At 41.4% G+C, this 144,179-nt stretch overlaps 1 protein-coding gene across 2 annotated transcripts; it reads right to left on the bottom strand.

Annotated features, from left to right (window-relative positions):
• Positions 1-40,989: 40,989 nt before the first annotated feature.
• On the bottom strand, positions 40,990-136,820 carry TBC1D30 (TBC1 domain family member 30). 2 transcript variants are annotated; one of them, XM_039472438.2, is made up of 13 exons: positions 136,334-136,820; positions 131,166-131,330; positions 92,739-92,800; positions 92,124-92,189; positions 90,127-90,252; positions 88,300-88,485; positions 84,149-84,317; positions 81,643-81,811; positions 77,971-78,076; positions 56,193-56,305; positions 54,033-54,172; positions 48,818-49,024; positions 40,990-44,622 (listed from the first exon to the last, which is right to left on the bottom strand). In XM_039472438.2, exons 1-13 carry the CDS (start codon positions 136,794-136,796, stop codon positions 43,835-43,837), a joined length of 2,760 nt encoding a protein of 919 aa, XP_039328372.2. In that variant the 5' UTR covers positions 136,797-136,820; the 3' UTR covers positions 40,990-43,834. The 2 variants fall into 2 exon arrangements, with proteins under 2 accessions (XP_039328372.2, XP_003926577.1); XM_003926528.4 differs by lacking the exons at positions 131,166-131,330; positions 136,334-136,820 and adding an exon at positions 95,583-104,865.
• Positions 136,821-144,179: the final 7,359 nt, after the last annotated feature.

Here is a 144,179-nt window from a genome sequence, read left to right as displayed (position 1 = left end):
CCCTTATAAAAGAGGCCCCAGAGAGACCCCCCCCAACCCCTTCCACCATGTAAGGACACAGCAAAAAGTTACCCTTTAGGAACCAGAAAGTGAGTCCTCACTAGGCAATGAATCTGCCAGTGCCTTGACCTTCCACTCCCCAGCCTCCAGAACTGTGAGAAACAGAACTATGACAAGGATTAGAGAGAAGCCAGTCAAGCTTGGAGAAACCATTTTCCAAGCAACCACTTTACCAGCAGCTCAAGAATCATTCAGAATTGTCCTAGCCATTACTCTGTGTGCCCGTGGATATCAGCACAGGTGTGAAGAATCAACTCTGCCAAGCCAGGACCCAAATCCCCCAGCATTCTAGTCCAGTGTTCTCTGAGCACCCTGGGTGATGGTGTGATGCTGGAGTCATCAGTCTCGCTAGCCAAAGGACAAGTACTCTGAATTTGCTCTTTATTGACTCTATGAGAACCACATTGCTTCACACTGAAAACAAGTACTATTTGAACAATAAAAGGACTCCTAATCTATATTCCACCTGCTGCTAGCTCTGTCTTTGAAAGCCATTGCCTTCACTGAATGATTCCAGCTGGTGCTCTCCTCTGTGTTGGCTTTTATGGGCTGTAAGGATGGATACATAAGGTGTAGTTCAGTTTTTTAGGAAATGTAGAAGCTTTGCCTTCTCAACTCAACACATGCTTCTCTTTTCTTCTTCCCTCCATGCTGGAATTAATGGGGATAAATGTTACTAAAGCATCTAATTAAATGTTCTTGGACAATTCTGGTCTGTACACTGATTGACCAGGAAACAGATATGACTTCATCTGAAAGAAGAGAACTAATTTATGTGGGAAAGAGGAGTCATCAGCTATAATATTTATGTTTTCCTGTCTCTTGTGTGAATTCATAGGCAATTTCCCCCAGAATGAAATCCTTACATGTTTTTTCCATCAATTGAAGAATTTGGATCTCTCTTATTGGCAGAGTTTTTTCTTGTTTAAATTTCCCTCCCACCTCACAATGTGCCTGCTACAAGTTTGTGTCATAAATCCCAGTATAAAATTCCCTGTTGCTTAACTTGCCCATAAATGTGGAGCATGTAGTCATGTTATATGATTCCTGACCCGAACATAAATTTCCTGTAGTCTAGTGGTGCCTTAAGGAGGAGCTATTATGTTCACCTGCTTGTTTTCCAGGCAATAAACCCAGAACAGGTGAAATGGGGAGAAAATTTAAATAAGATCAAAAGGTAGGTTCAAAAGAATGGACAAAGCCATCTGGAATGCCTCAGTGCTGCCAATCTCAAATATAAGACCCAGTGGACACAGGGAGGGGAGCACTACCCACTGGGGTCCGTTGGGGGGAAATGGGGGAGGGACGGGGGGTGGGGAGGTGGGAAGAGATAGCATGGGGAGAAATGACAGATACAGGTGAGGGGACGGAAGACCGCAAACCACACTGCCATGTGTGTACCTATGCAACAATCTTGCATGTTCTTCACATGTACCCCAAAACCTAAAATGCAATTTAAAAAAAAAGATTAAAAAAAAAAAGACCCAGTGGAATTTTCAGTCGAATTTCTAGTCTTCCCTTCTTTTCGACCAACCAAACATTGAAAACAAGGGAAAACTAGAAATTCCACTTAAAATTCCACTGGGAATTTTAAGGAGGATGCTCATTTTTTTCAGAGGTTGGGTAAGGTACCAGCAAGTAAAAAAATACTGATTTCTTCTAAGTTCATTGTTAGCAACCTCTTTCTCCTCTTCATCCTCCTGGCCTCCACTCTTGCTACTTTGACAAGTGTTTGGCTTTCTTTAGCGTTTTACCTTGCAGAATGATCTTAGGGTATTTGGAAGTTATTTGTTGAGTTATATGGGGAGATTTTAACTTTGGATTTCAAATTACTCTGCAGATGACAACACTGCATTGCTGAAAATCATTTTCTGATCAAGAAGTAACTGTTCCACTATGCATCCATAAAAATTAAAAATAAAAAAAGTTGAGGGCCGGGCGCGGTGGCTCAAGCCTGTAATCCCAGCACTTTGGGAGGCCGAGGCGGGTGGATCACGAGGTCGAGAGATCGAGACCATCCTGGTCAACATGGTGAAACCCCGTCTCTACTAAAAATACAAAAAAATTAGCTGGGCATGGTGGCATGTGCCTGTAATCCCAGCTACTCAGGAGGCTGAGGCAGGAGAATTGCTTGAACCCAGGAGGCAGAGGTTGCGGTGAGCCGAGATCGCGCCATTGCACTCCAGCCTGGGTAACAAGAGCGGAACTCCGTCTCAAAAAAAAATAAAAAATAAAAAAAGTTGAAATAACTATTCCAGTAAGAGTGTAAATTGATACAGCATTTAATACAATTTGCTAATATATATCAAATTATGATCATTACTTGACCCAGTAATTCTACTTGTATGAAATCATACTTTAAAAGTATTGTATAAGGCTGGGCACAGTGGCTCACGCCTGTAATCTCAGTACTTTGGGAGGCCAAGGGGGGTGGATCATGAGGTCAGGAGATCGAGACCCTCCTGGCCAACATGGTAAAACCCTGTCTCTACTAAAAATACAAAAATTAGCTGGTGGTGCATGCCTGTAATCCCAGCTGCAAATATTAGCCAGATGTGGTGGCACATTCCTGTAATCCCAGCTACTCAGGAGGCTGAGGCAAAAGAATTTCTTGAACCCAGAAGGCAGAGGCTGCAGTGAGCCAAGATCACACCACTGCACTCCAGCCTGGCAACAGAGACCCTGTCTCAGAAAAAAAAACAAAATATTGTACAAAGACAAGCACATATATGAACAATAAGAACAAGGATTTTTTTGCAGCATTGTTTAGTACAGAAGTTCTAAACAACCTAAATGTCCAGAAATAGGGGATTGGTTAAATTAATTCTGCTATATCCATAATGCAAATTATTATGCAGCCATTAAAATGATGACAGAGATTACAGGTTTGGATAAGAATGACTGTCTAGCATATGGTAGCCATTTATGCCCAGTGTTCTATTATTGGAACACTGAGCATGTGGGAGTTATTCATATCCCACTGCTCACGGTCATCATCAAGGTCTGACTGCAAAATTCAAAAATTTGCAACCTCAGGCATAAATGGGTTAATAAGTGAAAAAAGCAAGCTACTAAACAAGTTGTATAGCTATTATCCCTCTAAAAACTATATGCACATAAATGATTTATCAAATGTCTCCGCAAAATTCTTTTTTTTTTTTTTTTGCTTGAATAAGTTTATTGAATACGCCTCGGAATGTAAAAAGCTATACCTACTGAAAAAAGGTGATACGGCCCAGCAAAAGATGTAATGCTCCATGCCGCCTCAAAATCTGACAGCCTAGATATTAGAGCAAGATTTTTTTCTCCCTGTAAATACTGCTCTAACTTTGTAACTAGTCTCAGCTTTTCGGTGCCCAAAATGAGATAGAACTATGTAGACTATGGGTCATTCCGGCTGTCATTGCCTAATTCTTTTTTTTTTTTTTTTAATTGCATTTTAGGTAACAGACCACACATACTGAAGATCAATAAGTACACATCAAGAATTTGTCAGGCTAAAATACAATTATGTTTTGTCCTCCAATTATAGTGAAGTAAAATCCACAAGTATTTCCCATTAAGATTTGAGCCTTCAAAGCCTCTCCCATGTTGGGCTCATTATGCTTCTGCTATTTTTGGGTCAACATGACATGCCTCCCTCTTCCATTTTGAATGTTTTTCATTGAAAAAAAAAACAGGTTTTATTTGTGGCAGTTTTTAGGAACTCTGACATAAATGAGGACACACACATCCAGGACAGCTATTTACACATAGTGTCAGAAAATATGTCATTGTAGTGGCTTCTCTTGAATAGAGACCAAAGCACGAGTTGGAATTGGCTAAAAAGAAAAAAAAAAAAAAGTCTTACAAGTAAATTTCTCTAAAACAGATTTAGTACACATTTCTGTGAAAGAGCTTTAAACACATTTCCATACTAATTAAAAATATAATTGGCAACATATGCCTTTATGCTATGAATATTATGGTAAAGGAAATTCAAAGGCAAGCAATTGCATACAACTCTAAAAAGCTTAATTATTCACTAAAGGAGAAAAACAAGTTTTTAAACAAACAACAAAAGATGTAATATTAACTTCTGACATCTAATTCTCCAACTTTGGTGACTTGCTATTATAAATGATGCTATAAGCTGAAATCAAAGACAAAACTCCTACTCTAGCCACTACTGTAACCCTCAACTCTGACTGCTCCCTCGTACAGTGACCACCCACCAATGACTCTGACTTTATATGTCTGGAGTGGAACCCACACATTAGGATTTTTCTAAAGGTTTCTAGGGGCTCTAACATATAACCATTATTTAGAAATCCTGTATCTTTATCACTAATAGCCCTTAATTAGCAATTACTCCAACACCTGAAATGAATGAAGTATTATATATTTAAAGGGTCTTAAAAGATCATTTAATCCAACCCTTATTTTGCAGAGGAAGACACTCAGGCCTGGCAACTTTATTATTTTCTTATTTTAGTGATAAAAAAGAGAGGGTGAAACCTAGTGTTTCTCAGGGGATTGTCTTGATTCCCTCTCACATTTACTCAATTCTCAACCTCGTTTTCCCCACACCAGGCACAAAATTCTATAGCCACCATCTCCCTGTTCAGTGAGTGGGATTTTAAGTTCTCAATAAAGACTAGGACAAAGCCACCATTTGCTAAATACTTTTGTTGTACCCAGCATCAGCTCACATTACCACAACTTTGTAAGATGGGTACTATCCTATCTTCGTTTTATAGACAAGGAAACATATTCAAATGACTTAAATATTTTGCCTAATGTCAGACAGCTGGAAATGGGAGAACTGAGATAGGAATCTATATCTACTCAACTTCAAGTCATCAGAAAAAAGAATGATAGAGGGGTTCCACCTAGGGTAAACCCACAACCCAAAATTAGAGATGAGATCTCACAAGAGCTTTTTCATATATTTCCTTGTATACTGCCAAGACAGCAGAAAGCAGAAGTATAGGAATTGGATGGGAAAATGAGAAAAGTAAAGTTCTTGATACCAGAGGTAAAGGCTTTGTTGAAGAAATGTCACAAGCAATCTTCATGGGCCTTTACCTGCAAGGCAGAAGTGCAGTCAGGGGTGCTCGGCGTTCACAGGACTTGCCTTTGCCGTCATCCCCAGCGGGCCACCCAAGCAGGGCCTACAACCGATTCCCTTTGAAATGTTCTTCAGGGCTCACGCTATCCATTGCGCATGCTCCTCAATCTACCTGACACTCCCTTTCCTCCTCCTCCACCTGAGTAACTCCTGCTCGCCTTTCAGTCTTTCAACAGCAGCTCAGTCTTCTAGGACGCCCGGATCTCTGAAGACCAGATTGCATAGTCCTTTTTTGTGCAGCCACAACAGCCAATAACACTGCCATCAAACCATGCTAAGTTGAATGTCTATATACTTTCCTGCCTGCTACCAAAACGCCAGTTCCTTACAGTCAGACCTGCGGAACCCACATACCCAGGCCAGCACAGAAGAGGCATTCAAAAAACCAATGTGGGAATAATACACAAATAAACAATAAATGTGTATTCATTCCAGTATTGGTGGATAGAATGAAGCATGGGAATGCATTTGGAACAGAGAAAACATAACACTTTTCATTATACTCATAATTTTTAAAAATTATTTCCTTTATGATTCACAGTTGGCATTACAACCTCTCTAAGCAAGGGAAGTATTTTGTTCTGAAGAGTTATTTTACCCAAACTGGAGCACTCAGTGAGATGCTCCCCTCTCTCTCTACCTCACCCCTCTTCCCTGGTCAGGTCCTAGAGGGGGGCTAGGACCAAAGCTCCAGAAATAAGAATGGAATTATTCTGTATCTACAAGAAATGCATTTTCGAAGTTTCATGGACAATCCAGGAGGAAGGAGTGACGAGATGAGAAAGAAGAAGCCGGTAAAATGCTGAAAGCCTACATAGTTTGCAATGTGATTAACTCCTATTGATACTACAGTTCAAAAAAAAGAAACAACTAAACTCATGAATTACACTTGAATTTTTTTGTTTACTTTTGTGGGCTTTTTCAGCTTTATTGAGGTATAATTAACAAACTTGTATATATTCAAGGCATACAACACAATGTTTTGATATATGTATACATTATGTAATGATTACCATGATCAAACTAATTAACATATCCATCACCTCACATAGTCACATTTCTGTTGTGGGGAGATTACTTAAGGTTAACTCTCCTGGGTAACTTCAAGTATACTATACATTATGACTAACTATACTCACTGTGCTGTACATTAGATCCTGGAACGTATTCATCATAGAACTGCACGTTTGTATCCTTTGACCCACATATTCCTGTTTCTCCCACCCCACCGCACCCTGCCCCTGGTAACCACCATTCTCCTCTCTGTTTTTATGCTGATCTCATGAATTCTGAAGTGAGTTGTTTTAACATGTTGTAGATTCAAAGTGGCAGCCTAGTTTCACACTGTAGTTGATGTGGAGCAGGATGGAAACAACCCATTAGGACAAAAGAGCAAAAAATAATGATTTCATCAGCTTCCCAGGCCTCCTCTAAAGGCCTCCTCTGCAAAGCAGGACACTCAGAAGGTGATGGACGCAATAAATGAAGCTGCTGAAGGAGCCAACAAATGAGATGTGGCTGCAGCTAACTGCACAAGTCAGAATATCAGCTTAGAGCTTATTCGACAGGGCAAATGCAGTCAGACCTGGCAACTGTAGCTGCTTCAGTATAATGGAATATCCAGGGTGCAGCCCAGCACTCAGAACAAGGGCTTCCTCTCCTAAGTCACTTCAAGGCTGTCACATGGAACACACAATCCAAGGCATCCCACACGGGTGACCGTAAACGCCCCTAGTTAGGGGTGAGGAAAGAAAGGGCAGGGCAGCTCAAACACACCCAACCATGTAGGATGGACTCAGGACTGGGGTAAGGACCCAGTCTGGGGTAAGGAAAAACACAATGACAGATAACATTGGGAGGTGAACTATGTCAGGAATAGTTGAAAGAACTGGAAAAGCTTGGCCAGAGAAGACAAGACCTGGGCTTGAGAAGGGTGCATGGCTTAAGGGGAGAATTAGAAACTCTTTTCCTTTTTTTGAAAAGTTGTCCCATAAGGGCAAAATGAAATGTGATCTATGTGGCACTAGAGGGCAGAGCCAAGACTAATGAGTGAAAAGTTCTAAGGAAGCAAGATGGAAATTAGATGAGGAAGTCGCCTCTAGCATCATGATTTTCAGTGGTGACAATCCAGCCCCGTAGGGAGCATTTTGGAAATTCATACAGGCTTTTGTGACTTCTAATATAGTCGTACTAGAGCATTTACATGTTAAAATACAAACATTCATTACAAGTTTCCTTCCTGTTCCTTCTCCTTTGTATTACAGTTAAGGCAAAAATACTTTTAAAAGATTATACGTGCTAGTTACACTATGTATAGATTTCATCTTGGAGTAGAAAAGAAGCTGTTACCAAATACCAAATATACATTATGAAAATGGGGCCAAAAACACATTATGAAACTGAATTTGCCTACAATGGGAACCAATGGCAAAAAAAGTGACAAACCAAAGGATCTTGACCAAAGCTGCCTATAAGCTTTTTTGTGGGGTATCTTCAGTATTCTTCAAAATTTTGAATTAGTTGCTGGCATTTAATCCCTGGGAGATAGGTACACATCTAGCAGGTGGGCTGCACTGCTGCTTGGCAAAAACTCACCCTGGAGAAGGTAAGACAGCTCCCTTTGGAAAGGGAATGCATGTCTCTGGCCACCCTCCTGCACCCAGGCTCACTTTACCCACTTACACCATCGGCCATGGCCTTTAGAGACCTGAGTGTAGCTCCTGCTCTCCAACTCAAGCATTTCAGGAAATCCACATAGTGAGCACTGGGGCTGGTGTTTCTCTCTGGAGGAGACCCTATATGGGAGAACAAGGGAAAACTGACTCATCTGCCTGGAAATGGATCTCAACTTTACAAGGTTGTGGCTGTTTGGGGGAATCTCATAAAGCCTATTCACACTCTCCCCAGGGAAGTACACAGCCACAAAAATGGTTGCTTATAATTTCAATAGATATTGGACCCCTTCTATCTTATTCTTATTATCTTATTGCTCAAAATTCAGATTCCAACTCTGACATGCTGTGGAGCCCAGCTGGCCAACCAAACCATGCTTCCCATCCCAATTCTAATTTGGGGGATTTTTTTCCATGTGTAATCAGATAATTTTTGATAGACTCCCCATAGAGATAATGACATTTAGTCTGCTACACCTGTGGACAGTCAGGCAGCTACTGAATGCTGGTGAAATAACTGGTTCTTTGAGTCATGCAAGTAAGTAACATCTAAAATCTGCTATTCTTGGAAGCTTCCTGCTTCCCAGAGGTCTCCAGCCCGACCACAACCAATAAATAAAATCAATTGTAAGACCAGATGCCTTCCCTCTCCAGTGACTCCTTAGGCCTGTGATTAAACAATGAAGATAAAGATATCAACTACGTTAGACAGCAGGCTTAGAAACATGAAATGTGGCATCATTTATTTTCTGGAGAACCAATGCCTTGAAGCTGGTGCCTGGTCATATTAATGTTTCATTTTTATGTTTCTCTTGCCAGTGATACCGCAGCCCTTTCCTGCTTTGCAGCATTGTCAGACTTCTTCAGAAGTCATGCATATAAAAATATGTTTAAATACACATTCTTATAAAAACCTATTTCTCCTTGGTAAGAGGGGAGGGTTAAAAATACCCATCATCCTCCCAAAAAATTACCAAGAAGCCTTTAATTTGGCACATGTCCTTCCTGTGATTTAAACTCATCAAACTACAGCCGTCCCTGGATAAAATTAGAATCAGACATAACAAAAACAAGATATATAGAAGACTACTGGGAACAATCTTTAGAGATGATTAAAAAAATAATAATAAATATAGAGAGAAACTGTGCTGTAAAATCACACAACTCTAGACATACCCAGATCAATATATTAACACAAATACTGTGGAAAGATATACCATAAAACTTGGATAATATTTTCTTAAAACAAGGCAGTGTTTTCACAAGGCATCTTTCATCAAGCAATCTTACAACTTCGGAAAGCACTGGATAGAGAAAGGGAAATATTCCCCCTATCCAATATATCTCAGTTGTGCCATTTAAAATAACTGCCAAGAAACGGGACATTCTGGGACAGAATTTTGGATAAATTGCTATGTTATTATATCATTGTTAGAAATGGAAACTCAATTATGTTACAGAATGGCCTGCTTGTTTGTGAATTACTAAATGACTTGGAAATAATAGATGAAAACTTTCTTCTCAGATCCACTCTCACTGGGACACGAGTGCTTTCTGTATTTGGCGTGCAGTACATGTCCTCCAGAGCAAATTGTTCTGGCCAGAAATGCTCATGCATTATGGCAAGGAGCAGAATTACAGCTTTTACTTTAAGCTTTGCACTATAGTGAGTTGAATACAGCTATAGAAATTCCCAGAAATGGGTCTCAGGGAGACCCTGTATTGTTGCTGTCGTTGTTGACTTAAATTGCATACCCTCCGTGTTTTCCAAAAGCCAAACTCTCATTCACCTGTAAATAAGCTAGAAAGCGGAGCAATGTATCAGTGAAATAATGCCCCAACTCCCAGCTGATACTAACTAATGTATGTGCTAAAACAATACAATAAAAAGAAACTTGAGCAAATTAAGTGAAAAGAGATATAGGAAGAATCAAGACCAGCCAATAAGGTAAATAAACTATTTCTGTCCACCAGTCAGGTTTAGAAAGAGCTCATATAAGTAAGTTTTACTACCCTTCTGGCATTAAGAAATTGAGAAATTGAAACCTCCTTCTGGTCTTCTTTTTCTTTTCTTTTCTTTTTTTTTTTTTTTTTTTTTTTTTTTTTTTTTTTTTTTTGAGACAGAGTCTCACTCTGTTACCCAGGCTTTAGTGCAGTGGCACAATCTCGGTTCACTGCAACCTCCACCTCTCAGGTTCAAGCAATTCTCCCACCTCAGCCTCCTGAGTAGCGAGATTACAGGTGCCCACCACCATGCCCAGTTAATTTTTGTATTTTTAGTAGAGATAGGGTCCCACTATGTTGGCCAGGCTGATCTTGAACTCCTGACCTCAGGTGATCCACCCACCTTGGCCTCCCAAAGTGCTGAGATTACAGGTGTGAGCCACCATGCCAGCCTGGATTTATTTTTAACAGAGTTATGAATATAACCAAGATCAGATCCCATCTGAGCACACTGCCTCCAAATCCAGATCTTCCGCTTTAGGATCACCATGTGAGTGTCTGCAGCAAAACCTTCCAGCCAAGTAGAAATCACACAGCACCCACCATCTAAACCCTACGTGTTCCTGTGCAGGCCTATCCTTTGGTAGGACAAGTTGGGTAGTGGCTCTGGACCTTAAATTTAAGGGGCAGGGGTTGGGGAAGCCTTAGGGTACTGTGCCATATCCTCTTTTCTGAATACCACTAACTTCCATCTCAAATTTTCTGTCTCAAGTAGAATTTGAAGAATGAGAATAGGGTAGACTTCTTCCAAGTGAGATTTTCTAGAGTGGGTCCCACACAGGTTTTATTACGTCAGTCCCAGACCCCAAGCCCCTGCTTTAAGGTATGGCCCTGCTTTAGGTACATTTCAGTAGTGGCTTTTCCCAGAGTTCCAAGAACTCAGGAGGTTGTGGCAGGCCCTGCAGTACCAGGATTCTTTCCTCCTCCAGAGATGGCATTTGCAGGCCTTCAAGGGAGAAGAAAACTGCAGAAAGGCACTGGATATAGATCGATATTTTGTCTCTCAGCTGAGGCCATTTTAATATGTCCTCAGAGACTGCTTCTGAACATATTTTCTAAATCTAACATCAAACAAATTAATGCCTAAAGCCACACTTTGGGTTTGTTATTACTTGGCTTTATTTTGTTGAGGGAGTCACTCTTGTCTTTCAATAGAATTGACTGGTTCCAAAAGTTAGTGACATAAATCCAGGAATGAGAGTGTCAGAGAAAAATCTAATCTGTGCTTTCTTCCTCCTCCCTTAGCCCTGGGATCATTGAGGTTGTTTTTCTATAATGCAGGAAGCTGCCTTTCATTTTTCTTTTAGAAACTGCAAAAAAAAAAAAAGAAAGAAAGAAAGAAAATTGAGGGCCAGTGTAACTTCTTCGTGAGAAGGACAAGAAAAAGAGTCAGAATCCCAGTGGTGCCAGAAAGACTCAGGGGCACATAAACCTTGAGGTCAGTCCTGCCTAGGAGCTGAAAGAAATCATAATAAGACTTCATCTCTTTTCATCTTCAAAGTCCTTCATAATCTCTAAATCATGTATCCCACCACACTACTGTAATCATGCGATTTGGCAGAAGCAGGAGACCTTTTATCTCTGGAGCTCAAAGCACTCTATAAATGCCAATTAATCCTTACAGCTACCCTGGGAGGTGATGGAATTTCAGCGGACCTACTTTGTACATAGAGAAGTTCCATGATTTGGTCCAACCCGCACAGCAAATTGGCAGCAGAAATAAGTTGAGAACTTGATCTGGAGGTTCTACTCCTGAGACATCTAAGGCTGGAAGCCACGGTTTGTGTTTAAAGCATCTGTATAGTAGCTGGCACATAGTAGATGCTTAGGTAATAATTTTTGAATGAATGAAAAAGTTGGATATTCATATTTCCAACTGCCTGTTAGCTGTACTAACATCCCCAACTCAGGTTCAAACTTCTTACCCCAACTGGCTTTGACTCTTGGGTTTCCATTCATTCATTCTCTAACCAGAACACCCACTATGGCAGAAGCCCTCTCCTAAGCCCAGTAGATAGAGTGAGTAACACAGGCAGCAGCCATCTCTCAAGGAATTTGCATCCTGAGAAAACAAGGTAGACAAGAATAAAGAACACAAATAATGTTCGCTAAGAAGAGTGGAGTGATGTGACGGCACATAAAAGCCAATCACTGGAGACTAAGAGGTCATCCAGTTGCCACAGCAGGTGCAAGGCAAAAGCTATTTGCCAGGGCCCAGGGTACTAAGAATTTTTTACTATTCTGGCACCTTAAGAAAAGAAATTCTCATTTGTTTCTATTCCCCTACAATTGACAGCAAAACCTTAAAGTCAAAAGGCCTAATTGTTTGTTTTCAGAAATAATTAGAAAGAGACAAGCTGGTGATATTGTATTCTAAGGAGTTCAGGGAGGGAATAGGTGACGGTAGCTTCTGAGCTATGGGCCAGGGACAACGCTGATCCCCAAAGTCTGCCTGCACGTGAGCGTTGCCGCAAGGCATCATATAAAAAGCCTCATGCATCCCAACACAGACCGTTTACCTCTTTTGTTTGCCAATCTGTCCACTCATTCACTTTATATTTATTACCTACTATGAGTCAGGCTCCAAGTGCATCTCTGTCCTCAATGGCCCCACCACAGGCCAGGCCAACAATGATCCGTCTCAATACTCTTTTCTTTGACACACAACATTAACTTTTTTAGTTGTAAGATGATTTTTGGCCCAGTAGTAATAAAAAGGGGGTCATATACAGATAAATTATCAGTAGTTTTTTTGTTTGTTTTTTATCCCTGTCCTGGCAAGTTTGTAGTTTTAAAAGTAAACTACTCAGCACCAATTGTAGTTTTTTCTTTACAAAGCAAAAAACTAATAGAGTTTCTTTTTGGAGGGTTTTAGGTTTATGAAGAAACTGGTCAGAAAGCACAGAGCATTCCCACTCCCTCCCTTTCCCTATCTCTGTACTCTGGATCCATCCTGGAAATGTGCTTGTCTGCTTCCGTAAAGGAGCTAATAAGATCACTAAGCACATTATCCTCATGCTTCTCAAATCCCTCTAATTTTACAAAAACAGTTGTTAGAAGAACTCAGGTTACAGACAAAGCTCCTGCCTTTCTGACACAGAATTCAGAGCCAGCTGTGAACACATGAAATTCCATTCATGCTTACTGGACCTAAGGTGGCACTATTATACGGGGAAACTCCCACATCTCTCCTGGGCTCACTTCTCCCCTATCCTGAGTTTAGTGGGGTTGAAGAAGAGGAAGTGGAGGACATAACCCTCCAAGTTGGTCCCCCTGGCAATAGTACCAGCAAGACCTAGGTGTCTGCAGTGCTGGTGGACTTGACTGTGAAAATGTTTCTACTTTTCTCAAGGTATGCAAGACTACCCAAAAGCCCATGAGCCTTGTTCTGAGGAAGCAGCTCTGTAAAGATGGGTTCTTCAGTCACGTGTCCTGTGTCTTCTACTTGCTTCTCCAAGTCACTGTAGTTTCCTCTCTGAGCATAACTAAGTGGGCTTAAATTCCATCAAACCTGTCCTGCATTGTAACTGAAATTTAGCCAAGGGCAACAAAAATGTTTCTCTCAATGGTTCACAATTCTCTTTTCATTCTATCATAGAATTAACAATGCAGAGTAAGCCCAAAGACAGAGACTGAAGGAGAAAAGGAGAATTTAAAGGCTGAGCTGATCCTCAAAATTAAAGACTTGTTCTCTCTAAGTGAGGTTTCTCAGAATAGAATTCCCCTGAGCCTATCTAAGAATATGGCGGTTGGCTCGGAAACTTCTAAGAAAATCAGAAACCACCCAGCACCTCAGGAATACATTCATAGATCAACTGGAAACTCTGGAAGAGTCCTTTCTTAGAGATCATTTGATCTAGACTCCTGAAGATTTTGTCAATGAGGAAATTGTGGCCCAAAACAGTGAAGAGGCCAGACAGGCCTACATCATAGAGTCAGGATAAAGCAGAAACTCAGTGTGCCAACTCTTCTTACTCTTCATTATACACAGATATTGCTCCTTGCACACATGCATGCACATATACTTAAAATCTGCTTTCTACAGAGTTTAAGTTCACTCTAATCAGCTACAGACTGAAAATGAGCAGGGATGTTTTGGTCAACCAAAGATACGTTCATATCCAAAGCCCCAGAAATAAGCTGGGAAAAAGTAATTGACATTGCTGGTCCCTGGAAACTGTGTGCCCCTTTCTCTCTGACACTTTCATGCCTGCAAGCAAAATTATCTGTCACATACACATGCAACTGTCTATATCCCAGAGATCCTGAGGGCAGCCAGCTAAGGCTAAAAGGCCTCCATGGCAGAGCAACTAAAGTCTTCTTCTCTATATACTCTCTGGGCTGAAAGCTGAAGCTGCCTACTCTGTTCTATCCAATGCCAGTTGTAAATCATGATGATAGCTACAACTGATTGGGTGCCAGGTCCTGGACTAGGTGATTTTCTTTTGTCCTCACAATTACCCCTATCTGTCCACTGGGAAAACTGAGACTCAATTAGGTAAACCCATGGGTCTCACTCCAAAACCTGCTGCTGCCTTCCTGGCCATGTTCTGGTCAACCAGGAGTTGGCTCTTCTCTGTTCTAAAAATGGAGAAGCAGCTATGAGGACCCCATGGAATACCAGTTCCAGAAGCCAAGCCAAACATACTGGTGTGCTTTCTGCCCCAGGAGTTGGAGGAGTCAAGTCTAAGCTCTTGGACTCAAGACTCACATTATTGAACATCAGGATGGCCAGACATGACCAGAACATTACAACTGGGTGCCCCAAATCTACAAAACTTTTCCTCCAAGTCCCAAAATTCCATATTTTATGCAATCAATTTCCCGCCTTCCTATCACAGTCTGATGGGCAGCACTGTGTTCTTTTCCCTGGAAAACCTCTCCTTGCCACTCCTCTTACCAGATGAGTGACTGGTTCCTGGTGACCTTGTGTGCCTTTTACAGAAGTTGTCCTCTTCACAGTATCTTTGATTTATGGTGGCAGATTGGGGGTGACGTCACAGCCATAGCCATATAACTTCGGGGTGCCCCTGCTACCAAGTCTCCTACTGGACATTAGAAATTCTCCCCTTCTCTCCATATGTTGTGCTATGCCAGTGAGGGGATGCTGGCGTTCGGATGGGAGTGAGTACATATCTGCAGGTGGATGAGGCAAGGGATTTCACATAAATGATTCTCTAATTCTCACCTAGCCGTGAGGGCATTAAGCTCCAAGATCACAGCTCAGGTGGCTGAGCTGACCTTTGAACCCAAATCAGCCTGGCTCACAGCTCATTACTACCTGATGCTGCCTCCTATTTCTGGAACTTTCTCCATTTTGGAGATACTCCTGGGACATCCCTAGACATGGCCTCCCACCTTCCCCACTCCTGCTTTCCATGGTGGTTGTCATTGCTCTGTTTTCTGAGTAATGACCAACTTAAGAAATACAGAAAAATAGGGGCTTGCAGCTCATTGCAAAGGAAAGTTTAAAGCTGTGGCTTTCTGTGATCACTTGGTGTCAACAGTTATGAACTAGAAGCAAATGTGGGCACTAAAATTAAATGATACTAGTTAAGTGTTTGGTTATAAGGTAGTCACAGATGTGATCCAAAATCAGGTTGGATTTTGTTTTTGAAAGTATCAAAACATTAAATGTATTCTGTAATAAAATATTGAAATCAAAAAGTCAAAATTTAAAACTTTTCACTGCAATGATGAATTCCCTGGGAATCCATGGCCAGCAAATTAAGGAATAGAGGGGAAGATCGCCTTTCCTTTCTAACAGATGGGTGCTGGAGGCCCCCTGGACTTCAAGATAGGAGTTTCCGTTTATGCACGCAGGAAGAGCACGACCTCTCAGAGCTAACATTTATTGAGTGCTTACTTTGTGCCAGACCGGTTAAGCTCATTATATGTCTTAGTTATTTAACCCTCCCAGCAATCCCATGAGCTAGGTACTCTCATCTTTGCTTTTACTGATGAACAAATCAAGACCTAGAGAAGTTAAATAATTCGACGAGGATCGCACAGCTAGTATAGACAAGAAAGCCTTGTCTGTGGTCAAAGCTCAAGCTGCTAACCTGAACACTGTCGTTCTCTCTCTCCCACATGCGCCCCTAACGAAGGACATCAGCACAGTCAGCCAGCCTCAGTTCTCCTCACTTTCTTTTCACCACCTCTGATTGCTCCAGCACTAATTCTGGGCATCACACAAAAAGCCTGCGTGGGCATTCCCCACAGCACCAACTCGGCATCAGGCCTACGACCGTGGCTTGGGAAACACTCGTTGGCTTGTTATGAAGGTGTAAAAGGCTTTAAACAATAGATGTGCATGGTGTGTGTGTACTGCTGTTTGTTTCCATTTTTCTTATTGTTCCATTCCCCTTTTTCTGGATCACCGAATACTGACTGGAGCAAATCCAAGCAAGTTAACTCTCTCTTATTGACAGAAGGACAAGGAAACCCCAAGGAGGCCCCCACAAGCCTTCTCCAGATCCCCTGGAACCTGGTGGATTTTTGAAGAGACAAAGCTCCTACATTTTTGTTATGGGGATGAGATTTAGGGCAAAAATTATGAGAGCTAACTGATGTGATCCTCTCTGGCTTAGGGCAGGTGGGCTGTGTTTCCGACTGCCTGGCTCTTTCCTCTCTTCCTTGGCGATTTCAGACAGGCACTAAAGGAGCCCAGAGATATCTCCAGCATCCACCTGAACCCCAGCTTCGGCACCCACCTCTGTCACAAAGACACCATGCAGACAGACTTGATTGAAAAAGCATATGTTCAAACCTGATCAAACTTGCTAACTTAGAGGCATTAACGTCAGGAAATGAAAAAGAGATGAGCTGTATTAGTTTACCTTCGAGACCCCAGATAGTGTATTAATACGGTCGCCATGAGGTAACAACGTGGACGGGCTCCAAGGCTCGGCATGATCTAACCTGCAAGTCTATTTTCTTGTTTTCCGGTCTAGAATCCTCTCCTTGCGGGGGCTGAGTGCTGTCTGGTGCTAAACGTTTCCAGCCAGGGAACTTCTAACCTCTCTCTAGAGACACTCCTGAATAAATTAATAAGCCAGATTCTTCTCTTTCATTTCACCTCACTGCCACTGCTTATGTTCTTGGTACCAAGCTAAACAAGTCTCCACTTTGGTGGTTTACACGGAAAGGTATTTGCTGTTTGTTACCCTGCTCCCTGAAGTCATTTCTGGGTCCTGGCTCTGTGTTTTTGGTTTCTTTAATCTCTCCTCATAAATCAGTCCCTCTGTTTCCTTCATCTTTTTATTGCCTTTCTCTGAACTCTCTCCAATTTGTCTACATATTTCTAGTGCCGGGTGTCTAAATATAATTTGCTGGATGAAAAGCCATATTTGGAGGGACCTCATCAATTCATCTCTTGCCCTGAATCTTTTCAAGGGGTCTTGGGTATAGTGACTGACCTGTCTACTCCATTAATTAATAATAAATATCTCCTAGAACAACCGGATAGTGTTGTCATGAGATTGCATGGCCCAAGACTCCCTTAAAGAAGAGACTATTTGTTTTTCATGTCCTCTGAGATACAGTAATTAACCAACTTGGAGGGACCCACCTCATACCTTGTACATTTTTTATGAGTGGTGTTAAAGAATGATTTCAGGGTATTTTTCACAGGCAACCACATGCTAATGGAGAAAGGCTGTGTCTAAGTTGGCCATTTAGATGGGATATACTTCCCTAGAGAAACCGTGATGTTTGTGGTTAAGCTTAACATCTAGTTCACAAAATATACTTAATAAAGTTTTTAAATGTTCACAAACTCCACTGTGGCCAACAGTAGAGTGAAAGAGGAATTCTAACATACAGGTAATAACTGTGCAAACTGGCAAAACCTTTTGCAGGGTACTTTGGCAACATGTATCCAAAAGTTTTATAAGTATATGCCCTCTGACCAATGGGTAACCAATGAGGTTACTTCTACGAAGTTATCCTTAAAATATTGAAAAAGAGACAAAGGTGTATGTACAAGATGTTTATCCAAGTATTATTTATAGCAATAGGAAAATATTGACAATACCCTAAAATTTTTTTAGAGTGACTGGGTAAATAGAATGGAAACAGGATACAAAGTTGTATGTATAAGGATATTTCACACAGTATTATTTATAGTAGTAGGAAAAATTGGAAATAACCTAAAAATTTAACATAGGGTGATTGGTTAAACAGGTGGGTCTAGCTCCATATGTATTCACAAAGAATGATGCCTATGATGGCTGGGTATGGTGGCTCATGCCTGAAATCTCAATGCTTTGGGAGGCTGAGGTGGGTGGATCACTTGATATCAGGTGATATCAAGTAAAAAAAAAAAATTAGCTGGGCATGGTGGCGCATGCCTGTAATCCCAGCTACTTAGAAGGCTGAGGCAGGAGAATCACTTGAAACTGGGAGGCAGAGGTTGCGGTGAGCTGAGATTGTACCATTGCACTCCAGCCTAAGCGATAGAGCAAGATGCCTATGGCATATTGAGTTAAAAAAAGAAAGATGCCTATGGCATATTGAGTTAAAAAAAGAAAGATGCCTATGGCATATTGAGTTAAAAGAGCATCTGACAAAGGAGTGATAATGTGATTCCATTTTTATTTAGAAAAATCTCTAAGTTTATAAATATCCCAAAATATTCCCATAATGGTTGTCTCTAAGTGGTAGGCTGAAGGTGACTGCACGTTCTACTTTGTTGTCTAATTCCAATTCAATGAGCCTGGTTAAGTATAAAATTAGCAAAAACAATAAACCTTCTTTTCACTTTTTGAAAATCTAAATTAAAACTGAATCAAGGGCCAGACATGGTGGCGGCTCATGCCTATAATCCCAGCCCTTCAGGAGACTGAGGTGGGCGAATTGCTTGAGCCAGGAGTTCAAGGTTGCAATGAGCTATGACCGCACCACTGCACTGCACTCTAGCCTGGGCGAGACCCTGTCTCAAAAAACAAAAATTTAAAAAAAAAAAAAAAAAAAATAGAAACAAGAAAACCTAATCAGAATGTACAGGGCTTCTACTACATGCAAAAGATAAACAAGAGTCACTTTCCTGCCGAGGGCGGTGGCTCAAGCCTGTAATCCCAGCACTTTGGGAGGCCGAGGTGGGTGGATCACGAGGTCAAGAGATCGAGACCATCCTGGTCAACATGGTGAAACCCCGTCTCTACTAAAAACACAAAAAATTAGCTGGGCATGGTGGCATGTGCTTGTAATCTCAGCTACTCAGGAGGCTGAGGCAGGAGAATTGCCTGAACCCAGGAGGCGGAGGTTGCGGTGAGCCGAGATCGCGCCATTGCACTCCAGCCTGGGTAACAAGAGTGAAACTCTGTCTCAAAAAAAAAAAAAAAAAGAGTCACTTTCCTGCCTCCAGTAAATATACACAGCTATCTGCAGTGCTATGAGAACTCGCAGAAGCTAAAGAAGGAACCATGATCGGGCCTGGGAAGACTACGTGAGGCTTTGGAGAGGAGGTCATATTTCAGTCAGACCTTGAAGGATAAGCAAAGTAGGGAGGGGCATTCTAAGTCTACCATGCTACCTCCTGAGTATCAAATTTACTTCTTACTAAAAAGAAGAAAAACTTTCTTCCTAACATATTGTTGGTCTATCCCTCTAGTATGAATACAGTTACAATAATTATCTCAGTGACACACAAGCATTTACTGGTTGTGTTTGTATGGTTGGCAAAACAGTTAATCAATGTATATAACCAGCATTAAGCTGATTTTGCTAACAACCTATTAAAATGAAGAAAATCAGAAGATCAAAATAAATAGTGAATAGAAAATCAGTTCCAAACAGACTCTCAGTAAGGAAGTGTCCTGCTTAACCAAACATGCGACCAGCACTGAGCTAGGCATGGAAACATTCTTACAAAAGTCCCCAGACCCAGCCCTCTTTCACACTCACACCCTCACATGTGTCCAGACTTCGTCATCGTACGCACGGGGCTGCTGCCTGTTAACTGAGTGTTGATATGTTCTCTTCAGTGACATTGTGAAATATTGACTCATAGCTGATGTTCCCACCCACTTTCTAGATTCTTGGCTCTAAGACAAAACAGTCAATTGAATTCCAGATGTCAGGATGCACTTATCATCAAACGGAGGAACAATTCTCTGATGAGAGATGATGTTTATTTCTCCACAGGTGACCTGGGAAAGCAAGGGCATGCTTGTGTGTGGACATTCACTCATATCGTATGTGCTTGGGTTGTGTGCACAGGCTACCAAAAGCCCTTTGCAAACTAAGTTCTTGGTTTACCCACAGAGCATTTTGCTGAACCTCTCTAAAAAAATAAATAAATAAAATAAGAATAGAGAAACCACTAGAACCCACATTACTGCACTCTCCTGTAGACTCAAGATTTGACATGTTGGTTGAAACACACATACATACACACACACACACACACACACACACACACACATACGGACAGATACAACAAGAGTTGCCCAAAAAAAATCGAGATATGCTACAAGAGAATTATCTTGACTTAAGGGAGGCCCAACGTCTACAGATAGAAAGAGCTCAAGAAGTACTAGGAAATCACAACAATGCCAATGATTAACATCACAGGACTGTGCACTTAAAAATGGTTAAAATGGGCTTCATGCAGCGGCTCACAACTAATCCCAGCAGTTTGGGAGGCCAAAGCAAGAGGACTGCTTGAGCTCAGGAGTTTGAGACGAGCCTGGGCAACATAGTGAGACCTCATCTTTGCAAAAATTAAAAAATTATCCAGGCATGGTGGCACATGCCTGTAGTCCCAGCTACTTGAGGGGCTGAAGCAGGAGGATTGTTTGAGCCCAGGATTTCAAGGCTGCAGTGAGCTATGATCACACCACTGCACTCCAGCCCGGGTTGACAGAACTAGACCCTGTCTCTTAAAAAAAAAAAAAAAAAAATAGCCCTTGGTAAGACGCACTAGTGAGTAAGACTCTCTCCACTTTATCTTCTACGCTATCACCAGAGATGGAGAAAGAGCACTTCTAAGGTATAAGGCAGACTCTTAGTGCCACGTAATACCACAGGATATGTGCAGCAGTTATCCCCATCCCGTTCCTGGTCCTTTTTCATCCTAAAGCCTCATCTCTCCCCTGAACTTTGCCTTGTCCTTCAACTCCACCCATCTCTCATTACTTGCTTTAGATGAGCCCAAGGATGATGCTGATTTGTAGGTATCAGGGACAGGGGTGAGTTCGAGGAATGGAGTGGACTGAAGAAAACAGGGCAGTGACATTCCAGAAGTCTCTAGAGAAGAGATAGAAATCCAAGTGGGGATCTAGTTGAAACTGGGGAACTTGTATTATATATTTATTTGGGGTAACATTGGGTGAGTTGATGGAGATTAGGGAACTTGTGATAAAGTTACCTACCAAGCACATTGTTTTTACTTTGAAGATTTATTTTAAATGGTGTGGGTTTAGGGTTGATGAAATTGTAGAGAATTCTATTCCATCAAGCTGGTTCAGCCCATGTTAGCTTCCTGCTGACTCCTAGGTCTCTCATCACTCAGTTCAGGCACTACTTTCTTTTACTTTTTTTCTTTTTTCTTCTTTTTTTTTTTTGAGATGGAGTCTCACTCTGTCACCCAGGCTGACGTGCAGTGGCACAATCTCAGCTCACTGCAACCTCCAGGCACTACTTTCTCTTAAGGTTTTTCCCTGACTCCAAGTCTCAGTTACATGCCCCTCTTCTGCACTCTCATAACACTTCAGGTACACCTTGACCTAAGAACTGATCACACTCCATTCTTGCTATCCTTGTCCACCCTGACACTAGACTGCAGCTGCTTCAGGACGAGGAATGTCTTTCGTTCTGCATCCTGAGCACCAAGCACTGTGTCTGGTAAGTGACAAGTGCTCAATAGTTATTTTTAAACAAATAATACAGTGAATGAGCAAAGAATTTATACTACAGGTAATTCATCTCAAAAACATGAGTAGATACAGAGGGATAATTAGTCTGCTATTCCACACCTCCAGAAACCCTGATGATTAAGCCAGAAGAAACAGACTTTTTCATAGTAAGTTAGAGCAAACCCACATGTGAATCAGTCAGTGAATGAATTAACGAAGTAACAAGTTAATCTAAAACAAGGCTCAGGTAAAATGTGAGGCAAAATATATTACTTTAATTCCCTAGAGCTGAAGCACATATCAGGCAGCAACATCACAGTCTCGAAATCTAAGGAAGATCAGGCTAGGATTTGCCAGTCCCCGTTGAATAATAGTGGCTCCAAGAACAGACTGTGGAAGCATCTGATGTTCTTCTCTGTGGACCCCTGAATATCCTCCTTTCTCATGTTTTCTCCAGGGCAGCAATAGAGCCACTGTTATTTTTTGTCTATTGCAACTAAATTAAATTCTAATGTATACAGCTTCCTAAAGGAAATTAGTCTTGAAAAATGAGGAGGAGTTGACCAAGCACAGAAATGTAGATAGGGTATTATGGAAGCATAAACAATTTGAGCACAGGTTTGGAGGTGTGACTCTGCATGGTGAATACATGGAACCATGGATTTGGAGAAGTCCAGTATCCACTGCAAGGCAGAGAGGAGCAGGATATAAGCCTGGAAGACACAAGGAAAACTAAGTCTGAGATAATATTGTATGCCACACAGCAGGCCTGCATTTTTATCATGATTAGGATGGGAAGCTATACACAGTTCTTAGGGAATGAAAGACTCAGATTTGCATTTAGAAAGATCACTTAGGAGGCTGGACACGGTGGCTCATGCCTGTAATCCCAGCACTTTGGGAGGCCAAGGCAGGTGGATCAGGAGGTCCGGACTTCAAGACCAACCTGACCGATATGGTGAAGCCCGTCGCTACTAAAAATACAAAAATTAGCCATGCATGGTGGCACATGCCTGTAGTCCCAGCTACTCAGGAGGCTGAGACAGGAGAATTGCTTGAACCCGGGAGGCAGAGGTTACAGTGAACCAAGATCATGCCACTGCACTCCAGCCTGGCTACAGAGTGAGATTCCATCTAGAAAGCGAGAGAGAGAGAGAGAGAGAGAGAGAGAGAGAGAGACTGACTCTGGAAATAGAGAAGGGAGTGAAAGCCAAGCTGGAGTTAGATAAGTGACTGCTGCAATAGTCCAGACAGGGCCCTGAAACTCACCTGCTCCCTTGGAGCCACATAAAATAAGTCTATCCCTAGAAGTCAGAGATAGCAGAGAGTCTTGTACTGAGTTACTGTGAAGAATTCATACGCCAGCTCCAGTCCTTTATTTGAACTGGAAAGGATAGAATATAAAGAATAGTGTGTCTCAAAAGTGTCTGGTCCAGTTCGGCCCCAGCCATCACACTTACCTCTGACTCATGAAGCCATAACCAACAAAAATCATCAATTTCTAGACCTTTGTCTCATTCTAGACCTGTGTCCAGCATCACTTCAACCTGGGTCTACCTTGCCCTTGGTTCTAGGGTCCCTGATGTGGTCTGACAGTCAGCACTCTAAACTCATGCCCAGCTCTCTGATATTTAGCTCTGGCTAGCCAGGGCCCCATTTCTTTGTTTTCCTTTGCAGCAAAACCTCTCCCAAAACTTTTCAGTACTAGCTGTCTGCGTTACGTTTCCTTCCATTCTATCTTAAATCCACCCAACACGTATACCGAAACTGTTTTCCTCAAGATCATAAATGACACACATGTTGACAAATACAATGATTCATTCTCAGTTATCCAATTTTACTTACTTTTTTTTTTTTTTTTTTTTTTGAGACATGATCTCACTATGGTACTTAGGCTGGCCTTGAACTCCAAGGCTCAAGTGATCCTCCTGCCTCGGCCTCCCTAGTAGCTGGGACTGCAGGCACATGACACCATATCCCTAATCAGTAGCATTTGACCCACCTCCTTGTTGATAAACTGTCTTTATTTGCCTTCCAGGATTCACAACGTTCCATTTCCTCCTATTTGCCTGATTACTCCTCTGTCTCCTTTGCTGGTTCCTCCTCTTCCTCTCTGCCTTTTAAATATTGCAGTGTCCCAGGCCCTGTCCTTAGCCTTCTCCATCTACACAAGGGTTTCTCAACTTTGACACTACTGACTTTTTAGCCAGGTAATTCTTTGTCGTTGGCAGCTGTCCTGTGCATTATAGCATATATAGAGCAGCATCCCTGCTCTTCATCCACTAGGTCTCAGTAGCAACCACTCACCACAACCAAAAATGTTTTGACATTGTCAAATATCCCAGGGGAAGCACCTCTGGTTGAGAACCAATGCTCTCGGTCTATAGGAAATTCTCCTTATTACAAATGTTTTAGACCTTAGCGATCTCTTCCAGTCTGAGGTTTTAAATACCATCTATATGCCAATAAGTCCCAGATTTACATATCCAGTCCAGACCTCTCTCCTGAACTCCAAATGGACAAGAATATTCAAATTCCCATTCAAACATTTTCTTTCAACATCTAGTGGACATCCCAAACTCAATATACAATCTTCCCCATCTCAGTTGACGGTCACACCACTCTTCCAGTTACTCAGACTAAAAGTCTTAGAATCGGCCCTGACTTCTCTTTCTTTCACATCCTGCATTCTGCCAAGAAATCCTATTAACCCTACCTTGAAAACACATCCAGAATCTGACCACTTCTCACCACTACTACTGCCCCAATCCGAATCATCATGATCTCACACCTGGGTTACTGCAGCAGCCTCCTAACTGGTCTCTCTTGATGTATCATTGTGCTTCCACTGTTTGCTCTCTGCAAAGCAGCCAGAGTGAGCCTTTTAAAATATGTCAGATAATTCCACTTCTTGCTCAAAACTCTGTCTTCTTATCTTATTCAGAGAAAACTCAAAATCCACACAAGTCCCTTGTCACTTTTCTGACCTAATAAACTGCTATGCTTAGTTATCATTAACTGAGATGAAAAAGCTGAGGGGGGCAGGTTTGGAAGGAAGATCAGGAGCTGATGTTTGGATGTTCTTACGTTTGACACTCAGAGTTCTGGACTGAAGGCACACATCTGGGACTTGTTGGCATAAAGATGGTATTTAAAGACATGAACCTGGAGCAGGTCACCAAGGGAGTAGATACAAATAAAGATGAGCTAGGGCTGAGCCCCAAGGCACTCTAGTATTAAATGGATAGGAAGAAAGCAGAAACCAGTGATAAAAACTTCAGCTGAATTAAATGTAATGGAGTTTAACTGAGCAATGAATGGTTGTGAACCAGGCAACCTTCAGAGACAGAACTGGCTCTGAGATTCCAGTGCAGCTACGTGGGGGAAGAAGATTTATGGACAGAAAAAGGAAAGTGAAATACAGAAAACAGGAGTGAAATACAAGAACAGCTGGACTGGTTACCACTCTGCATTTGCCTTATTTGAACACAGTTCGAACAGTTGGCTACATTTGATTGGCCAAGACTCGGTGATTGGCACAAGTGTAGGATATGGGTCTCTTTACACCTCCACTTGCTACAGTTCACAAGGTACAGAGAAACCTTTAGACCAAACTTAAAATATGTAAGGAGGCAGCTTAAGGCTAAACTTGATTTAACACCAGCAAAGGAGATTGAAAAGCAAGGATCGATGAGGTCTAAGGAAAACCAAGTGTGTGTCATATCCTATAAGCTGAGTAAAAACAGTCTATCAATGAACCAAAATCTGAGTCAAAGTTTCCCTCAAATTCTACATTCCTCTTAGAGACTTTTCCAGGAAACGTATAAACAAACTATTTGCCTTCCAAATGCAGCATGCAACGTAAATATCTCTTTCATCACTGCACTTTATTGCCCATTAATTTATCACATACAGTTCTTAGGGTTCAGATTCTCATCTTCATTTAATGTCTCTTTTCCTACTTATGATGGTCACAACTTAATTAAATAAACTGGAAGCTTGGGTACAATATGAATAGGGCATGTATATGTAGAAATATCAAACTGACACGTGACTAACATCTGAAATATAGTAATTACATTGTCTAATGACATTCATCTTGTCATTTATCAAAACGTGTAGTTCAGGACCAAAACTTGGGGAAGATATATCTAACTCTAAATTTCATCATAACGAACCCCTTTAAACAATAATAGCTAATATTTAATAATAAATCTAGTATTTTGTCAGACAATATATTAATTATTCCATTAATTTCAAGGGTTTTGCCCAACACTTACTGAGTTCTTGGAACAACTTGACTTATTTCTTCCAGTGACATAAATTAGCATTTAGCTGGCCAGTGTGACATTCATGGGTTATTGTAGCAAGGCGTACGCAAAACCAGACTTGGAACCAGTCAATGTCTTTGTAAGAAAAGAGATGGGTGATGTAGTTCTAGCTCATAACAGATAAATGGTTTCTCAGAAACATTTAGTCCCCCATAAAACTGAGGCTGACTCTTCTTTGCTTCTGATCACCCTTTTAAATCAGAAGAAGCTTCTAGAGTTTATTCCAAAAAAGGTCTTCAAGGCCATATTTCCTTCAAACAATAATTGAGCTCCAGGAACTAACAGCAGTAGAAGATGGCACGTGCTTTCATAGTTCCTATTTCTGATTTCCCTGATACACACTATCATTCTGCAAACTCCTTGAGCATAATCATGTACCTATGTGTACCATGTTTTACTAAGAGTGTGGAAATAAGTCACCATTTGAAAAAAGAAATTTATAAAGCACCATTTTTACAACATGATAAATAGAATCCTAAATCCAAGCTAAATTTCACTCATATTCCTTGGTACTGACTCAGAGTCCATAAAAATGAGTCAGATGCATCTAAAGTTCTTGCAGAACAAATAAGCACAAGCAGTCATGTTTTAGCAATTAGGATGAAGTCAGAGCAGGCATACATTTCAAATCTGTGAATGGTAGGCCCCTCAGAGTCCACTAAGACGAGAAATAAGCAAAGGGTAGACTAATTGTCATAACTCCTAGCTAAGTGGCAGGTATGACTGCAAAGTACTCAATAGCCACTAATTGAATTAAGGGATGAACAAAGACCTAGATTTGTGGTGAAAATTTTTGTTTAAATACTACAGGATATATTGAATGAAAGAGTTTCGGCACAGCAAAGGAAACTACCAACAGAATAAACAGACAGCCTACAGAATGGGAGAACATTTTTGCAGATTATGCATCTGACAAAGGTCTAATATCCAGCATCTATAAAGAACTTTTAAAAAATTTACAAGAGAAAAACAACCCCATTAAAAAGTGAACGAAGGGCATAGACACTTTTCAGAAGAAGATATTTATGCTGCCAACAATCAAAACCACAATGAGATACTATTTCACACTAGTCAGAATGGCTATTATTAAAAGGTCAAAAAATAACAGATGCTGGTAAGGTTGTGGAGAAAGAGGAACCCTTATACACTGTTGTTGGTAGTGTAAATTAGTTCATTGTGGAAAACAGTGTGGCAATTCCTCAAAGACCTAAAAACACAAATACCATTTGACAAAATAATCTGTACAACAAACCCCCATGGCACAGGTGTACCTATATAACAAACCTGTACATGTACCCCTGAACTTAAAATAAAAATTAAATAAAATAAACAAAGTGAGACAGGAGGATCACTTGAGCCAAGGAGTTTGACACCAGCTTGGGCAATATAATGAGACCCCATCTTAAAAAATTAAATTAGGCAGGCATGGTGGCTCACACCTGTCATCCCAGCATTTTGGGAGGCCAAGGCAGGTGGATCACCTGAGGTCAGGAGTTCAAGACCAGAATGACCAATATGGTGAAACCCCACATCTACTAAAAATACCAAAAATTACCCAAGCATGGTGGCACTCGCCTGTAATCCCAGCTACTTGGGAGGCTGAGGCAGGAGAATCACTTGAATCCGGGAGGCGGAGGATGTGGTGAGCCGAGATCACACCATTGCACTCCAGCCTGGGTGACAAGAGAGAGACTCTATCTCAAAAAATAATAATTTAATTAAATTTAAATTTAAAAATAAGCAGTACACAGCCAGGCACAGTGGCTCAAACCTGTAATCTTAGCACTTTGTGAGGCTGAGGCAGGCAGATTGCTTAAGCTGAGGAGTCCCAGACCAGCCTGGGCAACATGGAGAAACCCTGGGTCTATAAAAAATTGTTTAAATGAGCTGGGTGTGGTGGCACATGCCTGTGGTCCCAGCTACTTGTGGGGCCGAGACTGGAGGATGGCTTGACCCTGGGAGGCAGAGATTGTGGTAAGCCAGGATGGCACCACTGCACTCCAACCTGGGTGACAAAGTGAGACACTGTCCCCCCAAAAAATAAAAATAAGCAGTACACAATGGAAACAAAAACTTGTTTGACATTGATCCTGAGAAAAAAGACTTGGGAATTTAAATCTATCTCAACCTCAAATGAACCAGCATTGTTATAGTGTATAAAAAATGAATATAATCTTATTAGATGGAAGCTTCCTGATGGAACACAGTAATTGTTACTGTACTTTGCATGAACTGAACCTCATCTGGAATGTTATGTGTCATTCCAGGAAAGACACAGTAAGAATACTGACAATCCCAACTGTCTCCAGAAGATGCTCTGGATTCCTTAGCACCAGGGACTTGGCCCTAACGCTGTTCAATAAATAAGGACTGACTTGCCCCGAATCAATCCTTCATCCTTCCTTCTTATCTCCTGAATTGACAAGGCATCAGGAAATCATGAGAAATGATTAAGGGAAGTTGAAGGGAGGCAGACTGTGGCTTAATATAGAATACACTTTCTAACAGAGCTGCCCCACACGGAAATGAAATGCCCAGCCAAGTAGAAATTCTAGTACAGAGAGTGTTCCTGCAGGTGGATGCTCATCTGCCAAGGATGTTACCAAAGGACTGCTTGCACTAAGTGGGAGACTGAACCACGTGGCCTCCAGGAGTTCTTTTAGCTCTGAGGTCCCTGAAACACTTGTCAGGGTCTACAGAGGGGATCTCCATGGCCAGCTCAGGACACTGTAGGGCTGGCCTTCCTCCCTCCCCAATGTGAACCCCTACTCCATATGCTGGGGAATTCCTCAGAAGGTGACTTTACTGACCTGAGGAATTCCTTAGCATGTAGAATAGGGGCTCACATTGGAGAGGGGTGCTGGGCTCCAGCGGCAGCTTTACCATTTGTGCAGCCAAGGATAGTGCACAGTGGGGCTTGTTATGACAGAGTGACCTGCACTGGACACAGGTAGTGTGTATGCCCTAAACCAGACAGAACATTTATTTTCCCCTACTTACAATAAGTCACTCTACCTGTTTTAAAAGGAAGTTGAGCCAGGCACGGTGGTTCACGTCTGTAATCCCAGCACTTTCGGAGGCCAAGGTAGGTGGATTACCTGACGTCAGGAGTTTGAGATCAGCCTGGCCAACATGGTGAAACCGTCTCTCTACTAAAAACACAAAAATTAGCTGGGCATGGTGAGGCACGCCTGTAATCCCAGCTACTTGGGAGGCTGAGGCAGCAGAATCGCTTGAACCTGGGAGGATGAGGTTGCAGTGAGCCGAGATTGCGCCACTGCACTCCAGCCTGGGCAACAAAACAAGACTGCCTCTCAAATAATAAAAATAAAAGGCAGCCGTTTTCAAAGTCATTCTTGAAATAATGATCCTTGGCTGGGAACTTTGTACCAGGGTGCCCCTTATTCAAATGCCATGTGTATATTTTTACTAATTTTTAAACTTTACTAGATGGGAGCACGGGTGAGGGAGGTAACAATGGGACCCTTTCTGGTCTTCCTCACGCAAGCGCTCTCAGCAGTGAAAGTTAAAAGTCCAGCATAAATTGCTAGAGCCAAAGCAGCTGGAAAATGTTTGCATGAAGCAACAGTGGCATCTAGTGGTCAGATGAAATAATCACACTCCCGCTCAGTCCAAGTGAGGGAGGGAAAAAAAATAAAACCCCAAACCTTTTTACTCTCCCTTTATACTTCTTATCCAACAGTCCCTGACAGGGAATTGGTTGAAAAATCAAAAAAGTTAGTAAAACAGAGAATCATTAAAATGATACATGCAGAGCTCACTAAACACTTTAACCTAGGACATATATCTAACTATGCATTAATCACCCATCATTTGATGCAGGGCCAGGGTCTCGTTCCCGAACGCAGATCCGCCAAGTGGCTGCTAGTCTCTGTTGCATAAATCAAGCCACTGAACATCATACACAGTCTCCAGCGTTTGCCTATTATACGGTGAAAACGTTACAACGTTTGTGAAACAAAAGTCCCTCCACTGACTTTTATTTTTTTCTTCTTATAGTTGTCCCTCTCACCTTTTATTCAATGATGCTTTTTTGGTAACTGAGTTTTATCGAGACTTTCCAAAGCTTTCATCTTAGATTTTATAGGAACTGCAATTCTTTCTCTTTGTACTCATATTTCATCTATTAACTATCTGATCAAACACAAATTCTTCATAAACTGGAACAAATGAAATGGAAGAAAAATGATCATTCAGATACAGCTTACCTAGGCTCATTTTTTTTCCTAAGCCAGTGGGCAGGAGTATTTCTTTTAAGATCCGATTTCCGATTGACATTTCCAACTCTCACTGTATTCATTTCCATTTCCCCCACCTCCTTTACTTAAAGCCCAAACTGCCATCTCCTGTTCAACTGGAGTAGAGATTCCTTCACTCTCCCATCTCAACCTGCTACATTCCCCCACCAGCTTCTCAATATTTCTGTTTCTGCAGCCTTCCTTCTTATCTCAAAGAAGAGGAAGCTCCCAAGCGTGCATCTACCATTTGGTGTTTGCCTTTCGTTCATCCATCTATTCTTCTCTGTGGGTCTTTAAACTTCTTGAGGGAAGGAACGTGATTTTACCGACCTGTGACACTCCAGAGTGCTGTCCTGGCCTGAGAACGTTGCTCTTAGTGTCAATAAAATTATGTCATGGCTCACTGGAGTACCGGGATAACACAGAGGAGAGTGGTTCGTCATGCCTTAGTGAGACCTTGGGGAGCACAGGTCATCTACCAGGAGAAGCCAGTAATGTCACATCCAACTCCAGCTCAGAGTTTTGTGAACTCAGTTGTAAATACGATTTTTCAGTCTCCAAATACCTTGTCAGTTCTCCCTTCGCATGGCAAAACACAGTGCCAAGGAAGCCAAGGAGCAAACCCACGGTGTCTCTTACTCATACTTTCTCTGACAGACTTTTGACCCGAAAGCATAGCCTAACACCTTTAAAGAACCAAGGCTAATTAAGTTTGCCTATCGTTAGGGCGATCAAGTGCCTTTCACTGGGCCATCAAGTGCTATTGGCAAGAAAGATAAGGCAATAGGAGAGTCAATGTAAAGCAATTAGTTAAGATAGAAATGGAAAGGCATTATGCCAATTTTTGCAAATGTAGAACCAATTAAGGCTAATCTGCCTTGGGGCAATAATGCGTGATCCCTGCTTTGGACTGAAAGGAATATTTGGAAGTTTTTCTACCATTCTAGTCAAATTCAATTCTGTGTGAATATTAGTCCTTGTGAGTAATAACAGACCTCTTTAGCATCCACTTACCCTTTAACACACCATCACTTTTCCCTCAGATTAGAAACACGTCGAGTTTTTTTTTTCCTCTTTAGGCTAAAACATGCCATTATTCTGAGGCCCTTTTCAGCTTTATCTAAGAGTAAACAATGCCAAGTGACCCTTGCCTCTTTCATACGCCATGCCCATTAGCTATACCCCTATTAATGGGTCTTGGCTTTCATTTCCTGCAAAACTCTGACTTGCTTATTCATAATCATGGCCCTTTTGTTCCCAAAGCAACTCAAAGGAGGAGAGACACCAGTGTGGATCACTGTATTTTAGGATCTAGTTGCCCATGTGATGTCCACACACAAGAAGCCAGCAGTTGTTCCGATCCAACCCTGACTCAGAGAGGGAAAGACCTTCTGAGTGTCTCTAATATGATATCCTCTCCATCGCCTCCCAGATCACAATTTTCCATTACATCACATTAGTACAGCGGGTTGCCAGGTGGGGGACAGGCTTTTAGAAGGACCACCACCAAGTGGTTAAGAGTAAGGGAGCTACAGCCACACCCCCAGGTTCAATTCCATCCTGTGGCTCTCCAGCTCTTTGACCTTGAGAAAGTAACTTATCCTCTCCAAGCTCCAGGTTCCTCCTCTATTGCAGAAGGAGGAACACTGAAGCCAGGCGTGGTGGCGTGTGCCTCTAGTCCCAGCATTTTAAGAGGCCAAGGCAGGAGGATCACTTGAGCCCAGGAGTTCAAGATTACATCGAGCTATGATTGTGCCACTGCACTTCAGCCTGGGTGACAAAGTGAGACCCTGTCTCTTAAAAATAAAAGAAGGAACACTGGTACTTACTCTGAAGGATGGATATGAGAATTAACGCAGGCAATCCATGTAAGGCTCTTAGCACAGTGCCTGTCAAATAGGAAGTACTCAATAAATATTAATTGTTGTTATTTTGTGTTTATCTTTCTTCAATATCCCATAGACCCATAATTCTCAAAATTTTTGGTCTCTGAACCTCACTAGTCAGACTTCCAACTTTACATAAACTCTTAACAGTTATGAGGACCCTAAAAAACTTATACATGATATCTTTCGTTTAGTGTATTATAAATCAAGTCAAAATATTTCAATTCTTTTAAAAATACAATAAATCCATTTCATAAATAAGATTTAATGAAAAATAACCACATTTTCCAAAACAAAAATATTTGGTGAAAGAGCAGTATTGGTTGACATTTTTGCAAATCTCTTTCATATCTGGTTTGATAGAAGACAGCTGGGTTCTCCTGTCTGCTCCTGCATCCAATCTGTTGTGATATCACACATTATGCAGCCTCTGAAAACCTTCTTGTATTCTTGTGAGAAAATGAGAATGAAAAAGGCAAATCGCATTCTGGTGTTACTATGAAAATAGTATGACCTCTTGGACTTCATGAAAGAACCCCAGAGCGGTGTCCAAATTTTCCGGTGTCAATATCAGCATGGCAGAATCGTAAGTTCCAAGTCAGCTCATTATTAAACTTGGGAGAATTTTCCGAGACTACAACAGAATTGGATGTGAAAACAGCTACTGGTGACTATGCCCTGATTAACTGAAGCAGGAAAACCCTTAATCCCAACCTCACCATATACCCTCTGGTTCAGAAACTCAGGCCTGGGCCACGCAGAAGGCCAGCCCCCTGCTGCTCTGCCATTTGGATGGAGCTTGTTTGAAATGCTGGAATCCAACCATTTCTCTGGACTGATGGTTAGTAACTGCTTTTTGTTATTGCTTTTCTTGTTTTTGTTCTTTTTAAAATTTGTTTTAGAAGAGAGTCGATTCAAAAAAAGATAAAAATGTTTTCTTGAGGTAATTCCTTTTTCAGAAATTATCTTTTTAAATTCTGGAAATCCAATGTTTATGACTTCAGCCTTGTTATTTGTACACTATTAAAGGTTTGGGGTTTGGAGCTTTGTTTTGCGTTTCTAGCAAGCCTTTAAACAAATGTTATTGAAAAAGAACCTCTCCAAATGTTTTACTTAGTGTTTATTGACCTTTCAAGATACACACAGTAGTGACATCAACACACAGTAGTGGCATGACAGCCACCATGTCTAGCAGTCACACTCTAAACTACTTACCAAGCAAACTTAAGCAATGGCTCATTCTCTGGCCCTGCTAAGATGGACAGTCCCTCCTGGGGGGGAATCCAGGGATTACCTCTAAGATAATTTCAAAAGAGGGTGGAACTGGGGCTCTCTGGGGCTGACTGCTTTCTCAGGGAGAGGCACTGAGTACAAAGTGGTTTTTCTCTCTTCCAAGCTCTACAATGCAGGCTAGTCTTCCCCTCCAACGACTAGTGCTGCAAATTTGAAACATTATTGTATCAGTCAAGACTAAACTGCCGGCACCAGAACCCAAACTGAAGAGAAGCTTTGGGAGGGCAAGGGGTGGATATCCTCATTGATTGGAAACACTCTGCCATCATTCCACTCAACGTAGGAGTGCTGTGAAAATACAGGTATAAATAAAAACAATATATGAAACAACATAAACAATACAAACAATATCATGTGTGAATTGTTGGCTGTGAAAAGTATAACATGGCAACTTATTAATATGAATGGCATGCTAAGTAAAAATGTTCCTACTCTTAACTGAAACACATTCTAATCTCTAGGTCTATCTCTATCTCTGTTTCTCTAACTTATCTATACTATTTCTATACCTATCTCTCTCTACATATGTAGCTCAGGAACTCTACGTTTCCTGTTTCCTCTTTCTGGAACATTCTTTCCCCCAAATACCTGAATGAGGTCCTCTGACACTATAGCAGTCCCTACAACAGCTATGGGCTCCCTGGCCAACTCCCTGTGATTCCCATATCAGTGCAGCTCCTTTATCAATGGTATACTCCATGCACATAGTAGGGGTGGAATTAGGGGGTTGGGGAATACAGCAACTTGCCAATGCCAGAACATTATTTTAAGTCACTTAATTACACCGAGCTACAGATTTTCGTCAGTGAAAAAGAGAGTGGTACAAGATCTCCCTAAAGCAACTTCAACAAGAGATAAAACCAGTGCACAGAGCTCTGGCCTCTCTACCCCACGTCAGTGAGGGTAACTCTGGGGTTTGTTTGTACTCTGAAAGTCCAGATAGTCACCCTAAAACATATAGAAATTTAGTATGTTAAAGATGGCATTTTAGATCAAGGTGGCATTTTAAATCAATAGGGGGAAAGACAGGTTAATAAATGGTGCTGGGACCACTAGGTAACAATTTGGAAAAACATGTTGAGATGGAACTTTAGTTACCGACTTACACAAAAGTAAATTCCAAATGAGTCAGATTTAAACATAAAAAATTAAACCACAAAACTAGTAGAAGGAAAAAGTTAAAGAACTTTAAAATAATCACAAAGAAGTAGAGAGCACCTTTCCAAATATCACACAAAACCCAGAAGCTGTAATAGAAAAGATTAATAAGCATGACCAAATTAAAATGATCTTAAATTATATACATGTCAATAAAACAAAGTTAAAAGACAACTGACAAAATGAGAAAAATATTGTGACTCAGATTACAGATAAGGATGTTTTTCCTAACCAATAAAAAAAACTCACAAATCAATAAGAAAAAAAGAGCAAAATGAGCAAAAGCTATGAACAAAGGACATATAAATAACTTTTTAAAATACATTGACCTTATGCATATTTTTCAAATATACACTAAGTACTCACCCAATCAGAAAAGATCAAAAAGTTTGATAAGGTACTGAGTAATGTGGGAGTAGGAGGAACTGGGCATTTCTGATTCCAGACTTTTTTTTTTTTTTTTTTTTTTGAGACAGAGTCTTGCTCTGTCACCAGGCGCCAGGCTGGAGTGCAGTGGCGCCATCTGGGCTCACTGCAACCTCTGCCTCCCGGGTTCAAGCAATTCTCCTGCCTCAGCCTCCTGAGTAGCTGGGACTACAGGCGCACACCACCACACCCAGCTAATTTTTGTATTTTAGTAGAGACAGGATTTCACCATGTTGGCCAGGATGGTCTCAATCTCTTGACCTCGTGATCCACCCACCTCGGCCTCCCAAAGTGCTGGGATTACAGGCTTGAGCCACTGTGACTGACTGGCGGAATTGGGCAACTTCTATACGTTGCCAGTGGAAGTAGAAACTTACGGAACATCTGTGGAGAGCAATTTGGCAACATGTATCAAAATTTTAAATGCACATTGTTGACAAGTAATTCCATGGCTTGGAATTTATTCTTTAGCGAACTTGCTCATTTGCAACATTGCATCATGTGTACAAGGATAGGCATATTCCACAGACATGAAAATGGCAGCAATCTAATAACAGATAAGAGAATAAACATATTGTGCACAGACCTGAAATGGAAATCTATGCAGCAGTAAAAAAGAACGAGGTGGCTCTACTTGCACTGTTCTGGAATGATCTCCACAGTACACAGTGAAAAAGGAAAGTCAGAAGGTCATTGGGCTACTGCTTATGAAAGTGTGTGGGAGAATGTGCTTGAATATGCATAAAACGTCTCTGAAAGGATACAAAAGAAAGGAGTAACACTGGTTTCCTGTGGGTAGAGGCACTGGGTGGACGGGACAAGGGAGGGACCTAGTTTTCCTATGTACTTTTTTGTACATGTTAAAATTTCACCATGCGCAAATGTTATCTATTTAAAATACAAGCCTAAACAATAATTTTGTAATTGTTCTGCTGTTTAAAAAACCTTTGAAACCCATTGAGCTACATGATGCCTAGGATTGCCATTAAGTCATGTTTATTATTGTGATATAAGCACTTCTTATTAAATGGTACCATGATTCTGTGATGTTTCACAGTTGACAAATACACTAGTAATTCTTCTCCATAGCTGTACATGCAACAAAAGTCTTTTCACCATGTGTTAAATTCTGTTTCACAGACATCTGTGGAATTGCTCACATGAGTTATACGTAGTTCAACTTTTCCCAGACCTTAGCAACGTCTCGGTCCAGATACGGTCCCTGCAGCAACGACTCAACACTCTTCTCAGACATATTTTGAAACGGGACCTATTAAGTCCTCCCATCCCCTTAACTGGACAAGGTTTTCTTGAAATCTCAGGGGGCACCTCTCACGTGTTCGCAAACAAGTGTGCTCCCAGCAGGTCCTCCCATGGCTCTGCTGAACGCTGCAGGTCCCAGGAGACCCCCCAAGCCCTGCCGCTTCCCCACAGACGCCACTAGGGGCGCGCTAGAGCCCGCGCTGTGAGAAAGCTGCCGGTTACCTGGGGGAGGCGGAGCCAACGTCGCGCGCTGTTTCCGTTGCGTTCGGTCAGATCCCACGCGTCTGCTGCCTGGGCTCCCAGGTTTGGCGGAACTTGGCGAAACCGCGCTTCGTGTTTTTCTCACAGTCACTCTGCCCTCTACCGGACTCCTCCGTGAATGCAGATGGAACCGGAATGGTAACTGGTGACAGTTTTCACTCAAAATCACCTCTTCCTCTGTGACGAGAAGACCAAAGAAGACTCGAAGGGCTTGAGGAAAGAACCATCTTCGGAAAACCAGAACCGTGCTCCGCGACTGTGTCACCTCTCCACACCATCTGTGACTGTGACGGGACGGCGGGGCCAAAAGTGGGAGGGAAGCTCAGGAGAGGTTCGAGTCACTGGAAAGGACAAAATCATCCTGATTACTGTTCCCTGACACAGTCACCATTTCGTCCTTGTAACCTGTCATCTTCGCAACACCTCTGTTCCAATTAAGAGTTTTTCAACATGAGCTGATAGAAAATCCGACCAAACTGGCAAAACCCCAAAACTGGAATGTTAGCTGATACAGTAAACAAATGGCTTCAGGCATGGCCTGATCCAGGGCTCACAGACCCTGAAAGCAGCCAGGTTTCTGTTTCTCAGCTCTGCTTGCTTGGTGTTAACTCTTCTCCAGCAAGCTCTCCCCTGATGGTAAACTCTTGGGCTTTTTTCTTTCAGGTTAAATTCTGTTACATATCCATTTATGGAGCTTATCACATGTTATATGTAACCCAATTTTTCCCAAACCTTTGAGACAGAGCAAGACCCTGTCTCAAAAAAAAAAGAAAAAAAAAAAAACCAAGGGAGATTTTTTGCTTTCACATTTTAATATAGATTCCTGGACTCTCCAGGGACAGGGAGATTCCCAGGTTGAGGTACAGGAAGTTTCCTCCCAGAAAACTGTTGGTCCCATAGGGGGATTCATCCACCTCATTCCTAGTGGCCAAGGAAATAACTGTTCACTTCACCTTCATCATCTGTAATACAGTGCCAGTAAGCTTCACAGAGCTCTTGGGAGGAATAGGTGAGATCACACAAAGGAGCTAGAAATAGTGCTGAGCTCAAGGGGCTCCACAGATGTCATGGTGGTGATGAGGATAGGTTGCACGAGGTAATGAATGAGGAAGGCATTGGAAAATTAACCATGGGCCAAATCATGCTAAGATAAGGATGTTAGGTTTTACCCTCCTCAAAATGAGGAAGGATTTTGACCAGAGGGATGGCTCAATTAGATTTTCATTTTACAAAGATTATTCTGGCAGCAGTGTGTGGCCAAGCAGCAAAGAGATGGGGTGGGCAGGGGGAGGGGCCAAGATGGATGGCAGTGAGACCCGTTAGGAGACCATTATAATACAGTCATGTGCCACATCATGTTTCAATGATGGACCCCATATGCTATGGTAGTCCTGTGTGATTTAATACTGTATCTTTGCTGTACCTTTTCTAATATGTTTAGACACAATTACTACTGCGTTACAACTGCCTGCAGTGATCAGCACAGTAACTTGCTATACAGGTTTGTACTCTAGGAGCAATAGGCTACATCATATAGTACAGGTGTGTAGTAGGCACACAACGTCGAAATTGTCTAATGATTTCCCCATCATTACCACATCATTAGGCAACATAGTTAACTTGTTCCGTGGTTGCTAAACTTAGTTCCACATTAAAATTACTCAGGGAGGCCAGGCGTGGTGGCTCACACCTGTAATCCTAGCACTTTGGGAGGCCAAGGCAGACAAATTGCTTGAGGCCAGGAGTTCAAAACCAGCCTTGTGAACATGATGAAACCCCATCTCTACTAAAAATAGAAAAATGAGCTGGGCATGGTGGTGCACACCTGTAGCCCCAGTTACCTGGGAGATTGAGGTGGGAGAATTGCTTGAGCCAGAGAGGTGGAGATTGCAGTGAGCCAAGATTGTGCCACAGCACTCCAGCCTGGGCAACAGAGCAAAACCCTGTCTCAAGAAGAAAAAAATTACTAAGGGAGATTTTTTTTAAATTTTCTGCCTGGTTTCACATTTTAAGTAGATTCCTGGACTCCCCAGGAATAAGGAGATCCTAGGTTGAGGTATCAGGAAGTTTCCTCCCAGAAAATTGTTGGTTCCATAGGAGAATTGATCTACCTCCTTCCCAGTGATCAGCATCGACTAAAGGAAAACTAGAACTGTTATAACAAGAATGTAAACACTAATAAACAGCCAACTTTCTGGTTTTTTAATGTTAAAAACACACACACACACACACATTCTTGAAGCCCCTGGGGCCCAGGCTGGAGTAACCAGGTAAAGATTGCCTGGGATGGAAGGGTTGGAGAGAATGGGATTGAGTGACATTTTGTAGGAGGTCATTTGTTTTGACCAGAGCAAACCACCAGGAAGGAAGCAACCTTTGATGTGATGGTATTTGAAGGTAGCACCACTGGGAGGTAATTAGGTTTAGATGACATAATGAGGATGGGGCCCTCATGATGGGGTTAGTGCCCTTATCAGAAGAGGAAGGGACCAGAACATACTCTCTTTCTCTATCATGTGAGGACACAGCAAGAAGGCGGTCATCTGCAAACCAGGAAGAGGGCCCTTCCTCACCAGATACCCAATTTACAGACACCTTGATCTTTGACTTCTCAGCCTCCAGAACTGTGAAAAAGAAATGTTTGTTGTTTAAGCCACCTCAGTCTATGGTAGTTTGTTAGAGCAGCCTGAACTGAGTCAGACATTCAGCACTGAGAGGTGGCCAGCAGGGAACTGCACAAAAGCTGACCCAGCACCTACAGTACCGGTCCCCATTCATGTGAGCACAGGCTGCCCTTGCAGAAGAACCACTCCCACAGTTCTGCTTTGAGCCACCACCCAGCAAGGGCCTCCCATCCATCACTATATCCTGGTGTCTCTATGACTGTAGATTTGCTGACTGGACTCTGAACTGCCTGATGTGAATAACAGATAACTCCCACTTCAACAGCCCAAATACTCACAGGCCTTCGCATTTCCATCCTGGAGGTGAATCATAATTCACCCAAACATTTCCCCTATCCCAGATGTTAACATGGTTTTCAGGTTTCCATTAGTACATTTAACACTTCAACGAACATTTTGCACATAAAACTTTTACTGTATCACTTCGAATTCCAAAATACCTACTATTCTTTGACAAAGCCTGGTAATGGCTATTTCTTTGAGTTCAGGATACCAATTCTCAAGCACTATTCCCTTCTCAAAAGATACAATTAAAGTTCTTTTTATGAAATTTGATACATGTTGATTTAAAAAAAAAAAAAAAAAACCTCTTAGCAAGCAAAGAATAAAATTTTCTTAACCTAATAATAGGCACCTACCAGGAACCTCAGCAAACATCTTAATGCTTCTTTTAAAAGTCGGGAGTGAGCTATGCGTGCTATGAATGTCCACTCTCACTGCTTCAAAATGCTTCTATTGGCACTTCAACACTAGAAGTCATAGAAAGGGGGGAAAAAAAGGAAAGAGACTGCTGCCTCTTCTGACTTGTAGAGAAGCAAGCATTCTCATTCACTGCTTGTATAACTTCGACTTTTAAGAATGGCAATTTGGAGATACATGTGTCTTAAAAGTGGACATATTTTCTGACCCTGCAACTCCACTTCTATACACATATCCTAAGAAAATACTTCAGGCTATATGCATAGATGTAACGGGATACTGTCTCCACTACTATCTACAATCAGAAAACACCTATCTGATGAGGTACTGGTTATGCAAATTCTGGCATGAACACATCATGGAATACTAGTCACTAAAAATTATGTTGTGTAAGAGCGTTCACCAGAAAGACAGCTTAAACTACCATGTTCAACATACCTTTTTGTAGATAACAGCATGTACACACATACATACATATACATACTCGAAAGATCTATATCAGAATATTGATGATTCCTTATGCTGTTTGTGTTCTTCCAATTTTCTAAAACCTGTTACTTTTCTAATTAGGAAAATTAATAGATTTTAAATGCTGCCTCAAATGCTGTAGACAGCAAAAAAAGTGGCTTAGAAACAATGTAAAGAGAGATTTTACATGGGGAGATGGCAGCAACTATATATACCTCTATTCATCCAGAATTTTTAATATCATTTAGCTAAACTGTATTCTTATTGTTCACTTTAATAAGACAAAAATAAATGGCAGATCTAAAGTCTGACTTTATATAAACATACTCTTAGGTAAACTCTGTGCTCATATTCAGGAACCAGCTATTCTGCAAATGCTGGGCAGGTCACAGGCCACCCTGCAACCCAGTGATTAGACTGGGGGAGATGGAGCTTACTGGGCTGTTTCCCTGGTTCATGTGACCCAGTGGGGTTTGGGATTGGGGGATAAAGGGAGAAAGGAGAAGGGAATGTCACAATAGTGTTTCATGCATGCACTCAGAAAATGGCACAACAGCTACAACAATGAGAATCTTTATGCATATAGCTTTGTGATCAATACAATCCTTCAGAACAACAAAAGACAAACAGGAATACAATGTCCCAAACAGTTGCAGCCCATAGGCTGACATTGCTAACTAGATATAGATCATCTGGAGGCTTCTGTAAGAGGAACTGAGGTGCAGAGGCATCAGAATGAGTTGATTCCCGGCAAAAATGCTAAGAGGTTACAGACATGAAATCAAGAAACCACTACTTGTTAAGTACTTCTGGTGTTTGCATACAGTGTCCAATACATAGGGAAGATAGCAAGTCCATACTGGTCTTTGTACATGCTGTGTGGTAGAGGCTACTGCAGGTTTCTTTATTTTCTAAAGTAGGCAAGGCTCATAAACTGACCAATTCACATTATGATTACTTGGTACAACGCATGCATGTTATTTGTACACAGAGTGCTTTAACAGGAATCTGCTGGATTTTCAAAATTCTGACAAGGCCATTTTTACCTCAAAGGACTATTATCCTTTCAGTTATTCATTCATTCAACAGATACTTATCCCAAACTGTGTGTCATCTCATCCATCCCCTTCTCAGGAAGACCAACCCTGGAAACAGGTGAGAAGAGAGCATTCACAGGACATAGCATGTGTTGTTGATAACTAAGTTTGTGGACAGCCGTGGTGCAATCCCAAGCATTCGTATAAGGATTTGTGTATACCTCATTAACCATCTCCTCGAACCCAGACCATCAGAGAGCTAGTGAGCTGATTTAACAGAGGGAAGAACAATTCTCCATTCGAGTCAGACATCCCTCAAAGGGAACCTGACTATTCTGACTCATTTGGGAAGGGGCAAAGGAAAGGATATGAGATGGAATCATTCTTATCTGTAAAGTTCAAGTGACAGAAGAAAATGGTATCATTTCCTTAACTTTGGAAAATGCAGTGGGTCTCTGGGCCCTGAGGGTGGTATGCAAAATAAGCCCATCTCTCCACCTACACCCTTCCCAAAAAACAGGCTGCGGGGGTGGCTGCTTTTTAAGAAGCTAGATTCTAACTTCAGATGGCACAGAATTCAAGACCAAAACTGAAATAACTTATTAGTCATATTTTCTATCTTCAGTTCCTCTGGGGATAAAAAATACCATGAAGAGGGTAAAATTGCTTTTCTCACTGTATAGGTCATTGTTGTGTTTTCTGTTCAAAAAAAGCCCACACAACCACATTCTCTATTATAAAAATTAGTACCTCTCATAGTAAAAGCCTGCTCTAAAATTGTAGTTTTCATTTCAGAATTAACAATCCATTAGCTAAAATTAATACTGACTGCATCAACAGTATTTCTGCAAGTATCGCCAAAGGTCCTCCAGAGACCAAGATGAAGGCTGAGTCTATTCCTCTAATGATAGTGGGGAGAAGGGGACTGAGGAGTGAGCCTTTTGTTCAGCCAAATGTTAGGGGCATGAAGCATTTTTAAAATGAACTCCCTTCACAGGGTAAGGAAGTCATAGATGGTTTTGTAAAATGCCAGCATGCGACTCCACCATCTAGAGACAGGTCCTTTGAGTCAGGAGGGAGTTTAGTGAACGGCTTCCCAGTCTTGGTTTTTACAAGCTATGTCGCCAATGCATCTGTATACAAAGAGCACTAAACCTGCCTATCGCACTGAAGGAAATGTGGCCAAGCCACCTTGAATACCGGGAGTACTGACCTTGAGTAACTGAAGTACTACTTCGCCTCTGTGTGGCTCATAGTTCCCATCTGCATAGTGGAGACAAGAGATGCTATCCCTGACCCACTGGGTTAGAGAGAGCTAGAAAGGGCAGGAGTGAGCGGGAGCTAGAAAGCACTGGGGCCTTCTCCAGAGAAAGGCAGTGTTTAAGTAATAAAGTACTCAACAAAGGACTCCAATCAGAAAGCACAAAATTCAAGTAACAGAGTTGCAGGTGCCGTGTTCTGGCTTCTGAGCAGAGGCCTTGTGCGTCTGCAGTAGAGAGCTGGTGGGTGAGTGAGCTGCGTGGTAGGGGATGCAGGCTGGGCTCCATGTGGAGCCCATCAAGTCATCCATGCCACTGAGGATCAAAGCTCTCCTCCAGAGGAGGAAACAAACCTCAGGAAAAGCTCAGTGGCGCAAGCAAGCTGTTTGGAGCAACTGCTTAAAGCATATCCCATGTGTGTCCTGTGCATAAGATCTTCAAGTGGGTCATCGACCGAAATTTCAACAGATGAAAGGTTTTCTTCATTTTGCAGGTAGAAATAGAAAGTTAAAGAAAGGCTATCTAGATCTTTCTCCTTTGACTTAGCATAAGATTAAAAAAACAATTTGGAGACTGGTAATGAGGGAAAACTCACACAACACAATCCCCTCAGTAAAACATGAAAAGGAAAATCAGGAAGTTTTCTGTAACGAAGAAACTTACTTTCTTTTTACAGTTTCTGTCCTAGCAAGCTGGTATGTGCATGCTTGGGTATTAGTAACACCCAGAGAACTGGAAGGTTTGGGGGTGCTGTCACAAGGGACTCTGAAGGCCCCCAGAACAGAAGGATGCGAGAGGAGTTAACAGTCTAGACATACAGTCTTTTTTAAACAGCTCACAATGAAAAATTGGGAAAACGTCACACTATAAAACCACAATATTTATTTTGCCACAAGAATCCACTTCGTCAGTTAGCAAGTGGATGGGAAAACAGCCCTGTCCTAACTCCCATTATAAAACTTCCAGTTCCCATTTCTTATGGGCTGTTGCTCGTATCTGAACCTATTCATTTTCACTGGACAAATAGAACTCTTTTAGAGCCATTCAGCTGCAACCCTTATACCACCGTGAAAAGGTGAGTCCAGATACAAAGTTCTGGGGAGACATCATCGTTTCTTAGTGCCACTGCTTCCACCGCCAGGTTTGCTGAAGCTCCTGCTCATCTGAGGAAAGTGCACGGTCGGGGTTCTTTCTGTAGGGCCATATAATCCCAAGTTCCTGGCAGTGGCAGACTTCCGCAGGGGCTTGACGCTGGGAAAAGGGCTAAAGATGGGGGTTTTTGAGTTGCTGCCTTGGGGAGGTTTGCTGGTGGCTTTGTTTTCTTCAGGTGCACTTGGTGGCTCTGGGCAGTGCCGCTGGCAGGGCGGGTGCACCCTGGGCTCAGTTTCAGCTGCAGCATCCCTCTGGTTCAGTTCCAGGGCTCCCAACTTCACCTGAACCGCAGACACATCCACGTCAGCATCTCCGAACACCGGCTCTGGAGACTGCCCCTCGATTGTCCTCCCGGTGCTGCCCTCGGGGCTGCTGCCTTCTCTTCCAGCTGTCGCTGTACAACCAGAGGGGAACACCTCTGCCGCCCCCAGGCCATTGGTCTTGCAGGCCTCATTCTGCTCTTCTATCAGTCCTATGGTGTCCCCGCAACACAGGTGACTCTTGGTCCTGGGCATGTTCTTTTTGTGGACTCGGATGTGAGTTCGCCAGGGGGAGTTGAGCTTTGTCTTAAGGTCTTCATAGGGGACAGGTGACATTTTCCCTCCTGTGTGACCAGGGATGTGGATGACAGCATTCTTGGCAGCTCTGTTAGTCATTTTCATCTTCTTTCCTAAAAGAAGGTGGTTTATAACTGGAGAACTGTTTACCTGAGATGGGAGAATGCTGGTCACTGGCCCTTTGTCTGAAAGAAATGTTGAAAGGTAGTATGAAGTGTACTACAGAGAAGCACATCCATCACGGAACAGAAATCGCACAGTCCTCCCAGCACCCCTGCATCCCTTTCCATCTATTCCCCAGGGAGGAGCAGAGTCATGTGACTGAAGACAGAAGAAACTGAATTCAACCCACAAGCCTAGAGTACCAATTCTCTCTTCTTTAAAGAGAAAGGCACCACGGGATGATAATTCAAAAAGGAACAGGGACTCTGACCATTCATTCTAATTATTATCTGGACTCCCTCATGTTTTTTTACAGAGAGCTCTTGGTGCCACATAGCAACCTCAGACGTACTGTACCTAGAAAATCTTTGCATATTTAAAAAAAAATAATACAACAAACACTATGACCATATGGATTATCATCTATCGGCTTCTGAGAAGTGGGAAAAGAACACACTGCGTATAATGAAGTGAGATGCAGCAGAATGACAGAAGTGATAAAAAGGTAGTGAGAATGCAGTGAACTCACACCTATCCAGCATCTAACCCTAGAAATGTAAAACCACTCCTGCATCCTCAATGGACTTCAAAAGCCAACTGAAAACTGAAAAGTACCAAAAGCTTCATCCTTGGCTAGGTGCTGTGGCTCATGCCTATGATTCCAGCGCTTTGGGAGGTCAGGGCAGGAGGATCACTTGAAGCCAGGGGTTCAGGACCAGCCTGGCCAACATGGCGAAACCTTGTCTCTACTAAAAATACAAAAAATTAGCCAGGTGTGGCAGCATGCGCTGGTAATCTCAGCTACTTGGGAGGCTGAGGAAGGAGAATTGCTGGAACCTGGGAGGTAGAGGTTGCAGTGAACCAAGATCTCATCACTGCATTCCAGCCTGGGTAATAGAGTGAGACTCCATCTCAAAACAAACAACAAACAAAAAATCTTTGTTCTCCTAGAAGGCACTGTTGATGGCATTACTGTCGACCTCCTGTGGCTACGACCAGGCTCCTATTTCCAATGCAGCATTCAACACACATGGTCCCAGGGATGGCAGCTGTAGGGAGAAGGCCTCTCCCTCTGTGTGTGAGCTTCCTTCCTCCTCAGTGTCCATCTCATCTGGCTGAACTAGCTTCTACCCTTCTCTCCTGTTGTCATTTACCACTGGTCATACCCCAATATCGACTGAAAATGTTGATAGCTGTCTCCTCTTCACCACATTCCTGCTACCTCCCTCAATTATTTGCCTGTCACTGTGACTGGCTCTCCATTACATTCTCATAGTTCCTCAACTTCCCTAGTTCCATCCTAAATCTTATCAGCCAGCTCTACCTTATGTGAAAAATATTCAATTCTAATGCTTCTTGTTTTTGCTCTTCCAGCTCTCAGGCTCTCAGTCAACTATACGTGGTAGTGAACCACAGTGACTTCTGTCCTTGTTCCACAGGCTCCTCATAACCCCTCATCTGTCTTCGGCTCACTGACCCCCACTACTCTGCCAGATGCATGGCTGACCACTTAGATCACTGTCTCATAGGCATCCCTGTCTCTTTGTCACACATTCCTAGTAAAATCCCATACCTGGATCCATAATCCACATTCTCTTTTCTGAAACTGAGCCCTTCAAATTCATGACCTCCTGTTTCACTGAGTCCTCAATGCCAAACAATCTTTTCATTTCCCTCTCTCACTCCTTTCAATGACCTAACTCAATCTCCATTACTTTCTTTAACCTCTCACTTACTCCCATCCCCACCTTATTCCCAGCAAACAACTTTCCCCCAATTTCTCCATGAAAAAACAAAAGCTATCAGATCTGAAAGGCCCTTACTTCCCATCCTCCCTAACCTAGGAAGCTTGTACCTCAACCACCATCCTCACCACCTTCCATTAAGTCTCAGAAGCTAAGGTCTTTTTACCTCTAGTTCAAGTTCAGTCTTTCCACCTGTGCTGTTAATCCTATCATATACCATCCCATTTAAAACCATGCTACTCAAACCATGGTCCCTGATACGGTTTGGCTGTGTCTCCACCCAAATCTCATCTTGTAGCTCCCATAACTCCCATGTGTTATCGTAGGGACCTGGTAAGAGATAACTGAATCATGGGGATGGATCTTTCCCATGCTGTTCTCTTGATAGTAAGTCTCACAATATCTGATGGTTCTAAAAATGGGAGTTTCCCTGCACAAGTTCTCTCTCTTTGCCTGCCACCATCCATGTAAGATGTGACTTGCTCCTTTTTGCCTTCCAGCATGATTGTGAGGCCTCCCCAGCCATGTGGAACTCCAAGTCCATTAAGCCTCTTATAAATTGCCTAGTCTTGGGTATGTCTTTATTAGCAGTGTGAAAACAGACTAATACAGTCCCCAAACAGCAGCACCAGTAGTGCCTAGGGGCTTGTTAGAAATGTATAATTTCAGCTCCATTCCAAACCAACTGAAACAAAGTCTATATTTTAGCAGATCCCCAAATGATCTGTACGCACATTGAAGTTCAAGAACCAGTGCTCTAGAGCTTTGCCTTTGAGCAGCAATCTCTCCCATAAAGAAAACTACATCAACCATGATCTAGAGAAGGGGTCAGCAAACTTTTCCTGTAAAGGACCAGACTGTAAAGATTTTAGCCATTATAGTGTGAAAGGAGCCTTAGACAAACCTATAAACAAATGGGCATGTCTGTGTTCCAATAAAACTGTATTTACAGGCACGGATGGTGGCTCACTCCTGTAATCCCAGCACTTTGGGAGGCCAAGGTGGGCAGATCACCTGAGGTCAGAAGTTCAAGACCAGCCTGGCCAACATGGTGAAACCCTGTCTCTATTAAAAATACAAAAATTAGCAGGCCATGGTGGTACATGCCTGCAATCCTAGCTGCTTGGGAGGCTGAGGCTCAAAAATTGCTTGAACCTGGGAGGTGGTGATTGCAGTGAGCTGAGATTGTATCACTGTACTCCAACCTGGGTGACAGAGTAAGGCTCCAACTCAAAACAAAAACAAAAACAAAAACAAAGAACCTGTATTTACAGAAACAGGGAGTGAGCAGGATTTGGCCTATAGACCACAGTTTGCTGATTGCTGACTAGGGTACAAACTACTGGGCTGATCTGAGATGGTTTGCCATCACACCCAAAGACAGTGTAGGTGAAAAGGGTCTGTGCACAGAATCAGAACAACTGTGTTCTAGCCCTGGCCTGACCACTCACTACAGCTATATAACCCTGGACAATTGCTAAGCCTTCCTGAATCACCATTTCCTCAACACTTGGAAGAAGACGAGACTATCTGTCCTTGCCTTCCTCATAGATTTAAGGGCAAAATGAGGAAATGTATGTGTCAATGTTTTTGAAACTTAAAGTGTAATTGTTCATTTATTTTGTGATTGGTTTCTTAACAATTCAGGATAAAGTGAGAATTGTCAGGAAGTCAACTATTCTACTTTTATAAATGGAAGGTAAATTCAGTTTTTGTGCAAGATCAGTCACATGGTCACATGCCTCTTAAAAAACATGTCAAATTTATATTTCAGTTAATTCTGGACAGGCATCATTTCATTAGGATATTCACTTCAAGCAAGAAAAAACAGTTCCCAAATCAGCATATATTAAATAACAAAGCAGACTGTTCACTGGGAATTTTGGAATTAAAAAGAAAAAAGCTTGACAATCCTTGGAAAAGAGCATTTCCAATTCCATTGTAATTATGTTCTTCTTAGTATACTCCCAAGATACTTGCCATCAGCAAGGCACAGGCTTTTTAAAGTTTCCCCACCCCCACCATTTTCTCTGATCACAACAGCTGTTATATCACCTAAATGACTAGTATATAGCTTAATTTACTAGTGCACAGATGACTAAATTATAAATTCAAATGCATAAAATGTATGGGGCATTAGCTCTAAAATTTCTCCAGTCCAAGGATTGCATGGCTTTGCAACATTCTAATCATTTGTAAACCCTTCTCTACAAGCACATAGAGTAGAGACGTGTTTAATATCATCAACTGCCTGGTCTTTGGGGCCTAAAAAGAACCTATAGTCTTTTTCTTCTTTAGAGCCTGATAAAACAAAATTTAAAATGAGATGCTAAATATGCTATTATCTCATGCCAGCTGTGTTGACGGATACTGAGCGACAGTTAGTAATTCCAAGGCCTTCCTAGGATTATTTGTTCTTCATTTTACAAGTTAAGATAGAGTTGAAATTGATTCAATTGAAGAATCACATTACCTGCCCTGATGTACACCTGATGAACCTGCTGCTGTTGCTTCTTTTTAATTCGAGAGTACTGCCGCTTCAGTGCATTGATATCTGTGGTCATGCGTTCCATCATCATACTGTTAAAAGCTGCGTGGTATTCACTTCGACAGGAATTGATTGCTCCTGGACTCAGCTCTGCAATGTTATTAGATCTCAGACTCTGCTCCTCATTTGGCTCTACACTCGAGGGATGGGACATAAGGAGGTGGTCAGTGGAGGGGAATGGGAGTAAATGGAAATTGATTACACTAGAACCCAGTGCAATATCTTAACCTCCGTGAAACTCTTACCCACAGAGAAAAAATGCACTGTAATCCCAGCACTTTGGGAGGCCGAGGCGGGTGGATCACGAGGTTGAGAGATCGAGACCATCCTGGTCAACATGGTGAAACGCCGTCTCTACTAAAAATACAAAAAATTAGCTGGGCATGGTGGCTCGTGCCTGTGATCCCAGCTACTCAGGAGGCTGAGGCAGGAGAATTGCCTGAACCCAGGAGGCGGAGGTTGTGGTGAGCCGAGATCACGCCATTGCACTCCAGCCTGGGTAACAAGAGCAAAACTCCATCTCAAAAAAATAAATAAATAAATAAATGCATACTAGAGTTTGCCTAGTGCTTATTTTGATTTGCTTCTGAAAATACTTCTGCATTTTCTTATTAACCTAGCTGTGGGTCTGAAATGAGCTATGTGGTTTCAGTGTTTGATTTTGTTAACAGTTTGTTAACTATATAGACATAACATCAACTGCTTACAAATAAAAATCACTGCCATTTTCTAAGATTCCATTAGAAATATATAACTCCTAATTTCTAAAATCATTGCATGGATTTCCACACAACTATATGAGGATTTATACAGGATTGATGGTTTGTAGCGTTCAGACAGTCATTAAAAGTGCATTTTTCTTACATTAAAAGTAGTTACACAATTTATAAAATTATCAAGACTTCAGAGCACTGTATCACTAGAATGAATGCTTTGTTCATTTAACAAACATTTCCTGTTTACTCTGTTGTTATATCTGATGTGATATCTGCTCCTATGATACCTACAACTAGCAGATTTGTCTCTTAAATAAAATCGAGATGACCTCCAAGAAAGAGAAACAGTACTGGGTGGGGGTAACCCGCAGAACACACAGGCCAAAGCGGGAGAGAACAAGCTTCTCCAGAGCAATTTGCAAAACTGACATGGGGACCAAATTTTAAAAAGACTGAGAGATTCCAACTCTCCTAACATCTGCTGAGAGTGTTATTCAGACAAAGGCTAAATATCTCATAAACTTACTTCTTCATTTTTTTACTATAATCATTTCTGTAAGGAGAAGAAAACTAAAAGAGAAACTGCTGATCAGAGCAAAATCAACAAGAAAGACTCATGATGAAATTTAGGAGAGAGTGATCATGTCATCCTAAAGCACAAAAATGCACAGAAAGAAAAACAGAGAAGAAAAATGGAACACAGACCCAGCTACAGAAATGCAAATTCAAAAACTTTATCATTAAAATACATATTGATCCCAGAGGGGAACATCACACACCAGGGCCTGGGGAGTCAGGGACTAGGGGAAGGATAGCAGAGGATGAGGGAATTTGGGGAGGGACAGCATTAGAAGAAATACCTAATGTAGATGACGGGATGATGGATGCAGCAAACCACCACCATGGCACATGTATACCTATGTAACAAACCTGCACGATCTGTACATGTAACCCAGAACTTAAAGTATTTTTTAAAAAATATTTATCCTATGGCTAGAAATCAAAAGCTGAAACTCAGGCAAAAAGAAAGGTGGGGGAAGGCACTGCAGAAATCAAGAAGACACTTGTTGGGTTCAGATTTTTAAAAGTAATTTAAAAAGATGAGAGAAGAGCACATACCAAGGACATACTCACAAAACAGTATGAGCCCAGCCATTAAGGAGGTTAAAACTCAAAACAAGCTGAGGCTTACAGGAAATACTCCAAAGGATCACAACCAAAAGTAGTAGCAGCTGCTGCCACTGCTCTTACCTTCCAAGCAAGGACTGAACAAATTAGGAGACAGCCCCATGACTTCAAGGAGGCAACATAAAGTTAGCAGATGGCAAAGAGAACAGAAGTGCCTGACATCTATTCTGTTTCTGTCCTCTTTCAGCAGCATGTTTCTAACCTCTTTGAACAAGGAGAATGGTCTTCAAACTAGAAGAGGTAGAATAAATATGCTAAAGGAAAAGCCAGGCCGGACGCGGTGGCTCAAACCTGTAATCCCAGCACTTTGGGAGGCCGAGGCGGGTGGATCACGAGGTCAAGAGATCGAGACCATCCTGGTCAACATGGTGAAACCCTGTTTCTACTAAAAATACAAAAAAATTAGCTGGGCATGGTGGCACGTGCCTGTAATCCCAGCTACTCAGGAGGCTGAGGCAGGAGAATTGCCTGAACCCGGAAGGCGGAGGTTGCGGTGAGCCGAGATCGCACCATTGCACTCCAGCCTGGGTAACAAGAGCGAAACTCCGTCTCAAAAAAAAAATAAAAAAGAAAAGCTGCCACCCAAGACAAGAAAGAACACAGAGGACGACAAACTTTAAAACAGTACATAACACTGATAATGCCCAGACTACAGGAAGTCTATTCTGCATAGAAAAAAAAATTGAAATAAAACATGGCATGTGATTCAGAGCACCACATTTTAAGAGGAACATTACCAAATTACAGGATATCTAGAGGTAAATTAACAGAATATTAGGAAGTCCAAAAAGCCCGGGTGTGGTAGTTCATGTCTCTAATCCAAGCACTTTGAGAGGCCGAGGTGGGTGGATCACCTGAGGTCAGGAGTTCGAGACCAGCCTGGCCAATGTAGTGGAACCCCACCTCTACTAAAAATACAAAATTATACAAGTGTGGTGGCCCACGCCTGTAATTCTAGCTACTTGGGAGGCTAAGGCAGGAGAATCACTTGAACCCAGGAGGTGGAGGTTGCAGTGAGCTGAGACCGCACCACTGCACTCCAGCCTAGATAACAAGAGTGAAACTCCATCTCAAAAAAAGTACAGAAGTCACAGCTTAAGAGACATGCTTAAAGAAACTCTGAACTTGGGCCTTTGAGAAAGCTTCAGAGGACATGATAGCTGTCCTCAAAGATTTGAAGAAATGTCAGGTAGAAAAAGGCATAAGTAGACTTGTTCTGTTTTTTTCAAAGGGAAGAATCCTCTTTTCCAGCTGGAACAATGGAATGTGTTGAAGAGAAGAAAAAGTTTCCTGCTGTGCAACCCTTAAGAAAAAGCAAAGGAATTTTGCAGAGCTGAAGATCAAGCACCTGAGAAAGAAGTTTGCCCAAAAGATGCTTCGAAAGACAAGGAAGCTTATCTATGAAAAAGCTAAACACAGTCACAAGGAACACAGGCAGATGGACAGAACTGAGATTGGAATGGCTAGGATGGCAAGAAAAGCTGACAACTTCTATGTTCTTACAGAACACAAATGGGCATTTTCCCTAAGGATCAGAGGTATCAATGGTGTGAGCCCAAAGGTCTGAAAGGTGCTGGAGCTTCTTCCCCTTTGCCAGATCTTCAAGGGAACCTTTGTTAAGTTCAAGAAGGCTTGAATTAACATAGTGAGGATTGAAGAAGCATACATTGCATGGGTGTACCCAAACTTAATGTAAGTAAATGAACTAATCTACAAATGTTGTTACAGCAAAATTGGTAAGAAGCAAATTGCCATTACAGATAACACTTTGCTCAATCTCTTGGTAAATATGACATCATCTGCCTGGAGGATCTGATTCACGGATATATACTGTGGGAAAAGGCTTCAAAGAAGCCAATAACTTCCTGTGACAACTTCCTATGGCCCTTCAAATTATCCTCTTTACAAGGTGGAATGAAGAAAAAGCCCTCCTATTTTGAAGAAGGTAGAGATGCTGGCAGTGGGGAAGAGAAGAGCTACAGGCTTATTAGAAGGATGAACTAAGGGGTCTACCGCGATTATTTTTATAATCTGGTCAGTTAATAAAGAGCAATGCCTTCAAATAGAAAAAAACAAAGAGAAGAACTATTAGTAGAATGGGTAGGTGGAAATTATCTCTTTGTGACTAGAAACCATGGACTAAGGGGAAGAATCTAGCAAAGTGTCTTTTGAAATAAAGAGTTTCTTGTCACTCAAGAAATTCAAGTAGAGGTGACCATAGTGTTTTGATTTAAAGTCTAATACTATTGGAAGAGAAGTCAGTCTGGAATAAAGTAAATTAAACTCAGATGGAATATATTAAGCATCTAGTATATGCCAGGCTCTGCTAAGGAACTTAGCATGCAAGGTTGAATCCAATGAATGGGAGCAAAAGTCACCACAGAGAAAAGGAAATGTGTATTATGCATGTAACACATAATACAGAGATAACTCTTTAAATGATAAAAAGACAAAGTAACAGAGAAGATATTTTTAGTAACGACTTTTTTTTTTAGACAGAGTTTTACTCTGTTGCCCAGGCTGGAGTATAGTGGTGCAATCTGGGCTCACTGCAACCTCTGCCTCTCGGGTTCAAGTGATTCTCCTGCCTCAGCCTCCCAAGCAGCTGGGACTACAGGCAAACGCCACCATGCCAAGCTAATTTTTGTATTTTTAGTTCAGAAGGGGTTTCACCATATTGGCCAGGCTGGTCTCAAACTCCTGACCTCATGATCCACCCGTCTCAGCCTCCCAAAGTGCTGGGTTTACAGGCATGAGCCACCGCACCCAGCCTAGTAATGACTTTTTAATGTTGTTGTTTTTGTTTTTGTTTTGTTTTTTTGGTAGAGACAGAGTCTCCCCTATGTTGCTCAGGCTGGTCTCGAACACCTGTCTTCAAATGATCCTCCTGTCTCAGGCTCCTAAAGTGCTGGGCTTACAGGCATGAGCCACCACACCCAGCCTAGTAATGACTTTTTAATGTTTTTGTTTTTGTTTTGTTTTGTTTTGGTAGAGACAGAGGCTTCCCTATGTTGCTCAGGCTGGTCTCGAACACCTGTCTTCAAATGATCCTCCTGTCTCAGGCTCCTAAAGTGCTGGGCTTACAGGCATGACCCATCACGCCTAGCCTAATAAAGACTTTGAATGGTTGTGACCAGTTCAGAAAATTACTGAGGCATCTATAAGACACAATAATATTACCCCTATTATAATAAACCAATACATCGTGATATCTAAATCAAGAGCCATCTCTTTACCTTTAATCTGTTTTTGGTACTTCTGCAGTTCAGGAGCCAAGAACCCACTGAAAGGTCCAAGACATCCCACTGCATTAACAACAGCATCCTCATCATCTGGGTCATTCTCTTCATCGCTGTCTCTGACCTTACTATGGCGTCTTGGAAAACATAAAAGACAAAAAAGAAATATGCAAAGAAAACCATGGTATTTTAAAACATAATAAAGTTACATGGAAATACCATAAATATAATTAACATAGAATTATATATCATTAACACAGGGAAACCCCATCTCTACTAAAAATACACAAAAATTTGCTGGGCGTGGTGGTGCACACCTGTAATTCCAGCTACTCAGGAAGCTGAGGCTGGAGAATTGCTTGAACCCAGGAGGCAGAGGTTGCAGTGAGCTGAGACTGCACCATTGCATTCCAGCCTGGGCGATGACAGAGCAAGACTCCATCTCAAAAGAAACAAAATTATATATAATTACATGATTATAAGAAGTTTCCCTCCCATCTCTGTCCAACTTCTGCCCATTGAAACTAGTAACCATGGTCACTTGTGGGAATCTCCCACCTAATTCCCACAGGTGACCATTGTTACTGGTTCTTATGTATTCTTCAGTTTCTCTGTGCACAGATAAGCAAATATGACTACATGCTTTTATTGTTCTCTTCTTTTTGTGTAACTATTAGCATACTATAATACGCTCTTCTGCATCTTGCCTTTATTCATATAAGAAATCTTTATGGGCTGGGCACAGTGGCTCACACCTAAAATCTCAGCACTTTTCGAGGCCAAAGCAGGAGGCTTGCTTGAGCCCAAGAGTTCAAGACCAGCCTGGGTAACATAGCGAGACTCCGTCTCTACAAGAAATTTAAAAATTATCCAGGCATGGTGGTGCACGGCAGTGGTCCCAGCTGCTTAGGAGACTGAGATGGGAAAAATCACCTGAACCTGGAAGGTTAAGGCTGCAGTATGCCATGATAGTACCACTGCAATCTAGCCTGGGTGACAGAGCAAGGTTTACAAAAAACAAAGAAAGAAAAGAAACCTTTCCATATTCATACACAGAGCTTCCTCTTATTACAGCTGTACTGGTTGTACACAGCCCATAGTGTGAAACCAAGCTGCTAATGACATACACTTGAGTCGTTTCCAATATTATACTATTATAAACTCCTGGGCTCAAGCAATCCTCCTGCCTTAGCCTCCCGAGTAGCTAGGACTATAGGTTGCACTACTACACCCAGCTAATTTTTGTATTTTTTGTAGAGACAGGGTCTTGCTATGTTGCCCGGGCTGGCTTTGAATTCCTGGCCTCAAGTGATCCTCCTGCTTCAGCTTCCCAAAGTGCTAGCATTACAGGCATGAGCCACCACATCCAGCTTGGGTGGCCATTTTCTTATCGATTTCTAGGAGTTTTATATATTAGCAATATCAGTCCCTATTTTGCATGGTAAGTTAAAAGTAGCCTTTCCACAGATATTTTTGAGTCGACTTATAGAGGTCTGGTTTGGTTTGGTTTGGTTTGGGCCATCCAGAAAATTATATTTAAAGTACTTAAATATTTTTCCTTTTTGTTATTTTGAGTCAGTTATTAAGGCTTTCCCAATTCCAAAGAACTAAAGGAATTCTTCCACATTTTCTTATGCTAATTTTATTATTTCATTTCTTCTTCATCCATACAAAATTTATCCTGGCATATAGTATGAGGTTTGACTCTCAGTTTTGTTCCAAATTAGTTCTCATCCCATCACCATTTACTAAATAGTGTAACTTTCCACCGTGGATTCAATATGCCTATTTTTCATATGATAAACTATTGTATATATTGTTGTCAATTTCTGGTCTTTACAGTTTTTAAATTAGCTTATCTGTGTATCTGTATACAGGTTCCACACCATTTTAACTATTGAGATTTTTAATACTTGATATCATTAGATAAGTTGTGAGGTCACTAAATATCTCTTCAGTTTATGTTCCAAATTCCTCTGGAAAGTACACTTTTAAAAATCTCTCTTGAGTTCAAGTCAAAACCATTTGGAAAGGGACATTCAGATTCTAAGTGCCAAATTAACAGATTTCTGGGGCTTCATAAATATTAATTCACAATAACAAATTAAGATATTAAGTCTTCCATCATGAAAACAACAAGGAATTAAAAAACCTTACCCAGAAACTGAGGTGGGTTTAACTGTGGCTGGAAACGGTGTAATGTTGTAGGTATATTTTTCCCTCAACTCTGCCAATTGTGGGAAAGGGAACGGAGCCATGGAATAAACAGTCTGAAAAACAAAAGCAAAAATGCCAAGTCTGAAACAGTTGCCTTCACCAACTCTTATCAATCCTGGAAAGACAGTAAGGTTTTATGAAGTCGAGTGTGAAGAGGGAGATACTGCTCCTTATACAGCAGGTGGAGAGATTCCACTTCAACATCTGCTTTCAAGACGGACAAAAGAAGATGATTAAACCCAACCCTGTGCGCTGTCAAATCAACCCAGCTGCAGCTGGGCATTCCAACTGGTAAACAAGCGTGGGCAATCCTGGGCAGTCTGATTTCCTCCTGTTATGCAATAAATGGATTAATGCAAAAAATCCACAGCTTCCTATCTCTTCTGAATTAAAGAACTCACAAATCTTCCCAGGTAGTGCTTACTTTTCACAGCTCTGGTGATTTTTAAACATTTAATGCCAGGTCAGCCTTCTGGATAAAATTCAGTCTAGTGGATGATCTTGTGATCGACTACAGGTTTTCTCCAAAGATACCACCTTTTTAAATGTGTGTGGATGAGTTCTAGTTGAAAATTGTTAGGTGCTATTTTTAAAGGAAAAAAAAAAGACAAGAAAAAAGTGACAGGGTGTAAAGCCTAGGCTGTTAAAGATCTATAAATAAAAATGGGGTAAAACACCTGTGCTTCCACCGGAATTTCAAAATTATGTATCATTCTATCAGCAATAGAAAAGTAATTTTGTTTGATTTATTTTTATTAAAATTTAATAGCTCCAAACATGTTTCTTCAATCCTGGTTCTTATTCACCAGAAAATATCTATTAATCACATGTTCATTTCTCCCAGGAAGCCAAAGAAATATCCTGATAATGCTTTCCTAGGAAAATGTTTTAAAGTGGTATTTTTTATTTCAGCAGGTCTGCTTTTATGAAGGCTCGGAAGATGTCTCATTGGGCATGTAGCAAAAGGAAAGCTGTGAAAGGAGTTTGACTGTGATGCTCTTTCATTTTATAGCTCAGTGCCACCATCATGACAGTCCCCTACAATTTTTATTCTAAGAACCTGTACATCTGACTGTCCCCAGATGTCATGGTATCCCTTTATACTTTACCATGCCAGCGCAAGATTCCAAACAAGTAAATGTTGGCTAAAATTCCTTCTCTTCAATTCTCCATGCTTATTGTGCAAAGCCACACAGCTGATAGGGACTGCAAACATAATCTCTAAGCTGTCTTATCACAGACACTACAGACTTGATTATACCCAAAAGGCTGAGAAGGAGTACAGGTTTACTAACAATAAACTGTGCCCCAAGGAAAGAAGCAGAAGGCATCTTGTGGCTCTCACTAGTCTGGAGTGTGAAATTAAACCAGTTCCCCGCCTCTCTGGGCTTCCTTTTCCTCATTTAAAAAATAAAGGGGGCTGGGCGCGGTGGCTCAAGCCTGTAATCCCAGCACTTTGGGAGGCCGAGGCGGGTGGATCACGAGGTCGAGAGATCGAGACCATCCTGGTCAACATGGTGAAACCCCGTCTCTACTAAAAGTGCAAAAAATTAGCTGAGCATGGTGGCACGTGCCTGTAATCCCAGCTACTCAGGAGGCTGAGGCAGGAGAATTGCCTGAGCCCAGGAGGCGGAGGTTGCGGTGAGCCGAGATCGCGCCATTGCACTCCAGCCTGGGTAACAAGGGCAAAACTCCGTCTCAAAAAAATAAATAAATAAATAAATAAATAAATAAATAAATAAAGGGTGTGAAACTCAGGATCCTGGTTACCTCTGAGAGGAGATGGGGATAAGATCAGGGAGACGCAGATGAGTGTGTTTTCCTGTGGTTGTTAATTTTTATTTTTCAAGTTGAGTGGGGGGTATGTAAATTTCATTGTATTATTCTTAATACATCCTGTATGCCCAAAATACTTCATATAATTTTAAAATAATGTAGTCAGAAGCACTCTCACATTCTTTGATCTCACAGAGGTATCCAACAGTTACCTCGCTGCCACTGCAGAATTCTTCCCCTCTTGCTCTTATGGTCATGTGTTAGCTCCACATACCCCTTTGAGGGAATGCAAGAGATGTGAAATCCTGAGCTCCTCAGCAGCCAGTCAGGAGCACAGCACCTTCTCCAGGGGGCTGGACAGGAATTGCATCGGCCTAACTATCTGACCATCACACCCCAAATGTGATCCCACAGTTGGGCCAAGAATCAATTCTCGTTCATGTGATTCTTTTTCTCCCCAACAGTTTAGAAATGTGTTCAGACATTTAAGAAACCCATGTCCTTTGGACTCAACTTTAAAAGACGAGATATTTGATGCTAAGAATTTCAAAATTCCTTACAAGTGAAATAGGCTGTCTTATAAAAGACAATAAGTAGGATAATGAGCTAAAGATTCACCAGTGTTTCATTTTGCCAGTTTTGTAACAAGGTATCAGTAAATTCCCTCATCCAGACTTGTGAAGGAAGTTCATAAGAGAGGAACATGGAAGGACATCCTCATTCTCCTTCACTCTGCCCTGCCCCAGGACTGATAGTCTAGGCTCTGAGCAAGATCCCTCAGGGGTCACTGAGCTAAAAACACCTGACCAAAAAGAAAACTAGCTCCATTGGACTTTCATCCTCTACTTCAAGTCCTCCTCTCTCTGTCATTGACTTTTAGTCCATCAAAGAAGAAATCAGTATTCTTGAAACAAAGTTGTTTATAGTAGCTTTTCACAAATATTCACTCACTTATTTGAAGGCCTCGTGTCTGAAGGCATGTTTATTTCAGGAGCATAAGCATCCCTGGCACACCGACATGGCACTCAGGGTGCCCTATACCTTTAGGCTTCCACCTTGATAAGTCAGAGATTTACAACAGATTACAAGAAAGATATCTGACTCATCATCTTAGAGCCAAAATATGGTACAGTAATAGAATCACAGGGTTAAAAAAGAATCCAAACATGTTCCACCTCCCTCCCAAGCAGGAGTCCCTTCTAGAGCATCCCTAACGGATGACCACAAAGACACAGCTTAAGCACTTTCAGTTATGGGCACACAGTATTTTGCAGGACAGACGGTTTCAATTTAATTAATCAAACATGATCCTTGTATTGAACGAGCATTTACTCCCTTAATTTCCACCCCATCATTGACGGAAAAAAGTGAACAGAGTGGGTGCAAAGGAAAATTCTGCCTCTCAGTACGCAAGATCTCCTGCCAGACAACAGGAAATCAGTCACAAACACTTTGGGTTAGGTTTCCCAACCACCAACAAACCCTAATAATAGCATCTAACTTTTCTCTACACTGCCCTCAAGGAATTTACAAGAGGCAATGTCAAAAGTCCTACTGACATCCAGGTACATGATTTAATCAGCATTCTCCCAATTTCTTTAACACTATCAATTAAAAAAAATTAAACAAACATGAAAATGACCATGGCTAGTAAGAAAACAGTGCTCTACAAGGGGAGAAACCCAGCATATTATTTTCAGTATGGCACTTAGAACTGAAAGTAAAGGGAAAGACTGAAAGGGCAGAATGCTTTCATCTCTTCGGCTCAAATATAAAGACCTTACATTCAGCCCACATTTTTCATCTGGTGCTATTTCAGGTTTGCTGACAGTACTAAATGTCTTTCTTTAAAGAATGAATGTAGAAAAGAGAGTGGCTTGAAATGACATTCACCATTTCTCTCCTGAACATTCTATGATGTCAAGGAAAATTAACAAGTCTATTTACTATCTGAACTACCAACATATACTTAAATAGACATTTATATTTAGACACTACTGAAAACACTTTATATTTTGTAATTGCTGATATCCTTTACAAGAAACAGGAAAACATGAGTTGCACAAAATTAGGCTTAGTTCATCTTCACACAGATGTTTTCCTCGACAGGAGAGATGCTACTAAAATGGAATCCCATCAATCAATCCACAGCCCACAGTTCTCCCTCTAGGATTCTTTTGCTTTAAGCAGCATCAAGAAGTGGTTCCTTCTCCTGATACCTAAGATTGGAAATTCCCAGAGAACAAAGATGGCATCCAACACATCTCATTCCTTCTGGCAATGTTTAAACTGTAAGTGAAAGGAGATGTTGCCTTATTCTTCTAAAGAGGATTTCAGCTTTTAGAAAGACATCTTTTGAATAGGTGGAAGCAGTGTGTTGGATGGGAGGAAAAGCATTCCGCTAGAAGTCAGAGACCCAAGTGCAGTCTTGGGTCTTCCACTAGGCAACATGAGAAACCGGCAACTTGCCCACATACCAGCTCGTGGTTTCCTCTCTCCAAAGTGACAGAATTCGCTTAGTTGATCTTTAAGTTTCTTTTAAGCCAGTGTTTCTCTAAACGTTGTCTGAAAGTCACCTGTATCAGAACCACCCATGGGCCAACTATCTGCATTTTCATACATTCCTGGGATGTTTCTTATACAGTCCAGTTTGAAAACCACAACTTTGGCTGGGCACAGTGGCTCACGCCTGTAATTCCAACACTTTGGGAGGCCGAAGAGGGCAGATCACAAGGTCAGGAGTTCAAGACCAGCTTGGCCAACATAGTGAAACCCTGTCTCTACTAAAAATACAAAAAAATTAGCCAGGCATGGTGGTGGGTGCCTGTAATCCTAGCTACTTGGGAGTCTGAGGCCGGAGAATTGCTTGAACCAGGGAGGTGGAGGTTGCAGTAAGCCAAGATTGCGCCACTGCACACCAGCCTGGGTAACAGTTCGAGACTCCATCTCAAAAAAAAGAAAAAAAAGAAAACCACAACCTCAAGATCTAACATTCATGATTCTGTGTATTCATTGAGTAACCGTTGTCTTCTTCGCACTAAGCTAGATGTTTCTGAAGCCCCTAACATTAAGGAACATGCTACTTTAAGGGAAAAAAAATTAACATACAGCTAGTGCTGGACTTAACGACCACGGCCGGGACTGTGGAACGGTCGTAACATGATTTGGTCATAAGTTGAGTAGGCTATATGTACAGTTGAAATGGTGCATGCGGAGATGGTAGTGTTGCCAGAAGCTGGTCCGCACTGTCGTATGCCCAGCTGGGCAACGTTTGCGCTCCCAGACACGGAGCAGTCGTGGCTAGCGATTGTAGTCATAAAGTTGAATGGTCATAAGTTGCATAGGTCGTAAGTTGCATAGGTCGTAAGTCAATCAATACCTGTACTTGAAAAACAGAGCAGGTGTCGTGGCTTATGCCTGTAATCCCAATACTGTGGGAGGCTCAGGCAGGCCACGCCTGAGACCCAGGAGTTCAAGACCAGCATGGGCAACATGGCAAAACTCCATCTCTAAAAAACATTTTTAAAAAATTAGCCAAGCATGGTGGCATGCACCTGTAGTCCCAGCTACCTGCAGGGCTAAGGAGTGAGAACTGCTTGAACCCAGTTAAAAACCGGCCTGGGCAACATAGTGAAACCCCATCTCTATAAATAATTTAAAAACTAGCCCAGACGGGTGGTACATGCCCATAGTTCCAACTACTCAGGGGGGCTGAGGTGGGAGAATTACTTGAGCCCAGGAAGTCGAGGCTACAGTGAGCCATGTTCACGCCACTGCACTCCAGTCTGCATGACAAAGTGAGTGCCTGTCTCAAAAAACAAAATAAACAAACAAACAAACAAAAATAAGAATCTTTAGTACTGGATAGTACTAGAGGAGTACAGAGGAGCCATCGTTCATGAGTGCTGGGATAACGGAGGCTGTGGGAGTGGGAGAGAGAAGAGATTGAGCGGCATCCAGGTGGGCAAATAGGATTTTTACAGATGGACCATCAGAGGGACCACAAGCCCTGTCACAGGAATGATCATGGTCTATAGAGGCCTGGGTCGGAACAGGGCTGTGACTAGTGCCATAGAGTCAGTCTGTGAAATAGCGGGAACAGCTTTGGATAGGTCAGGAACTGGGCAATCAAAGTACACCTCTAAAGCAATCTATCTGAAAATGAACCCATCCTCCTCCCCTCAGAAACTTACCCTCTTCCTTCTAGGCCAGGAGATTATGGGTTGCCCTTTCTCCCCTATTACTTTTTCTTTCATCCCTGTATCCCTTTTCTATCGCCAAGTCCAGTTAATTTCACCTTGTAAGTACTGTCACTGTTCCATTCTGTTTCCACCTTTCACTGCCTCTTTGCAGGCCTTCCTGCTGTCAGATTGTCCCTTTGAAATCCATCCTTCACAGAGGTCCCCATGGAGTTGACTTAAAACACAACTCAAACCATTTCCCTCCTCTCCTTAAAATCTTTCAGGTCCACGGCTCTTCTATTCCCCTTTCCAAAGGGCCCACAGAAGCCCTAAAACTCCAGCAAGGAGACTCTCTCAATTACTGAATTACTGACCTGAAACATCAAGTCCAAGCGCCTTACAAGGCATTGAGGTCTTCCATGAGCCAACCCCTGAATTCCAGCCTTCTGGCAGTCCCCCTCACACTCATGCAATATGTTATCAACAGGTCTTGACACATGCTGCTCTCAGCTCTGCAACAGAGCCTTCAACACACACACACACACACACACACACACACACACACACACATCCTCATACATATGTGCACCCCTCCTCCCACACACACATACACAGAGCCTAGTCAACTCCTATTCTTCTGTAAAGGTAAAACCAGACATAAATTCCCTCAAGGACGCCTTTCCTGACTTCTCCTCCAACTCGCTCCACCCCTTCCCCCCAGGCTGGATGAGGTCTTCTCTCTTCCTCAGCCCCCAGCCCCTCTGCCCACTCAGTGTACTTTCCACACTGCTCTAGGAGACTGTTGGCTCCTGATGAAAGAGCCCATGTTTCCTTCTGTGTCCCTGCACCTGGCACGTTACCTGACATTTAGAAGTCCTCAATAAATATTTGGAGAAGTTAATATAGAGTATAGAAAATGAGGCTGAAGCATTTTATTTACTGTAGTTAGTAACAAGGAAGTGCTGAAGGACTTAGAGAGCAAGGAAATGACCAAAGCAATAAGCATGGATCATTACTCTGGCAGCAAAATACCAGGCTCCTATTCCAGGCCCTAGCTCCCAGATGACATCTCTAGCCACAGCCTGGGCCAAAAGGGAACCCGATGCCTTAAAGGGAAGGACACAGCACTGGCAGGATTCATCATCTGCTGACTAAAGAGCCCTTGGACCCTGAATAACAACCAGCAATATCCAGGGAATATGCCATGGGCCCTGAGCTCTGAGACATGCTGGTTTCAGGGGAGACCCAGCATATTACCAGCTGTGGTGGCTATAGTGAAAGGCTCATTCTGTTTGAGAAAAGCAGAGGGAAAAGTAAAGGGGACTTTTTCTTGCACTCTAGGTATCAGCTCAGCCACAGTAGGGTAGAGCAACAGTAGGCTCTTGGGGTCACTGAGTCTAGGCCTAGGCTCTTGGACAGTATTTCTGGACCTGCCCTGGGCCAGGGGGAGCCCACAGCCCTGAAGGGTGAGTCCCAAGCCTGGCAGCATTCACCATAAGCTGATGGAAGAGCCCTTGGGTTGTAAGCAAACATTGGTGGTGGCCCAGCAGAACCCCATATGGACCAGTGGTGGTGGTGGCCACAGGTAGAGGCTCATCTGCCTGAGGTAAGGAGATGGAAGAGAGGGAAAAGCTTTGTATTGTAGTTTCAGTGACAGCTTGGCTGCAGTAGAATTTAACATCAAGTAAACCGCTAAGATTTTAAACTCCAATCCCGGGATCCCAGACAACATCTCTAGACACACCTGGCGCCTGGGGGGATCTCACTGCCCTGAAGGGAAGGCTCAATGCTGAGCCAACTTCAGGTCTGACACAGCACAGTCCCAGTGGTAGTGGCCACAGGGGTGTTTGCATCATCATGCCCCTAGTTTCAGAAGGCTCAACACAGAGAGACTCCATATGTTTCAGAGAAATTAAAGGAAAAGAATTGAGTCTCTGCCTGGTAATCCAGAGAATTCTTCCATATCTTCTCAGAGACCACAGAAGTGGTACCTCTACAAGTCTGGGGAAAAAAAAAAAAAAAAAAAACCCACAGCATTACTGGGCTTGGGGCCCAAGTTCCTTGGAAGACCTGGTGATAATTTGGATATTTATTCCCATCCAAATCTTATGTTGAATTATAATCTCCAATGTTGGAAGTGGGGCCTGGTGGGAGGTGTTTGGATCTTGAAGGCAGATCCCTCATGAATGGCTTGGGCCATTCCCTTGGTGATAAGTGAAATCTTGCTGAGTTCACATAAGATCTGGTTTAAAAGTGTGTGGCAGCTCCCCCCATTTAACTCACTCTTTCTCTCTCCTGCTCTGGCCATGTGATATGTCTGTTCCCTCTTTACCTTTTGCCATGATTAAAAGCTCCCCAGGCCTTCACAGAAGCCAAGTAAGCGCCAGGGTCATGCTCCTTACACAGCCTGGAGAACCATGAGCCAATTAAACCTCTTTTCTTTATAAATTATCCAGTCTCAAGTATTTCTTTGTAGCAATGCAAGAATGGCCTAATACCTGGAAAGCCTTCCCAAGAAGAATAGGCACAAACAAGCTCAGATTGTGAAGACTAATACCTAACTCTTCATTGTCCAGACACCAGAAAATATCTACAATCATCGACACCATCTAGAAAAATGTGGCCTCACTAAATGAACTAAATAAAGCACCAGGGACTAATCCTGGAGAAAGAGAGATAGATGACCTTTCAGACAAAGAATTCAGAATAGCTGTTTTCAGGAAACTCAAATAAATTCAAGATAACACAGAGAAGGAATTCAGAATTCTATCATTTAAATTTAACAAAGAGACTGAAATAATTAAGCAGAAATTGTGGACCTGAAAAATGCAATTGACACATTAAAAATGCATCAGAGTCTCTCAACAGCAGAACTGATCAAGTAGAAGAAAGAATTAGTGAGCTTTAAAGACAGGCTATGTGAAAATAAAAAGAATAAAAGATAATGAAACATGCCTACAGAATCTAGAAAATAGCCTCAAATGGGCAAATCTAAGAGTTATTGGCCTTAAAGAGGAGATAGAGAAAGAAATAGGGAGAGAGTGCTTATTCGAAGAGATAATATCAAAGAACTTCCCAAACTTAGAGAAGTACATCAACAGTCAAGTACAAGAAGGTTATAAAACACCAACAGATTTAACCCAAAAAAGACTACCTCAAGGCATTTTACAATCCAGCTCCCAAAAGTCAAGGATAAAAAAAGGATCCTAAAAGCAGTAAGAGAAAAAAAATAAATAACTTACAATGGGGCTCCAATATGTCTGCAACAGACTTCTCAGTGGAAACCTTATAGACCAGGAAAAAGTAGCATAACCAGGAGAAAGTGGCATGACATATTTAAAGTGCCAAAAGAAAAAAAACTACTACCCTAGAGTAGTATATCCAGCGAAAATATCTTTTAAGTACAAAGGAAGAAAAAAGACCTTCCCAGACAAACAAAAGTTGATGGATTTCATCAATACTAGACCTGTCCTATAAGAAATGCTAAAGAGAGTTCTTCTATCTGAAAGAAAACGATGTTAATGGGCAAGAAGAAAGCATGTGAGGGTAAAAAACTTACTGGTAATAGCAAGCACACAGAAAAACACAAGTTTAGGATAACACTTTAACTGTGGTATGTAAACTTCTCTTGACTTAAGTAGAAAGACTAAATGATGAACCAATAAAAATAACTAGAACAACTTTTTAAGGCATAAACAGTACATAAAGAAAAACAACATAAAGTTAAAAAGCAGGGGGACAAGTTAAAGTATAGAGTTTGCATTACTTTTCATTTTGTGTGTTTGTTTACACAGTCAGTGTTAAGTTGTCATCAGTTCAAAATAATAGGTTTAAGATAGTATGTGCAAATGTCATGGTAACCTCAAATCAAAAACATACAACAAATACACAAAAAATAAGAAAGCACACTACCAGAGAAAAATCATCTTCACAAAAAGGAAGACAGAAAGGAAGGAAGAAAAGAAGAAAGAGAAGCCCACAAAAAAAAAAAAAAAAAAAAAAAAAAAAAAACAGAAAACAAGTAACAAAATGGCAGGAGTAAGGCTTTCCTTATCAATAACAACATTGAATGTAAATGCACTAAATTCTCCAATCAAAAGATACAGAGTGGCTGAATGAATGAAAAAAACAAGACTCAATGATCTGTTGCCTACAAGAAACACACTTCACTTATAAAGATACACACAGACTCGGGTGGCTGGCAAGATGACTGAATAGGAACAGCTCCAGTCTTCAGCTCCCAGTAAGATGAACACAGAAGGTTGGTGATTTCTGCATTTCCAACTGAGGTACCTGGCTCATCTCATTGGGACTGCTTAGACAATTGGTGCAGCCTACAGACGGTGAGCTGAAGCAGGGTAGGGTGTCGTTTCACCTGGGGAAGTGCAAGGGGTCGGGGAACCCCCTCCCCTACCTAAGGGAAGCCGTGAGAGACTGTGCTACGAAAAATGGTGCATTCTGGCCCAGATGCTATGCTTTTCCCACCATCTTACAACTTGCAGACCAGGAGATTCCCTCAGGTATATACACCACCAGGGCCCTGGGTTTCAAGCACAAAACTGGGCAGCTGTTAGGGCAGATATCGAGCTAGCTGCAGTTTTTCTTTAAATATCCCAGTGGCACCTGGAATGCCAGCAAGACAGAACGATTCGCTCCCCTGGAAAGGAGGCTGAAGGCAGAGAGCCAAGTGTTCTAGTTCAGTGGATCCCACCCCACGGAGACCAGCAAGCTAAGATCCACTGGCTTTTAATTCTCACTGCCAGCACAGTAGTCTGAAGTCAACCTGGGACACTCAAGCTTGGTGGGGGGAGGGGTGTCCACCATTACTGAGGCTTGAGTAGGTGGTTTTCCCCTCACAGTGTAAACAAAGACACTGAGAAGTTTGAACTGGGCAAGGCCAACTGCAGCTTAGCAAAGCTGCTGTAGCCAGACTGACTCTCTAGATTCCTCCTCTCTGAGCAGGGCATCTCTGAAAGAAAGGTAGCAGCCCCAATCAGGGGCTTACAGAACTCCCTAGGACAGAGCACCTGGGGGAAGGGGTGGCTGTGGGCACAGCTTCAGCAGACTTAAATGTTCCTGCCTGACAACTCTGAAGAGAGAAGTGGATCTTCCAGCACAGCACTCAAGCTTGGTTAAGGGACAGACTGCCTCCTTAAGTGGGTCCCTGAAGCCCCTGCCTCTTGACTGGGAGATACTTCCCAGCAGGGGTCAACAGGCACCTCATACAGGAGAGCTCTGACTGGCATCTGGCAGGTGCCGTTCTGGGATGAGGCTTCCAGACGAAGGAACAGGCAGTAACCTTTGCTGTTCTGCAGCCTTCACTGGTGACACCCAGGCAAACAGGGTCTGGAGTGGACCTCCAGCAAATTCCAGCAGACCTGCAGCAGACAGGCCTGTTAGAAGGAAAACTAACAAACAGAAAGAAATAGCATCAACCTCAACAAGAAGGATGTGCGCACAAAAACCACACCAAAGGTCACCAACATCAAAGATCAAAGGTAGATAAATCGCGAAGATAAGGAAAAAACAGCGCAAAAAGGCTGAAAATTCCAAAATCCAGAATGCCTCTTCTCCTCCAAAAGATCACAACTCCTCACCAGCAAAAGAACAAAACTGAATGGGAAACAAGTTTGATAAATTGACAGAATTAGGCTTCAGAAGGTGGGTAATAACAAACTCTTCTGGGCTAAAGAAGCATGTTCTAACCCAATGCAAGGAAGCTAAGAACCTTGAAAAAGATTAGAAGAATTAATAACTAGAATAACCAGTTTAGAGAACACAAATGACCTGATAGAGCTGAAAAACACAGCAGGAGAACTTTGTGAAGCATACCCAAGTATCAATAGCTGAATCGATCAAGTGGAAGAAAGGATATCAGAGATTGAAGATCAACTTAATGAAATAAAGCATGAAGACAAGATTAGAGAAATAAGAATGAAAGAAAAGGAACAAAGCCTCCAAGAAATATGGGACTATGTAAAAAGACCAAACCTACATTTGATTGGTGTACCTAAATGTGACAGAGAGAATGGAACCAAGTTGGAAAACACTCTTCAGGATATTATTCAGGAGAACTTCCCCAACCTAGCAAGGCAAACCAACATTCAAATTCAGAAAATACAAAGCCTATTACAAAGATACTTCTCAAGTAGGGCAACCCCAAGACACATATCATCAGATTCGCCAAGACTGAAATGAAGGAATAAATGTTAAGGTCAGTCAGAGAGAAAGGTCGGGTTACCCACAAAGGGAAACCAATCAGACTAACAGCAGATCTCTCTGCAGAAACCCTACAAGCCAGAAGAGAGTGGGGACCAATATTCAACATTCTCAAAGAAAAGAATTTTCACTCAGAATTTCATAACCAGCCAAACAAAGCTTCATAAGCAAAGGGGAAATAAAATCCTTTACAGACAAGAAAAACAGAAATTTTGTCATCACCAGGCCTGCCTTACAAGAGCTCCTGAAGGAAGCACACTAAACATGGAAAGGAAAAACCTGTACCAGCCACTACAAAAACATACCAAATTGTAAAAACTATCGACACCATGAAGAAAGTGCATCAACTAACAAGCAAAATAACCAGCTAGCATCATAGTAACAGAATCAAATTCACACATAAGAATATTAACCTTAAATGTAAATGGGCTAGATGCCCCAATTAAAAGACACAGACTGGTAAATTATCTGGATAAAGAGTCAAGAGTTATCGGTGTGCTGTATTCAGCAGACCCATCTCATGTGCAAAGACACACATAGGCTCAAAATAAGGGGATGGAAGAAGATTTACCAGGCAAATTGGAAGCAAAAAAAAAAAAAAAGCAGGGATTGCAATCCTAATCTCTGATAAAACAGACTTTAATCAAAGATCAAAAAGGACAAAGATAGGCATTAAATAATGGTAAAGGGATCAGTTCAACAAGAAGAGCTAACTATCCTAAATATATATGTACCCAATACAGGAGCACCCAGATTCATAAAACAAGTTCTTAAGAGACCTACAAAGAGACTTAGACTCCCACACAATAATAGTGGGAGACTTTAACACCCCACTGTCAGTATTAGACAGATCAACAAGACAGAAAATTAACAAGGATATTCAGGACTTGAATTCAGCTCTAGGCCAAGCAGACTAGACATCTATAGCACTCTCCATGCCAAGTCAACAGAATATATATTCTTCTCAGCATTACATCGCACTTGTTACAAATTGATCACATAATTGGAAGTAAAACACTCCTCAGCAAATGCAAAAGAATGGAAATCATAACAAACAAGTCTATCAGATCACAGTGCAATCAAATTAGCTCATTCAAAACTCATTCAAAACCACACAACTACATGGCAACTGAACAACCTGCTCCTGAATGACTAATGGGTAAATAATAAAATTAAGGCAGAAATAAATAAGTTCTTTGAAATCAATAAGAACAAAGACACAATGTACCAGAATCTCTAGGACACAGCTAAAGCAGCATTTAGAGGGAAATTTATAGCACTAAATGCCCACAGGAGAAAGTGGGAAAGATCTAAAACTGACACCCTTATTCACATTTAAAAGCAAACAAATTCAAAAGCTAGCAGAAGATAAGAAATAACTAACATCAGAACAGAACTGAAGGAGATAGGGACATGAAAAACCATTCAAAAACTCAATTAATCCAGAGGTTGGTTTTCTGAAAAGATTAACAAAACAGATAGACTGCTAGCCAGACTAATAAAGAAGAAAGCAGAGAAGAATCAAATAGACACACTAAAAAATGATCAAGGGGATATCACCACTGATCCCACAGAAATACAAACTACCATCAGAGAATACTAAAAACACCTCTACACAAATAAACTAGAAAAATCTAGAAGAAATAGATAAATTCCTAGACACATACACCCTCCCAAAACTAAACCAGGAAGAAGTCAAATCCCTGAAGAGACCAATAACAAGTTCTGAAATTGAGGCAGTATAATAGTCTACCAACCAAAAGCAAACCACAACAAAAAGCCCAGGACCAGACAGATTCACAGCCAAATTCTACCAGAGGTACAATGAGGAGCTTCTACCATTCCTTTTGAAATTACTCCAAACAGTACAAAAAGAGGGACTCCTCCCTAACTCATTTTATGAGGCCAGCATCATCCTGATAATAAAACCTGGCAGGGACAAAACAAAAAAAGAAAATTTCAGGCCAGTGTCCCTGATGAACACTGATGCAAAAATTCTCAATAAAATCTAGCAAATCGAATACAGCAGAACATCAAAAAGCTTACCCACCACAATCAAGTCAGTTTCACTCCTGGGATGCAAGTCTGTTCAACATACGCAAACCAATAAACATAATCCATCACATAAACAGAACCAATGACAAAATCCACAATTATCTCAATAGATACAGAGAAGGCATTCAATAAAATTCAACACCACTTCATGTTAAAAACTCTCAATAAACTAGGTACTCATGGAACGTATCTCAAAATAATAAGAGCTATTCATGACAGACCCACAACCAATATTATACTGAATGGGCAAAAGCTGGAAGCATTCCCTTTGAAAACCAGCACAAGACAAGGATGCCCTCTCTCACCACTCCTATTCAATATAGTATTGGAAGTTCTGGCCAGGGCAATCAGACAAGAGAAAGAAATAAAGGGTATTCAAATAGAAAGAGATGAAGTCAAATTGTCTAGATTGTATATTTAGAAAACCCCATCATCTCAGCCCAAAATCTCCTTAAGCTGATAAGCAACTTCAGCAAAGTGTCAGGATACAAAATTAATGTGCAAAAAAGTCACAAGCATTCCTATTCACCAACAATAAACAAACAGAGAGCCAAATCATGAGTGAACTCCCATTCACAATTGCTACAAAGAGAATAAAATACCTAGGAATACAACTTAAAAGGGATGTGAAGGACCTCTTCAAGGAGAACTACAAACCACTGCTCAAGAAAATAAGAGCGGACACAAACAGATGGAAAAACATTCCATGCTCATGGATAGGAAGAATCAATATCATGAAAATGGCCATACTGCCCAAAGTAATTTGTAGATTCAATGCAATTCCCATCAAGTTACCATTGACTTTCTTCACAGAATTGAAAAAAAACTACTTTAAATTTCAAATGGAACCAAAAAAGAGCCCACATAGACAAAACAATCCTAAACAAAAAGAACAAAGCTGGAGGCATCATGCCACCTGATTTCAAATTATACTACAAGGCTACAGTAACCAAAACAGCATGGTACTGGTTCCAAAATAGAAATATAGACCAACAGAACAGAACAGAGGCCTCAAAAATAATGCCAGACATCTACAACCACCTGATCTTTGACAAATCTGACAAAAACAAGCAATGTTCAGAAAAGGATTCCCTATTTATTAAATGGTGTTGGAAAAACTGCCTAGCCATATGCAGAAAACTGAAACTGGACCCCTTCCTTACACCTTATACAAAAATTAACTCCAGATGGATTAAAGACTTATACATAAGACCTAAAACCATAAAAATCCTGTAAGAAAACCTAGGCAGTACCATTCAGGACATAGGCATGGACAAGGACTTCATGACTAAAACACCAAAAGCAACGGCAACAAAAGCCAAAATAGACAAATGGGATCTCATTAAACTAAAGAGCTTCTGCATAGCAAAAGAAACTATCATCAGAATGAACAGGCAACCTACAGAATGGGAGAAAATTTTTGCAATCTATCCATCTGACAAAGGGCTAATATCCAGAATCTACAAAGAACTTAAACAAATTTACAAGAAAAAAACAAATAACCCCATCAAAAACTGGGCAACGGATATGAACAGAGACTTCTCAAAAAAAAAACATTTACGCCATCAACAAACATATTTTAAAAAGCTCATCATCACTGGTTATCAGAGTAATGCAAATCAAAACCACAATGAGATACCATCTCACGTCAGTTAGAAAGGTGATCATTAAAATGTCAGAAAAATTTGGAGAGGATGCTGGAGAGGATGTGGAGAAACAGGAATGGTTTTATACTGTTGGTGGAAGTGTAAATTAGTTCAACCACTATGGAAGACAGTGTGGTGACTCCTCAAGGATCTAGAACCAGAAATACCATTTGACCCAGCAATCCCATCAGTGGATATATACCCCCAAAATTATAAATCATTCTAGTCTAAAGACACGTGCACACGAATGTTTACTGCAGCACTGCTCACAATAGCAAAGACTTGGAACCAACCCAAATGCACATCAATGATAGACTAGATGAAGAAAATATGGCACATATACACATGGACTGCTATGCAGTCATAAAAAAGAATGAGTTCTTGTTTTGGGAGGGACATGGATGAAGCCAGAAACCATCATTCTCAGCAAACTAACACAGGAATAGAAAACTAAAAACTGCATGTTCTCACTCAGAAGTGGGAGTTGAACAAGAGAACACATACACTGGGGCCTGTTGAGGGGTGGATGACTAGGGGAGGGATAGCATTAGGAGAAATACCTAATGTAGATGACGGGTTGATGGGTGCAGCAAACCACCATGGCATGTGTATATCTATGTAACAAACCTGCACGTTCTGCACATGTATCCCAGAACTTAAGGTATAATAATAATCATAATAATAATAAAGATACATATAGACTGAAAATGAAGGGATGAAAAAAGTTATTCCATGCCAATGGAAAGCAAAAAAGAGTAGGAGTAGCTATACTTCTATCAGAAAAAATAGATTTTAAGACAAAAACTAAGAGACAAAAAAGGTCATTATGTAACGATAAAGGGGTCAGTGCAAAAGAGGATATAATGATTGTAAATATATATGCACCCAGATATAATAAAGCAAATATTATTAGAGCTAAAGAGACAGATAGACCCATACACAATAATGGCTAGAGATTTCAACACCCTACTTTCATCATTGGACAGATCACCCAGACAGAAAATCAACAAATCAAAGCATTAAACTTAATCTGCACTATAAAACAAATGGACCTAGGAGATATTCACAGAACATTTCATCTAACACCTACAGAATACACATTCTTCTCTTCAGCACATGGATCATTCTCAAGGACAGATAATATGTTAGGTCACAAACCAAGTCTTAAAACATTCAAAAAATTGAAATAATATCAACTATCTTCTCTGACCACAATGGAATAAAATACAAATCAGTAAGAAGAGGAAATTTGGAAACTATATAAACAAATAAAAATTAAACAATATGCTCTTGAGTGACCAGTGGGTGAATAAAGAAACTAAACAGGAAACTGAAGATTTTCTTGAAACAAATGATAATGAAAATACAACATGCTAAAACCTATGGGGTCACAGTGAAAGAGTACTAAGAGGGAAATGTATAGCTATAAGTGCCTACATTAAAAAAGAAAAATGTCATATAAAAATATAATGATCTATCTTAAAGAACCAGAACAGCAAGAGCAAACCAAACCCAAAATTAGAAGAAATAATAAAGATCAGAGCAGAAATGAAACTGAATGAAAAAAATACAAAAGATGAAAGACATGAAAAGTTGGATTTTTGAAAAGATGAATAACATTGACACACCTGTAGCCAAACCAAGAAAAAAAGAGAGAGGACCCAAATAAACTCAGAGATGAAAAAGGAGACATTACAACTGATACCACAGAAAATCAAAGGATCATTAGTGACTGCTATGAGCAACTGTATACCAATAAATTAGAACATCTAGAGAAAATGCATAAAACAACCTACCAAGATTGAGCAATGAAGGAACCCAAAACCTGAACATACCAATAACAAGTAACAAGACTGAAGCCATAATAAAAAGTCTCCCAGTAAAGAGAAAGCCTGGGAACTGATGGCTTCACTGCTGAATTCTACCAAGCATTTAAAGAACTAATACCAATCCTAATCAAATTGTTTCAAAATATACAGAAGGGAATACTTCCAAACTCACTCTATGAGGCCAGTATTACCCCGACTCTAAAACCAGACAAATACACGTTAAGAAAACAAAACTACAGGCCAATATCTCAGATGAATATTGATGAAAAATTCTCAATAAGATACTAGCAAGCCAAACTCAACAATACATTAAAAGGAGCATTCATTATGACCAAGTTGGATTTATTTCAGGGATGCAAGGATGGTTATCCATATGCAAATCAATGTAGTACATCATATCAACAGAATGAAGGACAAAAACCATATGATCATTTCCACTGATACTAAAAAAGCATTTGATAAAATTTGACAAGGTTTCATGGATAAAAACCTTCAAAAAACTGGGTATAAAAGGAATATACCTCAATATAATAAAAGCCATTCACAACAAACCAAGAACTAGTATCATACTGAATGGGGAAAAACTGAAAGCCTTTCCTCTAAGATCTGGAACATGACAAGGATGCCCATTTTCACTACGGTTATTCAGCATACTACTGGAAGTCCTAGCTAGAGCAATAAGACGAAAACAAAATAAAGGGCAAACAATTTAGAAAGGAAGAAGTCAAATTATCCTTGTTTGCAGATGATATAATCTTATATTTTAAAAAAACCTGAAGACTCCACTAAAAAACTAGTAGCACTGATCAACAAATTCAGTAAAGTTTCAGAATAAAAAATCAGCACACAAAAATCAGCAGCATCTCAATATGCAAACAGTGAACTATCTGAAAAATAAATTTTTAAATCTCACTTATAATGGCTACAAATAAAATTAACTACCTAGGAATTAAGATAACCAAAGAAGTTAAAGAGTTCTGCAATGACAATCATAATGAAAGGAACTGAAGAGGACACACACACAAAAAGAAAAAACACTACATGTTCATGGATTGCAAGAATCGATATCGCTAAAATGTCGATACTACCTAAAGCAATCTAGAGATTTGATGTAATCTCTATCAAAATACCAATGACATTCTTCACAGAAATAGAAAAACAAACCTAAAATTTATACGGAAACACAAAAGACCCAGAATAGTTAAAGCTATTCCAAGCAAAAAGAACAAAACTGAAGGAATTGCATTACTTGACTTCAAATTATACTATTATAGTAACCCAAACAGCATGGTACTGGCATAAAAGCAGACACGTAAACCTATGGAACAAAATAGAGAATCCAGAAACAAATCTGTATACCTACAGTGAATTCATTATCAGCAAAGGTGCCAAAAACACACATTGGGGCAAAGATAGTCTCTTCAATAAATAGTGTCAGGAAAAATAGATATCCATATACAGGAGAATAAAACTAGACCCCTATCTCTTGCCATATACAAATATCAAATCAAAATGGATTAAAAACTCAAATCTAAGATGTTAAACTATGAAACTACTACAATAAAACACTGGAGAAATTCTCCAAAACAATGGAGTAGGCAAAAATTTCTTCGGTAATAGCTCACAAGCACAGACACGCAAAGCAAAAAGGACAAACAGGATCACATCAAGTTAAAAAGCTCCTGCACAGCAAAGAAAACAATCAACAACATGAAAAGACAACTCAAAGAGAGGAAGAAAATATTTACAAACTACTCATCTGAAAAGGGATTAACAACCAGAATATACAAGGAGCTCAAATAACTCTTATAATCTTATTAGTCATTTCTTAAAAGATACACAAGTGACAAACAGGCTTATGAAAAGGTGCTCAAGGCCAGGCATGGTGGCTTACGCCTATAATACCAGCACTGTGAGGCCAAGCTGGGCAGGAGGATCACCTGATGTCAGGAGTTCAAGACCAGCCTGGCCAACGTGGCAAAACCTCATCTCTACTAAAAATACAAAAATTAGCCTAGTATGGTGGCATATACCTATAGTTCCAGCTACTCAAGAGGCTGAGGCACGAAAATCTCTTGAACCCAGGAGAGATTTCTGAACCCACAATTCAGTGAGCTGAGATTGTGCCACTACACCCCAAGCCTGGGGACAAAGTGAGACTCTGTCTCAAATAAATAAATAAATAAATAAATAAATAAATAAAACAAAAAGAAAACAAAGATGCTCAAAATCACTGGTCACCAGAAAAATGCAAATCAAAATTACAATGAAATATTATCTCACCCCAGCTAAAATGGCTTTTACCAAGACAGGCAAAACAAATGCTGGCAAGGATGTGGAGAAAAAGGAACCCTTGTAGATATTTGTGGGAATGTAAATTAGTACAACCACTAGGGAAAACAGGTTGGAGTTTCCTCAAAAATAAATAAATAAATAAATAAAATAACTAAAATTAGAGCTACTATACGATCAAAAAATTCCACTGCTGGGTACACAGCCAAAAGAAAGGAAATCAGTGTATCAAAAGCATGCCTATGTTTTTGCAGCACTGTTCACAGTAGACAAGATCTGGACACTAAGTATCCATCAACCAATGAATGGATAAAGAAAATGTGGTACATATACAAAATGGAGTAGTATTCAGCCATAAAAAAGGAATGAGATTCTGTCACTTTCAACAGCATGAATGGAAATGGAGGCCATTATGTTAAGTGAAATAAGCCAGGCACAGAAAGACAAACTTGGAATGTTCTCACTAATTTTTGGGAGCTAAAAATTAAAACAATTGAAATGATGGAGACAGACAGTAGAAGGATGGTTTCCAGAGGCTGGAAAGATAAGTTGATAGGGAAATAGAGATAGTTAGTGGGTACAAAAAGTAGTTAGAATGAATAAGACCTAGTATTTGATAGCACAAAGGTGACTACAGTCAATAGTAATGTGATTGTACGTCTTAAAATAACTTAAAAAGTATAATTGGATTGTCCATAACACAAAGGATAAACACTTGAGGTGATGAATATCGCACTTACCCTGATCTGATTATTATGCATTGTATGCCTGTATCAAAGTATCTCATGTACTCCATAAATATATGTACCTACTATGTACCCACAAAAATTAAAAATTAAAGAATATAATGGATAAGTCAGTGTTAATAAATCAGCTATTTTTTTCTATGCTTGCTGTCAATTTAAAAGACTTGATGAATATGATATTGAGGTACAGTAACATGCCATAAAAAATAACCAAAACCCTCAAGTCTTTCACTTTAAAATTAATATATAATTACCTGAGTTGAAAATGTGAGCAAAACAAATGAATCAAAATGCTGATTAGAATAATCTTTTTTATCCTCAATAATTTCTTCCCAATAGTAACTGTTTCCCCCCACCAAGTCTAAGTAGGTTGGGCACAGTGATTCATGCCTATAATCCCAGCACTTAGGGAGGCTGAGGTGGGAGGATCACTTGAGTCTAGGAGTCCAAGACTAGCCTAGGCTACGTGGCAAGACTCCATCTATACAAAAAATAAAAATGAAAATTAGCTGTATGGTGGTACATGCCTGTAGTTCCAGTTACTCAGGAGGCTGAGGTGGGAGGATCACTTAAGCCCAGGAGGCAGAGGCTACAGTGAGCAACAATTGTGCCACTGGCACTCCAGTTGGGGTGACAGAGCAAGACAGTCTCAAAAAAGAAAAGAAAGGCTAGGAATAAAATTCAGAATAAGCACTTGGTGATTTTGTTTTTCCAGTATATTTTTCCAGTTTATATTGTGCCTAATGATTTCTAAGCAACACAGTCTGAAGGAAAGCTACAACAAATATCCATCATTCACTTCTTCCCTCTTATGACATAGATTCTTATCAAATTATATACAGACTCTTGGTCAATTTGAGACACTAAGTCTGATGGCTAACCAACTGCATTTTTCAAGACCGCTGCTCTGGCACTGGTTGTTACCACAGTACCCAGGGTTCCCTGAGCCAAGCTGGTCCATGTTGCCCACTCACCTGCATGAGTTCATGGCTTTGCAGAAGATCGTTCTCTAGCATCTCCTGGGTAAGGCGCCCCATGGTGCTGTAGAATTCATCTGCTGTTTCACAACATTCTATTTGCCTAGATGAAGAAGGGACAGAAAATAGAACTCGTTTAGAGCATCCATGCTATGTAACAGTACATGTTGCAGGTATAAGATGTGTTGGGCTGGGCATGGTGGCTCACGCCTATAATCCCAGCACTTTGGGAGACTGGGGCAGGAGGATTGCTTGAGGCCAGGAGTTCAAGACCAGCTTAGGCAATGCAGCGAGACCCCACCTCTCCAAATAATTTTAAAACTTAGCTGGGTATCATGGTGCACACCTGTGGTCCCAGCTACTCAGGAGGCTAAAGCAGGAGGATCACCTGAGCCTGGGAGCAGCAAGCCATGGCCAAGGCTGCAGTGAGCCATGACAGCCCCACTGCAATCCGGCTTGGGTGATGGAGACCCTGTCTCAAAAACAAAAGTGGGGCAGTTGCCTTTTGCCATCAAATCACTCAAATTACCAATCAACAAACAGCAAAATCCTGATAATTGTAAAGCCCACTGTGGATGAAACATTTAAAAATACCAAAAGCAACTTTGAGGAACTCAATACAGGTAAGTCCTGTCATTCCTACTTGGCTCCCCCAGCCTCACAACCCTCACGTGGCATTTTTATTGTTTCCATGAGACACACAATCTACACATCAGAATACCCATACTCATTAGAAATCATAACCACGAAATTGGGTACTAAAGAACAATTATCTCCAATAAGGGACTCTGTTGGTCTTAATCTGTAAACTGATATCATTAACGTAATAGATTCAAACCAAACCACAGTAGGTGGGGTTTTTTTTGCAGGCCCTATCTGGGGAGCTGCAAGTTGCTCCGCACAACCAGTGAGACCAGCATGGGGGGAGTGGTTGCAGGACCAGAGGAAGCCAGTGAGAGCCGAGGGAAGGCAGCTACTGAGAGCAGAGCAAAGGCCTCACCTGGCAGCTGAGCCGCTTCAAAGCATGAGTCACTAAAAGGCTTTAAATTGGGAGCGAGGGAACAGCTGTGCCCTTGACAAGGTCTGCCTGGAGGTGGCATGGCAAATGTGGAGTGCCATGGGGAAACCAAGGAGGACACACCACAGTGGGCCAGGCATGGGTAACAAACGAGGAAACCAAAACAGCAGGGGCAGAAAGGACACATAAAGAGATGCTAGTGATGGTGAGCTGATGGTCTACAATTTACATATTCCGAAGTACCCTTGGGGTGAGTGAAAGGTAGAAATTCCAAGCTGCAGAAGCCAGGTGAAAGGAGAAATCCTGGATAACCAGATATAAGGCACATGTTTCTTATGTGTACATAAACTGGAGATTACCTACATGCCGTTTACGGTTTTTCTAACAGAAAGTCTGTAGAGAAGATCACAGGCACTAGAATCAGAATGATCCAAATTTAAAGTCCCAGTTCTGCTATTCACTGGCTATATGACTAAAAACTAGTTAATTAACCTTCCTGGGGAAATTTTCTTACTTGAAAAGGCAGGGAGAATAACCCTACCTACTCCACAAGGTTATTGGGAGAACTGAATGAGAAGATGTGTTTAAACTGCCTAACACAATGGCAGGCACTGCAGGCACTGATGATGTATGTCAATTGCCTTTCCTCTCCCTTAACAAGCTGCATGCTCAAAACATACAGAATTATAATAAGCCACAACTAAAAGAGTTAAAATTCTATCATTCTGATTCATGTATCCCCTAAACTTCAAAAATACTAGCCATTTATTATCAGTAGATTCACATTCTTAAAAGCACAGACTCTAGAGCCAGGATGCCTGGGTTCAAATTCAAGCCATTCCACTTAGTAATTGGGTGACTTTAGACAATTAACTGAACTTCTCTGTGCCTCAATTCTCACATCAATAAAAAGGAGATGACAATAATGCATACTTTATAGGATGATGAAGAATACTTGAGTTTATACATCCACAGTAATTAGAACAGTGGCTGTTCATGAAAGCACTCAATGAATATTGGCTTTTAGTTGCAGCAAGTATTATTTCAACAGTGTGACATCCCTGGGATGATCATAGGAATAAATTCCGATCCTACAGATTAATGGATAGAGATTAGTAAAACCATGATCACCTCTCTTCTTCCTGCTCCCTCATAAAGAACCAACAGAAAGGCAATTACAGCTGACTCACCATACAGTAAAGTGCTTTCCTGTTTTAATGCTATAAACCAGCTATGCAGCAACTGGACTATCACACCCAGAGAAACTATCAAAGCTCAAAGAGCTTACAATGTATAGAGTAGGTTGGAAATACATGGCTGCAGCAAGAGGTGGTTATCCGGAGGTAATGGGAGATAAGTAAATAGCACAGCAAATCCCATATAGATGAATTTATTTGCCCAGCTGAAAAGCAATGTACAATAAAACAAAGGCAAAGGAGATATCTAGGTGATGTTTAAAAATACACACAATAATAACTGATAGTCTTTCTTTGCAAAATTGTTTACAATGCCAGAAGTCTCTCAGGAAACAACTTACCATAAATACAAAGGCTAGTTAAAAGGTTTGTGAAACAAAACAGGGCCCATGATTTATCAGTTTTCTGTCATGTTGTCTATGGGAACACACTCAAGTCATTTATAGCTCCAGAAAAGAAGCAGTAAAAACTTGGCCGGGCGCGGTGGCGCAAGCCTGTAATCCTAGCACTTTGGGAGGCCGAGGCGGGTGGATCACGAGGTCGAGAGATCGAGACCATCCTGGTCAACATGGTGAAACCCCGTCTCTACTAAAAATACAAAAAATTAGCTGGGCATGGTGACACGTGCCTGTAATCCCAGCTACTCAGGAGGCTGAGGCAGGAGAATTGCCTGAACCCAGGAGGCGGAGGTTGCGGTGAGCCGAGATCGCGCCATTGCACTCTAGCCTGGGTAACAAGAGCGAAACTCCGTCTCAAAAAAAAAAAAAAAAAAACTTCACCGCTTCTTAGCTGTTTCATACTAATACTTCTTCCATTACCCAAAAGGTACAGTCCTTATGTAGTAGTCATAATGTATCAAAGATGAGTGAAAAATACCCTATCTTTTTCAGTCCTGTTACTAGTAAAGAATATAAGCAAAATCTATTTGGCAATATGTTTTGGCAGTAACAAATTTCAACAGAGAATTAGTTCTTAATGAAAGGGAAGAAGTTCTATGTGTTCTACCAAGCTAGACATCTTCTCTCATTTAATTTTATTGCAGCCCTGAAAGGCAGAACAAAATAAAGATTCATCAAGAATCCAAATTGTGATATTAACTAACAAATTCACCTACTCATAACCAGATCTTTCAGTTTCTCTGTCACCTAAATTCCTTTCCCTCTTCCCAACTAGTGTCCAAAGAGATGCTGACAGGGAGTGAACCAGCCAGGACACAAGCACTTGAGGGAGAAGTGGCAGAATCTACAGGCCTAAAGGAGCCTGCCCCCTTCTCCAAAATAGACTGCATCTGCCAACAGTGAGCCTGCTGAGATTTCAGGAGGCTAAAGCAATTTTAAAAGTTCACAACTTTCTCTTTTCCTCACACTTAAATATCAATGCTTTACACCTTATAGCACAAAAACTGCTAAAGGCCCTCTACATCACAGAACAGGGCAGAAGGTGGAAATCACTTACTCTCCTAATTTCGCCCAGATAGCCAGCGACACCCTTAGGATGATTTCTGAACCTTCGAAGAAGACTGAATCCCAGATCTTTAAAACGGTTTGATTAGGGAGGCACGTGGCAAAGAGAGTCAGAAACCACTGCATCGTGAAGACATTTGTAAGTGGGGGCTCATATCCACCTGAAACAAAACACATTCGATTCCTTCAGAACTGATGGTTGGCAACATATGCACATATCCCTTTTTAGTCTTCCATGTCCACTCAAATTTCTTAAATTTACTGAGTTCTTCATATTTCTAAACTTGTTCTTTCCTCCTATTTTTCCTACCATGTTTCTGGAAGAACATTGGTGTGTTTAATAAATGTGAACTTCATAAAATATTTACAATACTTCAGAAATCTTAACCTAAAACTTACTTTGGCTCTACCTATTGTAGTGAGCTGCAAATTAAGGAGAAAGTTTTCCTCACCAAAAATAAAAGAAGAAAAGAATTTCAGCCTCTCAAAAGCAAAAGCCATCAGATTTTCGAAATCACATAATCCCCACTTTTATTCAAATGCTACTTTGGTAAGAATAAAATTGCTCACATAAATTATCTATCAACTTCTTAAGTAGACCACAGTGGAGTTAAACTAGAAATCATTAACAGAAAGATAGCTGGCAAATCCCAAAATAGAGAATAAACATTACATTTTAAAATATTTTCAAATATATTACCCCTAAAGACCTGGGGTACAACAAATTTTGAAATTTCTGAATTTACTAAAAACATAGTACTCCCTCCTACTTTATGTGATCAGTATGTATTTTTAAGAAATATAAAAATTTAGATATTAGGCCGGGCACGGTGGGTCAAGCCTGTAATCCCAGCACTTTGGGAGGCCGAGGCGGGTGGATCACGAGGTCGAGAGATCAAGACCAACCTGGTCAACATGGTGAAACCCCGTCTCTACTAAAAATACAAAAAATTAGCTGGGCATGGTGGCGCGTGCCTGTAATCCCAGCTACTCAGGAGGCTAAGGCAGAAGAATTGCCTGAACCCAGGAGGCGGAGGTTGCGGTGAGCCGAGATCGCGCCATTGCACTCCAGCCTGGGTAACAAGAGCGAAACTCCGTCTCAAAAAAAAAAAAAAAAAAAAAAAAAAAAAAAAAAAAAATTTAGATATTTAGACTGATCCTTCCTCCAAATTACAGCCAATATGTACAACTACTTAAAAAGAGACCTGTTTTCCTTTTATTCATTGTTCTTCCTATGAACAATGGAAATATATTTGTTCAGAGACTAGAATCTGGGATTGTTCCATATAGCCAAGTGCAAGACACTTTGGTAAAAACATGTAGCTCACTAAAGTGTGCCTGACTAGGGGACAGGCAAGATTGGCCTCTCCAGAAGCATTATAAAATCCACACAGTTATACTGCAGAGCCAAGTTAAATGAGATCATTCAAGTGGCTTAGAAGGAAATGCCTAGAGACACTCAGGTGTCTCTGTGTCCGGGGCCACAGCAGGAGATGAGCTGTAAACAAACAAAACTTAACTTGTATTTACAGCCACCCTCCATTGCTCACCACCTGAGCTCTGCCTCCTGTCAATCAGCAGCACTATTAGATTCTCATAGGAGCACAAGCCCTCTTGTGAACTGCGCATGTGAGGGATCTAGGTTCCACGCTCCTTAAGAGAATCTAACGCCTGATGATCCATCACTGTCTCCCCCGCTCCTCCAGACTCCAGATGGGACCGTCTAATTGCAGGAAAACATGCTCAGGGCTCCCACTGATTCTATGTGATGGTGAGCTGTGTAATTATTTCATTCTGTATTACAATGTAATAATCATAGAAATAAACTACACAATAAATGTAATGTTCTTGAATCATCCTGAAACCATCCCCCCAACCCTACCCTGGCCTGTGGAAAAATTGTCTTTCCTGAAACCGGTCCCTGGCGCCTAAAAGGTTGGGGACCACTAGTTTGGAGGAAACACAACAAACTCCTGACTATTCTGTACATACAGCCAGGGAAGTACATACAGTGGGTACAAATACAGCTACTAGCTCAGACACTTCCAAAGGCTGGACCATGTCCACTAGATTGCAGAGGCCCTTAGCTACTCTTTCATAATCTCAATGGTTCAGGTAAATCCAGTTTGTACTAAATTGTACCTGTAGCTCAGTTGTAAAGACTCCTACAGGTTTGGCGCCAGCTTAGAGCAGTTTAAGTAGATAGTAAGACATGCACACAGTACTCCATCCAGAGTACATCATTTCAGTTGTTGATCTGGTACTAGTATATTAGGCCCTTGACTGACTTCCTAACTATGACCAGTTAGAGGTTCAACATACGGCCTTTGGTTATTTTCAGTTTTGTTTTCATTCTCTAAAAATCTATTTCATTGTACCAAGCTCTTACCAACAAAAATACCTGAAAATACATATTTCCATTCACAGTTTAGGCTCATTTCTACAGTGGAATCAGAGAAGTCAAATATTTTCAGAGTTAAATGGGATTAAATCACTACCTCCACTTTCTTTGTTTGCAGTTCTCTGAAGAGTATCCAGGTGCTGAGATAATTCAGGCAGCTTCGTTCTTAAAAGGTCTCTGAAGACAGCCATATCCACAGACAATGCCCGGAGATTATTGACAAAATAGCTTTCGGGAAGTACCTTATCAATAAGGTAAATCATAATCTAAAGAAAAAAACATAAAGTTTAAGACTGCTTTGTAAAAGCTGGGATCCCAACATGTCCTAAAGAGAAAATAAGTATTCAAATAGATAAAATGCTGTTAGCAAAGCACACCATCCTTAAATGCATCAGCACCAAATGTTCCCAGATTTACAAGGCTCTCCTACAGCCTGGCTAGGGAGCGTGTGGCATAATCATCTAAGTAATTCAGACCCCAATTCCACTGCTGTCTGAAATTTCCAGATGGGCTGCTAGACCTGTGTTCAGTCCGTAAGTAGCTGTGATTATGCAACCCTCAGCGTCATTCTGAGAAATGACAAAGCACAAGCTTGCACAGCAGCCAGCAGACCCTCAGTGCTGGCTCCTTGATGTCAATACAGTTTTACAACCTCAATATGAAAACTAACAGCAGGCCTATCATAAAACACCCCCACTGAAGTAGCTCTCAAGATTTACTCACCATCAACCAGAGATATAGAGCAACTCATGTTGACTTTTCATCCACTTCCTGGAAAAATGCAACTAAGCTTTGTTTGAACAAATGGTACTTTGCAAAATCTGTATTTCTTTCATAAGATTGTCAGAGAGGTTCTTCAAATTGCTATATTCATTTTGATTTTTCTACTTGTATTGCCTTTTCTAAAATGTCAAGAACCTCTAGAATGACCCAGCCAAACACATATGAGCTCTGTATGTCAATCCCTGGTTCTTTCCCACCAAACTCTTACCAACAAAAATACCTAGAAATATAAATTTTCATTCAATGTTTACGTTCATTTGTACAGTGGAATCAGAGAAGTCAAATATTTTTAGAGTTATGATAGCATTGAATCACTACCTCCACTTTCTTTGTTTGCAGTACTCTGAAGAATATCCAGGTATTAATTCAGGCGGCTTCATTCTTAAAATGGTCTGACATGCTCTATCCCTGACCCACTCCCTAAAAGACCAGCTCCTTCCCCAAAGCACCAGAAAAACAAAATTAAGAACAAAATCATAAATGACTCTATATACATAACTGGCTCTATGTTGGCAGAAAATTAGCTATCTCATATTTTGACTTTCAGGATACCATAAAACTCTATTTCCCCTACCCCCAAAAAAACACCTGCCCTGCAAGGGCCCATTTTCCCCTCCTTCCCAGCTTATAATTTATACTTCTCAGGGTCATCGTTTGGAATGAGTCAGTAGGGCAGGGGCATGCTCTCAGGGAGGATCTTCTCCTTTGGTATATGGTGGCCGGACCCAGAGAGCCTTAGCCTTCTTATGTTAGGATAAAATTTACCAGGTAAATGTATTATCATCTTGGAAATAGGAGCTCGGCAACAATAAAAGGAGTAAATTCAGTCTTTGTGGGGAGAGGAAGCTCTGGGAGGCAGCGGCTGATGGGGAGAGCAGGTGTAAGCATGGTAGAGTACCCTTGCAGGAACCTAGCACTCTATGGATCAGGATTAGAGGGATTTACAGAATCCTGAATGCAGAAGTAAAGGTAGTATGCTGACAATTATTGTACTTTTCATCTAAGGATAAGATATGTAGTTCCAAGAAAGATACTTGGTTTTTACTGAGAAATTATGATCCCTCAAAATTACGTGAAAACAAGCACACACAAAAAAAATTCAATTATCATACTAATTCCTGTGACAGGGAAATTCTCCATCGGAAGGCATCTCAATGTCTGACATGAAGACATAGATCCAGTCTGTAATCCCAGCACTTTGGAAGGCTGAGGCAAGAGGATCACCTGAGGTCAGGAGTTTGAGACCAGCCTGGCCAACATGGTGAAAACCCATCTCTACTAAAAATACAGTATTCGCCGGGCATACTGGCAGATACCTGTAATCCCAGCTACTCAGGAGGCTGAGCCAGGAGAATTGCTTGAACCTGGAAGGTGAAGGTCGCAGTGAGCCAAGATCATGCCACTGTACTCCATCCAGCTTGGATGACAGAGCAAGACTGTCTCAAAAAAAAAAAAAAAAAAAAAAATTGAATTTGGCTAAATAATGGGAGAACTCTGAATTTTAACAAAAAGTTAAAAATAAAAGATTTGCTAAGTAAAAACATAAGCACAGGAAAAATGGTTCACCTATTTCTAATAACTATACATTTGCATATTAAATGTCTAACCACAAGATCTACACACTCTTAAAGAATGATGACATCATTTCATTGTACGGAGTTCATTTTCATGGGGGCAGAAATATTCAGTTTTTCATCTTTAATCCAGATTTTTATGTGAGTTTTTAATTTCTCAAATGTTACTGAGCCCTTTTATAATTTGATTGGCATGTACATTTCCTTTTCTGAATGTCTCTATCCCACCCCCTAACTTGAATCACTTATTCCAATTGCTCTAGAGAACAATTCCCATTTTATAGTCATACCAATTAGATCTGAAAAAAAGAAAACTGATGAAAGCTGACAGACTGAGTAAACAAAATTGCTTCTTAATAAAAATCTTCTTAAAGTCATGTATTTGTCACTGCCATACTCCACCTACTCCCACCTGTTTGATGAACAAGTAACTTCAAAGTTGCTTCCTTAAATACATCAATGGAAAAAGTGAGAGGCTGAAAACAGATTTAGATCATGTCAGGCTGGATCTATAACTAGTCCACCATCATATGTATAAAACCAAGAAGAATATTTGTTTATTTTTCCACACCACATTAGTCAGTGACTGAGAGTATCAATAAGGTATTCACCATAGTCAAACACAGGTTGTTGGGAGTAGGGTTGTGGGGGGAGGAGGGGCAGTTCTTGAACACGAAGACAAAGTAACTATCACATATATCACAAAGCATTTCAATCAACAGCAATTTAAAGGTTCAAATATGAATTAATAACCCCATATTGCCTTAAGCAAACTGGCATTAGTCTCCACGTTTAAAATGCTTCATTTCTCATAAGCACTCTTATTTCTGGTGACTCACTGACTCACTTGCAAACCAATAAGCTTACATCACTAGTGTCCCATCTCAACATGCTTCCAAAATTTGTTTTAACTAATAAAGGTCCTAGGCATCAAAGATTAAAAGATATTAATATAAGTCAATTCCATAATGTTTCTCCATGCAAACACCTTCTACTGACACTCACTCTCAGCCCAACTCCTCCATACATTGCTCCAAATATGAAGGAGTAAAGCAGCCTAATAAGGCAATCCAATCAAAATTAAGCATAACTAGTGTAGGAGGCAGTTCTAACATGACTCCCCCCCGCCCCAGTCACACCCTTGTATGAACCCTTCCCCTTGACTATGAGCTGAACCTGGTGACTGGCTTCTAAAGAACAGAATATGGAAATATAGTGGGATGTTACTTTGGATGTTTGCCTACAAGTCTGTAACTTAAACTCTTTTGCCTTGCTCACCATCTTTTACTCTCTTGTTCACTTTGGGGGTGCCAGCCACTGGGATGGGAGATGGAGAGACCCCACATGGCAAGGAACTATTAAAGGCCTCCAGTCAACAGCCACCAACGGACCGCGGCCTCAGTCCAACAGCCTGTGAAGAATTAAATCTCACCAACAACCACATAAACAAACTTGAAAGCCAAAGCCCATCCCCAATTGAGCCTCCAGACAAGACTGCAACCCTAACCAACAGTTTAACCACCACAGTGATGTGACCTTGAGGCAGTTAAGCTGTGCCTAGATTTCTGACTCAAAGAAACTGTAAGTTAATACATGTTTGCTGTTTTAAGCAGCTAATTTGTTGAATAGCAATGAATAATTAATACAATTAATATTTAACTTGCTTTAAAAATGTGATGTCTTATAAATGAGACTAAACACATAATCATTTGCCTCACAGTTGGCAGCTACATGAGTCTGTCACTTGACATGACTTTAACCTGGAGGAAATGCTATCATAGGTCATTACAAAGGTTTGGAAAACGATGAGACATCAAGGAAGACAGATTATAGTTCCGATTTCTCACTCTCAGAAGAATATCCATTGCTTTTGTCAGAGCCCGCTACTCACTTTCAGGGCATCCCCTTCATTCCCTTCCATCACTTCCAGAATTAGTGCAGCCAGGATGTTAAAGCCTTGGCAGTACCCAACAGTTTTGTTCCATCGGGCATAGGCCAGTAGCACCCGCTTCAACACAACCCTGTCCTGCTCAGCCTCTTGGCCACAGTAAGAACTGCAGCCTGTGCGGTGAAGGTCCTAAAACAGAAGGGAAACAATATTTTCAAAAATAAATTCTTTCCAAAAAAATACCTTTAGTTATTTTTTGACTCAATAAACAGAGTTAAATTATCAACATAAATTTTATTTTTCAAAAATGTACATGTGGCTTATACATATGAGCTAAAATGCATTTTTAGCTTTCTTTTTCTTAATATTTTGTAATATGCTGTTTAAGAGAGATTTGCAAGGGGAATTTCAGTCAGGCAAATTTTCAACTTAAAATGTTTCTAGGATCACCACAAAAAGCAGCCCAGCATCAACAATAATTACATTATAATTTCATATAAATTGATAGTTTGTTTTAATAATATTTCTCAGATAAAACAAGTCATCCCAATACATGTATGCTTGAGGCTAACATTTGTTCCTTCTGAAAAAAAAAAAGTATATTTAGCTATCAAAACTCTAAGTAACATAAAGGAGTGAAATCAAAATAGCAAAAAATGTGATTATAGAGAGAAAAAAATCATTCTATTCAAATTGTTTTATGACTTTATATAAGAAAGACAGAAATATTTACTATGCTTTAATATTTAATGAAGGCAATATCTGTAATTTAATTACTAAGCAGGGACTACAATTTTCAAGAGCTGAAGTCATTTACTGACATAGCATTCATTTCAGTGAGAAAATAAAAGATCTTCTTAATAACATGCTTGTTACAAACAATGCATTGCCTTAATTCACCAGTTAGACAGAAAGGAAATATTTCAAATATGAGATACTTCATCTCTGTGAAACATATTCTAAAATTCCAAATATATAGCTGAAATGTGAATAATGCAAAGGCTTTTTGGTACACAATGTAAAATTGCATAACTTTTTTAGCATTTGTCTGAAACAGACCAAGTTAGAACAAAAAGTAGCTCATTTTAGTTAGTACTTTCTCCTTAAAAAAAAAAAAAAAAATCTCCAAACATGCCAAAACATTAGCCATCTTGAGGTGGCCAAAATTTGGATGAAACAACTTTCCTTTTAAAGCCCCCAGCTTAGATCACACTGCAATGTACTCATAAAATCAAAACCCATGTGCTAGTGCCTTATGTAAGAGGATAATACTGGAATCAGAATGAGCATCCTTGGCTTTTAGCACCAGGTTCTGTTCAGTTGTAATGATCCAGGTAGGCAAACCACAGCTGCCTACACAGCTGGCTTGAACCCACAAGCATTTGGTTGGAACAGACCCACCTGTGAACCTGTCTTTAGAAAATGGCATTAAGAAACTATCAAAGACTCTAGTAAGAACCAAAGGATTCTCATATGAAATATACTTAACTTTTTCAATCAGTGACTTTTACATAAAAATCCAGTTGGTAGCATTGACCCATGACAAAAGTTCCTTCCTATGGTGTGAGGAAGACTAATAAGTTGAACATGAATGAAAGCTCATTCGCTAACATTTTCTTTTAAATGTTAGCTCATTCACTAACATTTAAATTTACGCAGACAACACATTGTCAAAGTTCCCCATGAAAAAGCTAATGAAATGAGAAGGCAGAAAATATACAGACATTCAGACCAGAAGGTAGAGATCATCTGATCCTCTGTCCAAAAAACAATTGGCTCTTAGAGTCTTTCTTCTGTATTAGGATGACAGGCCAAGTTCAGGGGCATTACCTTGACTATCTGAATTCCCATGGAGTCATCATCAGGATTACTCCTTTCATTGAAAGTGAAGCGCATGGTTTTGTCCCAGTCAATGGCTATACTGTGCAAATAATGATCTGCCAAGGTCAACCAAACCTAAAACATTACATAGACAAAGAAGAATGCCAAAGTAGAATACATAATTTCATCTTTATTAGAAAGTAGTATTGCATTCAATAAGAAAATAAGAAGTGTCCCTCAACCAGACATCACTCCTAAGTCGAAATCTACAAGAGCCTCATTGAAATTTTTGCTTTACTGAATTGCACTATCTCGGGCCTTTTATTTACTCGTTCAATAAATTTTTGTTGAGTTCCTACTATATGTCAAGCAGCAATCCAGGCACCAGGGATACTGTTAGGAAGACAAACCAAGAAGATTTTGAAATTTTATTTCTGTTCATTGAATAACCTATATAATCTCATAAGCCTGTTTTACTTGGCTCTGAATTGCTCTCCACACTTCAGCAAGAGCCACCTGGTCACTCATGGCGAATGGGGCTTTTTTCACCATAGAGTGGCCTCTGCCTTTAAATCGTCCCTCTCTCTCACACACGTACACAAAACTGACAGATGGGCTCTCATAATGAATAAGTTTTTTAAAAGAGCCACTGGATATTTTTACTCCTTTGATTATCTTATCCAGAAAAATCTGTTTCTGAAAGTTGTATTTCATAATGTCATTTATATATATATATTTTTTTGAGGAACCCTCAGTGCTCAAATTCTAGAAAAATAAAGATTAGACTCATAATTAATATCCTAAGCATGTATTTCAAGTTTTGGTATTTAAACATAATTTAGCAGGAATAACATTGATTTACATCTCCAGTCAGACTTCTCTCCTAACATTAGAAGCATATATCCAAATGCTTGCTTGATACCTTCAAATTAGATATCTAACAGGCATCTCAACAGATCCAAAACCAATCACTTGCTCCACCACCCACCCTACCTACACATACAGACAGACACACACACGTCTCCTCCTGCCATCTGAGTAAACAGTAACTCTACCTCCCAATCACTCAGGCCAAAATCTTGAAGTCATCCTTTACATTCCTTTTATACCTTACATTCAATCCAATAGGGATTCATGTCAGTTCAGCATTCAAAATATATCCAGGATCTCCATCTCGACTACCACAACCCTGACACATCTCCTGCCTGAGCTACTGCAAGTCTCCTACTCGTCTCCCTACTTCAGCCTTTGTCTCTCATATTCTCAAGTCAGTAGCCAGAGTATTCCATTCATAATAAAAAAAGTCAGATCACGTCACTCCCCTGCTCAAAACTTCCCAATGCTTCCTAGCTCAAACTGACCAAAAGCCCAAGACCTATGGTAGCCTACCAGGTTCTCCACGATCTGCCACACCCAACACACCATATCACCTCTATGACCCCCTCTCCTATTTCTTCCCTCTTTGTTTACTGTGTCTCAGCCTTGCCGCACCCCATCTTTGCTTGAATACAACTGAGAAGTGAGGCACGAGGTGCTCCCGCCTGAAGGCTGAGGGGGTGCTTGCACTGGCTGTTCCCTCTGTCTGGAGGATCTCCCCACCGGTAGTGGCATGGCTGGCTTCTCACCTCCTTCAGGGGCCTACTCGAATGTCACTTTGCTATTTAAAATTCCACCTCCTTACCCCTTTTCTCCTAAACGCTCCTTATTTCTCTCTACACTTTATTTTTATCCATGGTACTTATTACCATCTGACATACTTTATATCTTATTCATTGTAAGCTCCATGAGGACAAAAACTTTGGTCTGTTTTGTTTTTTTCACTGCTGTATCCCTAGTACCTAGAACATAACTTGGCACAGAATGATCAATCAATATTTAGTGCATGAATGAATAATCAAGATAGGTTTCAAGTAACTAAACCTAGAATATACTTTTTGACATCCCAGAGACGTTAAAGAAGGGCAGTGATGATCCTTCCGTATTCTAGTCCTATGAGTCCTCCTTACCTTTCTCCTCCATTCCTTTGGTATTCCTGTGGACAGCCTGGCAACTGCCTTGAGAGCATCATACCACTAGGAACAAAGAAGAAATCTTGGGAAGTGATCACGGTGACCTAGATAAGCACTTTTCAATCTTTTTCCCTTTTCAATCTTGACATTCACAGTGTGTGTTGAAATTTGCACAGCACGATGGAGAAGACAGTCAAAGCTTCTTTCAGACAGAAATGACCAGTCCATGGCTATTACTGTGCCACATCCCGCCCCTTGGGCACCCTTAATACATCTGTGACCCCTTTGCAGTACACATAAAATGGTTGGGAAGCTCCAGTTAATAAGCCGAAACATATATTATGGGGTTCACAATAATAGACATTATGGTACAGGTGTGAAATTTATTAATTTTAAAACTTTTTCACACATGTATCATTAATAGAAAGTGCAAAATTTTTCACTGCAAATATAAACTAGGCCACTTGTAGCTCAAAAGCTACTTTACCTGAAATACTTTTGAAGTGAGTCATCTTCATATGCATATCAAATAACACATTATTCCCACTTTGAGAATATATCTCAATGTACCCTGTTGGTACCCCCAAAAGAAGTGTTTTCAAAACCAGTTACCTGCTGAAAACCATTTTGACCTAAAGATGGTTCAAGAGTGAATTTCAACTTTGTATCAACTCCTGAAAGAAAAATACATACATAGATGTTATTTCGGGAGACTATAACAAGTTGTATCAAAAATACAAGTAAAAGCTTGATTCTATTGAATCATCACGAATTTTTTAGAAGCATATATTTTTACTAAATTTTAGTCTATTTTACTAAAAGGTAAGTATATTGATTATTAAAATACAAAAATACCCTACAGCAATGGAATATGCCTTACTACATATGACGGTGGTTTACATCGATGCCTGGAGTAAACAAAAAACGACACCACAGGCTTGGAGTCACACAGTCCTCCATTCAACTTCGTTCCTAGGCTGAAACAATTTATCTAACCTATCTCAGTCTCAATTCCTTTTCTTCTTTTTAAGAGATAGTCTCAGTATATCACCCAAGCTGAAGTACAATGGCTATTCACCGGCACGATCATAGCACACTGCAGCCTTGAACTCCTGGGCTCAAGTGATCCTCCCACCTCAGCCTCCCGAACAGCTCTGATTACAGACACATGCCATCATGCCCAGCTAATTTTTGTATTTTTGGTAGAGACAGGGTTTCATCATGTTGGCCAGGCTGGTCTCAAACTCCTGACCTCAAGTGATTCACCTGCCTCAACCTCCTAAAATGCTAGGATTATAGGCATGAGCCACTACACCAGACCCCATTCTTTTAAAGGAATTATTGCTCAAAAGTTTAAGGACTAAGAAATGCCAAATGTTATCAATAACATTGAGTTTTACAAATTGCAAAAGTCAAATGATGGCATTTTTGTTTCTAAGATTGTTGATTGCAGATGAGGTGTACTGAAAACTTCTCCACAACTTCCACTTCTTAGGGGTTGGTATGAGTATGAGCAATCTTCAGAATCATCAGAATTTATGAACTAATAGTAAGTAATCAAGTAGACTGGTCTTTTTAAATATGTATATACATGGAGTCAAGAAGCTGGAAAGAGATGTATCTGATTTTTGCAAGCCCATGACAATATGCAGATGTTCTTGGAATCCTGGAAGAGCGCTGTAAATGTATGAGCTGGGTCCTAGGTTTCCAAAGTAAGCTATGGCAGAGAATCTCAGGCATCTCATCAATGCCTTGATACTTCTTTTCAAAGTTTCAGAGCCATGCCATACACTGCCTGGATGTATAAGATTTTTTTCTCCGAAGGAATATTAAGTACCCCATGGATCCGCCTCTCTCTTAAGTAGTTTAAACGAAGTCCTGCCCAAAGGTAGAATGGTGACACAATGGCCACAGGAGCGTTTCCAGCCCTAGCGCACACTTTAAGGCACTCTGCAAGAGACCTTGATGTGAGGTTGCTGTCCAGACTCGGGGTGCTGAATGGAGGAGCGTATAATCTTGACGTTTGCTTTATAACAAAGACCAGGAAATTCAGTCTTGCGCTGACTTACTCTTGCAGCACTAAAAGGATTCCCTGTGTGTCTGACCAAACATGCTCCTCTGACTTTTCCAGGGCACCTGCTGAGTATCGTGGTGATTGCCTTCCCACAGTGAAATCCAGCGGGAGTTAGTTGGCCAAAACCACCAATATCCTCTCATGATCAAAAATGAGCAAGAGGATTTAACTGAAACTGATGATTCGCCGCCTGCATGCAAAGGCTTAAACCAGGTCACTTTCACCACCACCCCCCCTTTTCTTCTAACAGAATAAGGACAGAGAGAAGGTTTATGTTTCATCTGATAATCACAGCTGTTCTGGATTCAGAAATACAAAACACTTTTAACGTGGGAAGGAAATTTTTTAAAAAGAATTAGAAGAGGTAAAGGAAGATGGTGAATAAATACGACAGCCTCTGCAACTAGACACTTCCTAGGGGAGAAAAACAAAGAAACCACGAGGTTGGGAAAGGCAGCGCCACATCCCCCGCCTTTGGGTTTCGGTGCCTCCATTCTCCTGCGGCTCTACAGCAGGTCCCGAAGGCACTGGGGGGCGGGGTTCGGGGACCTTGAACCCGCCTGGATCCCAGCCGGTGCCACTCCAGGGGACAGGTGAGCGCCACGCACCAATGAGAGTACAGCCGACACCCTCTGCGGCCACTCCTTGCTAGAAACCTCCGTGCCCAGGAACGCGCGCTAGGGCTGGGCTCTTAAAATCCCAGGGAGGCATGCTGGGTGACGGAGCCGACACGGAGTTATGCAGCCTGGAGAAGCAAGGAGCGGTAAACACAGGCTGACGGCTGAGAGGGCCTTGCCTAGCACAGCCAGGCTCGCTTCCGGACTTCACCTATGAAAAGGATCTCCTGCTGCTCCCCACCCGCACTCACAAATTACAGACTCCTTTTCAAGCTGACCCTGGCACTCATGATGCAGGAAAATACACCCGATTTTGCCTTTGCAGCCACTGCCTTCCCCCTACGACCTTCAGTGTCAAACCTGTCTCTCTCTCTCTCCGCCCACACACACCTCTCGCAAGGTCTGGCTTCCTGAGAGCCCGGAGCACAATAGGTGGTGCGGCCTCTGATAGCCCGGGCAGCCACTCGCACTTCCCCGCCTCACGGAGAAGACCGAGCGCATAGGCCGCAGGGTAGGGGTCCACGGGCAGCAGGTGGAAGCGGCAGTTTCTCAGCGCCTAGGGAGGCTGCTGCCCCATCCAGGCCCCCGTCTGCCCTCTGCCCTCCCAGCCCGATCGCGCCCCGCAGGTGCCAGTGCGGTGCCCAGCACCGGGTGGCACGCGGACCTTCCCCGGCCTATTCGCCTATTCCGAGTCAGGCTAAGGCAGAAGCGCGGGCAGTCCCGGCGCTACTTTCCAGCGCCCCATCTGCAGCCCCGGGTCCTCACCCGGCTCCAGGGTGCAGAGCAGCCGGGGCGCGGTCCGGGAAATGCAGCTGCGCTTCTTGAGCACATTGCTCAGGATGGTGCCCACGCCGCCGCCCTGCCGCTTCAGGCATCTTCCACCGCGCCTCAGAGAGCCGGTCAGCTTGTCCTGCCGCATCCGGGAGCGCCCGGGCTCCGGCGCGGCCACCGTCTGCCTCGGTCCCCGCTGCCCCACCGGCTGAGCAGATGCGCTCTCAGGGTTGGGTGAGTGCTGACCGGCCCCTGGGAAAAAGGAGCGCGCGGCCGGTGCTGGAGGGTCACCGGGACTTGCGGTGCACCGCGGGAGCCGCGGAGCGCAGGGAAGCCAGCGGGCATCTGCAGTGCGGAGCCTGCAAGGCTGAGGCAGGAGATCGCAGGAGGCGGGGAGGGCTGGAGACAGCGAGCGCGCGGGAGACAGAGGCGGCGCGCCCGCCCCCAATCCCAGCACCGCCGTGCGCAGGCGGGGAGGCCCCAGCTCCCCCGCGCCCGGGAGTGGCAGAGCCAGGGAGCTGGTGGGCGAGCAACTGCGTTAGGAGACCAAAAGCAGAGAGAGAGAGATGTCTGTGCTTCTCCCAGATACGGGAGAGAATGGAGGGAGTAACGAGGGGCGTCAGCCTCAGGGGCAGAACACCAGCGAGGGCAAGCGTCCCCTACTCCCTCTTCCGAGCAGCCTCGGAAGGAACTGTGATCTGACCGCAGGCGGCGGAGCACATGAAGCACACGCTTCAGCCCGAATTGCGTTGAATTATTTCCTGACAGCTTAGAGAGGTACGGAGAAAATGAAGGAAAAAAAAAAAAAAGATTGTTTCTTTCAGAAAAAATGGGCTTCCAGAAAAAAAGTGTTCCTTTTAAAAAGTAATAGTCTTCATCTCTCCAGCCAGACTTCAGTAGTTCTGAACTATTAGCCATCGTTACAGTTAAAAAGAAGAAGAAAAGTCATTCTCAAACGTCGATATTCACTAATGGAATGTTTACCATAAAAACGGATGAAAGATAGGGTCTGGAGAGGGTATAAAGATATTTGTGTTTGCTAATATTTATAAAAAGAGACACTAGATGGATAAACCAAAAACTTGTATCGGAGAGGGAACACTGGAGTAAACAAGAATGGAAAACTCAGGCCTCTCTTGATGTGCCTTCTGTAGTTTTGTCTCTGGAATAGCATTATATTAATAATATTAACAAATTGAATTTTTTAAAAAAAATTTTATAGGCATAATGGAGCATGCCTATAGTCCCAGCTACTTGGCAGGCTGAGGTGGGAAAATTGCTTAGGCCCAAGAGTTTGAGGCCAGCTTGGGCAACATAGCAAGACCCCATCTCTTAAAAAGAAAACATAAATTTAGAAAATACATAAAATAGTCCAGGCACAATGCTCACACTTGTGACTTTTCTTTTTTTCTTTTCTTTTTTTTTTTTTTTAAACAGGAATGATGGCTAATAGTTCAGAACTACTGAAGTCTGACTGGAGAGATAAGGAAATATTACTTTTTGAAACTGCTTGAAATAGGAACACTTTTCTTCTGGAAGCCTGGAAGATGGCTTGAAACCAAGAGTTCAAAGCTGCAGTGAGCTATGATTGCACCCCTGCATTCCAGCCTGAGCAACAGACCGACCCCCTGACTGCAAATGAATAAATGAATGAATCAGTTTTAAATTGTAAAACTCTAACAATTGAAAATTAATGGAAACCAATCAACCTAATGGACTATTCCACCGATAGCATATGAACACAGAAAAAATAATTATTTTAAGTTGACATAAGAACACAATATTATGACTCTACATCAACAGTGATACATATTCCCAGAGCAAATAAAAAGGCAAAGAAATCTTACATTTTATTCAGTAGTATTATTCTTATTAATAATATTCCTATTATTTCTTAAATTCTTATATCCACTACAGGATAAAGCACATAAATAATTACGCTAACATCAAATGGAGCCAAGATGTTTCCAATGTAATAGAAAATATAAGTGTGCAACAAAAGTAAGTTTTCTTTAAAATACTACAATAATATATTTATATGGGAAACACTAGTATGAACTCATTTTTTTTTCTTTTCAAAAAAAATACATACGGCCAAGCACAGTGGCTCACGCCTGTAATCCCAACACTTTGGGAGGCCAAGGTGGGTGGATCACAAGGTCAGGAGTTCGAGACCAGCCTGGCCAATATGGTGAAACCTCATCTCTACCAAAAATACAAAAATTAGCCAGGCATGGTGGCAGGTACCTGTAGTCCCAGCTACTCAGAAGGCTGAGGCAGTAGAATTGCCTGAACCTGGGAGACAGAGGTTGTAGTGAGCTGAGATTGTGCCACTGCACTCCAGCCTAGGTGACAGAGCAAGACTCCGTCTCAAAAAAAAAAAAAAAATTATATATATATATATACATCCATTGAACAGGTTTTGAAGGACAACTAGCAGCAATAAACACCATCTTAACCCAGGTTATGGTCACTAAAAACCATTCCCCACTCAAAGGAACTAAGGCTCCTTTGTGGAGTGACTGATTTCAGGTTCGGGTCAGAAAAAACACAAGAAGACCCTGAAACAATTTGATTACCTCAAAAAGAAAGGAAATGTTCCACAATTAATGGGGTCATGTCAAAAGGACACAAGAGTCCCATAAACAGGGTCATTCCTATTGGCCAAAGATGAAACAATTTGAACTTGAAAAACAATGGCTGAGCCTGGACAACATGGTGAAACCCCACCTCTACAAAAAAAAAAAAAAAAAAAAAAGAGCTACAAAAATTAGCTGGGCATGATGGCACACACCTGTAGTCCCGGCTACTCAGGAGGCTGAGGTGGGAGGATCACCTGAGGCCAGGGAGGTCAAGGCTGCAGTGAGCCATTATCACACCACTGCACTCCAGCCTGGGTAACAGTGAGATACGACCTCAGAAATAAAAAACAAAGACAAAAAACAGTTGCTGGGTCAGGCGCTGTGGCTCAGGCCTGTAATCCCGGTGCTTCAGGAGGCCAAGGTGGGACAATCGCTTGAGGCCACTAGTTCAAGACTAGTCTGGGCAAAAGAGCAAGATGCTATTTCTGCAAAAATAAAATAAATTAGCCAAGTGTGGTAGTATATGCCTGTAGTCCCAGCTAATTGAGAGGCTGAGGCAGGAGAATCATTTGAACCCAGGAATTCAAGGTTATAGTTAGCTATGATGGGCCAATGCACTCCAGCCTGGGTGACAGAGCAAGACCCTGTATCAAAAGAAAAAAAAATGGCTGCTATTAATTGAAAAAATATTGAATTTTTTAAATGCCTTCATAATGATAGTCTAAACAACCGCCAGGCGAGGTGGCTAACACCTGTAATCCTAGCACTCTGGGAGGCTGAGGCAGGCGGATCACCTGAGGTCAGGAGTTCAAGACCAGCCTGACCAATACGGTGAAACCCCGTCTTAAAAATAATAATAATAAATAAAAAATTAAAAAAGAAAAGAAAAAAAAAAGAAAGAAAATCATCAATGATAGTCTAAACAAGCCAGAAAATGAAGGCATTTCTATGACTCTGACACACTGATTTTATAATCATTGTAATCATTACATTCCAGGCTTTGTGAAGCATCCCCAGAATTTGGGACAATGTCAGAAATGGTACAACCCTAAGAATGAACTGAATAAGAATCTGTTAAAAATGAGATATGCCATCTGCAAAAGTAAAGCAAGCCAATAAAGGACGTACAAGCTATTCAGCTGTAGCTGCCTGGCAGAGGTAAAGATGCTTTAAAAAGGGCAGTACTCTTTGAAAAGGTATCACTTTAGAAAATGCAGTCATTGTTTAACCTGGTCATGACTCATTGCTTGGTTTAGATTTCCCAACCTTTTGCTGTGAGCTCAGGTACAGAAATTTATCCTCCATCAACCATCAACTTTTTATACTTTTGGTACATGTTTATATCCTTCAGCTTTCTATTAATTTTAATAAGACATTCATTGGCTGTTGCAGCCTATCTCAGCTGTACTGAGAACAATAGGAAGAGGTCTGATGTTTCCCTTCACCCAGTATTTTAGAGGGCACAATATACCCTGGGGCTGAAGATGGTAACAAACACCCAAAGTCAAAGAGAGGGAACTGGCAGAAGAGGGAAAATCCAGGAAGACAAGCTGATAATTGCATGCACAGTCTCATCTTCCAGACCTCTCATCTGCTCAAACCTTAGAGGGTTTTGTGTCCTATTTTAACAAGAGAGGCTATTCATGCTCAGTTTCCAGCACTAGGCAAGCCAAGAGGAGAAGCAATGGGCTCTGCTCTACAACACTGTCTCTGGAATGGAGAGGAGGACGTCCTGCCCCTGGGGCTGTGACATATGCCACTCAGACCATCCAACTCCTTTTGGCTCTGACATCATGCTCACCAAGCAAACTTTGGATTGTCATTTGATTTCCCATATAGACTCTGCTGCAGTAGAGAGAATATACTGACCAGTTAATAGCAGTCAATACCCCTGAGTTTACTCAGCTCTCAGTAACCTAAAGATACCAATTTCTGGACTGCTAAAAGCTGACATCTGGACTCAAGGCTGTCAACTCACCCATGTATCATGATGGATAAAAAGACTTCTCTTTAGATTCTTCTTTAGTTATAATACTTTTCCTACTGTAGTGACAGCAGCTTGTTGGCTTACAAAAGGAACATTCCATTTCACCTCTATAAGATCTATTGCAAGGGAAATCTAAATCTGTTTCTAAAATAAAATTTAAGAGTTTCTGCTATTATGGCAATAAGTAGCAAAGGAATTAGACAATATTATTTTGTTTACATTGGAGAGGAAAGTCCAGACTACCAACTTTTATAGCAAACAGATAACTAAATGAGCACTAAAACACAATACTCTAAAAGCAGCCATGGCACATGCCTAGTATTATGTTGATTGTGTGACTCACAATTTCTTATTTCATGTCTGGAATACTGTTTTCCAAACGTGAAAGCTGTCATCTAAAGTCAACTTACAGAGAACTCAAGCCAGCATGGACTTTGCCTGAGAATCTCAGGAGCCAGGCCAATTTACTGTCATTCTTTACTATATCAAGTTATCTTTACTAATCAAATAATATCAGTGAATTCACATTTGGGCAAATTACACACTACCACAGTCTAGAGTGGTTATGACTTATGCTGAATTTAGGGGAAGGAAGGCTCAATGAACACTTTGAATTGGATGAGATATTGTTATTTGGATTGCTAAAGAAAATGAAGGCTTTGAGGAAATGCTCCAAATGTCTCAGAGCTGATAACCTGGGGACACTGCTCATAGATGTGAGCTCCCAGACTGAACAAAAAAACATATGAACCATTTGGCATACCCTGCATCTTTAGGCCTACATTCTGGGACTGAGGTTTCCTTGAGAGCGAACTTTTCCTTTAATGGGAGAAGGAGAAAGAAGTCAGAAAGAAACGAAAGCCCAACACAAGGAATAAAAACTACGTCCCAAGGGGCTTCCAGAGGGGAAGTGGGTCTAAGACGTGTGATTTCCTAATGCTGCTATCTTTCATTTAACAGTAAAGTCTTAAAATAAAAAGTGCCTACGTGCTTATCTTCAGGGACTGACAGTTACCAAGAGAAAAAGCCTGGAAGCCTGCTGTGAGGCGAGACAGACCACAGGGAGCCTGCCTGCTCTGGGGAAGTGGGCCTGAACTCATCTGTACAGCTGCAGAGTTCCCTGGCAAGTGCTCATGAGCACACAAGCTGAATATCGGAGGAGATCTCACCAGACCACCAGATCTAGTGGTCTCCCATTGGCCAGGAGATGGGGACATTTTGCACCCGTGATGATAAAAAGAGTGGAGGTCTGGTGGCATAAAAGCCACTCTTCCTCCTCTCTCATCCCACAGTTTTTGAGTGTGTGTGAACAGCTCCTGAATAGTGAAAGTGGCATCTCCTAAATGGACAAATCTGTGCCCAGTTCCATAAGAAGTTAACACTTTTCCTCAGACCTACTAAAAGTAGGGACTTCATAAGTAGTTTCTTCAAGGCCGAGTGTGGTGGCTCACATCTGTAATCTCAGCACTTTGGGAGGCCGAGGCAGGCAGATCACGGGGTCAGGAGTTTGAGACCAGCCTGGCCAACACGGTAAAACACTCTCTCTACTAAAAATATAAAAATTAGCCGGGTGTGGTGGTGACACCTGTAATCCCAGCTACTTGGGAGGCTGAGGCAGGAGAATCGCTTGAACCTGGGAGGTGGAGATTGCAGTGAGCCGATATTGCATCAGTGCACTCCAGCCTGGTGACAGAGCAAGACTCCATCTCAAAAAAAAAAAAAAAAAGTGTAGTTTCCTCAACTCATTATCCAAGACAGAGCTCATAAACAGATTCCCCCTCATGACAGAGACACAGGGGCGGGGCAGCAGGAGGAAATTGAGGGGAAAGAAAAAACTTTACAATTATCCCACAGATCACATTACATACATGGGACATTTCCTCTTCATATGATTTTTTTCTTTTAATCATAAAAATAATTTCTCTATTTAAATACAGGCATCTTTTAAGACAATAAGGTATAGCTTTTGTATTTTGTTAATTTTAGAGAAAGGACTCTGTCAAGCATGGACAGAGAGGCTTTAAAATTCCAACACCAAATCACACCCAGAATGTCATATGGAAATGTACTTAAAACTGCTGCCGGATCCACGTAACCTCAGATGCATAACTAATCCGAGATTTTAGAAATCATATTATTATTCTTGTCCTGGTATTTCCTGCGAAGTGTTTTCTTGCTTCAAAATGACCAAAACTGACTCACTACTACTTGGGCTAGATTGATATTGATCATATAAAGACATCTTTATATTTCTTTTCTTCACTAATTTATTCATTAAAAAAATTATTAATCAGATGCTGTGGGAAAGGCACTGTACTAAGACCTGTGAGAGATAAAACTATGAACACAGTGCATACTCTACCTTCAAGGAGTTTACAGTTTACTGAGTGAGTAGTGACAGGACTGTGTGAAAGGTCCTTTAAAATACTGTGAATAACTGGAGAGATACCATTCCGCTACCTCTTAGATATCATATATGTTGCAATATTTTCCCAGCGCTCCATTTCATTGAGCTGTTAAATTTCACCTGAAAACAAGCCAAGGACAAATTTCATGTATGTTTTTTCTTTTTGAGACAGAGTTTTGCTCTAGGTGCTCAGGCTGAAGTGCAATGGCGCGATCTTAGCTCACCACAGCCTCCACCTCCCAGGTTCAAGCAATTCTCCTGCCTCAGCCTCCTGAGCAGCTGGGATTACAGGCACCCGCCACCACACCCGGCTAATTTTGTATTTTTAGTAGAGACAGGGTTTCTCCATGTTGGTCAGGCTGGTCTCAAACTCCCAACCTCAGGTGATCTACCCGCCTCACCCTCCCAAATTGCTCAGACTACAGGCTCCTATATGCTCTTCTTACGGTTGTGGTATTCACCTGTTTACTTCTACATCAGGAATACAACTGGAAGACTCACACTCATCACTGCAGAAGATGAAATCGTTGTCTAACCTGGTCATGATGAACCACTTAGCTTGGATTCCCCAACCTTACACCAAGCCATTCTAAGATTTTGTTTGTTTGTTTGTTTTGAGGCAGAGTATCGCTCTGTTGCTCAGGCTGGAATGCAGTGGTGGGATCTCCGCTCACTGCAATCTCTACCTCCCGGGTTCAAGTGATTCTCATGCCTCAGCCTCTCAAGTAGCTGGGATTACAGGAACATACCACCATGCCTGGCTAATTTTTGTATTTTCAGTAGAGATGGGGTTTTGCCATTTACCCAGGCTGGTCTCAAACTCCTGACCTCAAATGATCTGCCCACCTCGAACTCCCAAACTGCTGGGATTACAGGCATGAGCCACATCCCAGGCCCTAAGATTCTTTGACTCCATTGAGGAGAGGTATCAAAGGAGAGGTTTCTCATATCTGTTGAGATAGATTCATCTGGCCTAGAAATATGTGTCCCTAGACAGGAGATGGGTGATGCCTTTGAATGTCATATGCTTAATTTTGGTGGTGAGAAGAAAGAAGAGGGAAGAGGAGAGAGATTAGAATCAACAGTAATGTTGGCTTGGCAGGCCTGGAAGCCTTCACTCTCCAGGCTGAGTTCATTCAGAAGAAACTATGTAGAACATGTGGGCCAATGGGGAGACGTCTGAAGGGACACAGGTCATCACCCCCCTTGAGACCTTCCAGGAGGCAATGCAGCAGACAAAGGTTAGAATTCCGATGCCAGTACTTACTCCCTCTATGTCCTTGAGCAAGTTACTTAATGTCTGGGTTTCAATTTCCTCATCTTCAGAATGAATGATATTTTGAGTTACTGTGAGAATTAAATGACATAATGAAAGTCATGGCACAAAGCAGGTGCTCAATACTGTCCTTTTATCAGTGTTTGTTGTTGCTGTACTAGAGGCTAAAATGGTGCTGTGAGCAGTCATCCTAGAGGTCTTTCCAGCACAGGACCCAGGCCCTGACCCACAGGGTGAGTCTGACTCACCAGGACACCCCACTGAGGTCCTCATCGCATAATCCTCTGGTGCCCTCACTCACTTGGTAGAAACTGTGAAATTAGTTTTGTGTTTGCTCCAAAGGGCTATGTTAGAACTGCTAAGTGGGAACTGTGATGAAGTAGATGTTGACAAAATTTCAGAATGCTATATTGGGCATGATGGCTCACACCTGTAGTCCCAGCCACTCAGGAAGCTGAGGCAGGAGGATCACGTGAGAGCCTGGGATTTCAAGGCTGCAGTGTGCCATGATCACGCTACTGTACTCCAGCCTAGGTGACAGATTGACACCCTGATGAAAGAGAAAGAAAGAAGAAAGAAAGAAGGAAGGAAGGAAGGAAAAGAAAGAAAAGAAAGGAAAGAAAGAAAGAGAAAGAAAAAGAAAGAGAAAGAAAGCAAGCAAGCAAGCAAGCAAGTGAGAGAGAGAGAAAGAGAGAGAGGAGGAAGGGAAGGGAGGGGAGGAGGGAAAAGAATGCTGTAACTGTAATATAAAATCCAGCCTCAGGAGGTCGTAAGTGTCCTCTCTTTTGGAGTTCTCAGGCAAAGGCTACAAGCTCAGCAGTCGGGGGTGCTGTGAAACAATATTTAAAATGAGGTGAGGCTGGACTAGTAGAGCAGCTTCCAACCCTAGAATTCTCTCAGACCAATTTTTTTTTTATCTTTTTTTTTAATTGCATTTTAGGTTTTGGGGTACATGTGATGAACATGCAAGATTGTTGCATAGGTACACACCTGGCAGTGTGCTTTGCTGCCTTCCGTCCCCTCACCTGTATCTGTCATTTCTCCCCATGCTATCTCTTCCCACCTCCCCACCCCCCCGCCCCTCCCCCATTTCCCCCCAACGGACCCCAGTGTGTAGTGCTCCCCTCCCTGTGTCCATGTGTTCTCATTGTTCAACACCCGCCTATGAGCGAGAATATACGGTGTTTGATTTTCTGCTCTTGTGTCAGTTTGCTGAGAATGATGGTTTCCAGGTTCATCCATGTCCCTATAAAGGACGTGAACTCATCGTTTTTGATGGCTGCATAATATTCCATGGTGTATATGTACCACATTTTCCCTATCCAGTCTATCATCGTTGGGCATTTGGGTTGGTTCCAGGTCTTTGCTATTGTAAACAGTGCTGCAATGAACATTCGTGTGCACGTGTCCTTGTAGTAGAATGATTTATAATCCTTTGGATATATACCCAGTAATGGGATTGCTGGGTCAAATGGGATTTCTATTTTTAGGTCCTTGTCTCTCAGACCAATTTAACTGATATTCAGAGAGTCTTATTACTCTATTATTTTCTTTCCAGTATAAATGTTGGCTAACTGCAATGTTTAGACAATAGTTTGAGTTGTTATGTTTTCAGATAAACTGAAATTTAAGCAAAGAAATCCTTTTAGTGTCAGTCTTCCTTAAGAATATTTCTAACATGTATTACACTCTATTGACTTAAAAAGAGTATTCTGGACCCAGGTGCCAGGGCTCACAACTGTATTTCCAGCACTTTGGGAGGCCAAGACAGGCAGATCACCTAAGGTCAGGAGTTCGACTCCAGCCTGGACAACATGGTGAAACCCCATCTCCACTAAAAATTTAAAAAATTAACCTGGTGTGGTGGTGCATGCCTGTAATCCCACTACTTGGAAGGTTAAGGCACAAGAATTGCTTGAACCCGAGAGACAGAAGTTGCAGTGAGCCAAGATTGCACCACTGTACACTCCAGCCTGGGCAACAGAGAGAGAGACTCCATCTCAAAAAAAAAAAAAAAAAAAAAAGAGTATTCTGAAGAAATCAAATTTTCATGTATTTATTAAGAATCTTAGCCTGGGCAACATGGCAAAATGCTGTCTCTACAAAAAAATAAAAAATAAAAAACCGGCCAGGCATGGTGGCACATGGCTGTAGCCCCAGCTACTTGGGAGGATCACCTGAGCCAAGGAGGTCAAGGCTGCAGTGAGCCGTGATCATGTCACTATACTGCAGCCTTGGTAACAAAGTGAGACACTGTCTCAAAAAAAAATTTTTTTTAATCTTAAATTATCTTTAGTTCATTCTCATTAAAAGTCCAGTACAGGTATTAGAAGTTCATGTAATTAAGCTGAGTCCAAGTCATCATCTGAAAGTTTAAAAAATATATTTATGCATGACTGTGTGTGTGCATATATAACTCAATGCTTATGAGTTTTTTCATGAATTTATTTCCTTGTGATTTCTCTATGGTTAACATTTTTTATATTCCAGTGCAATGAGGTGCTGCTACAGTAGTCTTATTTTGCAGTAAATTTCAAGTTTAATTGTAAAAAAGAAAGTAGAGACTCGAGATTCTTCACAGAACCTCCTTTTGAAAATGTCTTTTTTAATAGCTAAACTTCATAATTCCTGCTTCCACATATGCTTTTCTGTTACTGCTTTTTCTAGAAACACCATAAAGTAGCTGAGAATTTTATTTCTTCAAATGAAACTTATTTTCAAGGCAGTTCAAAGAACCAGAAAGAAAAAAATGTGAACCAAAAAGTCATACTAAGCAGGTTAACTCCCACAAGTAAAAGTTAGACCTGTGTAGAGAGAATCGGCATTGTATTTCAAAAGTCAATATTAAAAACTTAACTCAAAAGAAACATTTAACGGAATCATCAAATATTTTCCCTTACTACATTCTAAAGGTAAAGGTTAACAGAACACTCAGCTGTGGCTGAATTATAGAGGAGTGAATGTAAAGGGATTTCAAATCACCTCAGAATCTACATGAAAAGGAATGTGTGTGTCTCCTGAATTATACAGGTGACTGATATTTCGGGGTAAGAGAAATTTCATGGTATGTCATTCACTATAGGCCTCAGCATTTCAAAAGGTAGCATATCTGATGATTTACATTCACTTTTATCTTCACCATCATAAATATATAAGAATCCATCAGTCATAGCAGGCCCTGGTAATGGTCAAATTTATGTCTTGTTTTTGAAAGTCAATCTAAAGTTTTGGTAGTAAAGAAAAACTCCTAAGGAAACAGACAGCTCTTATTAAATATACTTTCTTTGTTCTCCTTCTCTTCTAAAAACAGTGTAAGGATGGCTATTATACTCATGTACTTAGTACAGCAGCACCAGCACTACTAATTACCACTGTCTTTAGTCCATGCTTACAACAGAGTGTCACTTGGCAGTGCGTCAGTGTGGCTCAATGCCAGCATCAATCAGATATGCAAGCTCCTCAGGAGGACAGATGATATCTTTTTTAAAAAATTACCTCTTGTTTCACTAAATTTTAAACCTTCCTCATACTTGAAAACTAAGTATCTACAGTGTATTTTTTAAAAATTCAAAGTAATTTTCTAGCACAGGACCTGATACAAACTAGGCTCTCAGCAAATATTTTAATTTTATCCATGGCACATGAAGAATACCAGCTTGGGAAACTGCTGATTTGACATTTTAAAATGGTACCTTCCTAGCCAGGCGTGGAGGCTCATACCTGTCATCTCTACTTTGGGAGGCTGAGGCACGTAGATCACTTGAGAACAGGAGTTTGTGAGACCAGCCTAGCCAACATGGCACAACCCCATCTCTACTAGAAATACAAAAGTTAGCCAGGCATGGTGGCGTGCGCCTGTAATCCCAGGTACTGAGGTGGCTGAGGCACAAGAATCACTTGAACCCAGGAGGTAGGGATCGCAGTGGGCCAAGATCATGCCACCTCACTCCAGCCTGGGTGACAGACCCTATCTCAAAAAAAAAAAATTACCTTCCTTAAAACCTGTGTTCCAGATGGTACACTTCTCCCCACCCCCACACCTGATTCATCCATGCCCTTGTATTATTCATAGGCAATCTCTTTCCTCTCAATACATCATAAAGTCCTGTGAACACAGGAACTAAGTCTTACTCATTGTTGTATCTCTCTCCTCCCCTGCCTGCAGCTAACATGGGGCTCTGTACACATCTGACAGTCAGCATGAACTTTAAAAAGAAAGAAAATCATGAGCTCATCATGTCAAGAAAGAAGCCATACCATCCCACTCATTAGAAAAGGACTTTTTAATCCAACTACAAGATAAATTAGCAGATGTATTTACAAACGGTTATTTTGACTAAAATTTACACCATGCAATAAAAATCCGCAAACACTATTCTTAGTCTCCCTGACAAGTTGCCAAAATACATGATGCTCAAATATCACGTTTGCTCTACTCAACAGGTGAAAATGCTCTGGAAATTCTAGATACAATGACCGCATAGAATAGAGGCTAAAACATACAGCTGCCTGGGTTTGAAACCTGGCTCCCAGAGTCAGTGGCTATGTAAACTTGGGTACATTCATTGTCTCAGTTTGTTCATCCAGAAATTGGGACAGCAAAAGTGACTATTTCATAGGGGTTTTTCTTTTTTTGTTTTCTTTTAGCTGTTTTTTGAGAAGGAGTCTTGCTCTGTCGCCAGGCATAATCTACAGTAGCACAATCTTGGCTCACTGCCACCTCCGCCTCCCAGGTTCAAGTGATTCTCCTGCCTCAGCCTCCTGAGTAACTGGGACTACAGGCAGGCACCACCACATCCAGCTAATTCTTGTATTTTTAGTAGAAACAGGGTTTCACCATGTTGAGCAGGCTGGTCTCGAACTCCTGACCTTTGATCCACCCACCTCGGCCTCCTAAAGTACTAGGATTATAGGTGTGAGCCACCTCGAATAACTTCATAGGAGTTTTAAGAAGTAAATGATATAAGTTAAGCACTTGCCATAGTGTCTGGCACACAGTAAGCTCTCTATATAACCTATTTTATCATTAATATATAGTATAAGGCACTTAGAATATTTTGTTTTTCAGTGGTTTTTTGTTTGTTTGTTTGTTTGTTTGTTTTGAGACAGAGTCTCACTCTGTCACCCAGGCTGGAGTACAGTGACACAATCTCGGCTCACTGCAACCTCTGTCTTCCAGATGCAAGTGATTCTCCTACCTCAGGCTCCTGAGTAGCTGGGACTATAGGCATGAGCCACCACATCCAGCTGGTTTTTTTGTATTTTTAGTACAGACAGGGTTTCACCATGTTGGTCAGGCTGGTCTCAAGTTCCTGGGCTCAAGTGATCTGCCCACCCTGGCTGCCCAAAGTGCTGGGATTACAGGCATGAGCCACCATGCCCAATCCTACAGTATTTTTAAGGACATTTAAAACTACCTTACAACATTTGTCATAGATTACCGAAAGTGCCACCAGGTCACCCGAGCTTCTTTGCTCTTTAATTTTGTTACCACCCAATTAGACCTAGAAATTTAATGCAAGACCACTCCAGGATGCCCAAAAAAGAACGTTTGTTTAAATTGACAAACTGCTCCCATTTTTCATCATCTTGATTTTTTTAACATGTTACTTGAGAAGAATTAGCTGCAATGCAGACACACTAACCCTTTCCTGCTCTTCATAAATTAAAAAAGCCCCAGTATTCATTACCCAGTAGCCACTGCTTTTGCAAGATCACTGCAAGCAAAAAAATCAATCTTTCATAGCAGAGTTTAAGTGACCAATTTTCTTCTCAATCATTCTATTCCTCCAACATCATAGTTTTTTTTGTTTTGTTTTGTTTTGTTTTGAGACGGAGTTTTGCTCTTGTTACCCAGGCTGGAGTGCAATGGCGCGATCTCGGCTCACCGCAACCTCCGCCTCCTGGGTTCAGGCAATTCTCCTGCCTCAGCCTCCTGAGTAGCTGGGATTACAGGCACGTGCCACCATGCCCAGCTAATTTTTTGTATTTTTAGTAGAGACGGGGTTTCACCATGTTGACCAGGATGGTCTCGATCTCTCGACCTCGTGATCCACCCGCCTCGGCCTCCCAAAGTGCTGGGATTACAGGCTTGAGCCACCGCGCCCGGCCAACATCATAGTTTTTAAATAATGCATGCAATTTTCTAAAATTTAGGTCAACCATTTTTTTTTTAAGTTTACCAAGTGCAGTCCATCATTTATGAAAAAAGTCTGATCTTAAATACATTTTCATTATTTGTAATATAGTTAGGTTTTACAATGTAGTCTACATTCCTACACATATTAACACCAACTCATCCAGTTGTGGCTTGCACATATATCCTAGAAGAAGAAACAGCTTGACCAAAAACAATCATTTTTATAAGTTTGTTGGTTTACCATGACTATATTTTCTTTTTTTTTTTTTAATTGTACTTCAGGTTCTGGGGTACATGTGCAGAACATGCAGGATTGTTGCATTGGTACATACATGGCAAGGTGGTTTGCTGCCTCCATCCCCCCCATCACCTATATCTGACATCTCTCCCCATGCTATCTCTCCGCAACTCCCCACCCCCTGCTGTCCCTCCCCTAACTCCCCCCACCAACAGACCCCAGTGTGTAATGCTCCCCTCCCTGTGTCCATGTGTTCTCATTGTTCAACACCCGCCTATGAGTGAGAACATTTGGTGTTTAATTTTCTGTTCTTGTGTCAGTTTGATGGTTTCCAGATTCATCCATGTCCCTATAAAGGACACAAACTCATCATTTTTTATGGCTTCATAATATTCCATGGTGTGTATGTGCCACATTTTCCTTGTCCAGTCTATCACCGATGGGGATTTGGGTTGGTAACAGGTCTTTGCTATTGTAAACAGTGCCGCAATGAACATACATGTGCATGTGTCTTTATAGTAAAACGATTTATAGTCCTTTGGGTATATAACCAGTAGTGGGATTGCTGGGTCATAGGGAATTTCTATTTCTAGATCCTTGAGGAATCACCACACTGTCTTCCACAATGTTTGAACTAACTTATACTTCCAACAGTGTAAAAGTGTTCCTATTTCTCCACATCCTCTCCACCATCTGTTGTCTCCAGATTTTTTAATGATTGCCGTTCTAACTGGCGTGAGATGGTGTCTCACTGTGGTTTTGATTTGCATTTCTCTAATGACCAGTGATGATGAGCATTTTTTCATATGTTTATTGGCCTCATATATGTCTTTTGAGAAGTGGCTGTACATATCCTTTAACCACTTTTGAATGGGTTTTTTTTTTTTTTCTGGTAAATCTGTTTTAGTTCTTTGTAGATTCAGGATATCAACCCCTTGTCAGATGGGTAGATTGCAAAAATTTTTTCCCATTCTGTTGGTTGCCAGTTCACTCCAATGATTGTTTCTTTTGCTGTGCAGAAGCTCTGGAGATTAATTGGATCCCATTTGTCTATTTTGGCTTTTGTTGCCTTTGCTTTTGGTGTTTTAATCATGAAGTCCTTGCCTATGCCTATGTCCTGAATGGTTTTGCCTAGGTTTTCTTCTAGGGTTCTTATGGTGTTAGGTCTTATGTTTAAGTCTTTAATCCATCTGGAGTTAATTTTAGTGTAAAGGTGTCAGGAAGGGGTCCAGTTTCTGCTTTCTGCACATAACCAGCCAGTTTTCCCAACAGCATTTATTAAACAGGAAATCCTTTCCCCATTGCTTGTTTTTGCCGAACTATATTTTCTAATGGAGATGTGCAAATATAGGAGGAAGATAACAATAACAACAACTACTGCCATGTGCCAACTGTTTACTGTGGATCAGGCACTGGGCAGGGTGCTTTAATCATTTTATCTTGTTTAGCCCAACAAAGTATATATTATGTCCCAAGAAACAAGAAGTAAAAGGAGGGTGTATGCCTATATCAATAGGGTAATTTTTTGCTAGGCATAGGAAAAAAACAACTAAATGAACATATAGTCATATAAGTAGTTAATTCTTGGTAGTGAGAATATGGGAAATTATTATATTTTTCCTTGTACTTTTCTACTATTTTTATTCTGGAAGGAAAGTAAAAACAATGAATAAATGAATGAACAAACTGACCAGGAGGTTAAGTAACTTTTCCAAGGTCATGCAATTACTAAGTGGTAAAGTTGAGATTTGAACCCAGGTCTGTCTCACTTGAAAGCCATACTCTATCTACTAGGTCAATAAAATATAATCAGATATTTTGCATCTTAGCAGGATCAAAACATTGTGGAAGTTCTGAAAGTAGACTTGTTCACAACCCCCATTTATGTTACCAACTGAATGAAATGTCCTTCATTTCCAAAAACTCCTCTTCCATTATTTAACTACTAGTACAAACAAGGTACTGGTAGAAATATCAAAGAAATGGTAACAACAAGGTCAGCCTAGCATTGCCAGTTAACAGAAAAAAAAAAAAAAAAAAAACTAATGATACCAGGGCAAACAAGTGAAGTTCTCAGGTAAGGACTACCAATACTGGCTGTATCTTATATGACACCATTGCTGGACATACAGGAGTCAATCAGAGCACACAGCGGGATAGGGCTTGGTGGGCACCTCACAGGGCACTCCTTTCGGCATCAATCCACCCTATAACCCGTACAGGAGCAATCTGAGCCCCCTCGATGTTTCCTTAGAAACTGCAGACATGATTTGTCCCTAAAATTAATTTGCCAAAGGTAAGAAAGGAAAACAGGAAGCTAGTTAGCTAGCTGAAAAAGCAACAAATTGAAGACCCTCTCCATAGAGAGAAAATGTTCAACGAGGCAGACTCAGTAATTGGTCTGGAATAATTTTTGTGCCATTGTTGTGTTCCCTCTCATGCAGGCAGCAGCTGTCATAATCACTATCTGTGTTAAGATAACTTTTGAGATGATTCGAACACAATCGTCCAAAGACTTTTTTAAAAAGCTTTAAAAATATTGCACTATATTACACTCACTAGAAAAAAAAATCTCATTAACTACTTACTGATGTTGACATTTTGATAGAGTGAGTCAACATTTCAGATGTTTCCTTGCCATATGTCTAAGACTTGCATTACAAAATTTGGTGTGCAACTTGATTCCAAATGAACTTTGCTCAAAGAGAAATGTTTAGAATGCCTCCTCTGTCCTGCCTGATGCCATCCAGTTGAGTTAGGATGAAACAGAGTGAAGCTACGAGGCAGCAAATTTATCTATGGCTGACTCCTCCACGTGGGAAAATTAGATTAGGCCAGTGACGTGGGTTTACCTTCCAGGCTCTGGGGCTTCTGGCTTCCTAAAAGGATGATTGAGCAACAAAATAGATTCATAGAGCCTAGAGGAGAAGATTATCAGGAGGGATTCCCAGGAGAAGAAAGTCAAAGGCCATTTGAAAACAATGTTGTCTAGGGTTTGATTCAATAGTTAGCCCTTGCCTATTTTCTTCCACGCTACAGCTTCCCTCCATGTTACCCTGAAGCCTTCTGTAAACTGTGTTACATAGCCTTAGGTCAGTAGTGCTTTCATTTGGTTTTTGTTGTTGTTTTGTTTTGTTTTTTGGGATGGCATATCACTGTTGTCCAGGCTGGAGTGCAGTGGCACCATCTCTGCTCACTGCAGCCTCCAGCTCCTGGGTTCACATGATTCTCCCGCCTCACCCTCCCAAGTAGCTGGGATTATAGGGGCCCATCACTAAGCCTGGCTAATTTTTGTATTTTTAGTAGAGACCGGGTTTTGCCATGCTGGCCAGGCTGGTCTTGAATTCCTGACCTTACGTGTTTGGCCTACCTCAGCCTCCCAAAGTGCTAGGATTACAGGTGTGAGCCACCAGACAATGATTGGGGAGGAACAGAGTAAAGAAATGAGGCAAAGAGATGGTGCTGTAAGAACAGAGAAAAACATGGAGGAAAATGGCCCAAAACAGACCACACATGAAGCAAATCCTTCCCCCACCAATCCACCAATATGGGCTGTTGGAAGTGGGAGCTATATTTTGCCATCGGGTGTCTCGAATACCAAAGGTCACTTTTCATTTCTCGGAGGCCTTGAGATCATGGGAGGTGGAGTGGGGTGGAGGGAAAGCCATATGGACGAGGGATAAGGAAGGAGGGCTTCATGAACTGAGCATGGGAGGGTTGCTGTCAGTGAATCCTCCCTTCTCTAAAAGAGAAGAAATAGCTGCAAAAGTGGAGATAAAGCCACTTTTAATGGAGAGGAAGAGGGATAGCGAAGAAGAAAGAGGGAAGGAGACACATTATACCAAGGATCCTAAACTCCATGAGACAGAGAATTAAATTATAAATTACTTTTCTGGATGGTATTAATAATAAACCATCTGGGGAAAGGATGCTTTAGCTTTTGATCCATGATTAATGAGACTGGATCTGTAGCAATATTGATCCAAAGCCACAAACAAGAGGCAGGGTATGAACTGCACATGCAGAGGGAGCTGGAGACAGTTTTAAGAAAAACATATATAAGATGAAAGCCAGAATGACTGGAACAGGCCAGAAAGCAGATAGACCAAGAAAAATGTTTCAGGATGCAAGCCGTAAAGAATTCAGATATTAACTACCAGGTGTCTTCCCAGAGGAAAAGAAGTCATTATATGAAAAGGACACTTGGATGCATATGTTTATAGCAGTACAATTTGCAATTGCAAAAATAGGGAACCAGCCTAAAAGCCCATCAATCAACAAGTAGACAAAGAAAAGTAATATTCCAACATGGAATATTACTCAGCCATAAAAGGAATGAAATAATGGCATTCACAGCAACCTGGATGGAGCTGAAGACCATTATTCTAAGTGAAGTAAATCAGTAATGGAAAACCAAATATCATATGTTCTCCCTTATAAGTAGGAGCTAAGCTATGAGGACGCAAAGGCATAAGAAAGATATAATGGACTTTGAGGACTTGGTGGAAGAATGGGAGGGGGGCAAAGGATAAAAGACTATACATTGGGTACAGTGTACACTGTTTGGATGATGGGTACACCAAAATCTCAAAAATCACCGCTAAGAACTTATCCATGTAGCTAAAACCACCTGTTCCCCAAAAACTATTTAAATAAAATTCCAAAAAAGAATTCCAGTTATTGGCCGGGTACAGTGGCTCACGCCTGTAATCACAGCACTCTGGGAGGGCAGATCATGAGGTCAGGAGATCAAGACCATCCTGGCCAACATGGTGTAACCCCACCTCTACTAAAAATACAAAAACTGGCTGGGCATAGTGGCACATGCCTGTAATCCCAGCTACTTAGGAGGCTAAGGCAGGAGAATCACTTGAACCAGGGAGTCGGAGGTTGCAGTGAGCCAAGATCATGCCACTGCACTCCAGCCTGGCGACAGAGGGAGACTCCATCTCAAATAAATAAAATATTTTTTTTAATTCCAGTTATTAGAAGTGTAGTTTTGTGTGGTACTGAATGGATAGCACAAAGACAGACTTGCCATGTTTTAAAACACAGAGCTATACTATGTTCCTAGTAGCTAAATAGGTGAAGCAACCCAAATGCCCAATGATGGATGAATGAATGGATAAACAAAATGTGGTAATACATACCATGGGATATTAGTCAGCCTTAAATATACATGTTGTAGCTTACCAAAGGGATATTAGTCAGCCTAAATATACATGTTGTAGCTTACCAATGGGATATTAGTCAGCCTTAAATATACATGTTGTAGCTTACCAATGGGGCATTAGCCTTAAATATACATGTTGTAGCATGGATATTTTACTATATCATATAATCCATGCTATAGCATGGGTGAACCTTGATGACATTAAGTGAAGCAAGCCCATCCAAAAAAGGACAAACACTGAATGGGTGTTGCCAGGGGCTGGGGAGGGAGGGAATGGAAAATTACTGTTTAATGGGTACAGAGTTTCAATTTTGCAAGATGAAGAGAGTTCTGGTGGTGATGAATGCACAATGTGACTATACCTAATGTCATTGAATTATACACTAAAAATGGTTAAGATAGCAAAATTTCTATTATATGCATTTTACCACCATAAAAAATAAAGAGATACCCTTAGGAAAGCCAGAGAGATGCAAATCAGTTGACAATTTTCAGTATGTCTCTCTTACAGCAGTGTCTTCCAAGGGACAGCTAATCTTGTGGCAGACGTTTGGGAGCACCTCCCCTGTGCAAGCCATGTGCTAAACTCAGAGCACTGAGACAGGCACAGCACAGTCCAGCGGGAGATGTACACCAGGACATAGAGTGTTGCAATGCCACGTAGCCGGGGTGACCCTGGAAGTCGTACGCACCTAACTCAGATCATGTGGTCAAAAGAACTTTCAAAAGGGCTGATGCCTCAGCTGAATCCTAAAAATAGAAGTTACTATATAGACGGGGTGCAGAAAAGAGTACCAGGCAGAAGAAACAGCATGTGGTAAGAATGTGATAAATTGTAAGTACTGCATGTAACTCATTCTGCTTGGGGCACAGAGTGGGAAGAAGCCATCTGAGGGAGACAGGAAGGTGGAGAGTCAAACAGCATCCAAGTTTCAACAATGAAATTTTATTTTTCTGGCTGGGCATGGTGGCTCATGCTGTTAAATCATGGCACTTTCCAAGACTGAGGCGGGAGCATCATTTGAGGTCAGGACTTTGAGACTAGCCTGGAAGACATAGGAAGACCTCAGCTCTACGAAAAAATGGAAAAATTAGACAGGGTGGCATGGGCCTGTAGACCCAGCTACTCAGGAGGCCAAGGCAGGAAGATCCCTTCCTTAAGCCAAGGAGTTCAAGGTTACAGTGAGCTATGATTATGCCACTGCATTCCAGCCTAGGCAACGGAGAAAGACCCTGTCTCTAAAAAATTATTTTTCTGGATGGCAAGTAAACCAGTTGGGAGAAGGATGCTTTAGCTTTGATCCATGATTAGTCTGCTAAAAAGAATGCCACAGATGGCATATTAGGAAAACCAAAGGACAGTGAGTTGAGAGCAAATACAGTACCAACTACCCACATGACTGAGAGCATCTTTTATTTCACTGTTGCAAAATATATATATATAAAGTATACCATCTTACTCCTTTTGTGTGTACATTCAGTAGTGTTAAGCACTACTCACAGTGTTGTATACCCAATCTCCACAACTCTTTTCATCTTGCAAAAGTGAAACTTCATACACATTAAACAACTCTCCATTCCTCTCTGTATTAGTCCGTTCTCACACTGCTATAAGAACTGCCCGATACTGAGTAACTTATAAAGGAAAGAGGTTTAAATCACTCACAGTTCAGCATGGCTGGGGAGACCTCACGAAACTTACAATCGTGGTGGAAGGAAAAGCAAACACATCCTTCTTCACATGACGGCACAAAGAAGCACCGAGCAAAAGGGGGGAAACCTTTATAAAGCCATCGGATCTTGCAAGAACTTACTATCACAAGAACGGCATGGGGGAAACCACCCCCAAGATCCAGTCACCTCCCACTGAGTCCTTCCCTCAACACATGGGGATTCTAGGAACTACAATTCAAGATGGGCTTTGGGTGGGGACACAGCCAAACCACATCACTCTCTCTCCCCAGCCCCTGGAAACCACCATTAAACTTTCTGTCTCTGGGAATCTGACTACTCTAGGTACCTCTTGTAAGTGGAACCATACAGTATCTGTCCTTTTGTGATTGGCTTATTTCACTCGGCACAGTGCTCTCGAGATTAATCCAAGTCACGGCATGTGTCAGTTTCCTTCCTTTCTAAAGCTGAATAGCGTTCCACTGCATGCAGATGCAGTACCACACTTTGTTTATCCATTCATTCACTGATGGACACTTGCATTGCTTCCACCTTTTGACTTTTTGTAACTAATGCTGCTATGAATGTGGACGTACAAATATCTCTTTGAGACTCTGCTTCAAATTATTTTGGGTATACATCCAGAAATAGACTTCCTGGATCATACAGTAACTCTTATTTTTTGAGGAACCACCATGCTGTTTTCCATAGCAGCTCCCCCATTTTACATGCTCATCAACAGTGCACAAGGGTTTCAATATTTTTCCACATTCTTGCCAACATTTGTCATTTTCTGATTTTTTAAAAAATAACAAGAGCTCCTAATGGATGTGAGGTGGATGTATGCATCTTATTCAACTCTCTGAGCCTTCAGTGTCATCTGCAAAATGAGCAAACTGAACTAGATGATCCCCCAAGGATCTCAAATTTCATTATTCATATGAACTGAGAGGAGGATTAGGTTCATTTTCGGGGAAAACTCAGTCGTGTCATTTAATCACTCTGAGGCTCTCATTTTCTAACTATACCCAAAGCACTGACACACACTTTGGAAATGGTTTCAAGTAAAACACAAATTGGAATTCAACTGCAAGGGGTATTAACTAAATAGGAAAATTGAAGAAAGCCTGGCCCCAGCCTTCCATGGAGAAGATACAGATGTCAATGGATGCTGAAATTGAATGGTACACACTGCCAGAGCAATTTTTAATGGTCAGACTGGAATGGCAGAGAGAAATGCTCATTCCCCCCAGGAAAGCTGTTATGTTTTCTGATAGAGGATTAATACTCCTTACTTCCAAACACATCAACTAAAATCTTAAAGGAAATGTATTATCTTTTTTCTTTTTTTTTTTTTTTTTTGAGACAAGAGTCTCATTCTGTTGCCCAGGCTGAAGTGCAGTGGCAGAATCTCAACTCACTGCAACCTCCACCTCCTGAGTTTAAATGATTCTCCTGTCTCAGCCTCCTGAGTAGCTGGGACTGCAGGTGCCCACCACCATGCCTGGACAATTTTTGTATTTTTAGTAGAGACAGGGTTTCACCATGTTGGCCAGGCTAGTCTCGAACTCCTAACCTCAGGTAATCCACCCACCTTGGCCTCCCAAAGTGCTGAGATTACAGGTGTGAGCCACCGCACCCAGTCAATAAAAGTATTTTCTCAATGAGACACACTGAAAAGGAGTCACCAGTAAGTTAACAAAACAAGCAGGATGATGTGCAGAAAAAACTAGCAGCATCAAAAACAGGATCCAGGGTTCCAGAACCCACAGCCCAATACTGTCTGCAAATTTAGCTTCTCCTCTAAAAGGGATGAATATTATTATCACATTTTCCCAAGAACAACAACAATCTATTAACATGGACATGTAAAGACTGCTTAGCACCACAAGATTTGTGTCTTTTTATAGGAGTGCAGTGCCCTGCAGACCTTAAGGTGGGAGCTCAAACACAAGAAGCCTCCTTTCTATTTTGTCTCAAAGTCTTCACAATGAAGACCCAATTGCTCTGTCACCCAGGCTGGAATGCAATGGTGTGATCTCTGATCTCGGCTCACTGTAACCTCCGCCTCCCAGATTCAAGCAATTCTCCCACCTCAGCCTCCCAAGTAGCTGAAATTACAGGCCCCGCCACCACACCCAGCTAGTTTTTGTATTTTTAGTAGAGACCAGAGTTTCACATGTTGGCCAGGCTGGTCTCGAACTTCTGACCTCAGGTGATCTGTCTGCCTCGGCCTCCCAAAGTGCTGGGATTACAGGCGTGAGGCATGCACCTGGCCAAGAGAAGCCTCTTTAATGTTCTACTAAGAATCATCATCCAACACCTTAAGACTACAAACTTCCCCACATCACAGGGTTGAGCCCCGTGTACCTTTTGCGGGTGATTTTAGGAGAATTAGGGCAGAAAATGCTCAGAAAGGGCCACCAATGTGGGCTGAAAAAGATCTACCCCAAAAACCTCAAGCTGTTTCGAGGAAAATAAATTTCGTGCCCCTTTCCCACTAGTTTCTTCATTATATAACTGATTCTAGAGTCCGCACGATCTGACACATCAGAAAATCGGTGGGGATCAGAGACAAACCTGGCAAGAAGAGTCCCAGGTACCGGATTAGGGAAAGGAGCCAGCCTGCCCTCTGCTGGCCATCCCTGGTACCAGCAGCAAAGCACATTTCTATCAGCTTTTTCTAACTGCTCTTCCCCCACATTCCCTAGTGCTTCGCAGATTTGGATGGTTCTCACCTTTGCTCCTATTGTTCTTTGTACACACAGGACTGACCATCAGATATGGCATCTATCCCCAAGACACATTTACATATCACATTCTCAATGGAAACAAATAAAGAAAGAGCACTCTTCCCGCATGTTATTGGAGAAGAGAAAGCAATCCTTTCCCGAAGAGTTTTAAAAAATTATATAATCCCTAACTACGATTATTCAAGACCTGCTCCTCGAATAACCCCATCTCATCAATATTTTTCTAAGTTAGAAGTCCAGAAACCTTCATAATTGCCTTACACAGGCTAGGATGCAAATACTGATGGCGAAGGCAACCTCTAAACCTCCCAGTGGGAATTACTGCAATAGTAGTAAATGCTACCGCCAACGTTCTAAACATTTTATATACTTTAACTTACTTAATTCTCATAACAACCCTATGAAGTGAGAATTATCATCATTGCCATTTTACTGATGAGAAAACCGAAACACAGAGTGGTCAGGGACCTTGCATGAGACTGTAGAACTAGTTAAGTGGCAAAACTGGGATTTGAGCCCAGGGGACACGGCTGCAGAGCGCATGTTCTCAACCAGTGTGCCTGCCTCATATCCCCTCAGCTCTCCAGAGGCACATCCCCAGGGGCCCAGGCTTCTCTCACCCTTCTCCATTCCTGCTAAGAAAGGTGCCTGAAGCCAGACTCCAGCCTGGTAGACGCTGGGGCACAGTCTGTCCCCTGAAGAAGTGGTTCCAAGGAAAGAGGACCAAAAAGAGAAGAGGATCTGTCCACACAGAGAACACTCTGAGCTCCCTTTCCATCTTTCTACCACTCGGCCCCAGAATAACTCTCATGCATAATTCAGCAAATTTCAAGTTTTTTTATTTTACAATAGGAAGTCTTTCGGGTAATCTAATACCACTCTAACAAGTCCTTGTCTTGAGACTATCAAATCAGCCTTGACTTGTCTGAAATTCTGTGTCAGCAACACCTCTCCTAAGCATTTTCCTCCAATGTCATAAAAATACATAATTTTATCCTGAAATAGCATAAGACTCATTGGAATGTCAGGCTGAAGCCTGGTACAGTTAAAACCACCATTTGTTAGCTGATCGTATCGGAAAGATGGATTCTAAATACTTCAAAATGTCAACATGTGAGGTGTAAAAATGGGAGTAGTCCAAAAATCTATTTCAATATACCAGGATCTCCACTAGAACAATGATTTTGTAATTTCTCATTTGCTTCTCTGACTTCATTTATTGAAAGCTCACTGAGGATACTGTATATTTATTTTCTTCTTTGCATCTTAGCACCCAGCAGGTACTCAACACAAAACTTTTGAATTTATAAACAAATACATATTATACATGTACACATTTAATATTTCTAAGTACTTTCAATTCTGCCTTCAAAACATTCCTAAAAGATGAATAGGGACAATATTATTGTCAATTTTACAGGTGAAAAAGCAGAGGCACAGAAAACCAGAATGATGGCTGACTAGAGGAGTGGAGATAAGACTTTAATGTTTGGTTTTAGATTAAGGATAAAATGTCATGCTTCTGTGCTGACTGAAATAATCTAGCAAAGATGAAAAATCTGAAAAAGGAAAAGAAACAAGAAGGGTGATTCTTTGAGTAGGGAAGAGGAGATGGATCCAGTGTACCCCAGAACAGTTGAACAGTTCATCTTACAGTTACAGAGGAGTACCACCTATACATGTGGGAGTGAGAACATTCGCTTTTGATTGCCTACCCTTCCTCTGTTAAAATACGCAGCAAAAAATCACCAGCTGAGAGTGAGGGGAGAAAACAGGATATAAAAAGGGGGAGAGAGAGAGAGAATGAATGGACTAAAGAAATACAATAGGATTGCTGGTGGCACCCAGAGTGTCTGTGAGGCTGGTGGTCACATATTTAAAGAGTCGTCCCCATGATGTGTGTTTCTGCAGCTGCAGTCAGCTAGGTAGGTGCAGAGACAGAATGTGCAGAGACTTGAGTTTAATCAGAGTTGGGGTTTTGCAAGGTGAAGATGACAAAGAGTAGAATAAATAAGTTAAATATGTACACAAGTGAGTCATTACACCGATGACCATAAACTCTAAGCGGAGTTAGTAGAGAACCAAGCACTGGATGTTTCACCACTAGGTCAAATATGCTGTGCAAGGTGACAGAACAGGGAGAATAGGGATTCAAAGCAGCTTGGCTTCAGGAAGATGTCACTATTAGGAAATAGACCAGCAGTTCCCAAACGTCTCTGCACATTAGAATAGCCCAGGGAGCTTAAAAATCACAATGCTCAGATCACACTCCATGTGAATTAAATTAGAATGTGTGCGCTGGGGAGCCAAGCATTAATAGCTTTTTTAAATTTTCAAGTGATTCCAATGGGCAGCAAACCTTAAGAACACTGGAATAGTCTATTTCTTTGCAGAGGAGAATGGTATTTGAAGATTTATGTAAAATTCCTAAAAGCATTCAGTATAAGTTACCATCTTATATTTTGTCTTTTATATTACACTATATGATAATATTTTATATTTTGCTCTTGATAAAGATCTGATATAGGAAAAATGCAGTTGATTGTCACACAAAATTAAAGAATCAATTCTTTTGGGGGAAAACGTATTTCTGTTAGACTTGTATTTACACTTTGGATAAAAGAACTTCAAACTGTGAGGTCTTCATCTTGATATGTTGCTTGTTACTGTATTCCCAGCACCTACAATCGTGTGTGGGAAATCATAAACACAGACTATTTGTTAAATAAATAACACTTTTGAAAAATACAGTCTATAAAAATAATTTCATGTAAATGCCTCTTTTTAAAATATAAAATGACAAAATATCTCCACTTCTAGAAATATTCTCTCATAACTAAATATGAAAATGGTCACAATACATACATATATAAGATAGTTCCAACAAAGGTTCCCTTTATTTCTTTCATATGGTGTCTATCATATGGTGTCTATCGTAACAAAGTCTTACAGGCTTTCTTACCCATGTGGCAATACGGAAAACTTAAATAGTATATTAATACTTCTCTCACGAAAGCTTAAGAGAAAGGCTTCCCTCTGCTGGCTGTATATCTAGTTTTATCTTGCCATTAACTGACAAAACAAAACACTCCTGAGTCACTAACCAGCCGAGTGAGTTTCAGCAAAGTTCAACTCTTCCAAGTTTCACTTTGCTTAACCAAAGGTTGTAGGTAAACGAAGACCATTTTTTTAATTCTCTTTGTAGCTCTCAATGACTATGACTAAGATTCAGATTTTTTCCTACAAATCAACCCCTTTATAATGAGCTCATAAGAAACACAAGTAAATTATGATAAAATGAAAAAAAAAAAACTCCTAACTTTAAGACACTAAAGAGCTTAAAGAAAATGACAGGAAACTGTTGCTAAAATATGCTGTATCCAAGCTCAATCAATTTCTTTTTTTTTTTTTTTTTTTTTTTTTTTTTTTTTGAGACAGAGTTTCACTCTTGTTACCCAGGCTGGAGTGCAATGGCGCGATCTCGGCTCACCGCAACCTCCGCCTCCTGGGTTCAGGCAATTCTCCTGCCTCAGCCTCCTGAGTAGCTGGGATTACAGGCACGTGCCACCATGCCCAGCTAATTTTTTGTATTTTTAGTAGAGACGGGGTTTCACCATGTTGACCAGGATGGTCTCGATCTCTTGACCTCGTGATCCACCCGCCTCGGCCTCCCAAAGTGCTGGGATTACAGGCTTGAGCCATGGCACCCGGCCTCAATCAATTTCTTTAACCTAGTCATAGTCTAAGTTATTTCAGGGTAGACCAGGCTGCTAATTATCTATCAAAAACTTACCTAAAACGGTTATCAATATTAACAAATTTGTAATGAAATTCACAATTTTGCAGGCAAATTCCAAATTTAAGGCCAATCTACCCTAATCTGAATGCTAACTTCTTTTCATGTCTCAAAAGAAATGAGCTTATGAAACAGGAAAAAACACATTTGGGGTAAGATGGAAGATTGAAAAAAAAAATGCATCTAATTTTTCTCCCCACCAAAACCACACTAAAAATACAGTAAAGATAATTTTTAAATCATAACCCACAAGGACCATTGTGGGGTGTGGAAGAAGCATGGAGAACAGCAATGAATTTCTGAAGCTGGAAAAGCAAACAAACATAAATTGACAGAGGATCCTAGAAAGTCAAATTCCAAACTAACAGGAAAACTGAAATCCAACTTATGTTACACCATGTAGTCCACAGTTCCCCAGGAAGCTGCACAAGGAATATGGGGAGAAAGCTGTTGAGAACTAGTTGGATCCCTCATTCCTCTCTTCATAAGGTTGGGCAACTACCCCTTTCCCACCCCTGCAAAAGTTTAAGAGTCTTATTTTTGAAGAGAGTAATAACAGAGTCCTTGGACAACCAGCTGAGGGTGAGTACCTGACCTAAAACAGAGACTCAATGGCCATATGCATCCTGAATGCTGAATGCAGAGACTCCCAGCTCAGCTCCCAAAATACCAGTAGCCAGACCTTCATCCTTCAAGCAGGTGGTCAGAAGACTCTTCCCTAAAGAATCTGACCAGCCCAAAAGAAAGACTTGAAGATACTGACCTGAGGGGTTCCACAACAAAGGTCCGTCAAGATGACACTTCAGTGAAACTCAAAGTCAGTAAGCCCTGCCAGGGAGCCCAGAGTTCAAGTCAGCATGTAGACTCCCATACCTAACTGTGAGCAGACAGCCAAGGAATAGCAGACATCTAAGGAAAGCTTCTAAATATAACACAGTTTTGAAAGTCCTTTCCTCCCTGTATAATCTTATCTCCTCCAAATTGTTGTTTCCTGTTTGTTTTAGTCTCTGTCAATATCCTTAGAGCAATAGGCAAATATATTGCATCTGCGAAACAAGAACAGGAGAGCATATAAAAGAAACATTCAAATACCAACTCAAAAAGATTTCTCGGTAACAGGACAGGAAAATAAAGTTGAGGTAATCTCCAAGAAAATGAATGAAAAGGAACGAGGAGTTGGCAAGCAAGAAAGAGAGAAAACATTACAGACAGGTGTGGTGGCTCACACGTGTAATTCCAGCACTTTGGGAGGCTGAGATACAGGGATCACTTGATTGAGCCAAGGAGTTTAAGACCAGCCTGGGAAACACAGTGAAACCCTGTCTCTACCAAAAATACAAAAATTAGCCAGGTGTGGTGGTGGGCACCTGTGGTCCCAGCTACTCAGGAGGTTGAGGTAGGAGGATCACCTGAGCCACAGGTCAAGGCTGCAGTGAGCCATGATTCCACCACTGCACTCCAACATGGGCAACAGAGCGAGACCTTGTCTCAAAAGAAAAGAACATGACAGAACTACTCTATAAGTTCCAACAGACAAACAATAGAACTCCAGAAAGAAGAAAAAGAAAAGGGGGAGTCAAACAACAGCAAAGAAATAATTCAGAGGAAGTTTCCAGAACTGAATGACAAAAGTTGCCTGATTGAAAGAGCCTGTCTAGGCCCAGTGACAATGACCTGAGTGAAAACAGACCCACTCCGAGCAACATGATCACTGTATTTCAGAAACAAGGAGAATATTCCACAAGCTTTCAAAGGCAAAAAAAATAAACAGTCCAGGATAAAGGACCAGGCATCAGAAAGGCTTCAGCCTTCTCAAGAGCAACAAGGTAAGTGAGAAGGCAATAGAGCAAGTATAGAATAGTCTATGAAAGTGCAGGTATATAGAATCAAGACATTTGGCATTTTCACCCGTGCACAATTACCAAAAATTTACTTCACAAGCACCCTCCCTCAAGGGGATATGGGAAACGAAAAGAATAATCAAGAAAGAAATGTAAGATCAAGGATACAACAGATTCAACACAAGAGAGAGATAAAGAGAGCCTCCACAATGAAAATGAAGGGAACTCCCGGGATGGCTGTGTGTGAAGACAGAGCCCAGCCAGTTGTGAGTGGAGCAGCGTGGCTCAATCAACAGTCGGGTGAGGGAAGTCAACACAAGATGCTTCCTGCTGACGGACCATCTAACTTAAGGACAGAATGCCCAAGAGAGCTCATCCAGATTTTCATCTGTATTTGGGGTTTTTGTTTGTTTAGGTTTGTTTTTGTTTTTTTCAAGATGGAGGCTTGCTCTGTCGTCCAGGCTGGAGTGCAGTGGCATGATCTTGGCTCACTGCAACCTCTGCCTTCCAGCTTTTAAGCAACTCTCCTGCCTCAGCCTCCAGAGTCGCTGGGATTACAGGCAAATGCCCAGCTAATTTTTTTTTTTTTTTAAATTGAGAAAAGACCTCACTCTGTCACCCAGGCTGGAGGGTGGTGGCACAATCTCAGCTCGCTGCAACCTCTGCTTCCCAGGTTCGTGGGATTCTCATGCCTCAGCCTCCCGAGTAGCTGGGGCTATAGATGCATGACACAACACCCAGCAAATTTTTATTTTTTCTAGTTATGAGGACTTACTATGTTGCCTAGGCTAGTCTCCAACTCGAAAGCTCAAGTGATCCTCCTGCTTCAGCCTTCCAAAGTGCTAGGATTACCAGAGTGAGACCCCACAGCCAGAGAGCTAGCTCTTTATTGTTGATTCAGAGCTCACCGTGGCTTTGTACCTGCTCCTAGAAGTAGGTCAAAGTGTATACTTCTGTGGGCATGGAGGGGAAACTTGGAAAGGCCATAGTGAGCTTTTAATCAAAAATAAAGAGGAAGCCTCTCCCCCAACCTCGTTGATTGTTCAATAACTAGACTGGGCACAGTGGCTCACGCCCGTAATCCCAGCACTTTGGGAGGCCAAGGCAAGTGGATCATTTAAGGTCAGGAGTTCGAGACCAGCCTGGCCAACATGGTGAAACCCCATATCTACTAAAAATACCAAAGAAAAAATCAGCTGGGCATGATTACATACACCTGTAATCCCAGCTACTGGGGAAGGCTGAAGCAAGAGGACTGCTTGAACCCGGGAGACAGAGCTTGCAGTGACCCAAGATCGCACCACTGCACTCCAGCCTGGGCAACAGAACAAGACTCCATCTCAACAATAAATAAATAAAAAATAACTAGCGTAAAACATAACCTGGCAGAAGTCACAGGCCTCACTTATAACCTTGCTCTTTGACTTCCCTAGAAGGGACTTTGGTGGATTTTCAGAGGAACCTAAAAGCAGGCTGGGACCCAGAGACAGTACGGTTTATCTTCTGAAAGGTTTTATCTAAGAGAGCAACATTACCGTTTTCCCACATAACAAGGCTCGGGTTTGCTACTGTTTTTCAGAACCATGTATTGCTTAGGAACCTATAGAGGAAGTGGAAAAAGAAAGAAAAGCAAGGTAATGGTTCACACAAATGTGGGGGAGAGAGGAGATTTCAACCAGGAAAGAGCACACGGGGAGCCTTCAACATGCCAGGGATATTTGTGACTCCAGCTTGACAGGTGAATATCCGCATGTATACAACTTTGTTTACTTATTCTTTAAAATACACATATATGTATTACATTCTCTTGTTCATGATATATTCTACAATAAAAGATATTTTAAGTAGTAAGTGAATCCCTGTTTAAAACCAGTGAAATTCTTTTAACATCTTGAAAAACTAAAGGAACACCCAAAATATTTCTAATAATTTTATGCCTACAAATGTGAAAACTTACGGCAAATTCTATATAATACACCAGGGATGACAAAAGAAGAAATAGAAGATATGAATAATCCTGTAATTATTTTAAAAGCTGGATCAACAATTCAAAACTTTCTTACAGGCCAAGTACATTAGCTTATGCCTTCTAATCCCAACACTTTGGGAGGCCAAGGCAGGAGGATCACTTGACCCCAGGAGTTTGAGACCAGCCTGAGTGGCATAGCAAGACCTTCCCCAACCACCACCCCCATGCCTCCATCTCTCCAAAAAAAAAAAAAAAAATACATACACACATACACATACACATACATACACACACATACACATACACACACACACACACACACACACACACACACAAATTAGCCAGGTGTGGTGGCTGGGACACTTGTAGTCCCAGTTACTCGGGAGGCTGTAGGAGGATCACTTGAGCCCAGGAGGCAGAGGTTGCAGTGAACTGTAATCACACCACTGCATTCCAGCCTTGGCAACATAGCAAGACCCTGTCTCAAAAAAAAAAATAAAAACCACCACTTGAATAAATATTCTAAGGCACTGTCTTTAAAAAATAATTTTTTCTCTTCCTTTACATTTCTCTATTTCCTATATTCCAAAGTTTCCATGGGTGTATTACATTTTTAACACTATATCATATTTTATATAATTCACATGCCATAAAATGGTACAACCATCACCATCTAATTCCAGAACATTTTCACCACACCAATAAGAAACCCATATCATTAGTAGTCATTGCCCATTCCCTTACCCCCAGCCTCTAGCAACTTCTAATCTACTTTTTGTCTCTATATATTTGCCAAATGGAATCATACAATATGGTAACTTTTGTGTCTGGCTTCTTTCACTTAGAATAACGTTTTCAAGTTTATCCATGATGTAACATGAGTCAATGATTCATTCTTTTATGGCTGAATAGTATTCAACTATATGAATAATATCACATTTGATATTATCTATCCATTAACAGACATTTCAATTGTTTCTACTTTTTGGCTACTATGAACAATGCTGCTATGAACATTTATGTACAAGTTTTTGTGGGGACATATGTTTTCAATTCTCTTGGGCAGAAATCTAGGAGTGAAAATGCCAGCTGGGGAGATTACTTTCATAATTTTAAAAGCAAAGAATTGTTTTTTAGTGGAAAATGTTGAGTTCCAGTGCCACCAAACTGAAGACCACACAAATTCTTTTTCCTGTCACAGAGGACAAGGTATTGATGAAGAAAAGACAGCCCTTATGAAAAGAAAAAGACTATTCACCTATTTCACAAACTATCAGTCTCTCCCAGGCATTTTAGGCATTTATCACAGTAAGATTTAATCACATTATTATCAGGATGCGAGGGTGGACACATTAATAAAATTAGGCTGTAAGCTGTCTAAAATTTCTATAATTATCAGCAAGGCTAAAATAAAGATAATACTTTTGCATATATTCATATTTTGTTCATTTTTTCATAGTTTTCAACTAACAGATTTTATCGCTTGATCTATAAAACCATTTCACAAATTCAACCAGCATAACTTAAACATTTACTATACCAATGCAGAAAATAGCAAAACTATTCAATGCTAATAATTAATATGACCTTCCTTCTGCTTTCAGGAAAAACAGGTTAGGCAAACCACTGAAAAATCCTAACATCTGTGACCCTCGACTAGCCTAATATTCTTCTGTCTCCTGAGCTTGCTCCATTCTCCCTTGTCTTTTCCCACATATTGAAAACTGACGCATTTACCATTCTGTGCTTTTAGCTGCTGGTACAAACTATAGTAATGAGTAGAATATAAACATAATAAACATAATTGAAAGGAGAAAAATCAAAACCAAAGTACCTCATAACAGAAGGGGAAAATATCTTTTAACTTAACACATGTAAATCAGAATTCATGGAAAAATATCAAATACTTATAACACATGCCAACTTTCAATAGCTACACACAAATCGCACACACACAGCCCCTTCTTCCTTGTCTAGCTATGTCAGGCAAGTGCTTGACTCTGTAGAAAAGCCTATTCAAAGTCAGTCTACTCAACCACATTCCTGTTTGGTATGAACTATAGTGATATTATTGTGATAATCAAGAAGCAATTTTTTTTTTTTTGAGACAGAGTCTTACTCTGTTGCTCAGGCTGGAGTGCAGTGGCACAATCTTGGCTCACTGCAACCCCTACTCCTGGATTCAAGTAATTCTCCTGCCTCAGCCTTCAGAGTAGCTGGGATTACAAGCATGTCACCACAGCCAGCTAATTTTTGTATTTTTAGTAGAGATGGGGTTTCACCATGTTGGCCAGGCTGGTCTAAAACTCCTGACTTGAAGTGATCCACCTGCCTCAGCCTCCCAAACTGCTGGGATTACAGGTATGAGCCACCCCCGGCCTGCAGCACCCTGTTAATATCCATTAGGTAAATCCTTCTTCAGTAAAGAGCATAATAATACTTTAGCAATAATAAACAGCAATATAATAGAAATGAAGCAAGGAAATACAGAATTTTCTTTTAATAATAAACATAAAAAAATTTAAGCCATTAATTGTGTTACCAGAAACCAATGAAGCCCCAAAAATTATTTCATGAAGGCAAACACATCTTAACTTGCTAGGAGGTGTCAATTTACATATAAAATGTGACTGAATAAAAGAGCAACAAAAAGCAACTTTCACATGCACCTGAAAAGCTGTCACAGGCATGTTACCAAAAACATCACTGTGCCTATATTTATCATACCTGAGCATACTGTTCTGCCATGCTGCATGTTAATAAAGAATGCAAAACAAAATTAGGCAAATGTTAGCAGAATAAAACATAATGCCACTGTATGGAAAATTATAAAATTATTTCACAATGTTTACACCTAGTATTTAATATAAATCAGCAATTTAGCCATTTATTTTTAATTTGATTAACAAACCACACAGCTCCCATATAGCTCTTAGTTATGATTATGCAAGAGATAGGTTTCATTTGCTAAAATATTTTGCCATCCTCAGATTTCTAAGCAAGTTGTTAAAGTCCTGTTACAAGAATCTATTTCTTTAAATCAATTATTTAATTCACCTACTGTAGCAACACAGAGAATAAGAGAACAAGGACATGCCTTTTAGGTTATGTTTATGTAACGCTGGTTTTTGGGTTTGGGTTTTTTGGGGGTTTTTTTTGAGAGGGAGTTTTGCTCGTCACCCAGGCTGGAGTACAACGGCGCAATCTCGGCTCACTGCAACCTCCACCTCCTGGGTTCAAGCGATTCTCCTGTCTCAGCCTCCCAAGTGGCTGGGATTACAAGCACCTGCCACCATACCCGGCTAATTTTTGTATTTTTAGTAGAGACAGGGTTTTACCATGTTGGCCAGGCTGGCCTCAAACACCTGACCTCAGGTGATCCACCTGCCTCAGCCTCCCAAAGTGCTAGGATTACAGGTGTGAGCCACCACGCCCGGCACGTGATGCTATTTTAAAAATAAAATTTTAAGCATTATTCAGCATTAGGTAAAAATATTGTCAAAGTAAGTACTATCTCAAATCTAAAATAGTAAGGTTACGTCTAAGGTTATAACATTAGACATGAAGTATACATTTTAACTGAAAAATAAGAAACTGTCTTAGTTGTTCCTTCTTAGGACTGAGCATATAAGCTTGCATTTAAAACTTTTCAATATATTCAAAACCACAAAGACTGTTGGCTCAGCTTTCCTAACATTATAGTCACATGTGGCAAAAAAGGAACCCCCCCGCTTCTAGTACTTACTTCTCTTCTGTGACACAGCCTGCAAGCAGGCAGTCACAATATCACAGTTCCTCTGCACTTTATGCAGAAGTCTGTCCTTCTGCTTCAGATGCCGAAGTAACTTGGCTGACTGGATACCAATTCTGTACTTTAGCTCTCGAAGGATTGTCTTCAGTTCATTAGTGTCTATCAGCAAAGAAAAATAAGAATAGAACAATTAATACCTTGAGAAGCATACAAATTCCAATGTGATACTAGTCCAAAGATAAATATCTAGAACATCCATTTAAACCAACTAATTCTAGGTTTTCACTCAAGATTACATGTTCATATTCAGCTAGGACATTCTGACCAAATAAGTCACTCATTTATCTGCCCTGCCCATGAGAGAGAGAGATACTGTAAGGTAAATTTATCCTTAAAGCGATCTGTAACATGTAAGCAAATGCTCCTACTTTTACCATATCCAGCTCTGGCTACAAATTTACTTTTCATCGCCTGAAAACTGGCATGTAAATTTTGTACCACTGAAGCGTTCAGATGGTAAGCTTGCTAGAAAAGAATTTTTTTTTGTTTTTTTGTTTTTGTTTTTGAGACAGACTTTTGCTTCTATAACCCAGGCTGGAGTGCAATGTCATCTTGGCTCACTGCAAACTCCACCTCCCAGGTTCAAACAATTCACCTGTCTCAGCCTCCCGAGTAACTGAGATTACAGGCACCTGCCACCATGCCCAGCTAATTTTTTGTATTTTTAGTAGAGACGGGGTTTCACCATGTTGGTCAGGTTGGTCTTGAACTCCTGACCTCAGGTGATCCACCCACCTCAGCCTCCCAAAGTGCTGGGATTGCAGGCGTGAGCCACCACACCCTGCCAGAAAAGGTGCATGTCTGTTATGTGAATAATAAACCTAACAGCTGATTTTTTTAAAAAGTCTTTAAAGTACTCATGTACGTTTATAAATCATGAGCTAAAAGTAAATAATTTTACCATATTTTGTCATGTAAATGAATGTGGCAATACTGGTTTTGTTTTAAATATCCAGTCTTCCAATAGCCTAACAACATTTCGTCTTAGAAGTACAATGCCTCGGCCGGGCGTGGTGGCTCAAGCCTGTAATCCCAGCACTTTGGGAGGCCGAGGCGGGTGGATCACGAGCTCAAGAGATCGAGACCATCCTGGTCAACATGGTGAAACCCCGTCTCTACTAAAAATACAAAAAATAAGCTGGGCATGGTGGCGCGTGCCTGTAATCCCAGCTACTCAGGAGGCTGAGGCAGGAGAATTGCCTGAACCCAGGAGGCAGAGGTTGCGGTGAGCCGAGATCGTGCCATTGCACTCCAGCCTGGGTAACAAGAGCGAAACTCCGTCTCAAAAAAAAAAAAAAAAAAAAAAAAAAAGAAGAAGTACAATGTCTCATCTTAGAGCCTCAGTAACTTTTCAAATATGGTAGAAAATATATTTCATTTAAACAGATTAGAATAATTCTACATTCATAAAACTAATATTCACAATAGCAGTTTTTTTATTTTTTTTAAGTTCCAAGGAACATGTGCAGAGTATGTAGATTTGTTACATAGGTATTCATGTGCCATGGCGGTTTGCTGCACCTATCAACCTGTCACCTAGGTTTTAAGCCCCACATGCATCAGGTATTTGTCCTAATGCTCTCACTCCCCTCAACAGCAGTTTTTCTACAGATAAAAACAAACTTGGGAACCAGAATTGTCTACTGTCTTTATATAAACAATCATCAAGATTTGGGAGGAAGCTTTTTTTTTGTCACATTTGATATCATTGGTCACTACAGCATGATCTGACAGGCAAATGAAGTCTTCCACTCAACTTGATCTTAGCTAGCCCCTCATTAGAGATTCTCCGTGGGGTTTGTATCTACTCATTTTTAAAGGGATTTGGAGAAACTAAAGAGAATCAGAAGAGAAGAAAAGAAACGCTCAAAAGTAGAAATGTACTCTAGAGGTCAAAGTCAACTTTTGGAGTCTGTAACAAAGAAATGCAGGGCTCTCATACTGAACCTCACCATGGAAAATGCATTTGGCCTTAAGTTAAAAGGGACTGCTTCGAGATCAGCCAACTAACTCCCTGAGTGCTTTTAGGAAAGGAAGTGTGCTCCATGTCTCAAATTATGCCTAGCATACAAGATTATGCTGAGAAACAAATGGAAATGGTCTTTATAAACACTAATATAAAAAACACTTTAAGAATAAGGAATTACCATGAAGAAGAGGGCAAAGGCTAGTTCTTCCTCGCCCCCTAATTTTAAACATAATAGGATATAATGAAAAGAGAACATTTAAGTTAAATGAAAATGTGATTAAATATGAGAAAAAGGACCAGAGGTTCTTCGTTCCTAGATGCCTTCAGATAGAACAAATACCTTTCTTTGACTATTTCAATATTTTGGACCAGGCACGGAGGCTTACACCTGTAATCCCAACACTTTGGGAGGTGGAGGTGGGTGGATCAGGAGATGAGGAGTTCGAGACCAGCCTGACCAACATGAGGAAACCATGTCTCTACTAAAAATACAAAATTAGCCAGGTGTGGTGGTACATGCCTGTAATCCCAGCTACCTGGTAGGCTGAGGCAAGAGAATCACTTGAACCCAGGAGGCAGAGGTTGCAGTGAGCTGAGACTGTGCCATTGCACTCCAGCCTGAGCAACAATAGCAAAACTCTGTCTCAAAAATAAATAAAGAACCAAATAAGTATCTTCCTTCTAGAAATAAAAGGGGTAGGAATATTATCACAAAGCATTTAAATTATACTTTTCCTCCACAAAAGGATGTTTACATTATCTCATTTCCAGTGATCCGTAAGTTGCCTACAACTCCAATTCTCTGAATTACATTTACTGTTCAATATGGGAAAACAAATTCAGAGCTGAGGGTAGAAATGTCTTTTACAGCAACATCTGCTGGTATAGAAACCTCCTGGGGATGGAAACAGGTCTCTTTCATCTTTGAATACTCCATGGCATCAGCCATAGCATCTTATACAGTGTTAAATAACTGGGCAAATAAGGACAATCTGTGCTCAGTGTCCTAAGAAATCCTAGGGTATATGATAAAAAATTATATCTAACATCTGTTGAGCACTTCACACACTGTAACTTACATAATTCTCACCACTGAGGTAGCTCTCCGAGGTAGGTGTTATTATTATTATTCCTCTTTATAAGAAAATGAGACACAGAGAGGTTAAATAGCTTGTCCAAGGTCACACAGCTGGTGAGGAACTACAGCCGGATATAAACCCAGGAATCTGACTCCAAAATACATCGCCTTAACCACAAAAACGCTGAAGAGAGTCCAGATGTCCTGAGAAAGCATTCTGTTGCCTCACCTAAAGGACCTACACATGTTAAATATATAGTTAAATGGGGCTACGGCAAAATCCCTAGCAGGGAGAGAAGAGCATACCCAGGCTACCAGTGTTGCATGAGATTCTTACTGAACGCAGAGGAGTTATATTGGGAGGAATATTTTTTGAGCCTGAGAAAAAGATCAAATAACCTAATAAGCAGCATTCTTTAGGCAGACAGCTGTAACATCACCTGATACTTTAATCTTAGCACTCGATGTTATCAATGAAGGGGAGAGTGGGTGTGTATATATGTGTGCCCACATAAGCACGCATTTGTGTGTATAGGATTAACATGATATGGCATTCTGTTCATCTTAGTAGGGTTGACTACAAGGGAAGAAAAGTTTAACAGGCAAGTAGCCATGCAATAAGACTGAAAACAGGCAAAAGAGGGCTCGTGAATGATTGGTTATATGGTCACTCACATGAAATCGACTTGCATAGTTAGCTGTACCATTTTTATTTAAGCTTTAACTTGCCAATTTTCCTTTCAAAAAGGAAATCACTAATCCCAAGAATTCCCTCGGTGAAGAAAAATGTAAAATCTTGCAAAAAGATAATTCATACTTCTTCAAAACTGATACTGTTGGAGTCTGAAAGAACTATTACCCTATGGGACTTGTGGCATACACGGACACCCTGAGAACAAAATAATTCTATAAAATGAAACGGCACAGCTACAGCCAAAGTACCAGGCAGGGGGAGAAAAGCGGAAGCCATTTGTAACAATTAGCTGGGAAAAAAATCTTCACTAGGAAGTCAAAAGAGGAAACTAAAAGCTGTTTGCGTAGGTCTGAGAAAGCAGACAGATTTATTCTTTTCCTACTTTTGTTCTCCGCGCTCTCAACCAGCTAGACCAATTTACAATGAGGAGAGTCAGACTTCTCTTTCCTCCCTCCCTTGGCAACTTAGCCCAAGGACATTACCGTCAAGAAATGCTATGGTGGCACGGCACCTGTTTTCCATACCTCACCTCATTTCGTTAATGAAGGTCTTGATATTTCTATACAAAAAGACAAGTGTGTTACCGCCTGAAAGGCAAGCTATTATGAACAGATGAGAAAAAAAAATTCTCAAGACACAAGCATCGGAGTCTAACAAAAGAAACACCAGATTAGCCTCTCTCGCTGAAAGCCAAGGCCATTTTCTCTGGTCCACCTCTCCATGCCAACTGAAGGTACCAGTAGTTAAATTCTGTAATAAAGCCCAACACTCGAAGGCCCTCCACTAACCTGTGACCGAGAAGGAAAAAAAGAAAAAAAATAATCCTAGTGAGCTGCCTGGAACCGTACGCTCTGGCAGAAATAGAATTCACACGCTCTGCTTCGAAACTGCATTATCGAATTATTCTGCCTCACTAGTTAAACACTAAGTGGTGTGACCAGGGAAGGCGGACTTTAAAAAAAAAAAAAATGGGAAAGCGCCCTAGGACTCGCCTCGATTCTGGCGGCGCCCTCTAGGTGGCTTCAGGTATACGTATGAGAACCTTCAACCCTGTCCTAACAGCTGTTCAGGTGAAATTAGAATCTGGGCTGCCTTCACCCCTGGGGCCTCCGCGAACACAGCCGGAGATAGGAGGCGGAGGAGCGGGGAAACCTGCCCACTCCATCAAATGATGCTCGATTCGATTACTCCGGAGAACCTAAGAACTAAGCGTGGACTAAATCTGTGCACGGTGGGTACCAGCGTCAGATCCAAAGAGACAATGTCTGAGCACTCGGCCGAGCAGCCCAGGTGCGCGCAGACAGGGCGACGAGAGGCCGGCTCCGGAAAGGCCCCGGGACCCCGCTCCGCCCGGCCCTCACCTTTCTGTCGTAGGTACAGCATCTGGTGCCGCTGGCTCGGCCGCTCCTGCAGCTCCTGCAGCACGCGGGAGTCGCCGGCGCCGCCGCGGCCGCCCAGGACCACGTCGGAGCCCGAGGCCTCGGTGGAGCTGTCCAGGCTGTCGCGGCGCCGCCGGCGGCCCCCGCCCGCCGCCTCCTCCGCCTCGGCGCAGCTGTACAGCTCGGTGAGCAGCCCGCTCACCAGGGACGCCGTGCGGCTCGTGCGGCCGCCACGCGCCTCGCCGGGCTTCGGGTCCTCGTCGCCGTCCCACGAGTCCTGGGAGCCCCGCGGCCGCCCCGCCGCTCCACGAGGGGGCGAGGCTGGGGGCGCTGCAGGAACCGCGTCTTCCTCCCGGCGCTCCAGCCTCGCCTCGCCGCCGCCGCCGCGGAACTCCCGCTCGGTCCCGAGCCCCGGGCGGCCCCCGCCGGTGGGAAGGACGTCCATGGCCCCCGAGGCGCGGCCGCCCCGCGCCCGCCTCTCCTCCCGCCTCGCGGCGCCGGCCAGTTCCGGGAGGAGGCGCGGCCTCGTCCTCGCCGGGGGTGTCCTCCCGGGCGCGGCGCCAGCAGGCTCCGGATCCCCGAGGCGCCCGGTCCTCCCCCGCGCCGGCACCTGAGCCGCTGCCCTCCGCGCCGGACGGCCGAGAAGGAGGCGGCCCCGCCGCTGCGCTACGTGGGGCCACCTGCCGCCGGGGCCGGCCTCGACCCAGGGCGCTCTCTCGTGCGCTAGAAGGCGCGGGACGTGGCCAGAACACCGTCGGGAAGAAGCTGGCAGCCCCGAGGGGGCGGGCGCTGCAGCCGCCGCCACCTTCACTTTTAATCAAGCAAGTGATTTAACTCAAAAAGAGGGCGACTCTTGCCTCGCATGCAGCCGCCAGCTAGCAATAATGCCAGAGGGTTATAAATACCCATCAATAGGCCCAGGCCAGGAGCTCCTTCTTGACAAACTCGCAACACAATACCAGCCCTTCTCACTTTCCCACCTGATCTGAGCGCCTTCAAAAGCCTTCTTAGTTTAGTCTCTGACAATAAGCTTTCTAAAACTCCGAACACCTGGCAAATATTTGGGAATTAATGCTGTGAATTTTTTTCCTCCAGTGAAAAACGAAGCACTGGATTAAAATCAACTAATTCCCTGATACAAGATGTAACCAGAGTGAGGGTTTAATAAATGTTCTTGAGATGACCAAACGAATACATTAATTGAGCTAGTTTTGGTGATGGTAAAATCAAAAACTTACAGGAGGCTTTGAGAGATGTATCTTACACTAGACCTCAGTAGAACTCGAAGGTGCCGCTCCACTGTAGTTACTTTTGTGAAGTTGATAATTGGCAACATGTTTTACCGCTTTTTGTATGTCAGGCACTGTTCTTAGAGATTTGCATGAATTATCCCACTTAATCCTCACTTTAACTCTATAAAGCAGGTAAGTGTGGTTTTATCCCCACTTTTCAGCTGAAGGAGCTGAGGCACAGAGAGGTTAAATAATGCGTCCATTCACAAAGAATAAAGTCAACTTTTTATAAAGTGTCTGGCTTTCATTATGGATGAATATATACTAGTCAAATGCTGTTAAATACTTGACCACGCTTCCAAAAAAGGTCAACAACACACCTGGTGAGCAATAGTGGTGTTTCCTGTTTGTTCAGCACAGTTTTGTTTTCCAAGGCATTTTCATAATAGAACCTGACCCAGGTAGAAATCTGGTGTACCTTGACACCAGTACTGCAATAAAAGGGCCGTTTTTGAAACTGGAGTTAATATGAGATAAGCAGAAGTTGTACTTTTTCCCTTAGGTAGTCAGAATTTTAAAATTATACCAGAAATATTATTTTATGGTTTTATAACTATTAGTGACTACTGTTACCATCTACTGTTTAAATTTATGAAATTTAAACAGTAGATGGGTAGTAGAATTATTTATAATATTGCTGTTGTTTTGTTTTTTGTGGTCTTTTTCCCTGTTGTCCCTGGCATTCAATGAGTCCCAGGTTTTCCTTCATATGCCAAACTTTCCAATGAGCAGGACTTTCAGAGGAGTAAACACTGAAATTGGATCTCTTTTTTTAGTTGACTTCCCAGCCCTTTCTATCTCTTCCCACTAAGAAGAGATATGATTAACAACTATTAGTCTTCAGCACTATTCTCATCTAGGGAATCTCTATCAGGAATTACAGATAAAGAAACTCAAAGTGAGCTGAAGGGAAAGAAGAACGAGACCAACAAAACAATAGGTTATTGACATTCAACATTTCTAAATTAATAAGAACTTCAAAATTATTTCCCATTCCTCATCATTACCAAATCTAAAGAGAGGAAAATGGCAAACTAAAAACTAACAAGGAAAGCAGGCTTAAGTTCACTGTACTTGCTGGAATGATCTTCTCCTAGATATTGGCATGACTCTGCTCTCACCAGAGTCTGTCTCTGCTTAAATATCTTCTCTGTAAATCCCTCCATGACCACCCTATTTGATATTGTAGCTCCCCATACTGAAGCTTTTCCTTAGTTCTCTTTCCTTGTTCTTTTTTTTTTTTTTTTGCCTTAATACCCTCTTCCCATATACTACAGTATATAATCTGATTTATTTTGTTATCTGTCTTTTGCCACTGAAATGTAAGCTTCTGAGGGCAGGCATTTTGTCTGTTTTGTTCGTTGATATATGTCCATCACCTAGAACAATCCCTGGCACATTGTAACTGCTCAATAAATATTTGGTTAACTAATTGAATGAATACCATGAAAACCAGAGAAAAGACCAACTAATTACCTACTTTCATTAAGAAAAGTGAATTCCAGTAAATATAATCCTAGAAGTGGTATTGGCAAAGGGCATCCCCTTTTCTCACCCTACATTACTGCCACCAGGAGACTGGGATGCCAAACGCAACTTCTCTGCCTCCTGGGTTCAAGCAATTCTCATGCCTCAGCCTCCCAGGTAGCTAGGATTACAAGTGCACAATATGACACCCAGCTAATCTTTGTATTTTTAGTAGAGATGAGGATTCACCATGTTGTTCAGACTGGTCTCAAACTCCTGGCCTCAAGTAATGTGCCCATCTTGGCCTCCCAAAGTGCTAGGATTACACACATGAGCCACAATGCCCAGCCTTCTTTCCATATTTAGTGCTTCCTTCAGGTGCTCTTGTAAGGCAGATCTGGTAGTAATGAATTCCCTCAGCATTTGCTTGTCTGAAAAGGATCTTATTTCTCCTTCACTTCTGAAGCTTAGTTTGGCCAGATATGAAATAAATTCTAGATTGAAAATTCTTTTCTTTTCCTTTCTTTCTTCCTTTTTTTTTTTTTTTTTTTTTTTTTTTTTTTTTTTTTTTTTTTTTGAGGCAGAGGTTTGCCCTTGTTGCCCAGGCTGGAATGATGCAATGGTGTGATCTTGGCTCACTGCAACTTCCACCTCCCAAGTCTTGCTGTATTGCCCAGGCTGCCCACTGCCACTTCTGGCAGTGACATTGTTTTAAAGGAAATGATGTGCCTGTTGTACCAGCACTTGAGCAGCTACCAACAAAGGCTGGTTAGTATCAATTGCCTAAGCCATTTTCTTGAGTTGGTTGTCTAGTGCCTCTTCCATCATGAATGCTTTCTGCTGGGCATAAGCATGTGATAAAAAGATCTTCACACTTCGTGCCTATTCCTATATGTTCATCCACGTGCCACAACCCCAGACCTCCCTTTCTCCAATCTTCCAATCTTCTTCCTTCCAGGCTCATGACCAGCCAGCCAAGGCCATTCACCACTGCCAATGAGTCCGTATATATTCCTTTTTTTTTTTTTTTTTGAGACAGAGTTTCGCTCTTGTTACCCAGGCTGGAGTGCAATGGCACGATCTCGGCTCACCGCAACCTCCGCCTCCTGAGCTCAGGCAATTCTACTGCCTCAGCCTCCTGAGTAGCTGGGATTACAGGCACGTGCCATCATGCCCAGCTAATTTTTTGGATTTTTAGTAGAGACGGGGTTTCACCCTTTTGACCAGGATGGTCTCGATCTCTTGACCTCATGAACCACCCGCCTCAGCCTCCCAAAGTGCTGGGATTACAGGCTTGAGCCACCGCGCCCGGCGAGTCCGTATATATTCTAACCTCAGACCACTTTTCCTTCCACGCACGCTAAATGGTCAGGTGCACCACCCAAAGCTCTTCCTGTTATTATGTTTTGTGTTTTTTTAAACCACTATGATTCAAGGGCAGTGGTGAGTGATTGCAGCTATCATCCATTTCTACCTTGCACCTATATATCATGATGTTTTGTGTGTAAACCAAGTTGAGGCTTCTTGCTCTTCCTTCAGCTGGTCATACAGGCCCTTGGGCATGCACTGAGAGAGAAGGAACGGTGTAACCATGACAAGTGATGGGACTCTGGGCTACCTATTCATATACTTGTTTGTTGCCCTCTGGTCCTGCTTTTGCCTCTTCCCAAATGTACTGTTTTATCTTAATGCTGGTCCTGACCAACTTAATGATGTGGTAGATCCAGGAGAGCCCAACTCATGATGAATAGTTCAGAAAGTGTGGTCACTTGGTGCCTCGTGGTTAGGAGTTCCGTCTCTGTCTGGCCTCAGTATACTAGGAGCTGTTTTTCAGATGGTGTGTAAGTCCTGCCATAAACGTCATGACCTTGCCCCAAAACCCTATGGACCTGCCTTGTGATTTTCCTACTAGGGTTTGCACCACATTGTATCTTACACACATGGAATACCTTAGGCTCTGCTGGATTATATGGCCTAAGCAGAAGGGCTACTTGAACCACAGGTAAGACCTACCACCAAGATGGGCTTCATAGATATGTTGCACAGAATCTCACTGTGAGAAGGTCTTTACTCCTGGTTTGATGCTCTATTATCACCATCTTCAAATGGTGAACAATTCTGCCTTTTAAATTTTGTGTTTTATAAGTGCAGTTATACGGGACAATGGCCACATGCATGAGAATTGGAGTTTTGCCAAGCTAGGAAATCCAGCAGGCAGCACCAGGCACCATGCAATTGTCACACGTGCACACCTAAGGGCAGTCATGGGCACTTCAGGGCCCCAAAGTAGCTAGGTAGGGACCAGCACCAGTTGACAGCAACAGTAGCTGAAAAGCAGCAGCAGTGGTGGCAGCAGTAGGAGAGAAAAGGGATTCTGCATAAAGCCAACCCTAGGACCTGTTGTGGAAGTCTAGCTTGCCTGGCTGCTTCCCAAATCCCATCTTTGCAGCATTTGCACAAAATCTTAATTCTCAGGCTTGAGAGCTGGGACAGAAATCGCCAGAGTTCAGGCAGTACACACTATCAGTAAATTATTACAAAAAAAGCAAACTCAGACATTGTAATAAACCATATCAGGGAACTATTACAATTCTTCAGAGTTTAGAGTCTCTAGTTTTGAAAGTTTCTGCAATGCAGCAAATCATATATCCACAGGTTTAGAAATATAAATTTAATGATGTTCACTTTGATAAAAAAGAACACTATTTTCCTAAGGAGTTTTGGATGAGCCAATTATTAATTAAAAGTACCTTTTCCTTGTAATTAGAGATACAGTGATAGAATGCATAAACAGGCACTTTGAATCATATAGAAGTTTGAAGCCATCGGGTTTCTTGAGTGACCTTCAAATGTTACTGGAAATGGCAAAGAGAATATTACAATGTAATTGTTACGTCAGTAACAATTTTACAATTACAAAATTACAATGTTGTAATTTACATGAAAAATTAAATTCAACTTAAAACTTATTTGTAGGAAGAGTTAAATGTTTTTCAAAAAATTTTTTGGCCAGGCACAGTGGCTCACACCTGCAATCCCAGCACTTTGGGAGGCTGAGGTAGGCAGATCACGAGGTCAGGAGTTTGAGACCACTCTGGTCAACACTGTGAAACCCTGTCTCTACTAAAAAATACAAGAATTAGGTCAGGCACGGTGGCTCACACCTGTAATCCCACCACTTTGGGAAGCCAAGTCAGGTGGATCACCAGATCAGGAGTTCAAGAATAGACTGGCCAAGATGGTGAAACCCCATCTCTACTAAAAATAGGAAAAAAAAAAAATTAGTGGGGTGTGGTGGTGTACGCCTGTAATCCCAGCTATTCGGGAGGCTGAGGCAGGAGAATCACTTGGACTTGGGAGGCAGAGGTTGCAGTGAGCCAAGATCATGCCATTGCACTCCAGCCTGGGCAACAGAGTGAGACTCAGTATCAAAAAAAAAAAAAATTATACAGGAATCATTAGTTCTACATGTCCTAAAATTTCTTTCTTTGTCTCTTTCTCTCTCTCTCTCTCTCTTTTTTTTTTTTTTTTTTTTTTTTTTTTTTTTTTGTGAGACAGGGTTCAGCTCTGTGGCCCAGGCTGGAGTTTAGTGGTACAATTACTGCTCACTGAAGCCTCAACCTCCTGAGCACAACCAATCCTCCCATCTCAGCCTCCTGAGTAGCTGGGACTATAGGTGCTCGTAACCATGCCCGGCTAATTTGTGTACTTTTTTGATAGCAATGGGGTTTTTCCATGTTGCCCAGGCTGGTCTCAAACTCCTGAGCTCAGGCAATCTGCCTGCCTCGGCCTACCCATGTGCTGGGATTACAGTCATGAGCCACCACACTTGGCCCATGTACTAAAATTTCTATTTTGAAATAATTTGTCAGAAATTTATTCCTTTGTTATACAGCCTATAAAATAGTCTTAACAGCAACAGTAACTGTTACATCAGAAGAAAGATTGTTCTCAAAATTAATGTTTTCAAAAAGCATTTGCAATCTTGCATTTGCCAAGAGTCACTGATACTGCTTTCAATTATATCAATTGAAAATGAATTTGCTGAAAATATATGATGGCTTATGAATTTGCAGGCCAGGCATGGTGGCTCACACCTATAATCCCAACACTTTGTGGAGGCCAAAATGGGAGAATCACTTGAGGCCAGGAGTTTGAGATTAGCCTGAGCAATGTAGGGAGAGTTCGTCTCTACAAAAATATGTAAAAATTAGTTGGGTGTGATAGGGTGCACCAATAGTCCCAGCTACTCAGGAGGCTGAGGCAGGAAGATTGATTGAGCCCAAGAGGTTGAAGCTGTGGTCAGTTATGATTGCACCACTGCACTCCAGCCTGGGTGGCAAAGTGAGACTCTGTTTAAAAGAAAAAAAAAAGTTGAATTTGCTGAAAAGCAAGTCAGAAGAAAATTACAAACAAGATAGCATATAATAAAGTTTCATTATTATATTATATAAATTTAAGTTTATATTGTTACTTGTGTATCACAATAACCCCTATTACATTTTGTAAGCAATAAGATATTTTTAAAGAAAAAGTTTGGCCCAGCACGTAGCTCACGCCTGTAATCCCAACACTTTGGGAGGCTGAGGAGGGCAAATCACAAGGTCAAGAGATCAAGACCATTCTGACCAACATGGTGAACCCCTGCCTCTACTAAAAATACAAAGATTAGCTGGGTATGGTGGCATGTGCCTGCAGTCCCAGCTATTCAGGAGGCTGAGGCAGGAGAATCGCTTGAACCCAGGAGGCGGAGGTTGCAGTGAGCCAAGATTGAGCCAATGCACTCCAGCCTGGCAACAGAGCAAGACTCTGTCTCAGAAAAAAAAAAAAAAAAAAAAAAAAAAAAGTTTTATATTTTGGTAACTTTAGTGGCACATTTTGTCTGCTTTTTTGAACAAAGGACTATACTGGACCCCACAGATTATGTAGTCATCCCTGCCTGTTACAGAGCACTTTTGTGCTCCAATCCCCATCAAAGCTGGCAGCCTTTCATATATGGACTGGGTCAGTGTTCCTAAGCATACAATGTGTTGCGCACAGAATCCAAAGAGTTCTACCAGGCACTGCGC

Source organism: Saimiri boliviensis, chromosome 7 (assembly GCF_048565385.1).
Source record: "Saimiri boliviensis isolate mSaiBol1 chromosome 7, mSaiBol1.pri, whole genome shotgun sequence".
NCBI lineage: Eukaryota > Metazoa > Chordata > Mammalia > Primates > Cebidae > Saimiri > Saimiri boliviensis.
This window is presented reverse-complemented; position numbering and strand designations above follow the sequence as displayed.

Bases quoted from the DNA above. Each gene is read 5' to 3' on its own strand.
- TBC1D30 (XM_039472438.2), bottom strand. From the start codon at position 136,796: ATGGACGTCCTTCCCACCGGCGGGGGCCGCCCGGGGCTCGGGACCGAG. The intron at 131,331-136,333 runs GTGAGGGCCGGG...CTTTGCTGATAG, and splicing joins GCTGTACCTACGACAGAAAG to ACACTAATGAACTGAAGACA. The intron at 81,812-84,148 runs GTAGTGATTTAA...GTTTTGTTTCAG, and splicing joins TGCAAACAAAGAAAGTGGAG to GTGGATATGAGCCCCCACTT.